Here is a 144,179-nt window from a genome sequence, read left to right on the forward strand (position 1 = left end):
TAACATCCCTAGGCTTTTTGTTCTGTTAACCCATTGGGCTTAAACCTTAGGTCAATAGCCAGCCAAGAACAGAGTATTACCCTTTAGAGGAAGAAACCAGCATTCTATCAGGGCAAACAGCTTCCACCTTCACTAGCCAAACCCTCCAGCGCCCAATACCGTTCTTATGGATTGCTTCGTAGGCCCAGTTTATATGTCCTCCAGGAAGCCATGAAATGGGGCAGAACACTTAAATTAAATTAACCCAAAATTCAGTTTCAAGGTGACAGAGTATTGCTCCAAATCTGATATCTATAGTCCAGAATTCTAAAGGAATAGTTCTCTGAGGGAAGGCACAAAGTGCCACCTGAAAGCTTTATGATAGACTCACTTCCCTAAGTTATAACTGTCTTAACAACTATTTAGAAGAAATTTTTTCAAATAAACCTGTTTTGATTAAATTTATCTCTTTAGCTCATAGCACCAGAATTAGTACCAATATCGATGCATTAACAGTATAGTTTTCTTTCTATTATAAATATATAAATATAAATAGAATTTTAAAATAATCGACAAAGTCATTAGCTGGTGTGACACACCTCTCCCAGATCTACCTGGAGGCAGAGGCCCTGGTGCTGCTGCTTGAAGGAGGGGCTGGCAATGGGTGGGCTGGGGGTCACCGACCTGGATGATCCTGATGCAAATAACCAAACACATAGCACTGTCAGTTGCACCTGCGCCTTCTTTTGCTCTTATTGTCTGCAGACATAGGGCCTAGAGTACTTCTATCATTGCCCCATTATTAGGAGTAATATATTCTTTTTTTTTAAAGTATATTTTATTGATTATGTTGTTACAGTAATCCCAATTTTTTCCCTTTGCTCCCCTCTTCCCAGTACCCCTCTTCCCTCCAACAATCCCATCTCCTCGTTTTTTTCAATTCTTGTTTTCTCATTCTGCACTGGTTGACTGTTTTTTTCTTCCTTATATTCCAAATCATTGATTTGAACCCTGGTTTCCTTTCCTTCACCACTGGTTTTGTGTGGATTTTCCTTTGTTTCACTTAGCATAGCCTTAACTTCTTCTCTTATGTGTTTGCCATACTCAAGCATGTCTGTCAAGCCCATGAACATCTTTATCAGTATTTTGAACTCTACGTCTGTTAGGTTGGCTATCTCCTCATCTGTTAGGTTGGATATATTCTCGTCGCTTAGTTCTCCCACTGGAACTTTGATTTGTTCCTTCTTTTGGGCCATACTTCTCTGTCTCCTCATCTTGACAGGCTCCTGTGTTTGTTTGCCTCTGTGTCTTAGGTAGAGCTCTCACTCCTGTTACATTGTAAGGGGCAGAGCCTTAGGTATTTGTCAGTATGAGGCAACCCGCTTCACCATGTTGTGGTGCTGTGTGTATGGGAGGGGACCAAGAGGTAAAAATGCCACCCACTCAGCACTCGCCCTCATCCAGGTACTTCTCTCACCTCCATATGGGACTGGTGCCTCTCTAGCTGTTGTCCTGGCCATCATTCCCAGAGTGGGTGTGTCTGCAGACATTCTAGGACTGTGGGGCCCTTTAAACAAGTGGACTCTGCTAAGAGACCAGCGGTTTCTTTCTCCACCCCATCCTCCACTGGTCTGCACAGTCAGAAGCAACAAGGCTTTATTTCCCCCGGAACTGGGACCATGAGCTGTGTGGTCTGGTCTGAGGTGGGAGCACTCCCCAGGTGTTCCTCCCAACTTTCAAAAATGTGTAACTATGCTTTCCACTGGCCTGCCACTGCCACCACCACACCGGGTCATCTCCACCCCGGCTCTGCCCCTCCTACCTGTCTGGATGAGTATTTCTTCTTTATATCTTTGTTTGTTGGACTTCCATGCAGCTCAGTTTCCTGGAACTTCTGGTTGTCTCTAGTTCTGAGGTAGTTGTATTCCTTCTTAGTTGTAGAGGGAGACGCAGTGCATCTCAGGAGTAATGTATTCCATATTTGTTTTGGATTGTGCTTTTCTTTCTTCTGGGATTTCTACGTTTTTCTTTTTCTTTTTCTTTTTGGCCTTGTTTTTGGCAGACAGATGATAGCTAGATAGCTAGCCAGCTAAATAGATTTGGATATATGGGAGGTACATATAGATACAGTTTTGGTATTAAGGAGAGTCTATTAAACTGTCTTATCTGCCACTGTGAACAAGTAAACCCTGAAAAACCCTATGCTAATCTTTTTCTTAATAACTGAGGTGTGTGTACATGTCTGTGTATGTGTATGTCTGTTAATCTAAAATCTTCTGTAGTAGCTAAATTCTTCCTGCCGCTTAAGATTGAAAGATTGATTCAAATCCCAAATACATGTCTTATGAAATACTGAGGGGACTTCCCAAAATTTCTGAGCATGCCCAGCATAGTCATAGCCATAGTCACTTTTTAAAAAAACAACTGCTTCCACTAAATCAGTACAAATAATATATTGGTACTACACACCTTGTTATGACCCCATTAACTCACTGAACTCAGTTTTCCTTATTTTCATCCTACACACACACACACACACACACACCCTTCACAGAAAGCCTTTGTTGACTTGGATGACTTTACTTATGTTCTGGCCATGTGACCTAAGTTAATATTGCTACGAAGTAAATAATTTGAACTTGAATATTAAACACTATCCCCTGGTGCTTTCTGCCAACAAAGGATTCAGCCTCCAGTTGATTTGATCAGTTGCCTCCTCTTCTCTCTTGCTCCTCTTTCCTTCCTTTTCTGTTTTTCTTCTTTGCTCTCCTTCACACCATTCTTTTCATTTCCAGCAGTTTTGATACATTTTGTTTTCGTAGTTTTCCACTAATTATTGCCCTCTAGTGGCTTTGTCAGAGAAGGAAAACTCTGACTCCAAAAAACCTCCGCTGCCTTGCGGCATACCTCTTCAGGGGAAAGGCTAAGGGAGTAAACCCCGACAGAAAATCCGGAGCCGGAGTCCCTAAGGCGGTTTGACGTTGTAGTCAACACCGGCAACTCCTGCGGCGCACCTGAAGCCAAGCTGTATCGACTCCGTCTTTCCCTTGGACCCTTCAGCTGCGAAGAGAGGGGGGGTCTGCTGCATGGGCAACAGCAGATCCTCCATATCACCCTGCCCAGGCTCTGTAGCTTCAGCTCCACTGGAGAGGACACTCCAGCGTCATCGCAAGATGTCGATTCAACATGGGAGGAGACAGATGCCGTGTCACTCCCGAGTCGGACTGCACAGCCATTCTCGGCGGTGCAGATAGACACTTAAGAAGCTACACCATCGTCTCTCGAGACGGACGGCTGCCGATGACGACGAGTGGCTTTGTAAGATATTTTCTTAAACAAAGACTACCTGGTAAGAGCTCAGGTGTCAGCTCTTAAGATTAATTCATTTTTAAACCACATTTCACTTAATAGATTAAGCTGCTCTCAGCACACTTTTTATATAAATGTATTTGGTAATTTATTTAACTTACTGAGGAATTAATTATTTTTCCACATATTTTGCAAAATTATGGCTTTTCTGAAAAGAACTAATCTGTCAACACACAGTTTATAAAATAAAAATATATTCCAGTATGGTAATTCACTTAGCTCATTTCATAGTAGGTCACCATCCTGCTTTATAAAACAGAAGAAATAATTAAAATTAGAAGGTATAAAGGAGCCATGTTGAGGTTTTTGTTGTTTTTCTCTTTGATTTCTTGTTGCAAAAATGAATTTTGTCAGGGATTTTAGACATTATTATATCCATGATAGCAAAAGAGATGAGGAGTCAAAAACATTAGTGTTGTCTTTGTATAGAGAAAACTATAGAGAAAAGTAAGGTGGTATGTTAAACACCTGAATAATCTAATCATGTACCCACACCATCACTGCACTCTGGGGATAACCAGATAGTTGCCTTAGGTTTGCTAAGAACTTTAATTCACTGTTTTTGCTGTGTCACCTTGTAACAATTTATCCCTCACAATCTGTCAATGCTAGTTATATCATGTACAATTTACAAAAAATGAGATATAATTCTCTTCTCCACACCATGTTTTGTACAGGGTGACAATTATTAAAATTTATCCCATCACAGGTGACTTGAACTGGAGAATTGTATTCATCATCTGACCCAGTGGTTAAGCACAGGCACAGCGGTATGGGAAACTGAATCTAGTTATAGTATATCCTCGTATTCATACTGAAAGTTATTAAACGATGCTGCTGTGTTGAGTGTTTTCTCATTGTGTGGAACAGACTTTGCTTTTCTGTGTTTGTGCGGAGAAAACATCGGTGCACTTCCATTCACTCTCTCACGATTACAAATAAAACTCTTAAAATAAGTGTGTCATATTAGGTTTTTCATGGTCCAGAGGAAAAATAATATTTACTAAACATTTATAGGGTATCTAGGACATTTTTAGTTGCTTTATTCTTAATATATAAAATAAGTAATTGTTTCTCACTTTGTATATGGATAAACAGAATACAAATGGTACACATTTAATTGGTCCATGTTTCTATATTTGCTATGAATTAGACATAAATTTAAGACATTCAGTTTCTCAAAGAAATGCTAAAGGATCTGTCATAGAGGTAGTTTAGGACAGCTAACATGATAATTTCTGAAAACGTCCTACGTAACAATGTCAGTCTAAATGCATATGTTTCTGCAAACAAATTATTGATCATTGCACATGGACTTAAGGATTGAGTATTAATAAACAATGATATCTTCAAATGAGTGGTAAGAAGAATCAACACCTCGTCTACTTGATTCAAAGGTGCTATATCTCCTTTAGAAGCTGTGGACAGCACATAGGAACTTGCTTTCATGATATAACAGGGTCTTTACAAAACTAATGTGATTTTTATAAGATGTATACTCTTATAAAAGTCAACTTTTTCTACATCTAGAGACCAAAACTCTCCTAATACTACTGGCATAGAACCAGAGGCCACCTAAAAATCAAGACTGGTGGTAGCAGCTTACTCTTTTGTAACAGGTAATGATCACAATAAACCATTAGAAACAGGAATGGATCAGGAAGCCCTTCAGTCAAAGTGCACACTGATGGTTTTACAGATTCATGTGCATTATCTGTTCAGAATGTGGAAAGAGCTCATCTCCCACGTAGCTAAGTCTTTTAAGTAATTAAAGGGCATGTGAACACAGCACATGCTCCTGAAACAGTGTTTTGGATAAAGTCCCAATTAAAAAACAATGGAACTTGCACTGATGTTGGCACACGATCTCTCATTCCCTGTAATTCAGTACCTGGGAAGGATTCTTCTGATTTAGGAATGAGCACATTTTAAAAGTTGGAAATTAAAATGTATGATAAAGTAATAGGAAATAAGTATTTATGAAGTTTCAGAAAAGAGGAGACCTCAGAAATTATTTATTTTAAGAAACGTAATAATGAGCATGTTCATTCTTCTCAGGACATACGATGTTTCCACATAAACATGACAGAAGCCACAAGAAAGGGCAGGCTGGCATGAAGGTGAATAAGATGTGATAAAAGGGGAGATAGGTGAAAAGAAAAGGGATCTTATGTGTCCCTTAAATAAAAACAAAAGGCAAAATTGGAAAAAGAATACAGTATATTTCAGGTAAAATCAATGAGAATAAATTCACACCTTTAAATATCCTGCAAATGAAAAAGTTAACACCTAGAATATATCTTTAGATTTTCAAAAACAGAATGGTAAGGAGAAAAATTGTAAAAGTATCAAGGCAGAATAACTAAGTTGCTTACAAAGAATAACAGAATACTTGCCTCAGTGTTCATCTTTATAACTTTTTTTCATATATTTATTGGTGCTTTTGTGGATCACTAGTTAACATTATTTGCTGTTTTTAAAACTAAAAACATTTAGTTTATATAACTGATTCTTAAATGCTGGTTCTTTTTTTTTACAACTCACACAATACATAAATATGGAAAAAGATAAGTCTCTTATGTCTCCCAGTCTTCACCATTATTCCTCTAAGCAAAGCTAGCTCCTTTCAACTACCATAGTAGGAACACTAAAGGAGCTCACCCTTTTGATTCCATTAACTCCTGGAAATGTATGTTATTAAATAACTTCATTAACAATCAGCAGTTTGCACAAATATGTCTAGCACAGCATTACTTACTTTAGTGGACAATGTTCAAATTTCTAGCAATGGAGTATGAAGTAATATAATAAAATGTGTCTTGCTATAACCTGCATTAGCGCAGGCTTTACAGTGTGGTCTATGGGCTCTAGCTCCTTCTTGCTCTTGCCCACACCTATTAATGGAAGGACAAAAGTTGGTTGAGAAAGAGCAGGATTCTTGAAATTGAAATATGTAGTAGTTGCATTTCTTGGTAATGGTGCAAGGTCTACAATATGACCATGGGTGTGAGTGTATGAGGTAGGGCAGGAGTTGTGATACTTAAGAGTTCAGGAGACTAAGAGACCAGTGCTTTGGAAGGATCATCTTGGTGCACATTGAAATCATTGAGAAATTTGGCAGGAGCAGCATTGAGGAGACTGACAGTGAGCCAGGAGCCAAATTCAAGAATTGAGGGAGCACCATAAATGATGCAATGAGAAGGCAAGGCAGGTCATCTATCCCAACAGAGAGGAGAAGGGAGGATGATCTTGAATGCTGAGCAGAGACAACTCCCCCTCCTCCAGGCTGGGCAGTATTAGGCAGGTTCAAGAGATGACAGCCACCACCTGAGAGGGCTACAGGGGAACGTGTCCTCAGGGGAGAATTTAGTGTCCCTTCAAACAGGAAAGTAAGGAAACAGGTTTCTGTCGAATGACTTTGAGTTCTAAATGCACAGCAGGAAGGTTCAGGAATTGAGAAGGGTAAAATATGGAAAAGAAGAAGGACGTTCACATAACTTAGTCCCTATAGTCTGGAAAATAAGAAGTGATCTGATGTGCTTTCTGTAGCAAATGAAGTAAATCAAGATAAACGACATCATAAGATTGATCTTAATGGTCTCAAGGGAAATGAGTGGAGTAGCTATGTGTTGAAGAAGCTATGAGTATTGGCATTGGAGATAGGAGGAGAGAGAGTCATGAGGCTCTATCCAGAACATCACAGAAGTATGTGGCCCTCCCTTTCTCCTACTGAGGAGGCCAGAGGAGGAGACATCTTGTCAGTACATAGCTGTCCCTTCAGAGAGAACTCCAAATTAATTTAGTCAAGTGAGGGATTAAAACTCAGATTTCATCACGAAACAGCTAGACATTTCAGATTATTATTTACAGAATACCTTATATTCTATAGTTTCTCTTGCCTAGATTCTTATTGAATAGCTTCAGGAAATATTGGAGAGCCTAACATCATGTAGGTGTTTGCTCTTAGAAAACCTGAGAAACACAAGGCTGGGTCTGCATGTCACTGTGAATAAACAGGGTGGATTTAGAAAGAAGAGGGGAAAAGACAGTTTTGTCTCCCTGGGTGAAGAGTAGAGAAATGAAAGACATTTAGTGAGATAAACAGCGCTTTTGTGATCTGACATCACCTTAGAAGATGAAACTGAGTTTGAAGCTTTCGAGGTGGTGTGGGTTGCAGTGGCTGGAGTTTAGGTGTGCGTTAAGGAGACAAAGAGATAGTTACATAGATGGGCAGCTCAGAGAGGAAACCGAAGGCCAACAGTAAGTAGACCCTGCAAATTCTTGGAACATTTGTAACACAAGTTATTTCCAAAGGTGTTTTAAGACTAGGTTTTAAACATTTCCGTTTAGGGAGATAGCATACCATAAAATGGAACTTTTAATGGTTAAAATTAAATGAGCAGTAAAAATTTCAAAGATTAAGGATTAAAACGTAAATTTACTTACTCTCTAACCATAACAAAGGAGAAGTGCAATGTAGATCTAAGCTTCCCAGTTAACAGATAGGTGGCAAAAATGAACTAATTAATTAAAGGACGGTTGGCTTGCAGAAATGCACTTAAATTGTTCAATGAGCATATGGAAAATTATTATTTTCAGTTAATGGGATGTGACAAAAAATATCAGGTCTTTGCATCTCACTGGTGTTTAAAAGCCAATAAAACCAATTGAATTGCATTCAAATTCTGAGAGTTGGGCTTGGCAGAAATACTTCAGAGAGAGATGAGGAAATATATCCCCACATGACACCTGAATTCTAAAAATATAAGAAGAAAAAGAAATGGAGACAGAGGCCAAAACGTAATGATCATTATCAACAAAATTTGGAAAGACGATGTAGTGAAGTATGAGATCCAAATGACCCCCAGTTATTAGACTCTAAGGTTCCTAAAGCTTACTAACCCAGTAAGGACAGTGCTTGTAGAATTTATGGTAAAGGGAAAAGGGAATTATTTACCTTGTGGCCAACTCACCCTTAAATAGACCCAGAGAGAGGGCAATGCTTCTTCTTTTCCATATTAAGATTATATGAAGGCCTTTTCCTGTATTCCAGCAGCTGCAGACTGGGACATCTCACATCAAAATGGTCCAGTTATTTATTGTAGTGTATGTAATAAGTTACCCCAAAGCTAAGTGGCTAAAACAAAAACACTTTATTATATTTTATGATTCCATGGGTCAGATATCTAGGTGGGGCTCAGTTGTGAAGTTCTCCTATTTTGTATAGTCTTGTTGGAGTCATTGGGTGGTGTTGAGCTGAGGGGCTGATTCAGAGACCCAAAACTGGTTCACCCACATGCTTGGTCTGAGCAGGAATCATTAAAAGGTGGGGTTCAACTGGGTTCTTACCTTCTCTGTGCAGTCTCAGGACCTCTTCACATGGTCCCTCCAGCTGAACATCTTACATGGAGACTCAAGATGCCCAAGGTGAATATTCCAAGATATAAGAAATGAAAACCCTAGTCTCTTTAAGGCCTGGGCCACAAAACTGGCACAGCATTGTCACTTTGTCCATAATCTATTTTCCAAAGCAGCCAAAGAGCCCACTCTGATTCAAGGGAAGGGGACAAACACCCAGTAACTTCATGAGAAAAGTGCCAAAGAGCTTACAATCATCTTTATTGTGTGAGAGTTTGTCAGCACTGACCACACAGAAAACCCACTCAGCCCTTCCCATAACTTCTGAAGTTCTCACTGCATTACAGCGGCATGCTTAGGCCAGGTTCCAGGTGGTCATTCCCTAAATCAGGCCTAGGGATGAAGGAGGCTCTTTGGCTCCTGGGGCATGGTTCCTCTCCATCTGGTGAGCTGTGGACTGAAGAGAGAAATTTTTCTACCACCATGCAAGTGGTGAGACAAAGATAAATGCAGTAGGAACTCCAATTCAAATAGGACAGGAATGATAGGCACAGCAGTTATTGGTCATAAGTAATTCTGAAATCCAACATTGGGGAAAGTTTTGTTCCCCAGAAATGATTCCCTTCAGTTCTTGGCACTGCCTTCTGGGCTCATGGATCTGCCTTCTGGGTCCTTATGTGTGTAGAATGGGTAATTTTTGCAACCAAGTGGTCTTCTCATCCTGCTTCCTAGTTATAGTAGGCTGGGAGGCCCAAAGATTTATTTTGTTGTTTTTTTAAAAATCCATACCATTAGCATAAACCATACACCTCTTTAAAAGAACTAATATAGGCTTTTTTGAACCTTGGGCCTAGAATAAGGATGAAGTGGAGCAACAATTATAAGATCCTTTAGAGCCTAGAAGACATGCTTTTAATTTTTTTTTTTTTTTTTTTAGGTCTCAAGAAGATGTACATGAGCCACACATTTGTGTCCACAGTTTCTTTTAGTATGCTGAATATTATATTTGCTAAAGCTACTCTTTCTTTGAGAATCTTTTTCTGGGAATAACTGGGGATAGAAAATAATTTTATTTTCAAAGCCAAAAATTCCTTAGTCACGTATATTTTCCTCTAACTAAAATCTAAATGAAAATGTACAGTTCCATCTTTTATTTAAATCTAGAAATCTAGAAGAACCTATTGGGATTTTCCACATTCTGTCTATAAATCTCTCCTGCTAGATCCTAGGGTTCATGAAATATACTACTTATTTTCCACATTGTGACAGGAAATTACAAAACTTCCTAATAGCAATATCCTTACTGATTTTCAAATCCTCACTGTGTTCTTATGTCCTTTCCAGCTATAACCAATTGTAAGAATGGAGTCGCTCAGATAACCACTAAGATGCAGCAAGCTAAGAAGCAGAGGTTTATTGGGGAAATCAGCAAGTGGGGAGACCTGCCACGGGTGGTCAAGACTCTGCCTTTCTAGGGGAGAAAGGGGTTGCTTTTATAGGGGAAGAGTGAAGAGGGGGACTTTTTGTGAGCCTTGTCATTTGGCCTTCTGGTATGACAGGCTGATCAAAACAGAACATGGTTTCAGCTTGATACATCCTGTCATCTCACAGATAGCTGCAGGCGGGGTAAGGGGCCATGGGGTCTTGGGGTCTGGGGATGTCACCAATGATCTTCTAGAGTCCTTTCATCTGCCTGCTATTTTCCGCCTTCCATTTATCCCAAAGCCAATACTAGCTGTTCTAGATTTTTGTTATGACAGCACCTCTATTCCAGGCACCAAACTTTGTAGTATACAATTAAGGAAGAACTACTATATTTTGAGTAAAAAAAAAAATAGAGATTTATTCTAGGGATTAGATCTTACATAATAGTAGGGCCTGGTAGAGAAGACTATGGAAGAATGTTAACTCTGTTTCTGCTAATCACTTTAGATCAATATGGCTAGAAGTAGAGAAATGATGGATGTGAAGTGTACTGACCAAGGACAAATGGGAACCCATATTTATTTCTCAGTCAGTCATGATGATGTGTGTGAGTTGCTGAAGTAGCTGATGCTATCACTACGGAACTGTCCAGTTTGACTGCTTTAGGACTCAAAAACACTGAACAAGGAGATCCAGGGGATATGGAGCAACTGCAGGCTTGGCTGCTGCCCTGTGTAATGACAGGAACCAGTAAATCAGTAATAAAGCTGTGTGAGCTCCAACAGTGTCTAACACTACACAAAGCCTAGTGGTTTTTGGTTTCATGCTTCCTTCCAAATATCATTTCTCATATGGCTAACCTGACCTGTAATTATAGAGAATAGATTTCTGGGAAATATCATTTTGAGCTTAGCTAAGTTGCCTACTATAAAATCACTAAAATGGGTATAATTCTTTAGAAGTGCCTTGATTCACCACAAAGTCTCTGATGTACTTCAAATAATAAGGCATTCAAAGAGTTAATAGGATGCTCATGAATATCACAGCACTGATACAACCCCCAGCAAATTTAGAAAAAACCCAGTTCTTAGCCACAAAGGTTGTTATTTCAGAGCCGGCTAATTAGCGTTACTAAAGTCTATTGCAAAGACTTATCTGTCAATGAGTAGAGATGGGTAGTGAGCAGATTATCCTGGTTTCAGCTCTGACAAAATGCTAGTGTAATTCATTTAACACCAGGCAGTCAGTGCTCAATGTATAGATACATAAATTGTAAACTTAAACTCATTTAGGGATGTCTCCTAGTAGGATTATTTTAATACAAGCATTTATTTACCATATTTCTGGAAAATACACCTAGATTGACTCCTTTTTCTGAGAGTACCACTTGAAACATTGTTAATGTCTAAGGAAGAGTGAAAATTTGTAAAGGTGGAACCCCATCTTTGCAACTTTAAAATCCTCTTCATTTCCTCGCTCTTCCTTGCCACACCTAGGGGGAGCTTTTTCAAGTAACGTGAACTCTGCATATGGGAAAGTATTTTCAGCCCTATTGCTTCTACCTTTTATTAGACAATTACTTAAATCTACAAAACCTGCCTGCTTTCACATTTGGTTCAGTTAGAAAAAACATCCTCCACAGATTTCTCGGCTGAAGCTGCAATTGATGTTTTTTGTGTCCATGTACCTACCAGCGGAGAGAGAACAGGTACCTGTCATGTGCTGATCAAAACAGTCTCTCCTCGACTTCCGGCCAAGATGGAGGCTTAGACGGACGCGCTCAGCCTCCCTCTACAACTAGAGAGGAATACAACTACTTCGAAACAAAGGATAACTAGAAATTCCAGAAAATAAAACTACACGGAAGCCCAACGTATGAAGTTATAAACCAGCGGCGCCCTTTGGGCAGGTAGGGGGAGCGAAAGGGGGCGGTGCTGTTTGCGGTTGCATCTGGGACAGCGGCGGGGAGAACAATCCCAGCGGCAGGGAGAACAATCCTGGCTGCAGTCAAACCCCGGCGGCTCGCGACCCCAACGCTGGGGAAAGCAGCCCCCACATCGCCTCGAACAGTGAGGCCCAGGGTGGCAGGAGGACGGATCCCGGTCTCCTAGCGGAATAACTGTGTGAATCCATCTTAGACCCCCGCCCCCACAGAAAGCGCCACAGCGCTGCGAAATAGGTTGCCGAACGGCACCGGTCGCTGGGTCATGACGAGTACACAGGCACTGCCCCCGACAGCCGGCCCAAGAAAACAAAACACATCTGTCAAAATGAGGCAGACAACTATAGAAATCCCGGTGGCGCAGCTCACCAGGCAACAGATGAGGAATCTGACAGATAAACAAATAAGAAACCTGTCAGAGGCTCAGTTCAGGGCCATTGTTATCAGGTGGCTTACAGAATTAACAAAAGATCTGGAAAAAGATGAGAAAGAATGAAAAACATTCATAACGAAAGGAACAAAACCACATACGAGACAGATGGTGAGGGAAAAAAATCCAGAGTTCAAATCAACAAACTGGAATATGGAGAAGGAACAAGCAGTCAACCGATGCAGAGAGAGGAAATGGGAAGCAACGATGAGAGGATCAGAAACCTCTGGGACAGCTATAAAAGGCCCAACATAAGAATCATTGATTTGCCAGAGAGCGAGGAAGATGAACTAGAACTTGAAAAATTGAGTGAAAATATAATAAAGGAGAACTTCCCAGACTTGGGGAAAGAAATAGACTTACAGGTCCAGGAAGCACAGAGAATTCCAAAAAAACTGGACCCAGGGAGAACCACTCCAAGACACATTATAATCAAAATGTCAAAAATTAAAGATAAAGAGAGAATCCTAAAAGCAGCAAGAAAGAAGAAAAGAATCATGTACAAAGGGGTCCCAATTAGATTATCAGCTGACTTCTCAAGGGAGACCCTACAGGCAAGAAGGGACTGGCAAGAAATATTCAAAGTAATGAAAATCCAAAACCTACAACCACGAATACTCTATCCAGCGAAATTGTCATTCAGAATAGAAGGACAGAGAAAGTGTTTCCAGGACAAAATAAAACTGAAAGAGTTCATTAGATCCAAACCACTGTTATATGAGATGTTAAAGGGACTGGTTTAGAAAAAGGAGGATCAAGACTATGAAATCTAAAATGAAAACTGCATCACAAGAAACAACAGAAGATAGGGAATTGAAACAAAGGCAAATTAAACAGGCAACGAGAGTGGAAAAAGAACTGTAGGTACGGGGAACATATTGGGGGGAGGTCAACAGGGAGGGGGAAGGGGGAGAGGGAGGGAGATGATATAGGAATTAAGGATCATGGTAGGAGGGAATGGAATAGACAGAGAGAGGTTGAGAAGAACTATATGCACAACTAATGGACATGATCTAAAAGGGGGGGACAACTGGAGGGAGGGGGACCACCAGGTGGAGGGGAGCAGAGGGAAGGGAAATTGGGACAAATGTAATATTATAATCAATAAAACACATTAAAAAAAAAAAGTCTCTCCTCTACTTTTGAATTCCAGAACTTAATTTGCATGACAACCTGTAATAACTACCGCCTTGACTCTCTCTCCAATAAAACTAGTATTTCCAGCTCTTGAGATGAAAGTCATGTTATATGAATTCCTGATTAGTCTCTTCCTGGTTTCTGGATTTTAGGGGCCACACCAATTGAGGTCTCTGTGAGGAAACATTAACATAGCTGTAAATGTTGAAGTACTATGGGATGTTTAGTCCTTTCAAGTATTATGTGACGATACCACTGGAAATAGAATTGACACATTTTTATAAATGGAATAGAATTTGTAGAAAAATAATTTTTCATGTTACACACCACAAGCTGTCAATTGAACAAAGATGAGAGAAGAAAAAGGAAAAGAAAAAAAGACAGCAAAATTAGATTTACTTTCCCTTAATATTTATTTCTAATGATACAGTCACTTAACTGTTCAAAAATACTGATTCTGTTTAGAATCAAAAGACAGATAAAGAGATTCCCAGTCAATAAAAAGCTAAAGGAGTTTATTATCACCAAATCAGTATTATACAAATGTTAAAAGGTCTTCTTTAAGAAAAATATAAAGACGAACAATAAAAAGGCAATAAACACATACTGATCAACAGTTGAGTCTAAAAACCAAAGTAAACAAACATGCAGAACTGAAACAGAAACATAGATACAGAGAACGTTTTGATGGTTGCCAGATGGGAGAGGGGTTAGGGAGATGGATGCAAAAAGGTGAAGGGATTAAGAAATACAAATTGGTTGTTACAGACTAGTCATTAATAGTTTAATAACTATGTATGGTGTCAGATGGTTGTGAGATTTATCAGATTATCACTTATTAAGTTATGTAATGTCTAATCCTGGGGTGTATATCTGTACGTAATATAATAATGTGTGTCAACTGTAATTGAAAATATTTTAAACGATTAAAAAAATATTGATTCTGTTTTATCCTCATCAGCCTAACAGAGACTACTTAAAACTGATATGATGGATGAAATTGTAAATCACATTGACACAAGAGGGCAGCATTTTTACATATATTTTTTGAAATGAATTGCCAGGACTTCAAATAATTATGTAGACATTTTACCTTAGATTAAAAAAGAGGGAAAGGAATCCAAAGCAAAACTAATCAGGTTCTTTATTAAATTATTGGTAAGCAATTTCTGAATTTAAAGTATTTTGTATCAATAAAATAAAACAAGCAGAAAAACAAATTTAACTGCAATAAAATTTTATTGACTTAAATGTGTTATGTAGATACAAAAACCTGTGGAGATAGTATGTTTTATTTTGAAGCTAGAGTAATTAAACAACATAGTATTGTTGAAAAGACAGATAGTTCAATGAAATAGAATAGAAAATACAGAAACACAAACTATTAAGAATGTATTTTATGATAGAGGAATCATTTTAACTAAACATTTGGAGAATAAATAGGGTTTGATCCTTAACTTACACAACACAATAACATTAATTCTTTGTAGATTATACATTGAAATACTAAATATGAAATAAAATGTCAGAGGGAAAGATGAAAATACTCACATAATTTAATAATGAAAGAACCTTCCTGAGAAAGTAACCCAAGGCAGGTACTGCAAAGGAGAAAATGGTAGACTTCAGTACAAACTCTCTAAATTCTCCAGCTCAAAGATACCTAAACAAAACTGAAAGCGAGAGACAAATAGGGAAAGGATATTTGGAGCAATTATAAATGCCAATGGCTAATATTCTTTCTATATAAGAACCTCTTAAAATAATTTTTAAAAATATAATCCCCCCAATAGAAAAAAATGGACAAAGACTTAATTTCCACAGGCCAGAAAATGGTCAATATAAAAGAGAAAAGGATCACTCTTTTTTTCTCATAAAGTTTATTTAAAATAATACGTGTTTAAATATAAACAACAAAAAATAAAATACTTGGCTTACTAGATTAGTGGTTGAAATTATAAAACAAATTAAATATCATATTGTGGTCAGCTTGTTGGAAAATGAGCTGTCTCACAATGTCATGGACTGGATGTTGATGTTCCCCTAAAATCCACATGTTGAAACCCTACCGCCAGTGTGATGGTATTAGGAGGTGAGGATTTAGGGAGGTAATTAGAATTAGATGAGGTCTTAAGGATGGAGCCTTCATGAATGGGATTAGTGACCTTTTAAGAGTCAGGAGGGAGCTTGTGTTCCCCTCTGCTCTCTGCCATGTGAGGATACAGTGAGAAATTGGCTGTCAGCAACCCAGAAGAGGGTTCTTACCTGAAATTGCCTATGCTGGCACGCTGATCTTGAATATCCTGCCTCCAAACCTGTGAGGAATACATTGATTTTGTTAATATGCCACCCAGCCTATGGTGCTTTATTTTATTTAGCAGCCTGAAATGACTAAACAATAAATGCTGCTGATAGAATTTAAATTACCCTAATCTTTCTGAAGAGAAAACCAAAACAAGAATCATAAACAACTTACTCTAAATAACAGATTGGAAGTTTCAGAATGTAGATTTTAACACTGAGATCACTACGAGTTTGACCTATGATCTTCACTTCACAATAAACACTTGGATTTAAAGAGCATATTAGTTAGAATCTATATCAAAGACCTAAACAAAAAGAGGGGTTTTATTGTAAAACTATAGAGTCTTAGATAAATTCTTGACATAAGGTTTCAAATATCTTCAGTATTTGTTTTTGTCTTTCTCTTCATGCCTGTGTTATTCTATTCTGTGAAGAACTTCATTGAGTTTATTTATCCACAAGATGAAAAATGTCTTCTGACAGCTCCTGAATTTACATTTTCTAATTAAGCTACTATTTTTTTTATCCTTTTGTATTTTCCAGCAGAAGAGACCATGGTTGCACCATCTTGGACTGGGTACCAATTTCGACCAAGCGCTTTTGGCCTGAAGTGGGAGGTTGCAAAAAGAAGCTGTAACGGGTTTGGCTTGGGCTTTGTACATTTAGCTGCTTCAAGCATCTGGACTAAAGTAAGTGTCCTTTCATGAAAATGGTTTTTATAACATGGATCATGGTGAGGGGAGATTGGTCTCTAAATGAGATTAAATGTGAGGTGATCCACAACAGGTGGGTAGACATAATTAGGTTTCTAAACTTCAAAATAGAGACCTAGACTCTTCATGGACTCTTCACACTGAATTTCAGGGTTTTTATTTTATTTTTTTTAAAGCAAGTGACATACAAATTTAACCAAGCAAAAAGAAAATTTGAAGTATTTAAAAATCATTAAAAATGTGGCATTTCATTGTTACTCATATTTGTAGAAGGTGGTTTTATTGCATGTAAAAGTTCTTTTAAATTTTGTTTTTTGTTAGTTTTTTTTTTTTTTTGCTACTAATTTCTCTTTTCTTACATACGCACAACACACACACACATGTCCATAGTCCTTTTAACATTTTTCTTGTTTATGTTTCCTGAATGGTGCATATTATCTGGAGAAAAGACAATTGAAAGTTGGGGAAATAAGGACCTGAAATAGGATGATTAGGTGATCAGGGTTAAAAAGAAATCTTTTCATAAAATGGTTCTCAAAACAGAATATTGGAGGACAGCCTTCATTTTATTTATCCAAAGTAAGCTTAATACAGTTGAAATCTATAATTATTTAAGTAAGAGTCTTTACACAGAGTCTTATTTTCAGTCACACTGACTATTTGGCCCAGGTTTATAACTAGGAGAAGTGGTAATGAAATCAACTCCAGGAAGAGATACTTATAATATTATACAAATTTCCATACAAGTGCACCATCTGATTATTACAGATCCTGCAAGTGACTCTTTAGTACCAACAGTGTAGTAATATATCTAGAGCACTGGCACAGGTACCCTGAGACTTCTATTCTAGCTTTTCTCTGCTGAAAAAAGATGTGTTTTGAGGGGCAACTGAACTCAGCTTCCTCATTTGTAGGGTGTTTTTCTCAGGACTAATCTTTGGCATGTAGTAGCCTGAATAAATAGTAGTTACTATGATTAACTCTGAGTATTAACCCCTAACAGCTACAGCCCCTCATTCATTCACTCATACATCCATTCATTCATTTCTACTTCCAAAATCATCTAATGAACATCTCTTGCAGTAAACAAAAAAAAAGTTTGAGCAATCTTCTTTTTTTTTTAAATTGTTTTCTGAAAATTTAGTTCTTTGAAGCAGTTCAGTGAATTTATCTTCAGTGTTCTTCAGAAAAGTACATTATGTTATTCTGCACAATTCTTTGCTAAGGTTCTCGATGAGTTCTGGGGTAGAGTGGATCAGAATGATGGTCTTTGTACTTCTTCAATGGGGACAAGGAGGGAAGAAGCTACTGTGAGAACGCTGGATAATCTGTGGGTAGAAAGTGGAGGTGGTACCAGATTTTCATCAAAGTAACAGTTTGTAACTGCTTCTCTCCCACTTTCACATATAACCTAAAGGCTGGAGTTTCTTATTTTCTGAATATGACATTTATGTAGTCAGATTCTATCTGTGCGTACATATTCTGAGAGAGGAAGTTGGGGTAAATGGCTGGTCTGTTTTTGTCATTTAAAATCCCGTGGTATGACCCTGAGCTTTGCCATTCCTGAGGGGGTGAGATTTTAAGCTCAGAAGAGTTTAATTGAATTTTAAAGCAATATAATTACTAATTTAGCAATCTCTGGTTAAAGAAACATGCCAATTTTTAATACCAAATATTTCTCAGGAAGTTGAAAAGGTAAAAAAAGATGTATGATATGTGTCAGAAGTCAGACTTAGAACAAAAATTAACATCCACCCTAAATTTTCCTCCACTTTCCTCCTTTATACCACTTTACTCTCAACTACCCGTCCCTGAGCCCCAAGAAGATCTTTTAGATTTCTGCATCTCTGCCCCCGATACTCTAACTCCAATCCAGACCCACTTCCTCAACCAATTCTTTTAATCCTCAAAACTACTCCAGTTTCTCCAGAAATGTCTCCTAAATGTCTCCCTTTTCTTACAACAGTCTCCTACCTGACCTCAAAACATAGGGCAGTTCAGTCACTCACGTGACTGCTGCCAATGAAAAAAATAGCTCTAGCTTAAGGCTCAGAGATGCACAGCATGCTTTCTGTGACTCTAATCTTGTCCCAAATAATCAGGCCCCACCAGCCTCATGGGTCCCATGAAATGCCCATTTTGCATGTACTCTGCATTCCCACCACAAAAAAACTCATGGGCCCTGGACAGCAGCTGACCTTCTAAATTACAAAGTCCCTATAACCCACTTTCTGGAGATCCTAACACAGTTAGAGAAGAACTAGAAAGATGGGTGGCCTTCCATAATCACACTCATAGAGACCTCAATGAGTCAATAAGTGCTCCTTCCATCCTCTAATTATATTATAGTTCTATGACATGACAGATGGCCCCCTGGAGAAAAATCCTCTTCACTGAGGATACAGATGGCCAGACCTCTTCCCATACCATCCTACAAATGATCAAGAAATGGGCCAATCAGCCTGAAGGCTGATATTCATGGCCTAATAGGAGCAATTAGCAAAGCCTTTCCTTCAAAAATGAACAGAGTTATAAGTATGGCTATGTTCTCAGAAGGAAGAATAATATTCCAAAGTATTTGTGGAACACAGCATAAAACATTAAAGACATAACTGCTCTCGATTCAGAGGACTCAGAACATGAGAGGCATTTGATTTGTGTCTTAATTGGAAATCTCTCTGATGTAAAAAAGCAAATCTGAAATAATGTAGTTGGATGGGCAGGCCAATCCATTAACGTTATTATTGAGGCTGACATTCAATTCTTTGAAAACAATTTGTGGAAAGTGAGAAAAATAAAGAAGTAAAGAACAGTGTAAGGGACAAAGAAACTGCTGACTCTCAAACCAGTAGGAAATATTTAACAGCAAAGGACAAATGTAATTGAATCTTGAATGAAGGGGTTGATATCTGAGTCAACAGTAAGAGGGAGAGCTAGAGATAAGTTTATCACCACACCCAAATACAGGGACTCTGGAACTCTTCAAAAAAGAGCTAGAGATAGGTTTATCACCACAACCAAACACAGGTGGACTCTTCAAAGGAAAGCTAGGGACAACTTTATCACCAAACCCAAACACAGAGCAAGGGAGAGCCAGAAACAGACCCCTCGCTAAATTACCCTTACCTTTAGTTAATCATGTTAGATTGTAACTCCTGAGTATCCAGTAATGGAGAAAAGGGGAAGATGTGGGGAGGAGGGGCTACTTGTGTTAGTTAAAACCAATTTTCTTTGTCTGCTTCAGCATGCTTGTCCCTGATATGGCTGTGCGCCCAGCTCTGCAGACCTGTGAATAAACAATGCCTTGTTTACTGCTTAAGTCCTGTGTCCTGGTGTTTTTATTGTGAGCATTTCTCACAACAGTCCTTGCCTTATAACTGGACTTTTTACAAAAACAAAACCATGACTTTAACAGAAACCCCAAACCCACGTGTACTTCTTACCAACCACAGAGTCTCAGGATACTTGCAGATATTATATGATGGCAGGACCTTTGCAAAAGAATGCCCTATGCTTAAAGAAAGCACAATCTAAATGGTAACTACTCTAGATCTCAGCACCCTCAGATCTGTTTTTCTCCTTCCATAAGTCAATTTCCCATAAACCCAACCAATTGACAATTGATAGGATCACCTAATCATCAGTCACACCCCTGGAATCAATTATTAAAATGAACTGGGTTATTTAATTTATGTGCTTTCTCTATCATTTTCTCAGATGATTCATCTTTACCTATTACCTCTAATTGCATTTAACCTGTTGGAGTCTCTGGGCAATTTATTTTGCTGCCATATCCTAGGCTACTGATATTCTTATGGCATCTTAAGGCTCACGACTCATTTTTGGTCTCTGACTCCTCACCAGCAAATCCTTTAGGTAGAGATTTATTATGTAAGTTCAAGACCAAACTACAATGCAACTAAAAGGGCATCTTTATTTCCCTAACCTCAGGCAACATCTCAAACTTCCTACTATCCTTAATGGAAACCCACTTTGCTTCAAAACCCTCTGAAAAAGATCCAATTAGCCTTTGAACCTTGCATGCAAATGAGGCTGCATTATTACTAAATTCAGAACCCATATACCTTACCAGGAGAAAAACAGATCTCTCCTGTCTGTAGCCCCAAACTCCCTCTATTGAGATGCAGAATGAGGAACTAAACTTATTAGACTCCCTTTTACAACAAGATGTCCTTATCTTCCTCTCCTTACCATGAGTTACCCTAATCTTGCCAGTAAAGAAAGAAAGAAATTTTGATTTGAGAAGGAATAAATTTACCAATTTGTGTAAGATTTAAGAGCCATTAACTTCATATGATCCCATGCTATGCCACATTCCCTAACTCAGCCGCCATCCTGACTTCAATCTCTGCTAATGCAGTGTGGTGTATGACAGTTGACCTCTGCTTAGCTTCCTTCTCACTATCATTGCACACTGACTCATCTTTTTTCTTTTTCATTCACATTTAGAGGAAGGCAGTTAATGTGAACTTGCATACCTCAGGATAATGTGAGTCTCACTCAGTATTTTCCCAAGTCCCTGTAGCTGATTTATACACTATAACTTTTTTACCCAAGGGTCCACTCCTGTCCAAGATGTCGATGACCACCTACTTTGTAATCAAACTAAACACAGTGCTTTTGAAGGCACCAGCTGGCTGAGGTCACAAAGCCCCTAGATTTAAACTTCAATGGGCATAAATAACTATTGCCTCTTTAGGCCATAAAATATTTCAGTGCATTCAAATACTCACCCTCAAATACCTTAAGTCAATATATTGTTCATCTCTCTTCCAAAGACAAAGAAACAATTATGCAAATTTTTAGGGGCAGCTAGCTATTTATTAATAATAGATTTCCGATGTTGCTGCCCTTATCAAATCTTTATATGCCCTCCTCTCAGATACACCTATAAAACTCTTTTTCTGGCCTATTTTTAAGCAGCTATATCACTCACCTCTAGCTGTTTGGGAAGCTACTCCTTATAGAGCATGTGAATGTAACTTCTCTTAAATTCATTAATGCAGAGAGAATTAATCTGTCATCAATTAGTTTGCAGGTCCCAGACCACTTAGACTGAAATGGTAGAGGAAACATTTTCCTCTGAACACTACCCAGCATGGTAATTGGGCATAGCTCTCTTTAATATATATCACTTCTCTCCATGAGGCTAAACTCAAATATCTTTATTAAAAACAAACAAAAAAAAACCTGTAAGCTTCATAGTTTGAAAAAGAGACCAATATTTTTCTTAATTTCTGTGTCCATGTTTTCAAAAAGTATCCTGTAAGATGGGCTGCTTTTGAGTCATCAACTAACTGTCTTGCAAGGACTCAATATGAATTTCTCACCATCCCATGGATGGGGTGAAGAATGACCTTCATTGGTGAATCTTAAAGCAAGACAAGTGAAGGCACAGCTCCCCATGCTGCCAGCATTCCCTCGGAGAAGCTGAAGTTGTGTGCTGGGAATTTGTGTGCCCTTGCAGGGGCCACTGCTGACTGAACTTGAAGACATCGGACGCAGGGGAAGTTACTGGTCTCCCTGCTTCGGATGGGGGAAGTGGAAGGAAGCCACTTATCTCACAGGGAACTGAACTGGAAGAAGTGGCAGGAAATCCTTCTACCAGGTAGCTCCTTGTCAGAGTAGGTGCTTGGATTATTTTCAGAAAATCCTGCTCCTTGCATAGTAGCTGACAATTTACTTTCCTCAGAGTTTCAGTCATCTATTCTCTTAACGTTTTTTTTATGACAGGAGATAAATTTCTTATGCTGTTTCAAAGTGAGTCATATTACCCGAGAACGCCCCCAGATTAAATTTAAGTGACTTTTAAATTTCTGTCATCAACTGTATCTTACTTGAGTTTCTTTAAAAAAACCCCACTGTATTTGCTATATTTCAACCACGCTTTTCATTTTCCTGCCTCTAAACTGTTCATTTTGCTGGAAAATAACTTCCTCATTCCTGATGTTTAAAAAATACCGCTAATTCTTCCAAACTCAAGTTTAATGCAACCATCTTCATAAAATTTACTTTGTCGCCTCAGGTGGAAATGGAATTGACTTCTTTTGAGCCCCTTAGGGGATATCTGCACTGCTTATTCTATGTAGAAGGCTAGCATCCTTCTTCAACTTAATTTCTGTAATATATATATTACAGCTTCACTGGAGAGGACACTCCAGCGTCATCGCAAGATGTCGATTTAACACGGGAGGAGACAGATACCGTGTCACTCCCGAGTCGGACTGCACAGCCATTCTCAGCGGTGCAGATAGACTCTTAAGAAGCTACACCATCGTCTCTCGAGACGGATGGCTGCCGACAAGTATCTCTCAACCCTGGCTGGTTTGGCTCAGTGGATTGAGTGTCGGCCTGTGAGCTAAGTGTCGCTGGTTCGATCTTCCAGTCAGGGCACATCAGAGAAGGAAAACTCTGACTCCAAAAAACCTCCGCTGCCTTGCGGCATACCTCTTCAGGGGAAAGGCTAAGGGAGTAAACCCCGACAGAAAATCCGGAGCCGGAGTCCCTAAGGCGGTTTGACGTTGTAGTCAACACCGGCAACTCCTGCGGCGCACCTGAAGCCAAGCTGTATTGACTCCGTCTTTCCCTTGGGCCCTTCAGCTGCGAAGAGAGGGGGGGTCTGCTGCATGGGCAACAGCAGACCCTCCATATCACCCTGCCCAGGCTCTGTAGCTTCAGCTTCACTGGAGAGGACACTCCAGCGTCATCGCAAGATGTCGATTCAACACGGGAGGAGACAGATACCGTGTCACTCCCGAGTTGGACTGCACAACCATTCTCGGCGGTGCAGATAGACTCTTAAGAAGCTACACCATTGTCTTTCAAGACGGACGGCTGCCGATGGTATATGTTTTATATATATACATATTTATTTAATTTCTGTTTCAAACTCCTATTCTAATGGGTGGGGGAAATAATATCTGTCAGTGGAGGTATTCACTCCTTGCATTAGGACTGCTTCTTCAGGATTGCAGAATAGAAGAAACGTTATTGCTGTTTTGGTATAAAAAAATCTTCTTGGGCCCTGGCAGGGTAGCTTGGTTGTTTGGAGTATTGTCCTGATACACCAGCGTTGCAGGTTCAATCCTCAGTCAGAACACATACAGAACTCAGCCAGTGAATGCACAAATGCATATAACAACAAATCAAATTTCTCTCTCTCTCCCCACCTCTTTTCTAAAATTAAAAAAATATATATCTTCATGCAAGCATTCAAAAAGAAATACAGAATTGCTTATGTTGTACAGAAATCTAGAGATTTTTTCCTCCTCATATTCTAGTAAAGTACTCCATAATCCAAGATATATGTGTAAAATTGAATCTGACAAAATTCTAAAAGAAGACATGATAGCTTTCTTTTCTTTTTTTTACTTTTTATTTATTTTTAAATTTGCTATTATTCTGTTGCAGTTGTCCCAATTTTTTTCTTTTTTGCCCTCCTCTGTAAAGCTCCCACAGTCAATCCCCACAGTATTGTCCATGTCCATGGGTCATTCATACATGTTCTCTGACTAGTCCCTTCCCCTTCTTTCCACTATTATGCCTTTCCTCATGGCCTCTGGCCACTGAAGTCTGTTCCATGTTTCCGTGCTTTTGATTCTATTTTGCTTGTTAGTCTATTTTGTTTATTAGATTCTTCTTATAAGTGAGATCATATATTTGTTGTTCACTAATTGGCTTATATTTGTTGTTCACTAATTGGCTTATTTCACTTAGCATAATATCCTCCAGTTCTATCCTTGCTGTTGCAGAAAGGTAGGACTTCCTTCTTTCTTTCTGCTGTGTAGTATTCCATTGCGTAAATGTACCACAGATTTTTTATACACTCATTTACTGATGGGCACTTAGGCTGTTTCCGGCACTTGGCTATTATAAATAACAGTGCTATGAACATTGGGGTTCACAGGTTCTTTTGAATTAATGTTTTGGACTATTAGGGTATATTCCCAGCAGTCGAACTGCTGGGTCAAAAAGCAGTTTCATTTTTAGGTTTTCAAGGAAATTCCATGTTGTTTCTACAGTGGCTGCATCAGTCTGCATTCCCACCAACATTGCACTCGTCGGCAGCCGTCCGTCTCGAGAGACGATGGTGTAGCTTCTTAAGAGTCTATCTGCACCGCCGAGAATGGCTGTGCAGTCCGACTCGGGAGTGACATGTTATCTGTCTCCTCCCGTGTTGAATCGACATCTTGCGATGACGCTGAAGCTACAGAGCCTGGGCAGGGTAATATGGAGGGTCTGCTGTTGCCCATGCAGCAGACCCCCCCCCTCTTCGCAGCTGAAGGGTCCAAGGGAAAGACGGAGTCAATACAGCTTGGCTTCAGGTGCGCCGCAGGAGTTGCCGGTGTTGACTACAACGTCAAACCGCCTTAGGGACTCCGGCTCCGGATTTTCTGTTGGGGTTTACTCCCTTAGCCTTTCCCCTGAAGAGGTATGCCGCAAGGCAGCGGAGGTTTTTTGGAGTCAGAGTTTTCCTTCTCTGATGTACCCTGACTGGAAGATCGAACCAGCGACACTTAGCTCGCAGGCCGACGCTCAATTCACTGAGCTAAACCAGCCAGGGACCAACATTGCACTACAGTTCCCTTTTCTCTACATCCTCACCAGCACTTATTGTTTACCTGTTAATGTTCTGACCAGTGTGAGGTGGTATCTTATTGTGGTTTTAATTCGCATCTCTCTGATGGTTAGTAATGTTGAGCATCTTTTCATATATCTATGGGCCCTCTGTATGTCCTTCTTGGAGAAGTGTCTGTTCAGGTCTTTCACCCATTTTTAATTCGATTATCTTCCTGGTGTTGAGTCATATGAATTCTGTATATGTTTGAAAATTAAACTCTGTCCTATGTATCATTTGCAGATATGTACTCCCATATGGTCAGTTCCCTTTTCTTTCTTTTTTTTCTATTACAGTTGTCCCATTTTTTCTCCCATTGCTCTCACCTACCCCCCAAACCCCCCTCTCCCACAGTCAGTCCCCACCCTGTTGTCCATGTGCATGAGTCATTCATACTAGTTCCTAGATTAGACCCTTCCCCTTCTTTCCTCTCTTTCCCCCCACCCCCTTTCCCCCTGGTCACTGTCAGTCTGTTCCTGGTTTACATGCCTCTGGTTCTATTTTGCTCATTGGTTTGTTTTGTTCATTAGTTTCCTGTATTAGGTGAGATCATATGGTATTTTTCTTTTGTTGCCTGGCCCTTTTCATTTTTATGATGGTTTCTTTAGCTGTGCTGGGGCTTTTAATTTGATGTAGTGCCATTTGTTTATTTTTTATTTCCCTTGCCCTAGGAGATATGTCAGCAAAACTATTGCTGTGTGGGATATCTGAAATTTTACATTGCCTATATTTTTTTTCTGGGATTTTTATGATATCACAACTTATATTTAAGTCTTTCATCCATTTTGAATTTATTCTGCTGTGTAGTATAAGTTGGTGGTCTAGTTTCATTTTTCTGCATGTACCAGTCCAGTTCTCACAACATCATTTATTGAAGAGGCTATTTTTACTACCTTGTATGCTCATGCCCCCTTTGTCAAATATTAATTGACCATAGAAACATGGGTTTATTTCTGGGCTCTATATTCTGTTCCATTGACCTATGTATCTCTGTTCTTATGCCAGTACCAAACTGTTCTGATTACAGCGGCCTTGTAATCAGATATTTTGATATCAGATATTATGATCCCTCCTACTTTGTTCTTCTTTCTCAAGTTTGCTGAAGCAATTGGGGTCTTTTTAGGCTCCATATAAATTTTTGAAATATCTGTTCTAGATTTGTGAAATATATCATTGGTATTTTAGATAGTATGGACATTTTAATGATATTACTTCTTCTAATCCATGAACATGATATATACTTCCATTTATTTGTATCTTCCTCAATTTCTTCAGTGTTCTGTAGTTTTCTGAGTACAGGTCATTCATCTCCTTGGTTAAGTTGATTTCTAAGTACTTTATTTTCCTTGTTGCTATAGTAAATGAGATTTTCCCCCAGTTTCTCTTTCTGTTAGTTCATTGTTGGTGTACAAAAATGCCAAAATTTCTGCATATTGACTTTGTATCCTACTGTTTTGCCAAATTCATTAATTAGGTCAAATTGTCTTTTGGTGGAGACTATAAAGTGTTCTATGTACACTATCACGTCTTCTGCAAATAATGACAATTTTACTTCCTCTTTTCCAATTTGGATGTCTTTTATTTCTTTTTCTTGGCTGATCGCTGTGGCTTGAACTTCCAAAACTATATTGAATAGAAGTGGAGAGAGTGGACACCCTTGTCTTGTTCCTGATCTTAAGGGGGAAGCTTTTAGTTTTTGGATACTGAGTATGATGTTGGCAGTATAGTTCTCATATATGTCCTTTATTATGTTGAGGTATGCTCCCTCTAGTACCACATTGCTGAGTGTTTTTATCATAATACTTTTTAAGTATCTATTAATATGATCATGTGATTTTTGTCCTTTTTTATGTGGTGTATTACATGTATTGATTTGTGAATATTGTAACATCCTTGCATCCCTGAGATGAATCCCACTTGATCATGGTGTGTAATATTTTTAATGTATTGCTGGATCCAGATTGCCAATATTTTATTGAGAATTTTAGCATCAATGTACATCAGAGATATTGGCCTGTAGTTTTGTTCCTTTATTGTGTCTTTACCTGGTTTTGGAATTAGGATAATACTGGCCTCTTAGAAATAGTTTGGGAGTCTTGCCCCTTCTTGAATTTTTGGAATAGTTTGAGAAGGATAGGAGTCAGTTCATTTTTGAATGTTTGGTAAAATTCACCTGTGAAGCCTTCTGGTCCAGGGCTTTGGTGTACCAGGAGTTTTCTGATTACTGCTTCAATTTCACTAGTTGTTATAGATCTATCCAGGCTTTCTCCTGCTTCTTGATTCAGCTTTGGAAGATTGTATATTTCTAGAAATTTATCCATTTCTTGCAGGGTGTTCAATTTCTTGGCATATAGTTGCTCATAGTAATTTTTTACAATCCTTAGTATTTCTGTATTGGTTGTATCTTCTCCTCTTTCGTTTAGATTTAATTTATTTGGATCCTCTCTCTTTTCTTCTTGATGAGTCTGGTTAAGGTTTATAAATTTTGTTTATCTTTTCAAAGAAACAGCTCCCGGATTCTTTGATCCTTTGAAATTTTTTTCTTTCTGTTGTAGTTTGTTTTGTTTTGCTTTTTTTTGTCTCTATGTCATTTAATTCTTCTCTGATCTTATTTCCTTTCTTCTACTTGTTCCAGGCTTTGTTGTTCCTCTAGTTCTTGTAGATATAGGGTTAGGTTGTTTGAGTTTTTTTTTTCTTTAGATAGGCCTGAATTGCTCAGAACTGTCTTCACTGTGTCCCATAAATTTTAGGTTGTTGTGTGTTCGTTTTCATTTCTTTCCAGATATTTATTTATTTATTTCTTGATCTCAGTCTGCCTGTCATTCTACTTTACTGGCTGTTCCACCCCATTTCCCTAAGGGATAAATCTCTCTAAGGCAATCCATTTTGAATACTGGCAATTCTTAGGGCACAGTCCTTAGACCTCAGCTCCTTTCCTTTCTTTTTAAATACAACATTTGTATATTTTATTATGTGCCCATCGCCAAAGTCTAGTCTCCTTCCATCACCTTGTATATAACCCTCTTAAACTCTTTATCATTCTGTCCTTCCATTCTGATGATTCTATCTGTATTAATGTTTTTTATTTTGTTTGTTCTTTTTTGAAATAATTTTTATAGTTTTCAATTACAGTTGATGTACAATATTACTGTATATTAGTTTTAAGTGTAGTGTACAACCCAGTGATTAGACTGAAGTTGCAATTGCTGGATTGTTTGTTGTCTCTTTTTATAGCTTTAAAAAAATGTTTTATTTATTATACTGTTACATTGTCCCAATTTATTTTCCCCCTGCTCCGCTGCACCCAGTGACACCCCTCCCTCTAGTTGTCCCCCCCTTTTGGTCCATGTCCATTGGTTGTGCGTATAGTTCTTCTCAACCTCTTCCTGTCTACTCCACTCCCTCCTACTATGCTTCTTAATTCCTGCATCATCTCCCTCCTTTCTCCCCCTCCCCACTCTCTGCTGACCTCCCCTCAATATGTTTCCTATACCTATAATTCTTTTTCCACACTCGTTGCCTACTTAGTTTGCCTTTGTTTCGATTCCCTAGCTTCTGCTGTTGGTTGTTGTGATACAGTTTTCATTTTAATGTTCACAGTTTTGATCCTCCTTCTTCTAAAACAGTCCCTTTAACATCTCATATAACAGTGGTTTGGATCTAACAAACTTCTTCAGTTTTACTGTCCTGGAAGCATTTTCTCTGCCCTTCTATTCTGAATGACAGTTTCACTGGATAGAGTATATGTGGCTGTAACTTTTTAATTTTCATGACTTTGAATATTTCTTGCCAGTCCCTTCTTGCCTGCAGGGTTTTCTTTGAAAAATCAGCTGATAGTCTAATTGGGACCCCTTTGTACATAATTCTTTTCTTATCTCTTGCTGCTTTTAAGATTCTCTCTTTATCTTTAAATTTTGGCAATTTGATTATAATGTGTCTTGGAGTGGTTCTCCCTAGGTCCAGTTTTTCTGGAACTCTCTTTGTTTCCTGGACCTGTAAGTCTATTTCCTTCCCCAAGTTACGTAAGTTCTGCTTCGTTATTTTTTCACATAATTTCTCAATTTCTAGTTTTTATTCTTTACCTTCTGGCAATCCTATAATTTGAATGTTTGTTCACTTATAGCTGTCCCATAGGTTTCTGAGCCTCTCCTCATAATCCTCCCTTTTTGTATCCTCTTTCTGCACTGGTTGACTGTTTGTTCCTTCCCTATGTTCCAGTTTGTTGATTTGATCTCAAGTTTTCCTTTCCTCACCACTTGTCTCATATGGGTTTTTGTTCATTTCTTCAGGGCTAGCCTTCATTCCTTCCCCATTGTATTCAATATCTTCTGTTAATTCTGTAAGTTGCTTTATGACTATAGCTCTGAACTGAGCCTCAGAGTTTTTCTGTTTGTTCCTTGGTTAATCATTTTATCTGCTTTTTTGTTAGCTACATGACTGGTATTTCAATCATTATTCCTGCCATCCTGACCATTTTTGTTTATCTTTCCTTCTTGGGTGGGGCTGTCACACCTCCTACACTATCAGGTGCGGTGCCCTGAGCACTCGTCACAACCCGGCGACCTTTTTCACAACACTGCGGCACTTTATGTAGGGGTGGGGGGTTCAAGATGGATTCCTGCCGTTACTCTTCGCTGAGAGACTGGAAGCCTCTGTCCCCATGCCCTTTGGGCCTCACAGTCTGAGGCAATGGGAGGTCTGCCTTCTCCAGCATCAGAATTGGGAGCTGACGGGTCTTGACTGCCACCGGGACTGCTCCCCTGATGTTTCTCACAGTCCCGCTGCTATCCTTGCTGCTACTGTGGACCGCACAGCCTGACCTTTCCGCCCCAATTCCGATTTCGCCCCTCTTACCCATCCGGATGAGCACCACTGGTTTTTAACTTCATAATTGGACTTCCATGTTGTTTTATTTTCTGGAATTTCTGGTTACTTTTGGTTTTGAGGTAGTTGTATTCCTTCTTAGTTGTGGAGGGAGACAGAGTGTCAGTCTAAGCCTCCATCTTGGCCGCAAGTCCTATAGCTTTTGTTTTAAAGTCTATTTTGTGTGGTATGAGTATTGCTACCTATTGGCAGAAAGCCCCAAAAGTCTATCTTTATATACTGATTATGTTCTCTAATTACAGTGCTAATAGCATGTGGTTTTCTCAATCCTTATCTAACCTGTTGATGATACAACAAGATGGTGTTGAAAGCTCAAAAAATTTTTTACCAGACCCTGGCCAGTGTGGCTCAGTTGATTGGAGTTTGTCCTGTAACTGAAAGGTTTCATGTTTGATTTCTGATCCAGGCACATGCCTAGCTTGCAGGTATGATCCCTGGTCTGGGTGTGTGCCAAAGGAAACCAATTGATGTTTCTTTCTTGTGTTGATGTTTCTCTTGCTCTCTCCCTTCCTCTCTCTCTAAATAATCAATGAAAAATATGTCCTCACTTGAGGATAAAAAAATTTTTTAAAAAATAAAAGAAAAAATTTAACAAGAGCCAGATAATAAAGAACCATATAGATCACTGGTCCTCACTTGCTAAGAGTGTTTTTATGCACATGAAGTAATTCTTACAGGTTGGTCATAATTGGGAATAAAGGACCTCAGCCCACAGCTGAGGCATCATGTGGCCTTGTATAACTCATTCTGATCAAGCATAATTACATCATCACCAAAAACCTCAGCAAATATTGCTTAGTGAAAACCGAAAGTGTATGCTCACTCAGCTTCCCTGGGCTTGAAGTATAAAGGCAGGTATCATTCTTTGTTAAAAAGATTTTTTTGATCCCTGGCTGGTGTAGTTCAGTGGATTGAGCACCGGCCTGTGAACCAAAGGGTCTCCAATTTGATGCCCAGTCAGGGCACATGCCTGGGTCGTTTACCAGGACCCCAGTTGGGGGTGTGTGAGAGGCAACCACACATTGATGTTTCTTTCTCTCCCTCTCTTTCTCCCTCCCTTCCCCTCTAAAAAATGAATATTTTTTTAAAAACAGAAAAAGAAAGAAAATTGAGGTTTTTGCAGTAAAATATAATTTTTATAGATTTATATGATAGTGCTCATATTCACCAAAATCAATCCCTGGCTATTAATTCACTTTGCATTAAGGAAATGAGAGACAGACTCTTAATTCTGATGTAACTGGCTTTACTAGGATGTGTGAAAATAGAAAACACAGATGAATATGCACACTTACAGATTTCAAGGGTGTGTTCTGCACTCATCTTTTGGATCTTTAGATACTTTTGTTTTTTGTTTTTCCACTGCAATACAGAAACTCATTAAAAATAAATAAATTAGTGAATATGAGAATAAAAAGACTGATTTTGTTCTCAAATTCGTTTCATCTAACATTTGAAGTAGAATGTGTACATAATTAAAAATAAATAGATTTTGAGAGTAGAGAATTTAAATTGTAAAAACAAAACTCTCTAAGGCATATAATTTAAATAAATTTTAACTAAAAAGCAGTATCAGGAAAATTGGTAATTTAATATAATACAGGATTATAGATGATATTAACATTTTAAGAGAAGTTTGATTAACCTAATGAAAAACATTAGGTAAATAAAGAAGTTGATAATAAATTCTGACATAGCCAACTAATTTTCATGAAGTATAATTAATAAGTGTGAAGTAAAGGGGCAGATACTTGTATTCATATTCAATTGTATAAAAAGGGAATGACACCAAAACTAGCTCCATAATAATCATCTTTCCTTTGGTATCACTGTCATATATCCTCATTTTATGAACTAAACCTGTAGGAACATAAGGCTCAGAAATAACATATTGAGAAATAAAATATAAATGTTTTTATCAAAGGAAACTAAAGCATGCTTAGTCCTTTTATGTTAGGAACAACATGTAATTCTTAAATTTTGCATTAGTTTCATTCAGGAAATCTGCCACACCATAGAAACGAGAATTTAGGAAGGCACAGTGCCTTATCCATAAGTATTCAGTAAGTGAGTTTTGATGGACAGTTTAGCACAATTTCATCATCAGTACTAAAATATATCACTCAAAACATGTATCTTGTTGACAATGTGTCAACAATATGATTACAAAAACAAAAAATAGTAATTATACTATTTTTAAGTTTTTGTCATTCAAAACAAAATTTCAATAGCAAAGCAGATGTCATATTATTGTATACTTCAAAAAAGACAAGAAAGCCATTAAATTGGTTATTTAGTAGAATACAGACTTTTTTCCTTTTAAAGGCATTATGACTAGTGTAGATAAATTCATTTGAAGGTAATACTAATATCTTTTCTTCTTCTTACACTTTTGGAACTTTTGCCGATGTTCATTTTCTCTATTGTTTTCTGTGCTACTATCACTATCACTGGTTTGTTTTGGTCTCTTTCTTTTATTCATTTGATAAAGATCAGAGTCACGTGGTTGTTGATGAGTCCATTCATAAGAGCTGGGTCCCGCCTCTAGATCTGAAGCATGATTTAGTGAAGGAGGCACTGATGTGATACTAGGAAGTGGTGCTGTCATCTCACAGTAAGGAAGCTGCAGTGCTGGATTATATGCATGCCACTGCTGTGGAGAAAACAAACACCAAAACATTCATCTACCAAAACAAGTTCAAAAAGGTAAAAAAAAGTTTACAGTTTAAATGCATTATACAAATAACTACAAGCAAACCAAACTGTGTATTAATATAAGAAAGGCCATGACTTTGCAAAGTAGGAATGTGGTAGTTTCCTTAAATGGTTAACATAAAGATTTAAGATAATGTATAGCTTATTACAATATAGCTTAGTGCTGTCCTACAGAAATAAAATGCAAGTCACATGTGTAGTTTTAAATCTTTGAGTAGGCACAATAAAAAAAATAAGAAGGAAATAGGCGCAATTGAATAATATACTTTATCTCAAAATATCCAAGATATTGTCATTTCAACATGTACCAAATATAAAAATTATGATGACATATTTTACTTTCTTTTTTCATATTAAGTTTTCAAATTATGGTATACATTTTATACTTATAGAATATCTTAATTCTGATGGTAAATATTCATAGAAAATACTTGATCTAAATTTGCATTACATAAAATTTACATTTGAAAAAGTAAATACACATACCCAAGTCCTTTTAAATATATGTAAGTTTTCCAATAACTGAATCATCTGTTTCAAATTTTAATTTAAGTTAATTAAAATTAAGTCAAGTTAAAAACTCAGTTCCTTAATCTCATATGTGGCTAATGGCCACCATATTGTATATCACGGTTAATAGTTATGATAAACGCTTTTCATTTTAAAGTAATATTTAACTCAAAATTCTGACTATTCAAGTACATTAAAGACTAGTAGAGATAACGTTAGAGTGACTGAGTGTGTGTGTGTGTGTTTTTCTCATTTCTTCCAAAAATTAAAAACGCTGGGATGATATTGACAGTTTTAGATGAGAACTGATGGTTTACTAATATCTCAGTGTAACTAAGAAAAGGTTTCTCCAAAAGTTAAATTATCAATTTTCCTTATGTTTACAAAAGTGAAAATGGTTATTTAAAAAACTTGAGGCTCATATGTATTCTAGATGTTTATAAAAAATCCCACCCTGTGAATCAGAATACCCACATTATAGTCCCACATCTGTCACTAACAAGTACAACCTTGAGCTTGTTGATTAATATTCTCGGACCTCAGTTTTATTTTGTATAAAATGAGGAGTTGAGCTCTGGCTGGTGTGGCTCCATTGGTTGGAGCATCATCCCATATACCAAAGGGTCATGGGTTCAATTCCCGGTTAGCGCACATGCCTAGGTTGTGGGTTCGGTCCCTAGTCAGGGTGTGTATGAGAGGCAACCAATCAGTATTTCTTCTCCTCCCTCCATCCCTTTGCCCTCTCTAAAATCAATAAGCATATCTTTGGGTGTGGATAAAAATGCATAATAAAAATAAAATAAGGAGCTGAAAAACAATAACAACAATTTTCTAAGTTCCCCTTTAATAATAAAGATCTTAATTAAGATTTCTAGTCCAGAACCATATTTTTGATAGTCTTTGGAAATAATGTAGTTTACTACATTGAGAATCTTTGCCTTTAGTTAAAAAATTACTTTAAAAATCCATGTCCAAAAGCAATATATTTGTGATTGTCTGCATTATATATAAATGATTTGCTAAATAAAATTATTCAAATCTAAAAATACCTTTTAAAATGGTCAATTAAATGAAAACTCTACTCATATTATACTTGGCCCACTGTGCATCATCTCTGACATCTGTCCCTTTCTACTGACATGCTGGCTGTTTGTTCAGATACTATGTGTTGGACTTAAGATGACTGTGTAGAACCAACTGTCACTGGGGAAAAGAGCTCCGAGAAGCTACTGCCTTTGTCCCAGGTTTAGATTCGAACACTCTAAGTTCCAAACAGTTTTCATATTCTTCACAGTTTGCATCATATAGTATGTTGAACCAATGGCATGTCGAACTTACCATCTTCTGAAAGAAAACATATTCTTGCGGTAAAGCTGCATTAGTCATTGGAAAGAACTGCATGGGAAAGGAAGATCTCCCCATGACTTCTTCATTTCTTTGGAAAGGTAAAAGAAAATAAAAAGTTAAAATTTCTACCCTCAAATGTCCTTTTGCCTTAAAAAGAAAAAAAGACAGCTCTTCATAATTAAAAATAAAAAGTTACTCTAAGAGAGCTTAGTTAAGATTAGTTAACTTTAAACATATATCTACAAATAATCAGTTATTATATTAATAATGTACTAACATAGCACTACCTTAAGTCTTATTAATTACTACATATTGAAATATCAATTTAGCAGTCATATTTGGTTTTTGGATAAGAAAATGTTAAGCAATGTTAATTTTATAAAGGCAAAGAACACTTAGATAATAAGACAGCAGAGCAAGTCATTAATAATTACCAAAGGTACCTTCAATCCTTTCCAGGTATTAAAAAGTAAGAGAAAGATAGAAATTTTCCTCAATTTATTTTTGATTGTATATTCACTGACTATATAAATTATGTTCTTTCCTAAATGGACTGCTGATGTTAACGAGAGTATTTGCTGATTTCTTCTACACATTAATTAAGATAATAAAAATCGCTAATTTACAAACTGTGTTGTTCTAAAATTTCATTTAAAATTGTAATACCTCATATTTTCTTCTGTGAAGATGTTCAGTAAATTCCAATGTTATAAATACTGACTAGATCTATAGCTAGTCCTCATTAGTCTACTTGTTCCATAGTATTCCACTGTCTTAATGTAATACTACTAATCCTCAGGACAGAAAGTATACTGTGGGAAGAGGGAAATTAACATGCACAAACAGAGGCAAAGATTAGGGCAGGAAAATGAGGGGAAGCAGTCAAATGAGTAGGTGGATATCCCATTTATGTATTGAGAGTAGCATCACAGAAGCGTGAATGATCCACCACAGTGAAACTTTGGATGCTTAAATAATTTAATAGCTATGAAAAGAACATAATAAACTATAAAGAACACAACAAATAAAAAACCCATGTCCTGCTGAAAATAATATGCGTGAATTTAAATAAAAATATTTTCTGTCATTTTTCATGGTTTCAGAAAAAAAATGAATTCCTTAATTTTATCATATGCCTAAATGGTAAAGTTTACAATATTCCAAAATATATTTAAATCTTCCTGGCACAAGAACATGTTTATTTATATAAAAACTCCTCCTGGCACAAGAACATGTATATTTTCTTTACCTTCATGAAAAATATTTTAATTACCTATAGTTGTGTGAATTTATCTTAACACAACTCTCGGAACTTTGGTTTGCTGGTTCAGAAGAGCGGGAACTCCCTTTAAAGTAAATAGAATAATGGATTACTTCATGGCACAATTTGAATTCTAACATTAAACCATAAAAAGCTCCAAACTCAAGAGGACATAGTATTAATTAAAATCCTATACTTATATAAGATACATGAATATATCTCTGGTCTCCCAAGTAACATTTACAGACCGTTTATATTATTATAAGTGACTGACTTATAATCAGGCTTTATTCAAAGCAGTGGCTCTACAAAAGAATTATATTGACATGGGACCACATAAGATACATGCTGTTTTGTTCTACACACCTGAAAACTAAAAATGGCAAATAATCAGTGTTATTTACCTCCCATGGATAAGGCATGGGTTCTTTAAACTGCATTGACAAAGCAACATTACAGAGGACACTAAGCAACTGGCTAGGTGTCAGAACATAAATTAACTGGACAGTATTTGAGAGCATCATGCAGCCAATTTTCTTTGCAAAGACATTAAAAAAATGAAATGCAAAGAGAAGCACTTTTCCTTTGCAATAAGGTATTGTTTTGTATTCTTATGTGTTTTTGTTTAGCAAGATGAATAAAAAACAAACAGACAAGGGATATATCAGTAAGCCTGAATTATTTGAGGGAGGGAAGGAGGGAAGCATTATAAGCACTGCGAACACTGCAACATAAACATAAGCATTGCCTCTATCAGCTCCTCCAGACTTGAAAAGGCTAGAGTATTAGCACAGTGTTCTCTGGATAGCTAATCAAAGATGATCAGTTCTTGGCATGCGTGCAGAATGCACCTGAGGCCATTCATGTCAGGAAGAATTCCTTCACCACTATGAAGGGTCACCAGGCAGCTGGCTTTGGTCAGCTGCTTTTACAGGAGCTTAAATCCAGGGCAATATATATAGCACAGTTCCCCTAGGAGAAGGACCAAGTCACCCATCCTATCTTTCAAATACATAGTAGGTATTTGATACCATTCATTAGCAATGACAAAAGGATGAGCATAATCTTGCTATAGAAAAGCTAGAGTTGTGTGTTCCTACTTCATTTAAATTTGCTTAAATTATAAAAGCCAATAGCAACTATCATAGATACTTGCTGGCTGATACAAAAATAGAACATTAAAACCATTAATACAGAAGAGACGCAGTAGGGTTGACAATGCAACTGGCAATACTAATTAATTAAATACCATTATGAATTAGACATGTGTTCTGAGAAAACTTAATAGAGACTATGGGGGCACTTTTTTTGGTCTTATGCTATATGTATAGAAAACAAAATGTTTACACCTCTGAGAAAACCACGGTCAACAAAACTCACTTGGATAGACATACCAAATCGATATTGCACATTAATTGGTCTTCCATATAAACGAATTCCATTCAGCAAAGCAATGGCATAAGACACCGATTCTGGGTGTTTAAAGCAGACAAATCCAAAAGACTTCGGCTTTCCTTCTCTGTCTTTGCATATAGTCACTTTGGTTAATGGCCCAGCCTATAAAAAACTTAAAAATTATTTTCTCATAAATCTAAAGATTTTTTTACAGTCAGATAAATCAAATATATTTACCTTCAGATTTTTAAAAAACCTGTTAGCAATAACAGCTTTATGTAGCTCTTTTAATAGTGTATTTTTCTAACAATAAATATTACACTTCATCACACTTTCTTGGGACTTTCTAGCTTATCAAGAAATATTCATGGCATAAAGAATAGAAAATTCTACGTAATAGGAAATTCTAGATAATAGATCCAAATCTTGAAAGGAAAGCTATGTTACCCTATAGTTAGACTTAACAAAACAATTTAAAGAGTAATTAAATCTAAGATTAAAATACTATGTGTCTCTATACATAGTAACAGTGTATAACTTAAAAATAAAATGACAAACCCAATGCTGGTTATGGCAAAAAAAGCTGGCAACATTATATCACAGCTTAATTTTCTTCTGCCAAGAAGTTGTTTTTCCATCAAAAAATGTTTTAATATGTTTAAGACTTTTAAGTAGGTGCACTATCTATAATTAATGAAAAATCAAAAAGTCTCTAAATCCAAATGGAGAATATTATTTCATAGCATATTATTAAAGTGGAATAAAATACCATATATTGAAATATTTTTATTCCATTGATAGTAAAACCTATAATTAACAATATGGAATAAAAAAGTATAGTCACATATTATAAAACAAAAAACAAAAAATTATAATTATAATTTTGTAAACTATAACTAAGAAAAATTTTACATAATGATCAGAGGAAGTACTCACAAAGACTTATAAACTGCTAACATTTGATAGTGAATGGTTCAAACCTTTAAATTGTACAATAATTCAAGACTGATTCATTTTCTCTGTAGAGATGACAAATATATTTAAAAATTTATTTTAATCTGAAAAAAATTATCTTTAAGATGATCCTGTATTTTAGGATTCAGTCTTTAAAAAAAAAATTGATTTATTGAGAGGGGGTGGGAGGAGGAGAGAGGGAGGGAAAAAGGGAGAGAAAGAGAGACAGACAGACAGCAATTTGATTTGTTGTTCCACTTCTTTATGCATTCAGTGATTGGTTCTTATATGTGCCCTGACACCCTGACCAGAGATCAGGCATATTGGGATGACGCTCTAACTGAGTTAACCTGGCCAGGCCTCAGTCTTCTCTTCATTCTCTCCTTTCTCGTGCACTAGCTCATGCTCCCTTCTGGCTTCAAGGGCCACTTCATCAACAAATCTGTTTTTTCTACTCATTTTCCTCTTTCATGCCTCTTGCTAGGAGACAGTCTCCTAGAGAATTCTGTGTGATGGTACTTCAAACTCGACATTTTTGAAACAATTCATTATCTTTCCCCTCAAAATCTCTATTCCACCATTCCTTAGTTAAAAGTACAAAGATTAAAATCTTACTTTCTCACTTCAAAGAATAATCGGAAATTTGAAAGACACTAGTAAAGAGATAAATGTATAATAATAAACCAATTTTAATCAGTACTTTTCTATCACTGATATTAAATATATGGAATCACAAAGGGACAGAGTATCTTAAATGGTTTGAATTTTACAAATTCAGAAATATACCAAAGTATGTTTAAAGATAAAATTCAACAAGAGATTTTTCTTGTAGCAACAATCACATCAGCTTATAGCCTTTTTATCAGAATGAAACATAGTGTTGCAGTTGTCAAGATTTGCTAGGTTTTGCTGGGTTGAAGCCTCTCTCAAAGATCCCTCACTTTAGCAACTTCTTCCAGAAGAGCGATTTTCAACCTTTTTTCATCTTATGGCACACATAAATTAATTACTAAAATTCTAAAGCATACCAAAAATATATTATATATATTTTTACTGATCTGACAAAAAATATGGTATAATTTTGATTCATTCATATCAGACAGCTATTGTTATATTGACTGTTGTCATTTTTTAAAAATTTGACATTCTAAGGGAAAAGAAGTTGGTGACCCTAATAATCAGGTACTGCATGTTTTAAAAATTCTTGCAGCACACCAGTTAAAAATCATTGTTCTAGAATTTAGAAGGACCTAGGCAAAATAATAACATACGCTCGGTTGCCTGATTATTAGAAAAGATGAACATTTTGTTTAGGTAGAAATAAAGAAATGAGAATTATATTATATCGCCTTATAGCCAGTTCCTAATGACTAAAAATAACATATGTATATGGGGGCCTTCATGCCTTATCCCACCTCCCTTCGTTTTTGGAGGCTCAACATAAAAATTATTCTAGAGAAAAAGAATGATTTAAGTCAGCCATTCCTTCCTTCCTTCCTTTCCTCCTTTCTCTTCATCCCTTTCTCCCTTCCTTCTCCTGCTTTTTAGTTAGACAAGTTTTAAATGACACTACGGGAAAATAACTATAGGAAAATTCAAGTATTAGAGCAGACTTTTAAAAGCAAGTTTAAAAGATGGGAAGTTATTAGAAGGATAAGCATAAAAGACATACTTAAACACTATTTTTCAAATATTAAAACATTTCCTGGAAGAAATTGTCTGTATCAAATTATGTGTATCTATAATTAACAGAGTGCTTTAGTTCAGACACAGATAGGGCCTTTCAAAACCTAAATAAAGAGCCTTTTTCATGGCTGGTACTCATACTTACTCCTGGAAATTTAGCTTTTCTGTTGTCTCGCTTGCAACTTTCTTTCATTCTGATAGGGGCAAGTCACTCTTTCCTGATTTCTCTTGAGGTATCATTAGTAGTACTATTAGTGGTAGCAGCAGCAATAATAAACAGTAAGGGCCAAGCTCAGTTCTGTTTTACCTGTATTAGTTTCTTTAACCTTCACGCATCATACTGTAGATACTACTGTCTCCATGCAACATGTGAGGAAACTGTTGCACTTAACATTCACTTACTTGCCCCGGGTCACATTGCTGGCAGCAGAACTCACACTCAAATTAAACAGCTTTGCTATATTGTGTACCCCTCTCTTCTGTAGCTTATCCTAGATCATGGTAGTTAATTTTAAGTTCTCCCTTTTAGAAAGATCAGTCTGTCTCTTAAATTTATATGCCCAGCACCTTATGTAATGTTTAAAATGGAATTCGGGACCATTAACCGGTCAGATGAATGGCTGAGTGAGGATATCTCTTTAGCAAGTGAGACTTAGGTGTATAGAGTAGGTGACTGTTTCCAGGAGACAAAAGGCCTAATTCTGGAGGTGACAGGTCTGCAGTGTCCAAGTCTTATTAGTATGAAATAAAAGGAACGGGCCAGGTTATTAATTGGTCACAGTCATGATTTTGCTGAGAAAGTCATCTCAAATCTCATTAATCAGACACCCCCCACATAAAACGGCTTAGAGGAAAAGTAACGGATAGAGTAACATTTAAAGACTATGTCACTCATTTCGCGGGATGTAAGGCGTGAGGATGCTTATTTTATCACCTGAAGAAAGACAGTGACAAGGCTGTTTTCTGTTCTCACTGAGCTCCTCCGAGGCCCAGGCAGCCTCCACGAAGCCCTTACTAAGGGCGTAGCCCAACCACTGCCCATTCCCAGGGCTCTTGCACTGCGGAAGGAGGGGACGCACACTGTGTCACTTCACTACGCAACTACTCACCGGGACACAGGTGCAAGGCATCACGAAATTAAAACCTAGGCACAAGGTTAGGGCGGGAAGGGGGCCGGGCTCCAGATGGTCAGGTGTGCCTCGCCCCTCCGGCTGCACTTTGGGCTCGAGGCGCCCCGCCCCCTAGGTAGCCCCTTCCCCACCGACAGTACCTGAAGGAACAATTCGTAAAGGATTTCTTCCCGCACACGGGCCTCTAAATTCCCCACAAACACCGTCCTGTCGGCTTCCTCCTGAGCAGGGAACATCCCTCCTGTCTTGGCCGAGAAGGCCAACACGCCGCCCCTTTCGCCGTTTTCCTGCGCCGTAGGAGCTAGACAGCGGCGGCCAAGGACCAAAGGGCCGTGCAGGGGGCGGAGCGAGGCTTCGGGCCACGCCCCTGGCGCCCCGCGGGCCACACCCACCGCCCCGCCCCGGAGTCTGGCTGGGCCATTCTTGTGGAGTTCCTGCTGTAGTCCTTGGGCGCGACATTATTAATTGATTCTGGATTTATTCAACCAACATTTTAAATACATTTCTGTAGAGACTGAGTTATACTAACTGCGTTACAGAAGCTCCCAGGGTAATGGGAGATCAGTTTCCAAAGAGGAAATGAATAAATCATTAGGATTTTAAAATTACATTCTTTTTTTTTTTTATTCCACAAAAAAAAATTATTTTTCTATTACAGTTTGCATTCAATATTATTTTGTATTAGTTTCAGGCATACAGCACAATGTTTAGACAATCATATACTTTACAAAGTGTTCCCTCCAATATTTCCAGTACCCACCTGACCCGGACACAGTTGTTACAATATTATTGAATATATTTCCTATGCAGTACTTTACGTCACCATACCTATTTTGTAAATACATATTTGTACTTCTTAATCCCTTCAACTTTTTCACCTGGTCCCTCAAACTCCCCTCCCATCTGTCAATCATCAGTCTGATTGCTCCATCTATGAGTTTATTTCTATTTTGCTTGTTAATTTATTTTGTTCTTTATATTCCACATATAAGTAAAATTATATGCTATTTGTCTTTGTCTGACTTATTTCACATAGCATAATACCCTCTAGGTCCATCCATGCTGTTGCTAATGGTAAAATTTCATTCTTTTTTTATGGCTTTGTAATATTCCATTGTATATATGTAACACATCTTCTTTATCCACTCATCTATTGATGGGCACTTGAAAGTGACTGTAGTTCTATTTGTGGCACTGAGCCAGTTAAAATTACATTCTTTATAACATTCTTTTTGAAAGAATTCATTAATGGATGTGGATACAACAGACTGCTAAAATTGAAGTTTATTCACCTAGGAAGCACTTCCTAGAGAAGTCTGAAAATGACTGCAGAGGCTTTAGGCAGACGCTAGAAGGCATTTGAACTTGAAAAAAAAAACCTATATCAAGGAATATTGGAAAGAGCACGTAGCAAGTTTGGGGACTGCAACTAGCATTCTTGAGGATGGCTGCTGGGCGCTATAGTAAGATCCAATATTTGTATGCATATGTACCTACTACATATATGACAGAATGGTAAAATCTTTGTATTTGTAAGTAATTAATGATCATATTATCCTGCTGTAGTGAAATTTACATTAATCTTGTCTACAAATGTACATGATTTTGAAGTTCCTATTACGTACCCTTTTTCTGGCAATACATAAGTTTATAGTACTTATAATTCTAAGAATATTTAATGTCACAAGCTCTGCAAGTCATGCAGTTAGGTCTTTGTTCAAAAGTTCATATAAATATATCATTTTTCTATGTATGCATACTGTATTTCCTAACTTACATTGAATGCATGCATGGTCATAAACATAGCAGAAGCTGAAAAGTAATTGACTTTACTCTCAGCCTGCAGGACCATTAGTCACATATAAGGTTTAATGGGTTAAATATATAAAACACTCTATAAAGAATTAGCTTTTCAAAAAAAGAAAAAAAGAATTAGCTTTTCTTCATTCATATCAAGATGTCTTAAACCCCTAACTGTATGAACACATAAAAATGAAAATGTTTATGAGCATATATTTTATATAAAACTAGAAACTATGTTCTTATAACAATACCTTTATACAATACACATTTATGTGTTTATATTTTATATAACTTATATGTTTTATATATTTTATATATAAATTAGAGTTCCTTTCTCCCATTTTTTATTCAGCAGACTTTTATTTTCTTTTGGAGTTCAGCCCAGGTAGCATATCCAGCTAGGTTTCCCTGAACTCTAGGTTAGCTGGTGGCCCCATCTGTATGATTCTGTAGTTTTGCTGACATACATTTTCAAGCTCTCCTTACTGTGAAATACTGAAGGGTAAATATATTTTCATACCTAGCACAATCCCTGACACATCTATGAATGTATTATAAATAATTATGGAAATAATACAGTTTGAATAAGTTATGCTTGGGTATCAGTTATATGATATGCCTGAATGTTAGTAGATGCTTAATAAAAGCTGCATAAATGTATGTACAAGTGAATGAATGAATAGAGATATTTGGTCAATTAATGTTACGAGACTCTAGTGGATGACTTTTAAAAATTGACCTCATTTTTATTCCTATACTCATTTTGTTGTTATTCTGATTTTTCTAACCATATTTGTCTCAAGTAAACATAATATTTTTGTTTTACATGAATTAGATATTTATTGTAAAGAAACATTTTTAATGTTTAAAGAAATAAGTAAGAAAGTGAAAATCATTAATAATCTATCGTGCAGAGATAAACATTTTAAAGAAAATCTTTCTAACTTTGATATGTGTATGTATACATAAGACATATTTTAGGAAAATAGACTTCACTAAAGATAATGTCTTTAGTTTGCCCTTTCTTCCCTAAAACCATATAATGGAGGCATTCTACATCAGTAAATATTGATTTGATTTATCCACATCACTAATTTTAATCCATAGTATGTGCATAATTAGACTAATCCCTTACTGTTAGACATTTACATCATTTCTGTATTTTGGCTATTATAAAAACGCTGAGATAAACATCTTTGCTTACATATCTTGTGCACGTGTGTAAGTATTTCTATAGGGAAATATCTTGGATATTTAATTGCTGAATTAAAGTAAGATCATTAAACATTTTGACACATACTACTAAATTATATAAAAGATCATGCCAAAATATATTCTGATAACCGATGACTCCCCGATCTCAATAAACACTCCTCAACTACCTATTATGGTTACCTATAAAGTGCTTAAAAGTATGTTTGATACACAGAGTAATCAATGTTATATGATCATCATCCTCATTATCACTTTTATAGTAATGTTTACATTATATTCATGTCTGTAAGCTTCTTAAAATCAATTTTTTTTTATCCAAGGAGAACTAAATAAGTACATAAATAAATACTGTCTTTTTAAATTATAGGCATTTTATATAATATTTCATCATTCCTTAATATTTTGCTACTTAATGCAATAGACATTGATAATCCTAATTTCCTCACTACTGACAGTAAGTAAAAAATATGAAAATGCAATATTATATTTTGAAACTGATACTTATTGTGCTGTCTTAAATGCCAAATTGACCTTTTCAATATGAACTCTTTAGAATGGTAACATGAAAATAATGTGCAAGATTCATATTACACTGTTCACATCAAAAGCACAAAGCAAAAGGAAAATTAATGTTAAATAGGAAAGATTTATCTTTTAATCTGAATATAAACTGGTTAAGAAAAATCACTTTTAATATGTATGACAATTATATTTTCTTTCTTAGATTTTGAAATGATGTAGTCTACTTACATCTTTGTTAGAGAAGTGCAGTTGTTATAGCTAAATAATGTGGATGGACCTAGGTTATTTGGTGATCTTCAGTCTAATTTTAATGGTGGCACCCTTTTAAAAATGAAGTTTCACATAAAATCCCCAGCAATAAAGAGGGATAAAATAATGAGGAGGCTTCACTAGCAATTAAATTTTTCATGATTTTTAAATGAATAACTCATTTTGTTTGTGAGTCCTCTGAAACACCTCCCAGACCTCAGGCTGGTTCTTGATGATCACTGATTTAAATTAAGCACTTCTGTTCTTAAAGTATCTTTGGAAATTTACAGGCTTAGATTTCCAAAAAACAAATTTAATTTTGAACTTATAATGCATGTATTTAGAACAATTCTCTGTATTCCTTGCCTACTAAACTCCATTGCTGGAAGTAAAATAAAGAACAATTAAGTAACCATGTACAGAAAACCTAAAATAATTTTTTAAAATGTTCATTATACTAGAGACAAAAATATTTTTTATCTTCAAATTGTAGACTTCAAGAGACAAGCTAGCATTTTGAAACCCACTGAGTTTGGGTTTCAATGACATAAACATGAAAAAGTCATATTTTATACTTGACAGCTTGATGGATATGGATTTCATTATTGATTTTATGGTGTATAAAGACAACTTAGTTTATAATCAAAATGAACATAAACCACAACCTTTTTTTGACTCTTTCCATTTCTAGCACTTGCTAACATCACATTTGCTCTAGGCTTTCAACAAATATATTCTTCCCAACCACTTCTGAAATCCTGAGGCTAAGAGGAATAAAAAAAGATATAATTAGCTTTTTCTTTCCCTTAAATTCAACTTGTGTAGTTGAATGTTTGTGACTTATTACAAAGTCTTTGCCTTGAATATCTTTCTCACAACCACAAGCTAATTGGGAGAAAACAAACTACCTCACCTTTTCAACAAACAGGGTGGAGCAAAACATCAGGGATCTTTTTCATTAAAACCTAGCAGACTGTGACAATCCTACGGAAGAGAAACCTCACTGAGTTTCAGAATTTCTTTTTTGGTGAATCTGAGTAATTTAAAATTTTTTTAATCAGATTCCAAATGAGAGTGTACATATTTCTCTGTTTGATGTGCTGGGCAAAGTCTGGTAAGATCTTGATAATTTGATTTATCTTTAAAATTGTGTAAAAAATAATCAGTATGGTCTGTACTATGGGATAGAAAATGCTGAAATGATATGAAAAAATATGATTATGGATACTAATGATATGAAACAGATTAGTACAAGGGAAGTTTGTGTATGTATGTATGTATGTATGTATGTGTGTGTGCATATATATATATATGTATATATATATATTTGGTAAAATTTATAATTTATATGTATTTTTCCAGATAATTAGTAACTAGAAAACCTTTTACAAGATGATATAGAGAACAAATAGAAATATTCAAGAAAAATTAGAATAATTCAGTAATAAAGAAATTCCTCATTTGGAAATTACGATATAATAAATATCTTGTTTCAATTTCATTTGTTCAAATAGCCCTGCTTTAGAGGAAAAATTTTATATATTATCAATTGTAAAACAAAGTAAACATATACTATAACTTTCCTTTGCTTTCTTTCTTTCTTTTTTGTCTTATTATGCTAAAGCAAAACCAAAACCAAAACTGGTTTATGGTAATAAGGTTTACTAATTTTAATAATATTATTTATTACTTTATGGCAATAAGTAGAACTATTTGTTCTATGTTATGTAACAAGAAAAAATAACAAATTTAAAATTCCCAATGAATGATTTTTTGTAGGGTTTTTTAAAAAAACAGATTATTTTCTTTGCTTTTATTTATTTAAAATTCTTCACTGCTTTAAACATACTTAAAAATATAACCTAGAAATTCAAATTATTTTTTTATTTCTCTTCCATTAGTTATTTGAGCTAATTATACATTTTTGGAAGTATTTGAGTTTTATATTCTGTAGAGGAGGAAGAAACTTTCCTCTGCCCTCAAGGTTCTTTAAGCTGGTCTAATAATCAAATAGGCATTAGACAGATTAACAAGAGAAAAAAAAAACAAATTTAATACATACATATGGATGAGAACCCCATAGACATGAGAGATTCAAAGACAAGTGAAAATGGTATATATGAGATTATAAGCTAAAGATAAAATAAGGTACCTTGGGCTTCAGAGGAGGGGAAGTCAATTACAGGATAATAATAGTAGCCATTTAGCAATTAGAAAATTTCCCTGCCTTATAGATAGGTCAAAAAAGAATATATCTAGATAATCTCTAATTATGGGCCAGGCCCCTAATTCGAATTTGTCTATATAGTTAAGGGGAGGGGAGAGAAACTTCTCTTGAGCCTACTGGGTCTTGGTTGTGTTTAGTTCAAAGAATCTGAATACCACAGAGCCACATCTTATGGTGATTTGTTCTGAACCCCCACAACTCAAATACAGAATTTAAACGGCACTAATATACAGTTATCATTTATATTTTACTTATTAGGAAAAATTTTTATAGGTATTTTATGTTTCTGTAATGTAAAGTTATAATACCTTAACTTGAGAGACAGAGAAATTTGAAGTCTAGGCTCCTAAGCTTTGTGTCATATGGTTTACATCATTCTAACATCACAGTTTGTACTCCAAATTTATATAGCTTACTTTCTGAGATTATTATTATTTTTGTTACTAGTTAGGTAGTTGCCTATATTCTTATTGGGAAAACTCATATATGATTAGTAAGTATGTTTCTGTCTCTGTTCACTAAAATAGTAGGCCTTTTAGATATTAACAATAGATAGGAACGTTATCCAAGATTCCCAGAAGTAACGCTCTCTATCTCCTTGGAGACTTCAATGCAAGAGTAGGAGCCGACCACATGGCCTGGCCCACCTGCCTTGGAAACTTTGGGAGAGGAAAGATCAATGAGAATGGTCAGCGACTGCTTGAGCTTTTGTGTCACCACGGCCTGTGCGTGACAAACACATTCTTCAAGTGCAAAGAGATCCACCAGGTGTCATGGAGGCACCCCCACTCCCGTCATTGGCACCAGTTTGACCTCGTCATCACCAGAAGAACGGATATTGGCAGCACCCTCCTCACCCGCAGCTACCACAGTGCAGACTGCGACACGGACCATGCCCTCGTGGTAAGCAAGGTGCGCATAATGCCGAAGAGGTTGCACCACTCCAAGATGAAGGGTCGCCCACGCATCAACACCAGTTGTGCCAGCAACCCAGTTAAGACCCAGCAATTCATCAACAGGATGGAAGATGCACTCGGCGAGGGAGTGGCGGCAGATGACATTATCGAATCCAATTGGCCACGTCTCCGCGACGCCATATACAACTCCGCCATTATTGCTTACGGGAAGAAAGAGCGGAAGAACGCTGACTGGTACGAGGCTCACTGGGAAGAAATGGAACCCGTGATCGAGGCTAAGAGGAAGGCCCTACTGGCTTACAAGGTCACGCCCACTCCCAGTACACTTCAAGCTCTACGGGCTGCCAGGAACAAAGTCCAGAAGACCGCCCGCCACTGTGCCAACACCTATTGGCTAAACCTGTGCAGAAGCATTCAGGAAGCCGCCGATATAGGCAACACACGAGGAATGTATGAGGGTATCAAGAAGGCAACAGGCCCAATCCCCTCCAAGATCGCCCCCCTTAAGTCCAAGACAGGTGAGGTCATCACTGACCAGGAACAGCAAATGCGGCGGTGGACCGAGCACTACCTCGAGCTGTACGCAACGAAGAACACCGTAACAGACACTGCTCTTAACGCCATCCCAGACCTACCAGTCATGGAGGAGCTAGACACCCCACCTACTGCGGCAGAGCTCGGCAAAGCCATCGACTGCCTCGCTTGCGGGAAAGCACCAGGAAGCGACGGAATCCCTCCAGAAATCCTAAAGAGCGGGAAACCAGTCCTGCTACAGCCGCTCCACCATCTACTCTGTCGCTGCTGGAAGGAGGGTTACATCCCCCAGGATATGAGAGACGCCAACATTATCACCATGTACAAGAACAAAGGAGACCGCAGCGACTGCAACAACTACCGGGGCATCTCTCTCCTCAGCGTCGTCGGCAAAGTATTCGCCCGGGTCGCTCTTGCCCGCCTGCAGACCCTTGCTTCCCGCGTCTACCCAGAGTCCCAGTGTGGCTTCAGAGCTGGCCGCTCAACAGTGGACATGATCTTCTCCCTACGCCAGCTGCAGGAGAAGTGTCACGAGCAGCATAAACCACTCTACCTCGCCTTTATCGACCTCACGAAGGCGTTTGATCTGGTCAGTCGAAGCGGACTCTTCAGCTTGCTACGGAAGATTGGCTGTCCACCACATCTGCTTGCTGTGGTCATGTCCTTTCATGACAACATGCACAGCATGGTGTCCTACAACGGCGCAACCTCTGAGGCCTTCCCAGTCAGCAGCGGAGTAAAGCAGGGCTGCGTCCTCGCGCCTACGCTGTTCGGAATCTTCTTCTCCATGCTCCTCCAATACGCCTTTAAGGACTGCAGCGAGGGTGTCTTCATTCACACCAGATCCGATGGCAAGCTCTACAACCTGGCCCGTCTACGAGCCAAGACCAAAGTCAAAGAGGTGCTCATCCGTGAGATGCTCTTCGTCGACGACGCAGCTTTGACATCACACTCCGAAGAGGGACTCCAGCAGCTAGTCACTTGCCTTTCCCACGCATGCAAGGAGTTCGGACTAGCCATCAGCCTGACGAAGACGAATGTTATGGCTCAAGGCACGGGGACTCCCCCATGCATCACCATCGACGGATACACCCTGGAGGTTGTCAACGACTTCACTTACCTCGGGTCCACCATCTCGAGCTCTCTGTCTGTCGACTTGGAGGTCAACCGGAGAATCGCCAGGGCAGCCACAGTTATGGCCAGACTGAACCGGCGAGCGTGGAACAATTCCAGCCTCACTGAGAAAACCAGACTGCGCATCTACCAAGCCTGCGTACTCAGCACTCTCCTCTATGGCAGTGAGACGTGGACCACCTACGCAAGGCACGAAAGGAAACTCAACAGCTTCCACATAAGGTGCCTGCGACGCGTCCTGCATGTCGCCTGGCAGGATAAGGTCCCCAACACCGAGGTGCTGAAGCGAGCCAATATGAGCAGTTTGCATGCAGTTCTTAGCGAGAGACGCCTCAGGTGGCTCGGCCATGTCAAAAGAATGGATGCAGGCCATATCCCCAAAGACCTCCTCTACGGCGAGCTAGCAGAAGGCAAGAGGATGAGAGGGCGCCCAAAACTGCGGTTCAAAGACATCTGCAAAAAGGACATGACACAATGCTCCATCAATCTCAACACATGGGAAGTTCAAGCAGACGACCGCCTAGCCTGGAGGCTCGCGGTCAGGCAAGGTACGTCACGTGCAGAGGCTGCGCGCAACGAGGAGGCGGTCCAGAAAAGATCGAGGCGGAAGCAGCCTCAGCAGCAGCAACAACAGCCATCTGCCTTCACCTGTACCAAGTGCGGCAGGGATTGTCACTCCCGAATCGGACTGCACAGCCATTCTCGGCGGTGCAGATAGACTCTCAAGAAGCTTCGCCATCGTCTCTCGAGACGGACGGCTGCCGACGACGACGACGAATAGATAGGAACCAAGGAGATTAAAGATCTCAGTGATTCTCAAGTCATTTTTAAACCATGCAGACTTTTATGCTTACTCACATTTTCCTTGAATTCCCACATGCCTAGTAAATTTCATTGAATTATCAGTAATTTGTTTATATAAGAATGTTTTACTTAAATTACACATGTTCCTCCCTTCTCCACTAAAGATTCTGATATATACCTCTTGGAGGTCGTATCTCAAACTCTTCAATATAAAAATCATTATGTGATTACATCTTCCTTAAAAAAAATTAAAAAAAAACATTAAGAAAAACAGATTAGTCAAATGTTTTTTAAAGAATTTAATAGAATAAAATGAAAGTGCACAAGTTGCTGAACAAACTATATATAAATATATATGAATATACATTAAAATTATATGCATACTCAGTACAGTTTCTGATTCATATAAACTGTTCAATTGGCAGTTGTGGTTGCTATATTATTATTATAGCAAGGGTCAGCAAATAATTCTGTAAAGGGCCAGATAATAAATATTTTAGACCTTAAGGACCATTCAGTCTCTTGCATTTTTTCCACGCTGCCATCATAGTATGAGAACAGTTGTAGACAATTTAAAAAGAACTGACTGTGATTGTGTTCTAATACAAATTTATTTATGGACAGTAAATTGGGATTTATTATAATTTTTACATGTTATAAAATATTATTTCAATTTTTTGAAAATGTAAAAACAATTCTTAACTTGCCAACCAGATTCAGCCCACAGGCTGTAGTTAGCCAAATCTTATTTTTCAGTAAACTGGAAGAGTTGTTAAAGATAATTAGTTCATTATCATTTCACTACTGAAGAAAATGAAATTCAGAAAAATGTATTAATTTTTCTAATATGATAGAATTTACAATATGTGATACAGGACACCTGAGAATTTTATTTAAAATGGAGATTCTTATCCACTGGTTGGAAGTGAAACCAAAGATTCTGCATTTCTAATATGGTGATGCCCATGGATTTGTGAACCACACTTTGAGTAGTAAGAGTATAGAAATTTGTAGAATCTTACTTAGTAGGATGTTTGTAGGACAATGATCTTTTCAAATCCCATGCAATCTGAGTTCATTGCCTCAATAAATTCGTCTTTATTTTTCTCTGAATTGCATGAAAATATTTCTGATGTTGACTAGTAATTTATTGTTGTTGATTTACTAAAATCAGATACCACAACCAACTTTATTAATTTATTGTACCAAGTTTATTTAAAATTAGAAAAATGTGCAAGAGCATGGGATTTATGATTAAAAGACCCAGATTCAAGTACTAGTAACTTGTTATTCCAAGCCAAATTACTTAATTTCTCTGAAACTTATTTTATTTATGTATTTATGTATTTATTTATTAAAGTTTTTTTATTGCATTTTCTTCTCATTACCATTTGGTCCCCTTATCCCCTGTCCCCCTTGGCAATCACCACACTGTTGTTGTCCGTGTCCATGAATACGTTTTATTGCCTTGAGAAGATCCAAGGAAATGACAGATGTGTATGATTTGGTTAATTATAAAGCAGTATAAACTAGGTTAAAATAATCAACTGTTGTTTTTTTTTTCATGACTTTTCTTGCAGTCTAATAGGAGTACTATATTTTACTGTAATTACTTCTACATCTGGTAATAGATAATAGATAATTATTTTGGGTGATTTATTTTCCTTATTTTCTAACAGGATCTTACTGGTTTATTCCTCTAAGGCCAAGTAAACTCTAACTCGGTTTGGATGGACCAACAGTTTGGATGTATCAATTGCATTTGGCCTTCTCACGGTTCAAAAGGCTGGGAAACTGGATGTACACAATTCCTTACACTATTTGTACAGTCTAATAAGAACAGATACTGCACTGTGGTTTACTTTATACCTTTTTTTAACTTCCTCATTCCCTAGTACTTATAAAAAATGAAGTATCAAGGATTTTCACTTGTCCAAGTATCTTTTCATATTAACTTGGGAATTTATGCAGGTCTTGCTTTGCCTTCATTGCCTTCCTCCTATATCTTCTAAATAATTATCACAGTATCACATATATATTTGCCAAACTAGAATGATTTTAATTAATAAATATTAACATAATATTATGGTTTATTAAACATATTATCTATTTATTTATATATTTATATTTATCAAATATGTAAATATGTGGTTTACTTAATGAAATTAACATTTCTGGGCATTTAAACACTTCTATTTTTCTAGTATTGAAATAACTTATATTAGTTCATTTTAAAATGTGTTTGGTAATTATTTACTTGGGATAAACTATTTGAAGTAGAATTACTGGTATAATGTATAGTAACCCTCTGTGAATTTTTAATATATCAAGAAATTGTTTTCTCAAATTTTCTTACCAAGTTAAACTTTCAGAATTAGTACAAGCATATACTCTAATTTAAAAATTTGGTATTATATATTTGTTTTGAAAAAAATTTACGATTCTGAAAAACTATGACAAAGAAAATATAAGGTAACCATTATGTCAACAGCTAGCGATGACTATTGATTTGGCTTAGTTACTTATTTTCTGCTCTCTTTCCTTCTAGGATAAATGGATGAATTGATAGGTAGGTAGGAAGATACAGATAGACAGATAGATTTATAGACACAGAGACAGATACGTGGATACATAGATAAAATGCACACATGGATGAGAAAACATAAGATGATATCTGAAGCATTCAAAATTTTTGTGTGATTATACATAACCTTGTGATTAATATCTTTACATTTAATATAAATTTTTATTTTATTAATATATATCCTAGAAATAAAATCAAGAAGAATAAATATTTTAAGATCATGTGTGTGTGATAAACACACACACATATAAAATGTCAAAAGGATGTTGTATTTATTTATGTCTCAGAATCCATGTATATGAATAGTTGTTCCATTTACCCTCACAAATATTGAATATTAAAAGGATTCTTCTATTGTTTAATTTGATAGTAAAAATGATAACATTGTTTTGATTTGTATTTATTTGATCACTAGTCAGGTAAAATGTATTTTTCTAATGCTTATTATCCATATATAAGTATTTTCTGCAGGCTTTTTGTTAAAGCTATAATCAATTTATCTATTTTTATTGATGTGCATAATTCTTTATTAATAATATTAATTATTTTACTCACATAATTGCTATTTTTACTGATAAAAATAATTCTTAATTTTTAATTAACACATTTTATTATTTATTATTTTATTATAAATTTTAAATACTTCTGGTTCAAAAATTCTTTTTATGTAACCAACAAATCAACATTGGACTTGTTTAATAAATTATATTGACATACTAATGAAATTAATTTTCCTACTCTTTGCATTCAATTCTATTTTTTATAAGAGCAGCAAGAATGGAATCAAATACTATCTCAGTACTGAGCGTAACTGAATTTTTTTTTTTTTTTTTAATTTCAGAGAATAAAAGACCATGCCTAAAATTCTCTGAGCTAAGTATAAAGGATTCCTTCAGTGATTTATTTAATCCCAAGGTTCAGATGCTTCTGATAATGTATACGAGGAACAACCTAAACTGTGCTGAGCCACTGTTTGAGCAGGATAATTCACTTAACGTTAATTTCAACACAAGTAAGAAAACAGTCTGGCTTATTCATGGATACAGACCAATGGGCTCCGTTCCATCATGGCTTCAGAACTTTCTAAGGGTTTTGCTGAACCAAGATGATATGAACATAGTTGTGGTAGACTGGAACCGGGGTGCTACAACTTTTATTTATAAAAGAGCAGTTAAAAATGCCAGAAAAGTTGCTGTGCGTTTGAGTGAGTGCATTAAGAGGCTTTTGGTAAGTCTGGAATGTTATGTATTATATGTGTTATACAATATACCGTGTGTTATGCAAGACTACAAAGTGTTCATAAATTTTTAAAAAATTATTTATTGCATTGAGAGAGAGAGAGAGAGAGAGAGAGAGAGAGAGAGAGAGAGAGAGAGAGAGAGAGAGAGATCAGTTTATTGTTCCACTTATTTATGCATTTATTGGTTGATTCTTGTAAGTGCCCTGACTGGGAATCAAATCCTCGGGACTATGCTCTAACCAAATGAGATACATGGCCAGGACAAATAACATTTTTTAATACTTTTAATGTGTAATGCTTTTTTCTCATAAACATTCAGATTTCCTGCTTTGATATGGTAATGTATGCAGCCATCTTTTTTAAATTTGTGTAAATGGATAAGTTTATACCTAGACATGATCTGTCTTATTTCTTTTAATTATCTTAAAGATTGTTACTGTGTTTTATCTTAAAATATTTTAAGATTTTAAGTTTTTAATTCTACCTATACAGATTTCAGGATAAGGTATTGATTCTACATGGATACAGGACATAAACTACATATTCATTAGATACTTTAGATATTTTTTCTAAGTTATGGCTAATATGTTTACATTTAATCAAGTGTGAATTGATAAAAATGAGGGAAAAACAACTTGAAAAGTAGCTTACTTCTGCCAACCTTGGAGGCAGGTCTCAGTTCCATTCATATTTGCCCAGCATCTAGGCCCAAGGTTGGGATAGGTGAAATAAATTCAGGACAGGTAGGTCATCTGTTTAAAAAACCAATGCAAATGGAGAGCCACATCTTTTTTAAAGAGAGATGGTGGTGATTGGCGCTCGAGAGGAAAAGGGTGATATCTGATTTAGGGGGCAATCATGGGCTTGAAATCTGCCTTTGAGATGTGCTGTGTTTAATTTCCCAGTCTGCTGAAATTGAGCTAGCACAACACAGCCAAGAAGGAGTTATATGGAGTGGTTGGGAGTCAGACTGGAGGGTTTCAAAGACCAAATCCATCTCATCATCTATGTGACTTTGAGCCATTGCTTAACCTCTCTGCCTCATTTCCTTAGTTATTCATTTGGAATGACAAAACTTTATAACAATACATAAGTATTAAATAAAATTAATTTTTAACCAGTGTCTTTCATATAATAATCATTGAATAAAATCGGCTATTATGATTATTTTCACATACTCAAATTTGTACAAAACCAAATCATCCCTCTAGAGAGACAGGTAATTGAAGCAACTCTGTTCTTACTGCAAGTCTCTACATTGCCTCATTGGTTTTTCCTTTTAGCAGGTCTTTAACTAACTAACAATTGCCTCAAAGTGTGGGAAATGTGAATGTTAAAGAGAAAAATTTATGAAAATCGGTAGTGTTAGATAAATTTCTAAGTGTGGCATTGCTTACAAAAGCTTCATATTGAGAAAATATGAAAAGATCAGTAACACTAAATTTGAAAGCTATACTTTCTCAGGTCTCTGGGCCCTGCTCTGAAAAATTTGAAGAAAATGACCACCCTGTACTTGGAAAGCTTGAGTTCAGTTTCTCATTAGAAGTAAATGCTCCACATCTTTTATAAGCCATCAGATGTGTCACTGTATAAACTGGACCATGACTTGCTCCTTGAGAGCATGGGGGAAGAAATCCTCCCTTATTTAAACTCCTAATTCCACCCTCCTCCCACCCCCACTGGGGAGGCATGTCTGAAACTCTGAGAGGTGTTTAAAATTTAGGCTTGAAAGATTGGATGTTGTCACCCCCCAGCTACGATCCAGGGAAATCATTTAAATTCCATGAGTCTCATTTTATTATCTCAGGGGTAAAGATGATTATTCACGTTGTTCAATTTTCCAAGAATTTTTGACACAATCTGATTAGCATGTAATTTGGAGTTAAACAGACCTGGACTTGAAGTCCATATTTTGCCCTTATAGTTATAAGTATATGAATATGTGGCTTTGGGCAACTCCTTATCAAACCATATTTACTCAGCATTTTATAAGTTCCAGGAACAGTTTTGACAATGGGATAAAAATAAATAACTCAGGACTATTGTGAATATTCAATATGAGATTTATAAGGCACTTGTCAAGGTAGTACAAAATTAAGTATCCAATAATCTTTAATTATTATTATTACAAAATGCTTTATTAATTAAATATATTATTTTGCATATACTATTCTAGATAATAGATGAGAAAGTTCTTTTAATTTTTATATAAACATTTAATGTAATTATTAAATATATATAGAGAAAAATCAGATATATTATGGAAGAAGCTGAATATAGTTGTTTTGAAATTATAAAATATCACTCCCTATGTTCCATAAATAGACTGACCTAGAGAAAATAACAAATTTTAGAATACTGATGCAAAAGGCATAAATTGTGATTTTCTGAAGTGAAAATTATAACACTGTATTTTCAATTGCAGAAGCATGGAGCATCTCTTGATAATTTTCACTTCATAGGTATGAGCTTAGGGGCTCATATTAGTGGATTTGTTGGAAAGATATTTCAAGGTCAACTTGGAAGAATAACAGGTAAAATATTTTTGATAAAATGAATGTTTTTGCATTCTTCTAAGCATGAGAAGTAACTATTTGAAATTTAATAGGTATAATATTTAAGCAATAAAAATGATGCACAAACAATTATTTTTTTCTGTATTATATTCAAATACTAGACTTTGTTTTAGTTAAATTTTAAAGTCTTATTTGGTTCTTAACTGAGCTTAAGTTCCCCTCATAGAATTTAAAATAATCAAGTCAACTTCTGCAGCCTCATGTGATCTTTAAGGACATAGTATTATGACAATCTAGAGAAAAATTTGGTCCATTAAATGTAAATCTTTTTTCATGTATTAACTAAAAATATAAATATGTACTGTATCTAATTTTGACAAACATTGATGTATTTCAATTAAAAAAAAATTTACTGGGATGACAGGAGAATCAACAGTTGGTGTTCAAACTTAAGGGATTTCAAATTCCAGTTCCCCTCATATTTCCTTAACAGAATGATCTCATCCAGTAAGTTTGGTAACCAAATAATACTGATATAGGTTGTCATGCTTTCCTTTAGGAATGCTGGTGATTATTTGTTTTAGAATTATAGATTTTCTTTGTATTGGAACACTTTGATTTATGGTAGGGATGGACTGGTTATAAGGCCAGGCTGAACTCTGTACATCTCTAGGGATATGATGGCAAATGGTGCTCCCTTGAGTTCTCCAGTCTATAACCACACAGCACAGCAGCCCATTCTAGGAAAATCACAGCCACCTGGTCTTCCTAGCTCTCAGGTGCAACCTAATTAGGACAAGAACCCAAATTGGAGTACAAATCTTTTTCTATGCTCACTGTCTTCTTGGAGGATGCTTTAATTTTATGGGGACAGTGGCAGAAGTGGCTTAGATAGATACAAGCGTGCTTCCACTTCTTTAGCGTGGAGTTGTCACTGGACAGTGGTAGCCAGCTTTTCCCCCGGCCTGTGATGCCATCCAGCCAGTAAGGTGCCGTTTCTCAGCACCAATTAGTCTAGGGGTCCAGATGGTTTTCTGGACCTCACAGTTGACCCAAGTGCCAATCAGTGAGTATTTCATTTTATTATTATTTTTTCAATTACAGTTGACATTTAATATTATTTTATATTAGTTTCAGGTATACAGCATAGTGATTAGACAACTACATAATTTACGAAGTGACTGCCTTCAATAATTCTAGTACCCACCTGGCCCTGGAATGGCGGTGATTTTAGAACTAGTAGGATACTATCCCTTTCCCCAAAAACGTAGCTTTTAAAAAATTGTGGAGATCCGTGCCCATAAAAGATTTGTAATAATTTCAAGAGTAAATAAAACATAATAGAGCTTTTAGTGAAATTAAGCAAAAGGGGAGGGGAGATGTGGACAATTTTTACAGATTGTTAGGATGTTTACAAGCCTTTAGTATACCTTACTTTAATCAGATTTTATATCATTCTCATTATACAGATGTGAAAACTGAGGTTAATCGAATGAATGTGAGAGGGTTAAAAAGTTAGCAACTGCTAAGCCGGGATTTTTCACAAAGGTCTCTAACACCCAAAGTCCATTCTCTTTCAATCACCATGCTAGCTCAGTTTAAACTGGTGGCAATCTACTTTATTTGAAGGTGTGTTTACTCACATATTAGTCCAGTTCGAAAGGCCCCACATGCCAAGTAATTAGGAAAGTTTACAAGGCCAGAAAATGTGGTGCTTCCACATCAGAATGATTTATAGGAAGAGAGAAGTTTCTATTTCATTCCATATGTGGGCTAAATAAACCAAGAATAATAGAAGGGCCTGAGATAAGCAACATTGTATTTTACTTTTTAAGGTGATTGTGTCTTCAATGTCATAGATCTTCTCAAGGCATTGACTTTTATCTCCTTCTTCCTTATTTTGATACTCTCCATTAGGTTATGAGCCTAGAATTTTTATTTAGAATTTCAACTACATCAGAAATATATTCATATTCCATGGACCTTTTAATATATTTTTCTTATGTGTGAGTGGTAAACTTGTGAGAAATAAATGATAAATATGTTTATTTAAATATAAAACAGTAATAAATACATTTTTTCCTATAGCTCAAATTGCATATGACACTTAAAAATCATTTTAGACCTACATATAGATATATCCAGAATGAACTACTAAGACACGAGGTTCAAGATAGGACCAGGATGGCATTGGTTATTTCCCCCTCAAGAATTGTAGTAGTTATTTATTATTAAAGTTGTACCATTCTTTTTTCTAATTACTTCTTAAATAGAAGTTCTAAAAAATAAATCCTTCAATATTTTGTCAGGCATCTCTAGTGTGACTTAATACTATATTGTTGATAAACTCTGAAGATTGGTAAAAAGTGTTATTCAGATAGTAAAGATACTAGTTATTCACTCAATTTTATTTTTCTTTAAATTTGTCTTTAGACAGATTTAAACTAAAACTGTGCAGGCTTATGTTTATAATGTAATAATTATGCAAGCATATTATCTAATGAACACTATAATAAGACTTAATTAATAGACTGATCATTTCTTTTTTGAATTTTAGGTCTTGACCCTGCTGGGCCAAAATTCTCTGGAAAACCATCAAATGGCAGATTAGATTACACAGATGCAAAGTTTGTGGATGTCATCCATTCTGATACTGATGGTACCAATGCAGGATTTATTGTTTCATTATTTGAAAATGGAAAAAAAAGGGTTATAGACACTTGGAGAACATAAGAGGGGAAAGATTAGAGGATAACATGATATTAAATCTGTAACTATGGAGTGACTGTGTTTCCCACAAGCAATATTTTTTGGAGTTAGTGAAATCCTGTGGTTTCAAATGACACTCTGCTTTCAGCTTTTCCTTCAGATTTCAAGAAACATCATGTTATCCAAAAAAACTGAAATTTATAAAAAACAATACTTCATCCCATTCATTCTATTGACAGCTTTATTGATTTGATCACAATTTTCCCCATGTTTAATGTATTTAGGTGACCATTCTCTCCACTCATTTTCTTGCTGTGATGTGTATCAGCTAGACCTGAGCACAGTAATTTAGGCACAGATAGAGAATACCTTTTCCTAAAGGTAGGGAAATAATTTCTCTATCATTTTTAATTACCTTCCTGATAATGTCTGACAACCTATTGATAGTTTTGGCAAGAGAACACTGGACAGACACTTTCAAAAAATAATTTAGATGACCCTGATTCTATTTGAAACTGATTAGAGTAGTATTTATTGAGCAGTTCCTATCCATCAGGCAATGTTTTAAGTTCTTTACTTGAATTAATTATGGAATTCTAAGTTTCTATGAGATAAGTAAACATTATCATTCACTTTTTACCAATGAAGAAGCTAGGGTCAAGGTCAAAAGCCAGTAAGTGACAGAGGATTAGAAATCATACCTTTTGATTACAGAGTCTGTACTTGGCCAGTATATTACTCTGATAAAGATGTACTGTGGTTGTGGGCATGGGGAAGACGTGGTGCTAAGGTAGAGACGAGAAGAAGTGGCACTCAGACTGTCCCTATTTCCCTGTCCTCTCAGCTTCGCTTTCTCTTTGGTCCAGGTAATTTATTTGCTCCCTATTCCTCTGAATTTGTTTTGTGGTGATCCATATCAACCATTTTGTGAGGAATATAAATGCCACAGGTGACAATTTTTTAACTTTTATGTCTATATGCCAAGGGACTAGCCGATAAGGGGAACAATTCTGCTCCTTATTTTGAATCTAAGTTAACCTACGGTGCCAAAAGTTTCATATCCTAGTAGAATAACCCCGAAATCTCAAGTCTCTTTTATCTCTATCTCTTTATATCAGCGTAACATTTCCACAAAGAGCACACCTGCTGCCCAGTTACTCTCATCTTTGTTTGAACTCTTCTTTTGAAATCCCAATTTCTAGTCTGCCTGTGGCCTTTTGAATTAGCTCTTTATACTTGTTCTTTTTCTTGCTTGCATTTTTTACTTTTCCTAGTAAACTTTTGGATTGACTTATCTAGTCATCTCTTGGTATCCATAGGGGATTTGTTCCAGGACCCCCACAGATACCAAAATCCACAGCCGTTCAAGTCTCTTATGTAATATGGCACAATACATGCATTTAATCTAAACACATCCTCCTATACACTTTAAATAATCTCTAAATTACTTATAATACCTAATATAATGTAAATGCTATATAAATAGTTGTGATTCTATATTGTTTAGGGAGTAATGACAAAAAAGCTAAGTCTGTACATATTCAGTACAGATGCAACCATCATAGGACTATCTACACGGTACATGTCAGCAACAACATAACATTTTTTTTCTGAATATATTTGATCTGGAATCCACATATATGGTGGCTATCTCTACTCTCAACATCTGTTGATGACAGCCTGTCAGATCTAAGTTGCCACTAGCTGTCATAGAGTTGGCCTCTTTGATTGGTCTTTTTATGACAATCACAAAAGAGGAACAGAGATTTTTGACACTGTACATTTGCCTGACAATGTGGATTAATATCACAAATACAGGGCAGGGCAAAAGTAGGTTTACAGTTGTAAGTACACAAAACACAGCATTTATTCTTGCATTATTATCTATTAATTATTGTATTATTTTCCATATGAGCAACTGTAAACCTCCTCTTGCCTCACCCTGTATACTAATACTCTAAGGAAGCCAGGCACAAAAGCGTACATGAAATATGAGTCAATTTATATATATTTTCAAAGTCATCAAATCTAAAGTGTAATGTTTTGAGAGACATGCTTAGAAGGTAAAATAAATAAATAAATAAATAAATAAATAAATGATTTTATTAGGAGAAAATATGTGTTTTTATTTTTAGAAGAAAGAAACTGGCAATTGATAAGGGCACACTAGGGGCTTCTAAGTTACTATTTCTTTTTTAAAAAAATAATTTATTTATTTGGTTGTTTATTTATTTATTTTTAGAGAGAGGGGAAAGTAGAAAGAGAGAGAAACATCACTGTGTGGTAGCCTCTCACTCGTGCCCCCAACTGGGGACCTTGTGTGCAACCTGGTCATGTGCCCTGACTGGGAATCGAACCAGCGACACTTGGCTCGCAGGCCAACGCTAAATCCAATGAGCCACAGCAGCCAGGGCTTACTCTTTCTTGACATGGGTGTTAAGAGGCTAAATGGCTACTGGCTTTATAATAATCACTAGCATCGTGCTTGATGTTCTTTTCCACATCTATGTGTTATATCTATGACAAAAAGAAAATTTAAAATACATATCTGCTCTATTCACCCTTCTTGAAATAAAGGAAATGAATGACCTAAGCAGACCCAGCTGCCCTGTCCCCTCCACATGATAAAAAGGAAATACCATGCATGAACTGACTGCTTGTAAGTTAATAATAAATATCTTCTGCTTCTCTATGAGTCCTGAGAAGTCTTCTTGGTTTGATTCTACTTCAGTGGCAGATTGGAGAAAATGATGGTTCTAAACCTGGAACCCTTAGTCTTTGAACTTCATGTTGAGTTCAGATGAGAGGAAATTTTTTACATCTCAAAAATTATTGGTCTTTTTTTTTTGGTAATTTTCAAAAGATTATTCATCCTTGCTTAAATTCCACAAGCTGAAAGGATGATTTAATGTAAAAGGAGTTGGTTAGCATACACTTTCCATTGCCGCAATCAAATCACACCTATGCTTCTCTGAATTCTAGGGGTTTCTAATGAAGTTATCTAAATTGTGCTTTGTCTTTTCTTATGTATGAATCCCCTCCCCCATAATGCCCATGCCCAGTGTTCTCTTTCCCTGGGGACAACTTACTAATTCTTTTTTTTAAATTAATTAATTAATTTGTTTGTTTATTTATTTTTTAGAGAGGGGGAAAGGAGAAAGAGAGGGAGAGAAACATCACTGTGTGGTTGCCTCTCACTTGCACCCCAAACTGGGGACCTGACGTGCAACCTAGTCATGTGCCCTGACTGGGAATCGAACCAGTGACACTTGGCTCGCAGGCCGACACTCAATCCACTGAACTTGCTACCCTCTTTCGCTCCTGGATCCCCTGGGTTATAGACCCTGTATTGGTAATGGACCCAGTATTTGCACTTTTCCCAGTACCCTAAGTATCTACAGATGTATAGAAGCCCTTAAATAACAGCTACATGTTTCATGTCACTCTGGCCCAACCTGTTCTAGCTGAAAGACATATTTATATTTTTCCTATTTGTGAATCTAGCACCGAGTGCTAGGCATTATTATCCAGAATGAGAGCAAGTCATCACACTTGCCTGAAAAAATTCTGTATTACTTGCTTTCATGTCTTCCAATGCTCCTTTTTACACATTGTACTCTAGCTAACCCAGGCATGCTCACACAGTTACCTATAATACTTGGCTCACTGCCTCATTCACATCTTTCACATCTTTGCGCAACTCTCACCACCTCAGTGGGAAATGTTCTAACTAAATTACTTAAAAGTGTAAACTACCACCTTCATTAGTCACTTACTGTTCTCTTATTCTATTAAATTTTCCTATAGCACTTATCTGGAATCCTGTATTTTTACTTGTTTATTATGTCTTACTTCCACTGAATGTAATTTCAATGGCAATAAAGACTTTTGCTCCAATTTTCTTTTTCACTTGTATTCATAACACAAAAAACTGTGATGGGCCCATAGTAAACTGGTGACTGGTATTTGTGTTAAATTAATGAACCATATTTTCTTATGAGGAATTAATTTGAAGAATTAGTACCAGAAAAAAAATCTTTTTAAAAGTTACATTTATTTTATTTTCAATTCAAAATTTATAAGTCTCTTTAAATAGATTTTATAGGAGATTTAATTTTATACAAGTGTTGCTGATCTGATTATATGCACTTTGTGATGCTTGTGTTTTTTTCTTCTCAGGTTTAGGCATTGAAGAACCTTTGGGACATATAGATTTTTATCCAAATGGAGGAAAAAAGCAGCCTGGCTGTCCTAAATCAATATTTTCAGGTATACTAATAAATGAAGGTTATAAGATCAAAATGATGAAAGAAAACCAGTACACTTTGTCCCCTTTTAATCTGTAGGCAAGGTTTTGATCACCATTGCCCATGAATCAGGAATTATTGGTGAAAATGGTTTAATTTTTTATCCTTCTCAGTTTGTAAAGGTTACCAGTAGACATCTCATATGGTCATGGGTGAGACCTAGTACATTATAGTTTGAGCAGTTTTAGTTCATAACTTCAACATTAGAAAAAGTTATAAGCCATTGAAGGAGCACATGTTGCCAACCCAGTATCATATAACACAAATCTGCTCAGGATTTAATCTTTACCATCACCATATTATTGTACAAACACAGATTTACAAACTTTTGCACTTGGTTGTTCTCTGCCTAAATAGCTGAGCAATTTCTCCAGGTGTGGAATTTGGCCAACTTCAAAGCCTCGCTGAGAAATGTTCTGAGTCCTACAGTGGCAACTGGTCAAGTAAGTCATTGCTAAATGCCACTGCAGCTAGAGAAGTTTGATCAAAGGAATAAGGATGTGAGAAGTTGGGAAAGGAAAGGGACATGATGAAGTTTTAATATCACCTGATTTAATAGACATTGCTGACACTGAGTAGAAATGTTAAGGGTGTGGGTTTAGAAGGGAAAGATATGTCTAGTAGTTATTAAGTATGGTAGCATCATGTTTACAGAGTTTGTTAACTTATTGAAATTAAATATTTTTGCTGCATTAATTATTACTTAACAAATTTCTTATAACTATAATGTAAAAGGCATATTAAGTTTACATTTTTAATGGTACAATTATTTAATTGCTTAAGATAATACTGCATTATAGTCAACACTTAAATATTCATAAAATACAATATTGAGTAAAATTTAATCTTTAATCTTTCTTTAGTTTGCTTGAACTTAGTTTAATACATCTACAATTTTTTTGCTTGGTTTTTAACACTTAAGGAATACAATTTATTAAATGCGACCACCAGAGAGCAGTTCACTTGTTTGTGGCAGCTTTGGAAACAAACTGCAATTTTATTTCATTTCCTTGTCAGTCATACAAAGACTACAAGACTGGTTCATGTGTGGATTGTGACAACTTTAAGAAAAAATCATGTCCAAGGCTAGGTAAGAAAGATTATTATATATATGATCTTGGTGAGAAATAAGTAATATAATTGTGTTAGTGTTTTCTGCTGGTAGCTTCCATTATTTACTTGTATGTCAACATTTTATGGAAAAAATATCTGTGGAACAACTAGAAAAAATAGTTTATTTCCTACTAAATGTTTTTAGGATATTTAGTGAGGGGAACTTGATCAACTGCCTTTCTGTGCTCGATGTAGTGGGCAAATTTGGTGGTTTCATGATTATCCTTGTTCTTGCTATCCAAAAGAATCTCATTATCTGTTTGTCACCATCTATAACTCCACTAAAGAAGCAGACTCATGGAATCTTACTGGCACTATTTTTTTTTTTTTTAATGGAAAGTGTTAGGAGTAAGTGAGGAGGTATGAAGCATAGTTAGGTTTTCATCTGCTATTAGCAAGTAGACATGACCCATGCATGGTTCACACCTTCTAAGTCGATAAAGCTTGGTAAGAGCAGTTAGTATTGCCACTTCTGAAAACTAAAGCCTGCTAGTGAGAAATTTAGTGGAAAAAGATTCCACATAAAAATAAAATGTTAGAGTTGGGAAGAGTCTCAAAGGCTGTTTGTTCAGGGTTTTCTAAAGAGAATAGCAGAACCCAAGCTTGTCATGAGTGTGTAAACATCTGATCAGTATCATGACAAGGTCTGCCAGAAATGTCTCCAAACCCAAGGGGTTCCATTAAATGGGTAGCAATTACGAAGGCTGAATTAAACAGCCTCACACAGTTTTCTTCAGCAGGAGGTTTATACTAAGGGACAGAGAATTTCTAAGGACAGGCAGGAAATAAGCAGTTTTGCCAGACTTATTTCCTCATAGACCCTGTGAGTCCACAGGACATTTTGTAGAATTTGTTTTCTTCAGACCTCATGCTGGGGACTGCTTTTCTGGTTTCATTGCTTTTCCATATAAATTGGAAATTTGTGACTTTATGTGAACATATGAATTGCTTAAGGGCACAAATGAGAACTAACCTTAGACCTCTGAATTCCCAGTTAGGTACCCTTTCTACTATATCCATATCTCAAATTTGGAGGTGGCAATGTGGAAATAGACATCTTAAATATATGTGTGTATAATACATATTTCTTGTGTACCTATAATGTATCTAAAATATATATTACATACATAAAATATGTGTATGTAAATGCTATCTATATTATGTATATTGTATATAATGTCGTACATATGCATACCATGTTTATATGAATGTATATATGGAAGTATTGGGGGCTGTACTCATCTAGCTAAAGTTAGTGTTCAAGTTTTATTTAATAAATTTATTCTGCTGAATTTACTAAAAAGAGTTACAAGTAAAGTTTTGAAAGTGTAATACAATATTAAAAATGTCTACAAATGGACTATAACCATGTGGAGTATGCTAAGTTCTCATAAGATTTTCAGAGTGTATTTATTTGTAAATCTTCAACTTAAGAGTTATTATTGTAATTAAATAAAATGTACAATTACTTCAAAATTTTTAAGTTATGAAAATCCATGGTGATGATGATGATGATGATGATGATGATCATTATACATCAATGCTTTAGTTCCTTTAGGAATTCAAAGTTTTTGCATACTATTTGATGGAAGTCTGATTTCTAAAGTTCTGTTTCTCAAATTTTAGGTTATCAAGATGAGCTATGGGAAGATGTTTTTAAAGAAAGAAAAGAAAGATCTCTTAGGACCACTGTGTTTTTGGATACTACTGGCACACATCCATTCTGTAGTAAGTTAACATTTTTAGTAAATAAACAAATGATTGCTTTTATATACTAATTTATATTTTATCCAAAACGTTCTTTCTACCCACTCAAATTCATCATGCACTTTAAAGAAAATTTAAAATATTTTAGAGTCAATTATACAAATTTAAATAAGAACTTGATTTTTAGATAAAATGAACATAGGCTCTGGGTACTATTTTCCCAAAGAAGCAATCAATGCCCTTGTTTCCCCCCCTGAAATTTACATGATTATCCTTCCCACCCTTATAGTTATGTCAGCAAGTGACAGCGCTTAAGACATCAATTTACACTGTATCATAGTTTTGGGAACTGAAACTAAACTGTATAAATGCAAAAAAATAGCAAATAAATAATTTTTCTAACCTATTTAGACAAAAGAAAAAATAGAATAACAAGGATCTTTTAGAAATGTATTAAATAAGTAGATTTATGAAAGGATAGCTCAGAAAGCAAAATTATTCTGTTTAGAGATGAAAAGCTTGAAGTGGTTTATAAATAAAAGTAAATCCTATTATATTATATGATGAATCTGTGAGAAAAATTTCCAGTCACTGTCATTGACCTTGGTTACTGGGGGATAAATGTTTAAAATAGATTCTCATATTTACCAATATGTTTAGGTCAGTTGTTGTCAATGTTTTACAGTCACAATTTCTATCAATTATAAGATAATTATTTAAACTTTAGTGATGTTTTCTATATTCCAAGATTGAGCCTGTCCATTTATTAAATTAAAAATTTTATTGAGTTAAATTTAGATTTACATGGAGATATAAAAAATAATAGAGACCCTGTGTGCACTTTAGTCAGTAAAATTTTACAACACTATAAAATATAATATTACTATTAAGATATTGACTTTGATATGATCCATACAGCTTATTCGTATTTCCCCAGACTTGTGTTTTTGTGTGTGTGTGTGTGTGTGTGTGTGTGTGTGTAGCTCTGCACAATTTATTCACACATATGTATCTATCACTGTAGTGAAGATATTAAACTGTTTTATTACCTGGTTTTGGTTAGGATAATACTGGCCTTGTAAAAAGAGTTTGGGAGTCTTCCTTCTTGAATTTTATGGGACAGTTTGAGAACAGTAATTAGTTCTTATATAAATGTTTCATAAAATTCACCTGTGAAGCCAACTGGTCTAATACTTTCGTGTGCTGGGAGGTTTTTGATTACTGCTTCAATTTCACTAGTTTTATCAGTCTGTTCAGGCTTTCTGATTTTTCTTGATTCAGTTTTGGAAGATTACGTGCCTCTGGAAATTTATCCATTTCACACAGGTTGTTCAATTTCTTGGTATATAGTTGTTTGTAACATAACATAACATAACATTATGAGAAAACCAGACTGCGCATCTACCAAGCCTGCGTACTCAGCACTCTCCTCTATGGCAGCAAGACGTGGACCACCTACGCAAGGCACGAAAGGAAACTCAACAGCTTCCACATGAGGTGCCTGCGACGCGTCCTGCATGTCGCCTGGCAGGATAAGGTTCCCAACACCGAGGTGCTGAAGCGAGCCAATATGAGCAGTTTGCATGCAGTTCTTAGCGAGAGACGCCTCAGGTGGCTCGGCCATGTCAAAAGAATGGATGCAGGCCGTATCCCCAAAGACCTCCTCTACGGCGAGCTAGCAGAAGGCAAGAGGATGACAGGGCGCCCAAAACTGCGGTTCAAAGACATCTGCAAAAAGGACATGACACAATGCTCCATCAATCTCAACACATGGGAAGTTCAAGCAGACGACCGCCTAGCCTGGAGGCTCGCGGTCAGGCAAGGTACGTCACGTGCAGAGGCTGCGCACAACGAGGAGGCGGTCCAGAAAAGATCGAGGCGGAAGCAGCGTCAACAGCAGCAACAACGGCCATCTGCCTTCACCTGTACCAAGTGCGGCAGGGATTGTCACTCCCGAATCGGACTGCACAGCCATTCTCGGCAGTGCAGATAGACTCTCGGGAAGCTACGCCATCGTCTCTCGAGACGGACAGCTGCCAACGACGACGACGACGAGTTGTTTGTAGTAATTTCTTACAATCCTTTGCATTTCTGTGGTATTGGTTGTAACTACACTTTCATTTCTGATTTTATTTATTTGGATCCTCTATCTTGTTTTCTTGATGAGTCTGGTTAAAGGCTTGTCAATTTATCTTTTCAAAGAAACAGCCCCTGGATTTGTTGATCCTTTGAATTGTTTCTTTAAATCACCCTGTCATTTAATATTGCCCCGATCTTGATTATTTCCTTTCTTCTACTCACTCTGGGCTTTGTTTGTTGTTTTTCCTCTAGTTCTTGTAAATGTAAGATTAGATTATTTTTTTGAGAATTTTAAAATCTTTTTTAGTTAGGTCTGTATTGCTCTGAACTTCCCTCTCCAGATTGCTTTCACTGTGCCCCATAGGTTTTAGGCTGTTGTGTGTTCGTTTTTATTTGTTTCCAGAAACTTTTAAATTTTTCCTTGATCTCATTGTTAATGCTTCAGTATTTAATAGCGTGTTATTCAGTCTCCATGTATTTGAAATTTTTGAGTTTTTTCCCTTGAGGTTGGTTTCTAGTTTCAATCCATTGTGATTTGAGCAGATGCTTGATATGATTTCAATTTTATTGAATTTGTTGAGACTGTTTTGTTTCCTACCATGTGGTCTAGCTTTGAAAATGTTCCATGTACATTTGAAAAGAATGTATATTTTACTTCTTTGGGGTGAAGATTTCTGTATATATTAACTAAGCCAATTTGCTAGAGTGCTGTTCAATGCCACAATATCCTTGTTGACTCTTCGCTTGTAAGATCTAATCTTTGTTGACAATAGGGTGTTAAAATCCTCATGATGACTGTGTTGCTATCTATATCTTTTTTGAAGTCCTCCAAGATTTTCCTTATATATTTGGGTTCTATTATGTTGGGTGCATATATGTTTACATGGGTTATATCTTCTTGGTGGATTATTCTCTTAAGTATTATGTAGTGTCCTTCTTTGTCTCTTTTAACGGACTTTTTTTTTTTTTTTTTTTAATTTCTGTTCCTATTCTGGTTTGCTTAGTTGGATTTTGTTTTTATTTTTTAGATTCAGTTGTTGATAGTTGTGAGTTTGTTGTCATTTTAGTGTTCATAGTTTTGATCTTTTTTTTCTTAAGTAAGTCCCTTAGGCATTTCATATAATAATGGCTTGGTGATGATGAACTCCTTTAGCTTTACCTTGTCTGGGAAGCACTTCATCTGCCCTTCCATTCCAAATAATAGCTTTGCTGGATAGAGTAATCCTGGTTGCAGGTTGCCTTTCATCACATTGAATACTGCTTGCCAGTCCCTTCCTGCCTGCAAGGTGTCCTCTGAGAAATCAGCTGACAGTTCTATAGGCACCCCTTTGTAGGAAACTCTCCGCCTCTCTCTTGCTGCCCCCAGGACTCTTTATCTTTCACCTTTGGCATCTCAATCACAATGTGTTCTGGTGTGATTCCCCTCTGGGTCCAGCTTGCCCTGGATCTTCTGTGCTTCCCAGAGCTGTATGTCCATCTCCTTCAAAAAATTTAGAAAGCTTTCCTCATTTTTTTCAATTTTTGCTTCCTCATTCTGCACTGGTTGACTGTTTTTTTTTTCTTCATTAATTCTAAATCATTTATTTGAACCCAGGTTTTCTTCCCTTCACCATTGGTTTTGTGTGGATTTTCCTTTGTTTCATTTAGCATAGCCTTCACTTCTTCTCTTCTTTTATGCATCTGCCATACTCAAGCATATGTGTCAAGCCTATAAGCATCTTTATCACCAGTGTTTTAAATTCTGCATCTGTTAGGTTGTCTTATCTCCTCATCTGTGAGGTTGGCTATCTCCTCGTCGCTTAATTTTCCCACTGGAACGTTGATCCATTCCCCCTTTTGGGCCATACTTCTCTGTCTCCTCATTCTGACAGGCTCCTGTGTTTGTTTGCCTCCACATCCCAGGTAGAGCTATCGCTCTTGTTACATTATAAGGGGAGGAGCCTTAGGTATTTGTCACTGCAGGGTGACCTGTTTCACCATGTTGTGGCGGTGCATTTGGGGGAGGGGTCCGAGAGGGAACAATGCCACCTGCCCAGCACTCACCTCTTTTCCAGGCACCTCTTCCACTTCTGCACCAGACTGGCGCCCCTCTAGCTGCTGCCCTGGCTCTCGTTCCCAGAGTGGGTGGGTCTGCGAACAATCAAGGACCATGGGGGCCCTTCAAACAAGTGGACTCTACTGAGAAACCAGCAGTTTCTGCCTCTCACCCAACCCCCACTGATCTGCACAGTCAGAAGCAATGAGGCTTGATTTTCCCTGGTGCTGGGATTGTGAGCTTCGAGATGCTGTGAGAAGCTGGGAATGCTTCCCAGGTGTCCCTCCTGACTTTTTAAAACATATGACTGTGCTTTCTGCCAGCCTGCCGTTGCTGCCACCGCCACCACACCGAATCCTCTCTGCTCTGGCTCTGCCCCTCCTACCTGTCTGGATGAGTATTTCTTCTTTATATATTTTTTTTTGCTGGACTTCCATGCAGTTTGATTTTCTGGAACTTCTGGTTGTTTCTAGTTTTGAGGTAGTTGTATTCTTTCTTAGTTGTGGAGGGAGATGCAGCGTGTCTGTCTACGCCTCCATCTTAGCCAGACGTCCTTATGGCCTTTGTTTTGAAATAAATTTTGTCTGTATAAGTATTGCTACCCCAGCTTTTATTTTTTTCATATTATTTGCTTGTAATATTTCTTTTCATTCCTTCACTTTCAGTCTGTGTAGATCTTTTGTTATGACGTGAGTCCCTTATAGACAACATATATGCAGGCCATCTTTTTTTATCATTTCAGTTACCCTATGGCTTTTGATTGGAGCATTTAAGCCATTTACATGGAAAGTTATTATTCATAGGTACTTATTCATTGCCATTTTCTCCTCTTTGTACCTGTGAGCCTCTCTTTCTCTCTTTTTCTTTATCTACTTAAAACAGACCCCTTAGCATCTCTTGCATTGCTGGTTTGGTGGAAATGTATTATTTTAGCCTTTTATCTTTTTTTCTGTCTTTGAAGCTCCTTATTTTGCCTTACATTTTAAAGGAGAGCCTTTCTGGGTAGTCTTCAATTGCAGGCTTTTGCTTTTCATTACTTGGGATATAGCTTGTCATTCCCTTCTGGCTTGCAGTGTTTCTGTTGAGAAATCTGCTTATAGCCTTATTGAAGATCCCTTCTATGCTACCACCTGTTTCTCCCTTGCTGCCTTTGAATTTTTTCATTTTAATTATGATGTGTCTTGGAGTGGGCCTCTTTGGGTTCATGTTGATTGGCACCCTCTGTGCTTCCTGACTTGTATGTCTTTTTCCCTCACCAAGTTAGGGAAGTTTTCTGTCATTACTTTTACAAACAGGTTTTCTATCCCTTGTTCCTCTTCTTCTCCTTCTAGTATCCCTATGATATGAATATTATTATGGTTCATGTTGTCATGTAGCTCCTTTAAGCTCTCCTCACTCTTTTTTTGTTTTGTTGTTCTATCTGGTAGTTTTTTCTACCTTGTCCTCTCACTTGCACATTTGATTCTCTGCTCCATATAACCTGTTTTTAATTCCTTCTAATGTATTCTTCAGTTCAAATAGTGCATTCTTCATTTCCTCCTGGCTCTTGCCGATAGTTTCTATGTCCTTTTTCATGTTGGTATAATTCCCAGTAAGTTTCTTGTAGTTTCCATGGAGTTCCTTGTGGTTCTCACTGAGCTCCTCGAGGATCCTTATAATCATTATTTTAACTCAATGTCACTTATTACTCTTTCTGTAGATTTTTCCTTTCCTTTCACTTGGGGGTTATTTCTTTGTCTCCCCTTTTTAGGTGCTTCTTCTTGTTTGTTTCTTCTTCTTAGATTGACCTGCTTTGACTCCCTTTCTTTGTTGTGTAATCTTCTGTGGTAGGAGATCTGTCGAACTCAGTGTCGCAATCTCTTTGATCTCCTGAGCTGTATGTTCTTGGGATGCCATTTATCCCATTTATGTGGGCTCTCTGGTTGTAATTTGCATTTGGCTGTTGTTGGGTCATTCTTTGGTGGGTCCTTCACTCTGGCTGGCTGAGAGTGACACAGCCCACCACATTGTGTATGCTGTTGTACAGATGCTGCCAGAACAAAACCAAACAACCTAGGAAACAAACCCACACCCACAAAACCACACAACCACACTATAAACAACAAATGAACAAATATTAATAAAGGTGTAAAGACATTGAGACTATTAAAAAATTAAAAATTAATATGAGATGACTAACTGAAAGATAAGTGAGTTTGAGTGTTGATGGAATAGAAATAATAAGGATAGAGAATAGAAACAAGGTGAAAAAAGGAAGAAAAGAAAATTTACATTATAAATAAAAAAACAGAGGGAAGAAGTCAGAATGGAGTAAGAAATCGTAAAAGTATAGCATTACGTTTAAACAAAAATTTAAAATATATATAGTGAAAAAAAATAGGAACCAAATTATAGAAAGTGATCTACCATGGCAATATCAACAACAAATGAGCAAAGATTAATATAGGTGTAATGGGAGTAAGAAGGAAAAAAGAAAGAAAGAATGGGTTATGAGATGTCTAGAAGAAAGAAAAATGATCTGAGAACCCAAAGGGAGAAGGAGTACTAAAAGTGAGGAAAGAAAACCAGGCTAAGATAGGGAATTTTACTTTAAAATGAAAAGAGAAGGGCAGGAGGAAGGCAAAATGGAGTAGGAGAGGGGAATGGTAAATTTTGAGATCTGAAAAACAAAATAGTGAAGATTTAGAAATAAAATTGAAGAAATGCAACAACAACAATCATGTCAGCAACCAACGAGCAAAGATTGATAAAGGTGGAGAGAGACTATGGGTATTTTAAGAACGAGAAAAAGAATGTGAGATGACTAGTGACAAGAAAAATGGTTTTGAGAGGTTGGAGGGGGCAAAAATAGTAAGAGTGAGGAATGGAAACAAGTTAAAGCAAGAGAAAAAACATTAAAACAAAAATAAGAGGAAGGAAGAAGATTAAATGGAGTAAGAGAAAGGAGGAGCAAAATGAGATTTGAAATAGACTAAAATATAAAAACTAGTGAAATAATAGGCACAAACTTGAAGGAAAAGAAATAAACGTTAAAAAGCTATGCAGGAGAGGAAATAACACAGATCATGAAGAAGACCTCAGTGAAATCTGTCTTAGTAGAATTCAATAGAATCCAGTCTTTACCAGTTTTCTGTTTTTGGATCTGACCCTGGTAATATCAGCTGGTGTCCTAGTCTGGTCCTAGGCAGTCTGTTCAAGACTGCAAGTGACCCACTCACTGTCTGTGGCTGCTTCAGATTTGGCTGGCCCCAGCCGTTCTGCCCTGCCAGCTTTCCATCGGTCCTGGGCCCAGAGGAGGTTCATTTAATGACCGAAGAGGACTGCCAGTACCTTTTTCCTGTGTCACCTCCGGAGGACATTGTTCATTTTTCTGGATAGATGGTGTCAATTTTTCCCCACCCCCTCACCACTCATCTTGGTCTGTTCCAGATTCTTTCCATTAATATATGGTTTCTGGTGAATTAGCTGTCCATTTCCTGTGAGGGGGCAATCTGTGTAAAAGGGGCAGCTGCTCTGTCTAGGAGAGAGGGCTGTGCAGGGCCCTGAACACTTCTTGTTGTGTCTGTCTCTAATCTCTCTGCTCTGCTTGTTACAGCAGACCAGGGCCCAAGGAACAGTGTAGCACATAGTGTCTGGTAAAGAGCACTTTCAGAGCGTTTTCTTCTTTCCCCTGTGGAAATGCACCCAGCAGCGGGTTCCTGAGACTGGCCTCACTGACTTGCAGAGCCTGTAATCCAGGAAGTGGGGGTTGGGCTCGCCTGTCTGTGAGTGGGACCTGCCTGGCTGCAGCAAATCTCAGGCTTTCAGCTCCCAGCTGTCCAGTTCCCAGCCTTACACTCTCACTGGAGCCCTGGGTGAAATTTCCACTCTGTACAGTTCCCTGCTCACCAGCGAGGCTGGGTTGGTTCCCACAGTCCCTTCAGCATGACTCTATCCCTCTGAGTTCTTTGTTTGTAGAGCCTCTGTGTACACATGCTCATGCACGTGATCACCAGGTCCCTGCTGAGTCTTGAGTCTCATCTCAGCTCCTCTTTTAAAAGAGTTTCTGTGTAGCCCCCACTTTGCAACACTCGGGGGGGGGGGGGAGTCTGTTCTCTATGTGCTCCTCTTCCTCAAAATTCACAAAGTCTCTCTTAGTCAAGGCGGGCCAAATCCTGTAAGAGCCTCCAACAGTTTTAGATAGTTTCTCTCTGGATCTCTCTCGATGGTGCTGGGAAGGGTCTGCAGTGATACTAGAACACAGAGTGGTGGTGGGGTGCTCTCACTGCTTCCTCCAGAGATTTTCAGCCGTGGGCTGTCCCAACGTGGTGTTTCTGCAGCCAGCCCCTCCCCAGCTCTTTCTCTCTCAGCCCCTGGACTCACTGCTCCTGAGCCGACCTGCAGCTGCCCGAGTCTGCACAGGCAGAAGTGCCAGGCCAGGCAGTGGCAGCAGTAGTGGCTCCTCTAGGAGAGCCTGGGTCCCCTGCTCCCAAGTGCCCTGCAGGTGGCCAGGGTCTTTCCCACTCGAGCATGCTTCCTGCACTCCTCTGCGTACGTGCTCACACACGTTTTCACTCATTCTCCACTTGATTTTTGAGTTGATTGCTCTGTGGTTTAGCTGCAAGATCCACCTGGGTCTGGGAGCAAGTGGACAGAGCTTCCAGCTACTTTGCAGCCATCTGGAGACAACCCTTATCGGGTCCACAGGTGCTTCCAATGCCCTAAATGCTGAAGCCACACTTCCCCCCACTTGTGGCTGGCTCCTTGTGTGTGCTCCAGGTAACTGTGGTAAAAACAAACTCTGGTAGTCAAAGAGAGCCCTCAGGAAAGAGTCCTCATCTCCTGCATCCTCAGACCACACTGCAGACTTTACTAAAATTTCTCAAAGGTGTGCCAGTCCCAGGTAGGTGGCAGCTGGCCTCTGCATGCTCAGGTACTCTTACTGACTGGTCCCAGGCCTGGCATTGGTGCCAAATCTGAATCTGTGTTGACTTGATGAACAACACTCAGCCCACACTGGTGCCTCCCTGAGAGATCACCCCATCTAACTCTCACACTGCCTGAGAAACATGCTATTTTTAAAAAAATTGTTTAATTTACCTAAATTCTGAAATTTTTTTGGTTTGCAGAACAGTTAGTATTCACTAATTACTTTTTCACCTCTTTATCATACCCCTCATTGTCTGGCAGACTGTGTCATTCCTCGTTTCAAGACTAGTAAAAAATGTTACCCATTAGCAAATAAGTGCCTCTTGATGCTATTTTATATATGTATAATAGGTGCCTAGATTATATACATATACATCTGAATATGTACCAAAACAATTTTTTTTGAAATTTTAATTGCATTCTACATTTTTGTTTTGTAGCCTATTATTTTGTTCTCAGTATAGTTGTTTTGAATAACACTTTGAAGGATGGCATTATAACATTTAGATTATTAAACCAGCTTGGAAGAGTTGAAGAACCAAGGCTCTATGAGTAAGTATAATTTAGCATTATTTTTATTCATAAGTTAAATGTTTGTTTTCTTGAGCATCCACGTTGGAAGATAATCCAAATAGTGTAGTTTATTTGGTTTTTATCCAGGGTTCTTTCAAAGGCATAGAAATATGAATGTACCTGATTTCAATAATAGCACTTAGACTACAGTCCTATAACAGTTGTTTCAAATTGGTTCAGAAGGCAAAGAAATTGTAAGTCTTGATTTCCTTTACAAACATTGTATTCTATGTAGAACACAATGAAATATGGAGGTACTTTATTCAAATGGTTGAATTAGTGCATTTTTTTATAAAGGAATATAAATTATGAAATATGGTAAATCTGTCCATCTAAGCCTGGCCAATGAATTTATTATGTTCCTATTAAAAATTCTTTGCTAATAAATTTAGTGATGCCTTGGAATTTAAGAATACTATATTAGATGCCAGGAAAGAGAACTTTTATTTTCCTTTTCAACATCAAAATAGGAATATTTTCTTGTTGTAAAAAATGTGTCATGTTATACAGTAGAAAATGAAAATCATTTATAATTATATCATTTTGGGGTATTCAGATTTACCATTTGACTTATAGCCATTCCTCCTCTTTTTCCTTCTTTACCTCCCCCTTTTCATCCTATACCTTCTTTTAGTACATGACCCTGTGCACACACATCTCACTTTTTTATTTAGTAAAATTAGGTTCTTGTATATTTTTCTGCATCCTGCTTTGTATATAAATTCTATATATAAAAATCACTTTTCTCTATGTCATCAAAATCACATACATTAAAATAAGATACCAAATATATTAATATGCCAATATAGGATTTTAAATGGGGCATCAATAATGGATATTTAGGTTAGAATGATTCCTCAGATGGATGAGTAATGGGGATATTAGAGAGGAACAAGAATAGAGGGGTGACTATTGTAATAATTGATATGAAAGATGATGGGGGCATTAACCAAATAAGTGGAAATGAGTTTTTAGGATTTAGAATAGATCTGTTTCTATGATTAAATATGTGAAAGTCAAGGAAATAAACCAATCTAGAGTGACTTAAAGTTTTAATTTTTATGACTATTTAAATTATGGTGCCGTTCACGGAGCTAGGGGATACATGGAGAAGAGTCAATTTAATCATTTAATAAAAATTCTTGAGAACCTCTATAGCCAGTAACTGCACTAAAAATTGGGGGTAAAATTTGGACAAATTAGATTTTGTCTTTATATGTCTAATGCAGCAGACAGATTTTACAAATATATAATACAAATAAAATGATATTTATCATTTCTCTATTCAAACAATTTTTAATGACTATCCACATGGAAGTAGGCACTGTGCTAAGTTCTGAGGATGCTGTGATAAGAAAAATAGACATGGTTCTACCTTCATTAAACTTACAACCTAATGAAAGATGTAAAAGTAATTAAATAATTATAAAAATATGTAAATAAAACTGTTCACGATATCTTGAGGCACATTATAGTGTGAAAGGAAACATAAAACTGGGGATAAGAAATAGTTAGTGGGGCCACTAAAAGTTTCTTCAAGGGTTTTTTATATTGATTGGTTGAGACCTAAATGATGAATTGGAGTTAGTCTTCTTTGCTGTATTCTAGGCAAAGAGACCAATACAGGCAAAGATCTTGAAGCAGACGGGAGCATAGTCCATTTCAGGAGCTGAGCAAAGTGCATTATTTCTGAAAATATAGGCAGGGAATACAAGAGAGACCTGAGAGAGGTGGAGAGCACCTAGGTTTTGTAGGAACTAGAACTTGTAGGACATGTTCCAGGATTTCTATTTTATTCACTGGGAAAATGGAAAACCCTGAAGTGTTTTAGCTGAGGCACTCTGGTCAGGGAAGGATTGGATTTTTATTTTAGAAAAAATAGTTTCACTAGAGTGGATTGGAAGCAGGAATTATAGGGTTCCGTTGTAAGAATATGGGCAAGAAACAGTCCTGAGAGAGAACATTTGCAGTGGTGATGGAGAAATGAGGATGAATTCAAAACATATTCACGGTATTTCACAGGTAAAGTCAGTTGAAACATATGAAAGATTGGATATGGGCATTGAAAGAGAGGATAATGTGAAGGGTGAATCCTAGCAGGGCAATCAGCAGGGCAGGGCGGGGCGGGGGGCGAGGGTTTGTGGGAGGTAGGTGTGGAGAAGGTGTCATTTCGATTTAACCAACTGAGCTTTAGATGTCCTTGAGATATCCAAGTAGGCATGGAGAATAACAGTGGATATATGTCTAGATCCAACAGACAGGACTCAGCTGGAGGTGGAGATTCGGTGGTCACAAGCAAAGTTATTTGAAACAATTGGAGTGGATGTGAATTTATGGAGTAAGACAACACATTCCCAAATGGATATGTTTACTTTGTAATATCTGAGAAATCTAGAAAAACTCTTGGACAGAAATTAGAGATGAGACCAATGACATGTTCTATGAAAGAGGAGGTAACAGCTCAGCCCAGAGGGTGCAGAGATGCACTTTTGGTAGAGTGATAATAACCATTTGGGGCTTACCCGCTGTGGAGATTCAAAAGAAGAGGAGAGCAGAGAGAAATGTAAGATGGCACTAGTGCTGGGTGCCAGCTAGTTGCACTTCAGCTGTTCTATGTGTGATTGTCACTTTTGCACAAGCAAGATGTTGCCTCAAAGGAGAAAATTATTTTAACAGATTAAAAAATTTCTGTTTCCTTTCTCCACTCTCCTCTACTCCCCTGTCCTCCCCTCCCCTCCTCTTACTTTCTGTTCTTCCCTCCCTCCCTTCCCCCACCCCTCCTCTTCCTCTTTCTTCTCATTTTCAATTTCCTTGGAGTTCTGTTTGGAGTCCACAGACCCATGTCAACATAAGTAACGCCACGGCCCCACATGTCTTGCACATGTGGATGAAGAATTGAGTGGAGTGGTAGAGAGTGTTGACATGGCTGTGTTTGCTTCCACTTCTGCATTCACTTGCTTAGTAAATGGACTTATATTCTCTGATACTCAGCTACTCAGTTTTCTCATCTGTAACATGATAATAATACCTAATAAAAGGAGTTGTGCAGATAATTAAATAACATCAAGTTTGTAAAGCTTTAATATAGTTCTTGGTACATTGTAAATGATCAGGAAACTGTACTTATTAAATACTGAACTTAATTTTTTCTTTAGAATCTCAGGCTTTTACAATTGTTTCTTTAATTCACAAATATTTGATAAAGTGGCAGAGAACAACGTATCTGAGTACCCTGGCTATTCAAGGAAGTCTGATAGTTGTTCAGGGGTCTAAAATAAGAAGCCTAAGATGCCTTCTCTGATTTTAGACAAATGAACAATCTAAATACCTAGTCAGAAAGATAAGATTTCTCACTTTTTCTTTCCAAAAAATATTACCCAAATATTATGTATGGAGATGCAAATATTATTATTTTATATATTTTGTTTTAAATTACTGTTTAAATTTTTTAAATAATTGCTTAAATAATATTTATTATTTGGTCTTTTCTTATACAGTTGGTCTCTATCTTGCATTGTTAATATTATATTAATTTTAGAGTTATATTTCAAATTACAGTACTAATATTCTGAGTATGTCAAATTTTCTGTTTAGGAATAATAAATTATTTCATAAAGTTCAAGAAGTCAAGATTCTTGCTCAGTTTTTAAATGATGTTGTAAATATTTCAAGCATTGGTTTGGCATATTATCGGAGCTCAATTCAGCAACGTCCCACATGCCAACATAGAATCCAGCGTCTCATCTTAAAATCACTTACATATCCAGAAAGGTAAGAAACTAAATTTTGATTGAAATAAATTACCTTTTAAACTTGAAAATATTGTTTTGCTATAAAACAGTTTAAGAATTCAGGTACTTAAATATCTGTTTATTGTGTATTTCAAATTATATTTTATCAGAATATCTAAAAGGTATAAAATGCGTTTTGTTTTTTGGTTTGGATGAGAGTCATTTGTAATCACACTACCCAACCAAGGAAAAACACATACAACTATATCATAAGACATAACAAAAATGAAAGAAGTAAGACAAGTGTCTGCCTTAGAAATTTATCAATAATATTTATGTATACATACATATTAACAACAAAGTGGTTTAGAGTTCTTTCATACAATCCTTTAGATGAGGTCCAATGGCTGAAAACTATATAGTAAGATATATGGTTGCAGAAGTTATAACTCATCATGATTTTCAATGATATTTTCTTTTCCCTAACTTTATTACTTCTTATCTGAGAAGAGAAAAATTTCCATTTTCATTTACTACAGCTAAGATTCTACAATCATTGGAGATACATCTCCCAAAATATACTGACAGGAGCGAGACTTTAGCATATATACAATAACAGCATGAGGAGAATCTGACTCTGCACTTTATTTTTTAATTGTATTTTTTTCCATTACCATTTAGTCCCCCTACACCTCCCTCACACACACATCCTACACCAATTTTACAGTCACCCATCTTGGTTTGTCAGTAATATCACAAACATCTCTATTCCAAAAATTGTGACACCATCATTACTGTGTGGGTACCATTTTTTAAGAGACAATGGACTCTAACAGCATTTTCATAAGCCTACCTAATATGTTGTTCTTGGTTTCATGTGCTCACAATGAAAGAGGTTTCTCCCACTATCCTTGTCCTCATTGTATTGATGTATCAATACATATTTGCCATGGCATAACCTATATTTCCACAAAAACAGCCCCATAAAAGCATTAAGAACCATTAAAAGATCTTTAATGAGTGATCTTCTGTCAGTCTGAATATGAGTTGTTCCAACAGTGACCATCAACCAAGTGCCAATAGCAATAGGTTTGTGGATTGCTATAAATCTTTCTTCTTTAGTTGATTGCAACACTTAATTTTTATTTTTCTATATGTTTCTGTATTAATATATTTGATTCTTTATTTGCCAATCTATGAATGTTGAACTTAAGAAATAAGAACTTTTGGAGAATAAAAATAATTCCAAAAATAACTAATAAGAAGACTCATTTAGATGACATATCAGTAGAAGAGAGTTGGGAAAATTTTTTAAAGTGTAAATTATTTTGTAACTTGGTATAAAAGAATATTTAGTCATTCAAAAATCAATAAGATATTATTATAATAGAAAAATATTGGGATAATTTTACTGTCCTTTTTCTTTGATTGAAATATGAAAATATATGGATTTTTTAGTTAAGAATATTAGCAACATCATTCACTGACAAAGTATATTGGTGGTAATATGAGGTTGTTTGAAGGAATAAAGATTTGAATAGCATGGACCCACGTATACATGGATAGCTTTTTTAAAAAAAATAATTATTTATTTGTTTGTTTATTTATTTTTAGAGAGAGGGGAAAGGAGAAAGAGAGGGAGAGAGACATCACTATGTGGTTGTCTCTCACTCACGCGCCCCCAAATGGGGACCTGACGTGCAACCTAGTCATGTGCCCTGACTGGGAATCGGACCAGCGACACTTGGCTCGCAGGCTGACGCTCAATCCCCTGAGCCACAGCAGCCAGGGTCTTACATGGATAGCTTTTTAAAAAATAAGTATATTTTTAAAGTTTTTGAAGATTTGTAACAATTTGACAAAAGCTGTGGAGGAACCACATAGCCCAGAAATTCAAAAACATTTAAAAGTTAGGTGTGTCATGAATGCATAATATATATGTATTTATTTTCTCTTCCTTATGGTTTTCTTAATATTTCTTTTCTCTGGCTTGCTTCTATTGCAAGAATACAGTATATAATACACATAATTTATAAAATATATGTTGATTGACTACCTACATTGTCAGTAAATCTTCCATTAAACAGTAGGTTATTAGTAGCTAAGTTTTGGGGAGTCAAAAGTTAAATTTGACTGAGCAGGGCATCTGCACTCCTAACCCCTGTATTGTTCAAGGGACAGCTGTATTTTTGTAGTCTCCAAAAACTAGGTTTTAAAGGAGCCAGGATTGTGTTGTTGTACCATCATATTCCTGTATTCCTCCTCCATTAATACCTCTGTGAGCCTGAGAAAGTATAAACAGTGAAGTTAGAGGCTTTAGCTTATATACTCTGTTTCTGGCATTTGGATGTAAAGGGTACATATTGTTCACGAATAAAGTATTCTTCCTATATATCATAAATGGAAAGAGAAACAAAAGCAGTACCTTCATAGTGTAGAAGAAGCATATAATTTAAGTCTTGGCCAGACACCAAAAATTTAGCTAGAATCTTTGTACATAAAACAGCACAGAAGCTTAAAATTAGAAAGATAAATTTAGTTATGTACATGTGAACAGTAAAAGGAACCAAGGATAATCTACCTTATGTGTATATGGGCAAAGGCCAAGGCTAGATACTCTTCCCATTGTTTAAACTTGGTAGAATCATGCAGCTTATTCACTGCAATAGCCTCAAGTGTCCTTGTTTACATAGATAACAGTATGATCATAATGTACTTGAAGCTTTGCAACATCATAAATCTGGTTATAAGCATTTTCTCTTTCCAACCATAAGTTAATGGCTGCTGTCTTTTGTGAAATAGTCAAGTTAGTTTCTCCTTTATTGTTGGATACTTCATTTTTCCTCAGTATTTGCTTATCATCAACAATGGTTATGTATAGACAACTATCTGTATTTTGCAGTTTCCTTTTTTTGTATTCATAGAAGAAATTTCAAGGAGAAGAAACATTTTCAGATCTTCAACCTCACCACATGATATTCACACTTTGATGCAGAATGTTGTTTAGCCTATAGACAGCCATTGCTCTCTGTGCATTTCTCTTTTTTAATTGACTTATTTTAAGGGGAAAGGGAAGGCAGACAGATGTGACCACTCTTATATTTGACTCATTATGTTCTTAATTATGATACACATAGAGAAATGTTATGTACGACTCACTCATTACTTGAATAAGAAATAGGGTGAAGTCACAGGGATATGCTACAGAGCAAAACGTAAGCACACATGTATCTATAATTTTAATTTTCATGTGAAATTTAAACAATGGATAGACTATGAAAAGTTACCAAATTTACAACATTTTCTACTTGGGGAAAAAAAAACCTAAAGTACATTGTGAGTGTTTAGCAAAACTCTTAACATTCCCTGCTGGCTGGAGATGCTAACAGATGCTTGGATGAAATGTATGCTTCAAGTTTAATTACCTAGATAATTGTCATAACCATTTAGTTGCTTTTCCTATTTAGCTCAATCTATACAGATAATGTGCAATTAATGAGAATTAGCACTGCCAAATTATTGGGAACATGAGTTATAAAAATGTGATGCCTTATGGTCCAGATTAAATTGTGTAAGCACTCAACCAGTAATTATGTCTCTTTAACAAATTGTGATAGAGACTACAACATAGTTCTCTTCTAGGGTGTTTCAGGAGAGCAGGGCATTCAAATTTGGGAACTGAGAGGTATATTCACAGTGGGGGTGATCTGGTATTATATCCTGAGAAAAGTTGGACTAAAGCTGCCTTTAAAAACTTCACAGTAAAGTGTACTCATTTAGGCATACAGTTCTATGAATTTTGACAAATTCACAGTCATGTAACCACCACCATGATCAAGATCAAGATCATTTCCGTCAATCACAGAAACTGCCTTGTGCTGCCCCCTTTATTTTCAACCTCATTCCCCGCTCCTACTCCCTGGCAACCACTGTACATAGTTTGTCTTTTCCAAACATTATATAAATGGAATCATAAAGTTTGTAGCCTTTTAAATATGGCTTCTTTCACTTTGCTTCATGCATTTAAAATTTATCCATGTTCGTCCTTATATCAATGGAATGTTATGGATGAATGGTATTCTGTGTATGGATATACCAAAGTTTGTTTATCCATTCACCAGTTGGAAAACATATGTTTTGTTCACAGTATTTGATATCTGTCACTGAATAAAGCCAGCAAAAATATTTGCATGCAGATTTTTTTGTAAATATAAGTTTTTATTTCACTTGTATTAATACCTATCAGTGAGATTGCTGGGTCATATTGTAAATGTATGTTTAACTTGAAAAATTATGTTGATGGTGTCTGCCTTTTTATTAAAGGTATTTACATCTTTTAATTTAATTTAATTTACATCTATAAAGTTGGGTTTAAATTTATCATTTTGCTATTTTGTTTTTGTTTTGTTGCATCTGTTCTTTGTTTCCATTTTTCTCATTGCCTGTCTTCTTTTATATAAATTGAGTAGTCTTATGCTTCCACTTTATCTCTTTTGTGGGTTTATTATCTATAACTCTTTAAAAAATATTTTAGGTGTTTTTTAGGGATTGGTGTTATAATCTTTAATTTATCACAGTCTACCTTCAAGTGAATTTTACCATATAACAAAAATTATATAGTAACATAATTGCATTTCTTCCGTTATAGCTGTTGTTTTGTTGTTGGTATACATTTTACTTGTACATATGCTAAAAATTTCATAATATAATTAATATTTTTAAAGAGTCAAGCTATTAAAGAGATTAAAAACAATTAGGAAAATTAATATATCCACTTAGTTATCATTTCTAGTGGACTGCTAAACCTTATTAGATGTATAATTTCATGTGGTATAATATATCTTGACTAATGGAGTATTTTTAAGTTTTTTTAAATTTTTATTTCTGGAGTGTAGGTGTGCTGGTTGTGAATTTTTTCAGACTTTTGTGTCTGAAAAGATTTATGATACCTTCATTTTAAAAGATAATTTATCTGGGTACTAGAATTCTAGTTTGACTTCTTCTTCTTCTTCTTCTTTTTTTTTTTTTTTACTTTGACTACTTTAAAGATGTTGCTATACTGTTTTCTACCATGCATTTTTCCTAATGAGAAATCTGTTACCATCTTTCCTTTGTTCCTGTGGAGAAAATATGCCATATTTCTTTGGCTGGTTAGATTTTTTCATTACTCATATTAAATAGATTGGTTATCATGTGACTTGTAATTTTATTCATACCTCTTGTGTTTGAAGTTTGTTGATTTTCTTGGGCCAGTCGGCTTATAGATTTCATCAAATTTGATATAAAATTTTAACTATTTTTTAAAATATCTTTTTTGTGTTCCTTATTTTCTCCTCTCTCTTTGGTGACTCTAATCTTAAGTTTATTAGGCTGCTTGAAATTGTCTCACAGCTCACTGATGGTCTGTTAATTTTTAAATTTATTTTCCTATTTTATTTCATTTTAAATATATTTTGTTACTATATTTTTAAGGCCATTGTTCTTTTCTTCTATATTGTCTAATGTAACGTGAATCTCATCCAAGTTATTAAAAAAATTGTTACTTTTACTGATTTTAGAGAGAGGGGAAGAGAGGGAGAAAGAGAGGGAGAGAAACATCAATGTGAGAGAGAAACGTCAATCAGTTGCCTCTCATATGCATTCCAACTGTGGACCACCGCTGCAGCCTAGACATGTACCCTGACTGGGAATCAGACACGCGACCTTTTGGTTTATGGATGACGCCCAAGCAACTGAGCCACACCAGCCAGGGCCAGGGTACTTTTCATATTATATATTGTAGTTTTCACCTCTGGAGCTTTGAGTTAGATTTTTTAAATCTCTTATGTCTCTCCTCATCTATTTGAATACATGGAGTTATAATAATTCTTTCAGTATCCTTTCCTGCTGGTTCTTATATCTTTGCTAGCTCTGGGTTTGTTTCAATTGGTTGACCATCACATTGGGTCCATTTTCCTACTTCTTTGCATGCTTGGAAATTCTTGATTACATACATGCCAGATATTGTGTATTTTATCATATTGAATAATTCAGGCTTATTCTCAAGATGCTGTTAAGTTACCTACAAACAAGTTGATTCTTTCAGGTACTGCTTTTAAGATTTATTAGGTAGGCCTGGAGTAGTGCTCAGTTTAGGAATTATCATTCCTACTGCTGAGGCAAGACCTATTTATGCATTTGACAGTGACCTGTGAGTTATTGGTTTTTCCCATCTGGTAGGTGGGAACAGGTACCTGTGTTAGTGCTGGAAACCTAATCTTAGGTAACATTTTAAAAAGAATATTAGATGCACAGATGTGCTGATATGTTGTACGAAAGCCATGGGGAGAATTTTCAAATGAGAAAAAATATGTATTTCTTGTAATTTGGTATAATATTTCAGTTAAAAAATAATAATTGTAATTGAATTTTAGAGTGTTTTGTTATCACTGGATTTTTACATTTTATTTTATTAAAGTTTATACTTTATCAATGTAATGTGCTGATTTCTGCTAATTTGTGATAAGAAAAGCATTAAAATGTAATATTAACTTCTTTTGAAAATTAAAAAAACATAATATTTTTATCCCATGGTAAATCAATGTATACCAGAGATTTTTAAATAAATTATAGGTTTTTCAAAATCTTTTTTATTGCATGGGAAGAAGGAAGTATTAATGACATAGACTAAATTATGTCAAAGTAAGAGTCATGACAGTAGGACTAGATAGGCTTTTCACAACATAAAAACAAACAAACTTGATTTTTCTCCTATGTATTGGTGAAATTTAACTTTGTAAGTATTATGAACCTGCCTAAACTGTTTGCAATGCTTGTAGAAGCTTTGTACAGTGTGGAACACTTAATTAAAGATATACATTTAGTATATTACTAATTGAAGATATTTTGATAGTAACAGGGCTAAGAGCTTTTATATTATTGTAGAAAAGAAAATTATCCATGGCCAGTTGGGTCAGTTGGTCGAAGCATTGTCCCGTGCACCAGAAGTTTGCAAGTTTGATCCATGGCAAGGGCACATACCAAGGATGTGAGTTTGAACCCCAGTTGAAATTCATACAGGAGGCAACCAGTCTATGTTTCTCTCACATCAATGTCTCTCTTTCTCTCTCTCTCTCACATGTATGCATGCTCCCTTCCTCTCTGTCTAAAATCAATAATCAGTGGAAGAAAAATATATCCTTGGGTGAGGATTTAAAACATAAAAAGCTTGCCCTGGCTGGGTTGCTTAGTTGGTTGCAGTTGGTTGCATTTGGTTGGTTGCATTTGGTGTTCTGAACACCAAAATGTTGCAGGTTCAATTCCAGGTCATGGTACATATCTATGTTCTGGGTTCAATCCCAGGGTGGGGAGCATGGGGGAAGAACCTGACTGACATTTCTTGCTCACATCTGTGCCTCTCTCTCTCTCTTTCTCTCCTCCCTCTCCCTCTTCCCCATCCTCTCTTCTCTCAAATCAATAATAAAATATCCTTGGATGAATTTTGAAAAAAAAAAAAAAGAAAAGCATACTTATTCTAATATTATATATTACAAATATGTAAATAGCAGTATTATTTAATGGCTGATGTAATTTATCCATTAGTAAGTTTAATGACACACTTGTCCTACTATGGCAAGCCAAGCAATGAGGTGGAGGGAGATCCAGAACACTGAAGGCACATTCAGTGACTGAGGGATGTAGCAGGATAAATAATTTATATATATATATATATATATATATATATATATATATATATATATAAATTTTGGGGGGTAGTAAAGTTATTCCTCTAGTTATTTCTTAATAATGGAGAAAGATGAGTCTGATTTTTCAACTATATTCTGATCTCTAATAATGTAATAAAAATATATTTTTGCTAACATCAAAAAAAATCTTAGGAGATAAAGTGCTATCATTTTATTGTACATTTACAGTACTGCGATAGTATTAAAATTAAAATTCTAACATGCCTTTATTATTTTAAATGTATAGTATAGTATTTTATATCAGTTTTTATAATTAAAGATGAACGTCTGTATTTTATTACTTTCAAACACATTAGCAGAAATAAAAAAATTTAATTGAATAAGTTAGCCTGAAAATTCTGTTGAATATTAAAAAAAAATAAACTTAGACTTCCGGCCACGATGGAGGCTTAGACGGACACGCTAGGTCTCCCTCTACAACTATAGAGGAATACAACTACTTCAAAACAAAGGATAACTAGAAATTCCAGAAAATAAAACTACACGGAAGTCCAACATATGAAGTTATAAACCAGCGGTGCCATTTGGGCAGGTAAGAGTTAAAGAGGGCAGTGCTGTTTGCGGTTGCACCCAGAGCGGCGGGAGGCGAGGAATCCCGGCTGCGCAAGCCCCTGGCGGTGCGCGACCCCAGCGAGGAATCCCGGCGACCAAGCCCCTGCCGGTGCGCGACTCCGGCGCTGGGGAGAGCGGCCGCCGCATCGCCTTGAACAGTGAGGCCCAGGGGGGCGGGAGGACGGATCCCGGTCTCCTAGCTGAATAACTGTGTGAATCCATCTTGGACCCCCGCCCCCAAAGAAAGCACCACAGGGCTGCGAAATAGGTCGCGGACAGGCAGGCGCCGGTCGCTAATTTGTGACGCGTACACAGGCACTGCCCCCGACAGCCAGCCCAAGAAAACAAAACGCATCTGTCAAAATGAGACAGGCAACTATAGAAATCCCGGTGGCACAGCTCACCAGGCAGCAGATAGAGAACCTGACAGATGAACAGATAAGAAACCTGTCAGAGGCTCAGTTCTGGGCCATTGTTATCAGGTGGCTTACAGAATTCACAAAAGAGCAGGAAAAAGATATGAAAGAAGCGAAAAACTTTCATAACGAAAGGAACAAAACCGCATACGAGACAGAAGGAAAGGAAATAAAATCCAGAGTTCATTTCAACAAACTGGAATATGGAGAAGGAACAAGCAGTCAACCAATGCAGCGAGAGGAAATAGGAAGCAACAATGAGAGGATCAGAAACCTCTGGGACAGCTATAAAAGGCCCAACATAAGAATCATTGGTTTGCCAGAGAATGAGGAAGATGAACTAGAACTTGAAAAATTGAGTGAAAATATAATAAAGGAGAACTTCCCAGACTTGGGGAAGGGAATAGACTTGCAGGTCCAGGAAGCAAGGAGTGTTCCCAAGAGACTGGACCCAGGGAGAACCACTCCAAGACACATTATAATCAAAATGTCAAAAATTAAAGATAAAGAGAGAATCTTAAAAGCAGCAAGAGAGAAGAAAAGAATTATGTACAAAGGGGTCCCAATTAGACTATCAGCTGACTTCTCAAGGGAAACCCTACAGGCAAGAAGAGACTGGCAAGAAATATTCAAAGTAATGAAAATCCAAAACCTACAACCACGAATACTCTATCCAGCGAAATTGTCATTCAGAATAGAAGGACAGAGAAAGTGTTTCCAGGACAAAATAAAACTGAAAGAGTTCATTAGATCCAAACCACTGTTATATGAGATGTTAAAGGGACTGGTTTAAAAAAAAAACAGAAGCTAGGGAGATGAAACAAAGGCAAACTAAATAGGCAACGAGAGTGGAAGAGGAACTGTGGGTACGGGAAGCATATTGGGGGGAGGTCAACAGGGAGGGGGAATGGGGAAAGGGAGGGAGATGATATAGGAATTGGGGATCAAGGTAGGAGGGAATGGAATAGACGGAGAGAGGTTGGGAGGAACTGTATGCACAACTAATGGACATAATCTAAAAGGGGGGGACAACTGGAGGGAGGGGGGCCACCGGGTGGAGGGGAGCAGAGGGAAGGGAAATTGGCACAAATGTAATAATTTAATCAATAAAACACATTAAATCTGAAAAAAAAATAATAAACTTATTCGATGATGTATTAGCCAAGCTAGAAGAGAGGGAGCAATGTGTCTCTTGAACAAGAGAAGTGCTTATGACAACTAAAGGTGCACTACCAGCACCTATGAAGTTGACCTGCCCCTTTTTTCTTGACTGTTCCGATTGCTGATATAGGAAATTTCTACTTATAACTACCATTTTTTCTTTAACCTCCTTTCCTGAACTTTTGTCAGTCTTTTTTATTCTAATTAATTACTTTGTTGGAAGGTTTTCAAGATATTAACAGGAAGAGAACTAGATAAGATGCTTGATTTACCACAGTGACTTGACTTCTCAAAAATTTTCAGTTACTCACTACACAATCTCTCAAGATATAGGATACTTTACACATTATTATTTCCATTTTAGTAGGTGGTGAAGATAATTGACTTAATCATTTTGTCAACATTTGTCTATGCAGTTCAGCGGTAGAAGAGGTGGCCTAGCCACTGAGCTGAGTTCCGGTTTCAGTATTTCAGTATCCAATAGTATCTCCCATAGTTTGTAAATATTCCAATGAAGCAAGAAAGAGAGAAGCTGAAACAGTCTTTCTTTCCCCATAAACATTGTGTCTACCTCCCCCAGCAGAGCCCAGTAACAGAGTGGAAATCATCATATAGGTTTGTTTCAACTCCCTGCGTTTGGAAAACTAATTAGTTATAAGCATAAAATATTATAATATTTATGAGAAAAAAGAAACTTTGTTGTTTTACTAATAGTTATTTTTTCATTTCTCTTTTCTCTCTCTCATAGACCACTATTCTGCAGGTATGATTTTGTACTGGAAGAAAACAAAGAAGTATTTCTCAATCCATGTACTTGCAAACCAGAGGAAATATAACATACCTTCTTTCATCAATTCTAACAACTTGTCTGTGAATTAAATAAGTTGTAAATGGGAACAATATAATCAGTATTTCTTTTAGAATGTATTGTTCAATCTGGAACTCAGATATTTCTAAATTTTTTAAGAATCAAAATATATAAACATTAAAAATATATATGGTAAACCATTCTGAATGCATTCTAAAAGCTGTTTATTTCTGTTTATCTCAATCAACTGTTTACCATTGAATGTTTCCCTTAATTCTTATCATTAACAGATAATATATCTTTAGAAAAAAGAGAAGCTTATTGCTTCAATACACTGTCAAACAGTCTCCATTTCTCAGACTGTGGTGGTAAAATAAATGAATATTTTTTAATTGCAAATTTATTACTTGGAGAAGCCACTTGGGTTCATGTAAATTTTATAAACATAAATACCCTTTCTCTTTAGTGATCTACTTAGCATTTTTGTAATGCTTTGTAGATAAAAATTTTTGTTTCTATGGAGCATAATAATCTATGGGTCTATAATGCTTAAGGTCAAATCTTGGGTCCACTGCTACTAATGGTGTTATCATGAGTAACTAAATTTACCTCACCATGTTCAGAATTTTTGTGAAGACTGACTTAATACTTTGACTAGTGTCTGCCTATATCAATAACAGTAAAAATAACGACAGATAACACATAAATCATTGTCTTTTTTTTTCATTTAATCATTACAAAAACCCTATGAGGTTGACTTTGTGATCTCCACTGAAGAAGAAACTGAGGCACAAGAATGTTAACTAAGTTAGCTAGGATCATGCACAAAAGGAGAATTGAAATCGAAGACGTCTGGTCCTTGTGTCTGTGTTTTTAAACCCTGTAATCTGTTCTCTACAGTTCACTACATGTCAGTAGCTATATTTACAAATATTATTACAGTCAACATAATCTAAATGTCCTTGGCATTGTTCTTTTACCTGTTCAGTCCAGGAGTTCCTGGGCCTCTGATTCCTCTCACTATATCTGAATGTTCCCAAGGTTTGTTCTATGTATGTTTCTAAACCAATCTGTCAGCTGAGTCAGTCTGCATGCTTTTGAATTCCTCCTGTATTAGGAGGAACTGCTGGTGCTGCCTTCACAAAATACCACAGACAGGGTTGCCTAAACAAATAAATTTATTTTCTCCATGTTCTGGTGGCTAGAAACCCAAGATCAAGATGTCAGCAGGTTTGGATTTTTCTAAGGCCTCTTTCCTTGACTTACAGATAGCCACCTTCTAGGTGTGTTCTCATATGGTCTTTCCTCTATGCATGGTGTCTCTCTGGTGTGCTCAAATTTCCTCTTCTTATAAGTACACCAGTCAGATTGGAGTAGGGCCCACCCTAATGAACTCTTTAATTTAGTCACCTCTTTAAAGGCCTGTCTCCAAATGCAGTCATATTCTGAAGTACTGGTGGTGAGGGCCTTAGCATATGAATTGGGAGGGGGGGGGGGACACAATTCAGCCCATAACATTTGTCATGACTCATTAGCTTCACAATGATGAGTTTTGCTTAATAAGCCATTTGAAGGTGAATTGGGGTCCTTGTTGGCGCCTACCTGGAAAGCATTCATCTACAAAGACCCTTGATATATTGGATGTTTGTCCACTTATGCAGAGACAGGCAGAAGCTAGTTCTCTCTTTGCACCAGGATTTAAGCAAGGCTGCCCGCACCCCTACTGTCTGACATTCACTTTTAAAAAATAACCCCTTCAGTTTTTGCTACAGTCCTTCACTCCACAGGTCTCTGACTCCATTCCACAGAGATATCTTCTCTCTCCCCTCCGTCACTTTAGCATTTGCTCACAAACTTCCCACATTCTTAAGCAAAACTATAAACCCTTTTATAATTTCACTTTTCCAATCCCCGCCCCCACAATTAATGTGGCAGATATCTCCAGAAACTGTTGAATCTCAGTTGGTGACATTAAAGACATTTAAAATTAAATAAAATGCACTATACATGTGTTTCCAGGAGCAAAAATCCTGCTTCAGTCTTTCTGACTGCTTAGAGCTTCTGGATGAAGGAGAAACAATAGCCAACTTGTTTCACAGCTTACTAAATGACCCCATAACCCTCCTTATAAAACTTTCTTGCCACAGGTGATCGAATCTTTCAAGGATAACTCAAAGACAAATACTGATAAAATGTGTTTAGGTTTTTATATTACAATATCTTCCCCAGTATCCTACTTCCTTACACATTTTTGTTTCAGGATAAAGTTTACCAAGGAAAGGGAGCCTGTGGAGTGTGTCTTGGTTGTGAGGGAAATGAACTCCTCTGACACTCAAGTTTATGGCCTTCAAGGAAATTTTTAATCTTTATTTTTTTCAAATTTGTGGAAATCATAGATCAAAAATTGAAGTAAGAAGAAAAAGATGTGTGTTTCAGAGGATCACAAGGAAACACAGGCATTCTATTGCAATTATCTGGTCCAACAACAACAAAAAATAGCTATTATGCACAAGATATGTTATTCCAGGCTGCTCTGAAGACATAATGTTCTAGGTCAGATACAGAAGAAGCAGAGAGATGAGATGTTTAAATTATTTAACCTTCAGAATGTCTTCTTGGCATAGATCACAGAATTGTACTCCTTGTTTTTAAAAGTTCCATCAACAATGTAGTTTGAGGATTTTAGGTCAAGATAGTGGAATGGGTAAATGCTGTACTAATCTCCTTGCATGACCACATTAAAATGAAAACTACATTATGGAACAACCTCTCCTGAGAACCACCTAAGGTTATAAAGAATAAGCCATGTCGAGACTGGTAGATGGAGTGGGGATGCAAAGCAGGCTAGTCCCACACCCATGTGTGGTGGCTAAGAAGCAGGAGAGATCTTGGCTGCAGAGGTCTCCATGGAGGAGAAAGGGGAACTAGCTGCAAACTGGGTTTCCTAACCTGGAGTACCAGTGCCAAGAGGAGAAGTCTCCACAAAAGCTGGCTGTGAAAGGTGAGACAGAGGGCTGCTATAGACCCAGGTGTCTATAAATACTAGCTTAAGCTCCAGAGAAGGGGCAGCAGCTCAAAAAACACCAGCAATGTAAGGGGAGAAACTGAATTGTTTGGCTTTAAGGCAAGGGCTGGAGGCACAGTTCTCTCTGAACTAAAGTGCTGGCAGGTGCCATTGTTTCTTGATGATCCCTCCTCGCACATACAGATGGCAGGTGCAGGCGAACACCAAATCTGATTCTCCATTAACCTGGCTAACGCTGCTCTCACCCCACCCTGGTGATACTCATCCAATTCACCTGCCTGGCCCAAGCCTTTTTCAGAAGCTAACTCACAGAAGTGGGAGGCCTGGGCCTACACTGCAGACCGTCCTAAAATCTATTAAAGGTTAACAAACCCCAAACGAGCAGTCCTGTAACTCTTGCCAAGTGGCCTCCAGACTGACACTATTGGCAGCCAGCTATAGTTTACAGCATAACCACATCCAGGCACCTTCAAGCCTAGCATAGGTAGCTCCCAAGCAAAGATCAATTTATAGCTCTTGTTAGATGACCCCAGAACAGGCACAGACTGCAGCTAACCTTAGCCTGCACCAGAGCCCTTCCCAAGAGGCCCCAAAACCAATACCTAGGGGCCAGCTTCAGACCACACCAGAGCATCATCCAGTAAGCTTCACAAACAGCATACCCAAAAGGTGGGCTTGGCAGGCAACAGAGACATGCTAAAGCAAATCCTGTTCTGTGGGGTTATCTCACAAACAACAGCTTGTCTGCCTTAGTCATGGCCAGTCCTCATAGCCAGTCAGCCTGAGGGTCAATTCCACCCACTGATTTTTCCAACAGCAATCAAGGCTCAACAATAGGAGAGCACACACAACCCACACAAGAGACACCCCTGGAGCACCCAGCTCAGGTGATGAGGGTGACTGAGCCACTGGGCCAAACAGGATGCCTACTACATAAGGCTAAGACTGGAGAGGTAGCCGATCGATTAATTACATAGAAACAAACACAGGGAGGCTGCCAACATGAGACAAAGAAACATGACTCAAGGGAAAGAACAGAACAAAACTCCAAAAAAAAGAACTAAACAAAATGGAAGCAGGCAATCTACCAGATGCAGCATTCGAAACACTGGTTATAAGGATGCTCAGTGAACTTAGGGGAAGAATAGATGATATCTGTGAGAACTTCAACCATAACAAAAAGGAAACTTTAAAAAGGAGAAAGAAATTATTAAAAAAAAATAACAGCCAGAAATGAAGAATACAACAACTGAAATGAAGGTTCAAATCAGAGATTTGGGAGACTAGGTGGCAAAAAAACACCCAATAAGAACTGCAAAAAAAAAAAAAGAATTTTACAAAATAAGGGCAGTTTAAGGGACCTCTGGGACAACATCAAGTATATCAACATTTGCATTATAGGGATATAAAAAGGAAAAGAGATGAGAGACTGAAAATCTATTTGAAGAAATGACTGAAAAATTCCCTAATCTGGTAAAAAAAAAAAAAAAAAAAAAAAAAAAAAAAAAGGAATAAACATACAAGTCTAGGAAGCACAGAGAGTCTCAAATAAAATGAACCCAAAGAGGCCCACACCAAGATACATCATAATTAAAACACCAAAGGTTAAAGACAAAGAGAGAATCTTAAAAGCAGTGAGAAAAGCAGTCAGTTAAGACTGTCAGTTGATTTTTTAACAGATATTTTGCAGGCCAGAAGAGATTGGTATGAAGTACTAAAAATAATGAAAAACAAGGACCTACAACCAAGATTACTTTATGCAGTAAGTCTATCATTTAGAATGAAAGAAGTGTTAAAAAAAAAAACTTCCCAGACCAAAAAACCCCCAAAATTGGAGAAGTTCATTGTTCTCAAACCAGTATTACAAAAAAAAAATGTTCAAGGAAATTCTTTAAGAAGAGAGGAAAAATTAAGAATAGGAATAAGGAAATATAATAAAGGGACAAACTCTAACTCACAAAGACAAACACATAATAAAGTTAGTAGATAAACCAACATGAAAGCCAGCATGAAGGTTAAGAGACAAATGTAGAAAGATCTGTGTAATCGCAACAGTAACTTAGACGATGCACACAGACATGCACACACAAAGTAAAACATAATGACAGAACCATAAGTGTGGTGGGGGTGAGTAAAAATGGAATGATTTTAGAATGTGTTTAAACTGAAGCTACCATTAACTTAAAATAAGCTGTTATAAACATAGGTTGTTATACACGGAGCACATGATAACCACAAACCAAAAATGTACAAGAAATTTGCAAAAAATAAAAAGAAAGGAATCCAAACACAGCCCTACAGAAAGTCATCCATCAACATACAAGAGAAGAGAGCAAGGAAATAAAAAAGAAACAGAACTACAAAAAATTAGAAAACAGTTAATAAAATGACAATAAATACATACCCATCAATAATTAATTTAAATGTAAATGAATTAAATGCTGAAATCAAAAGATGGATAAAGAAGTGATATATATTAAATATATATAATGGAAATATTACTCAGCCATAAAAAAGTGACATAAGAGCATTTGTAATATGGTTGGATGGATGTAGAGGGTATTATGCAAAATGCATAATAACATGATTTCAGTTACATGTGGAATCTAATGAACAAAATAAACAAACAAACAAAACAGACTCATAGCTACAGAGAACAAACTGATGGTTGCCAGATGGCAAGAGGTTGAGGGGCTGGGTAAAAAAGGTTAGGGATTAAGAAGTACATACTGGCAGTTAATAGAATAATCATGGGGATGTAAAGTACAGTTTAGGGAGTCAATAATACTGTAATAACAGTATTATATAAATGTCCCACCACTATGCTACATGCTTAAAACTAATATAATATTAGATATCAATGGTAATTGGAAAAAAGAAAAAAAAAACCAAAATTTCAATGTAATTTGATTATTTTAAGTTAATTTTAGGATTTTACTAATTAAATACTATTACTTATTCTATTGATATGTCTTCTTTGTGTTTCCATTGAATAATAAACTTTATATTTAAAACATATATGACTAACAAAGCAACAAATCATACTTTTGCTACCCATAGTAGTAAACTGATATGATGAGTGGAAATAATCAAAGGCCTAATGGATTTTGTTTGTTTTAATAAACTATCCTTCAAAAATAAATTGCATCATCCAGAGAGGCTATAATTTTGTTTTAATTTACTGGATAATTATTTCAGTGTGTGTGTGTGTGTGTGTGTGTGTGTGTGTGTGTGTGTCCAATACAGATGAGGCACAATTATGTAAATGTACTTACTATTAGTTATATTCATAAAAGTGTTTTTGTGAGTCATGACAGGGTTTATACATGAATCCTGTTTGTTAACAGTAATAGCAAACGCACAATGACCTACTTACAATACTATCTATCAGTCTATGTTTTAAGTCTGACTTGCAATGTATTCCTTACAAATGTCTTATAATTATAAACTTTTATTATTCACAGTGACTGAGGGGAGAAAAAGAGAAATGAGTCCTTTGGACAATTGACAGGACTTAAAAAATAGGTTTTATTGTGTTTTGATTATCTACTGAGTATATAACAGGCATTATGTAAGTTTCTGTGAATAGATAAATGGATGGGTGGGTCAAGAGGTAATCAAATCCTCTGGAGAAGTATAGGGAAGAAGGGAAAACCTGGCTCACATGCTGTGAGGTGGCTAGTGAGTGCCAGTCAGCTGCCGTGGAACTTACTGAATGTGACCATCCCAGAAAATTTCCAGACACATGCTTTTAGGACCTGAGGATAAAGAAACTCCTAAAAGTTACCAAATACCTGAGTCCTAATCTGACAATACAACCTGCTTCTCCAGGTGGCATAAACAACATTATCAGAAAATAATAGGGGAATGAAATTGGGGTTAGGAAATATAGGACTTCAAATCACAGATGACATTTTTATTCACAATTTCTTTTTTTCCTAGGAACATGTGCTACACGAAAAAAAAAAAAAAAGAAATATGGGAGGGAGGCGAACAGCTGGTTATGCAGATGGTGTTGAATTGAATTTGGATTTCTGTATTATGGCTTAAGTTTCTGGAATCCTAGGCTCTTGGCTAAGATTTGAATTATACCTCCCAGGGACATGGAAGAATGTGTTTGCATGTAGACTAGCAATAATGATTAAAGTGTTTTACGTGTAACATAATATTACAGAAAGTGTTTGAAGGTTCAAAGCAACAGATCATTCACCCAGATTCACCAGGACTCTATAGAATACTCTTCCAGCTTTCCTGCTTTATCCCCGCTGGTTCCTTCCAGTTCTTAATTCGTAATTTGCTCTCACACCTTTCTTCTTTCTTGGACCCTTTCTTGGGTTTTTTTCATGGTTATCTCTCCCAGGCTCATTTCTTCCTTTGCTTTTGCCTCCTCTTCTCTTTCCTAGAGATGGCATTTTACATCTCTGTGAGAGCACTGGGTATAAAATGCTTTGTTTACTTATCTGTATCCATCACTATAATGTGATTTTCCTGAGACTAGGAAATTTTGTATCATATGTGTTTGTATTTTCAAGGTTTAGGTGAATGACTGGCCTGTTTCAGGGGCTCCATAAATATTTGTTGAATGATAAATTCAGAATTAAATAAATGAAGCAGTAAGTTTTTAGCTTACTTGGGTAAGAGTGGGCAGAGACCAGTGTGTGCAGACTATTCAGAAGAACAAAATGTTAGAAGTGGTTCTGGTTAGAGATCAGAGAGCTCTCCTAGTAAAACAAATGTAAGATTATCTGTGTCTTAAGCTCTTACTTCTAAGAATGTAATAAAACCAGATTTTAATATTAGATGATGTTAGTCAAATGTAGTGTTTAAGAATAATTTTCATTTAGAACTGAATTAAAAAAAAATCTTCCACGTGTATCATTAAGGTATTAAAATATCCATTAACACTCTAGATACATTATAAATTTTAGTTCTTTCCTTAGTAACTCTCTGGATAAAGAGACCATTTGAAGTTTTTTTGTTTTGTTTTGTTTTGTTTTAAGTCTACTGCAGGTATAGATTCTGATATCGCTGGATTTGCTGGTTGAAGTTGTCAGGGTTTTCAAAGGGCTTTTCACTCCCCAAAATTTGATAGTGTTGCATTATCCTGTAACCCTTGACAGAGATACTTAATTGGGAAAACGTCTTTCTAGATGAGGGTTCTCAAAGTGAATAACAAATGAAGAATTAGATAGAGAGTTTACTCTTAGCAAAACACTCTTTAAGTAGGGAGATATGGGATAAGAGAGTGAGAAAGAGAGGGAATTAAACTTTACTAAGAATATATTTTATTTTAATGATCAAACTAAATGTATTCTCAGAACCACATGACCTAAGACACTGACCCAATAAACTTTCATTATAAAAGACAACATACAGTTCCTGTTAAATAGTGAGTTATTGAACATAGGGACAATCTTATTTTAACCTTTTTTTTCCTCACAGCCTATATCCAAAAATAACTTAATCAATTTCTAGTCTTGTATACAGACATGGTTTTTAATATAAGGAAAAAAAAATTACTGTGAAGATATTCCAAGGATATGATGATGGCAACCAACAGTGCTGGATTTATCGTTCATTATATCCCTTCCCAATGAACAAGTCAAGAAAATGCACATTTCTTTTTAGCACTGAATAATATATCATTGTTCAGCTGTATCACAGTTTATTTAAGTACTCACCTACTGAAGAACATTTTGACTTCTTCCAAGTTTGGGAAATTATATATAAAACCATTATAAACATCCACGTGTAGGTTTCTGTGTAGACACAAATTTTCAATTTCTTTGAATAAATACCAAGGAGCACAACTGCTGAATCATATGGTAAGAGCATGTTTAGTTTTGTAAGTAACCACCAAACTGTCTTACAAAATGGTTGTACCATTTGCATTGTCACCAGCAATGGATGAGAGTTCCTGTTGCTCCCTCCTCACTCATACTTGGTGTTGTCAGTTCTGTATTTTGGCCATTCCAATGGATGTACAGTGGAATCTCACTGTTGTTTTAATTTGTGTTTCCCTAATGACATGGTGTTCAGCATCTTTTCAGAAGCTTATTTGCCTTTCTAATATCTTCTTTGATGAGGTGTCTGTTAGGTCTTCATTTTTCAATTGAGTCATTTGTTTTCTTAGTGTTCAATTTTAAGGATTTTTTTAAAAATAAGTCATTTTTCACATGTGTCTTTTACCCATATATTTTCCCAGTCTGTGGCTTGTCTCATTCTCTTGGTATTGCCTTTCAAAGAGGAGAAGTTTTTAATTTAATTAAGTTAAATTTATCAATTGTTACTTTCATGGATTATGCCTTTGGTGTTGTATTTAAAAAGTCATGGCTATGTCAAAGGTCACCTAGGATTTTTTTTTTCTGTTATCTTCTAGGCATTTAATAATTTTGCATTTTATATTTGGGTCTATGATCTATTTTGATTTAATTTTTGTGAAGGGCGAGGTCTTTATCTAGATTTCTTTTTTCTTTCTTTTTTTTTTTTTTTTTTTTTTTTGCATGTGGATTCCAATTGTTCCACTACCATCGTGGAAAAGAAAATAATAGCTCACTTTTATTGCCTTTACTCTTTTGTCAAAGATCAGTTGATTATATTTATGTGTCTATTTCCAGAGCTAAGTGTCGCTGGTTCGATCTTCCAGTCAGGGCACATCAGAGAAGGAAAACTCTGACTCCAAAAAACCTCCGCTGCCTTGCGGCATACCTCTTCAGGGGAAAGGCTAAGGGAGTAAACCCCGACAGAAAATCCGGAGCCGGAGTCCCTAAGGCAGTTTGACGTTGTAGTCAACACCGGCAACTCCTGCGGCGGGCGCACCTGAAGCCAAGCTGTATTGACTCCGTCTTTCCCTTGGGCCCTTCAGCTGCGAAGAGAGGGGGGGTCTGCTGCATGGGCAACAGCAGACCCTCCATATCACCCTGCCCAGGCTCTGTAGCTTCAGCTTCACTGGAGAGGACACCCCAGCGTCATCGCAAGATGTCGATTCAACACGGGAGGAGACAGATGCCGTGTCACTCCCGAGTTGGACTGCACAGCCATTCTCGGCGGTGCAGATAGACTCTTAAGAAGCTACACCATCGTCTCTCGAGATGGACGGCTGCCGCCGCCGCCGACGACAACGATGATTTCCAGATTCTCTATTCTGTTCCATTGATCTACTAGTCTATTCTTTTGCCACACCATCTTGATTATTATAGCTTCATAGCAAGACTTAATTTGGGTAATGTCAGTCCTTCAACTTTGTTCATCTTTTCTATATTGTGCTGGCTATTCCTTGATACATTTTTTAGAGTGTATCTCTGAACACTTGCTTTTGCAGTATTAAAATATTTTGCAAACACTCAAGTATTCTTCATGCATCTCCTAGGAAGAAATGGGATTACTGTGTACTTAATTATCTCAATCAGTCACTTCCACAAGAGAAAAGTTCAAATTTCCAAACTCAAGGAAATGAAATTGTATTAGGAAAGCTACCTTATAAACATGTTGCAAAACCATGTGATGCTTGCAGAAATAATGATAATTCCAAGGTGCGGTTGGGAAAGGTTGAATATTAGCTGTAGTGAGGATGTTAGGGAAGGCTTGACTGATAATAGAAATGACTACATTGGTTCTTGATGAATGTTTGAAGATTATTATGTGCAAAGATAGATATATAGAAACAAATGTAGCTTGGTGCTTTGCAGATTATGAGGCAGAAATGGAAGACAGAAGTGATTCAGGCAGTTCAGATGGTCAGATTCTATGAAGTTCTGCATTCTCATAGAGATGGAGTTATTCCAGTCAGGGGCTATTTAACATTCTTGGGTCCAAGGACAGGACATGAGCATACATGTGTTGTTGTTTTTTTTAAATATAGATCTCTTTCCTTACTGGAAAGGTTATGAATAATCTCTCTGCTGGGGTTCTGACATACTGAGGTAGGACAAAAAAGGATGTAAGGTAAGGTAAGGGCAAAAAAGATGGAGAGATTAAGCAAAGGGAGGCATTGAATTTTTGCCACAGCAGCCTGGTAAGAGCAAAAAAAAGTTCATGTTTGGGGAAAATGTGGTCCTCTAATGTGGCATAATTTTCTTTAAAATATGTTGAGACCCCTTCACCCCCTTTTCATCTCTTGGGATGTTTTTAGAGAACTGCTCCCAGGTCTCTACTGTTCACCAATCACGAGGAGGTATGGGAGTAATTTTTTTTTTTTATAATCTGGATAAAAATCTTTCTTCTTTCACATATACACAGGCTTTCTCACTCACTCCTTATTTCCTGCAGTACCATAATCCTTTTGAATTCTCGCAAAGGGTCAAGCTTATAGAAGACAAAGGTCAGAAACAATTCCAGGTTACTATTTTTTTTCCATGAAATTATTTTTGTTCCTCTAAATCAGTGAGTCCCGAATAATTTTGCTCCTAGAGTTTGGGAAGAAGACCTAGCAAAGTAGTGGGGGATAAAAAGAAACCCTAAAAATTAACACCACAATATATTATAATCACTGTGACTGTACCGTGGAGTAGTGGCGGAATGAAAAGAAGGTGACAGTTTCCTAAGGTACTAAAGAGACACAATCCACAGAACATTGTAGCCCTTATCATATTGCATTTAAATTGTTTACTGTGTGGTTTCTCCATTATGTCTCAGTTCATTAAAAGTATTTTCATTAATGTATCCCCAGCTTCTAGAGGATACAAAGCATATAATAAAATTCTACAAATTTTAATAATGTCTTAGTGGTAGCTTATCCTAGTTAATTCCCTGGTTCTGTAAAGCAAAGCTAAGTATAATACATCCTCTTCTATGCTTCCAGGTGTAGTATACACATTTGTACTACAGCATTTGTGATTCTTCTTTGTAATTGTTTGTCTACATCATTTTTTCCTGCATTAGACCAATAGCTGTTCAAAGCCAGAAGACATACTATTTATTTTCATTTGTAATGTTTATTGTTTATCTGATTGTTCAGTATGAGGGTGACATTCATAGTTATGGTAACATAGAGGACAACTGAAGTTATTAAATTTTATGATATGTACCACTGACACCTCAATTCATAAAGAAATTTGACCAATTTATTTAAAGTGAAGAAGTGGGTTTTATATATTAAAAATACATTCATTAAGTTAGTTAAATACTGAGATGCATTTAAACTTTCACCTCCCTGGAACATATATCTAATCAGTACTATTCATTATCCAAAGATGAAAAAAAAATTTTAACTCTCAAACTGTAATAAAGTTTTGTTTCTTTTTTTCTTTTTTAGCTTGACTCTAAACTATAGGAAGAGTTTATTCCTAAATGGGGGAGGGGGGGCAGCACAGGCAAGACTACACCTTTAGAACACAGTTTGGCTTCATCCCCGCTTTGTAATACTTAGGTCCAAGGCCCAAGTTTTCACCTCATTCAGACCTGGGCACCTCAGATCCTTGAGTGCCTGCATTTTCCAAGGTGAACACTGCCTCCTGCCCAGGACCCTCCGCCCCTCCCTCCCAGAGAAGGTGCTCACGTGGGGTGGCCACAGGGCAAGCAGCACTTCTGACTCCTGGTCTTTCAACTTGTTAGATCATCTTTTTTGTTTCATTTACTTCAGTTTCAGTACAGCTGAAATGTTTATGGCTCTCAAACAGAAGCTCTTGATACCAATCCTATACTCTTGACTCAGAGATAGAAATCCAAGCGAAACTGTCTTTTAAAAATCAGATTGACTGGTTCGCAAGAGACACCTTCGTTTTAGCAGTGGTTTTCTCTGGATGAGAGGGATCATGAGCACTTTTTTTTTTTTTTTTTGCTTTGTTTGAATTTACTGATGCTATAATGACTATGTACTATTCTATAAAAGAAAAAGGACTTCATTTGGCGGGGGTGGGGGGCACACTTCTAATTCTTAATACAAAAAAGGTGCTTGAAACCGAGTGTCCTAAGTAGCAGATCCCAGCACACTTTTACAACCTAACTAGTTAAAATTGTGACACATTAAAACTATACTGTATCTTTTAATCATGTGTTGGAAGGCATAAATTATTTTATATCAGATATATAGGTAAACAATATGAGAAGCTAATATTCAATATATTGAAGATAATTTTTACTTCTTAGTAACAAAAACATCCTGGCAGTCTTGTATCCACTTGATCTGTAAGATAAATACAACTTTATTTACATGCACTTTCAAATAACAACATAACCAAGGTAACAACAGGTATCTCATCAACTCTTCTCAGGAGCAGACATCCACTTGCATCTTGACTTCATCTGCTCAATGCTTTACTTCCTTAACCAAATGTTCTCAAGCCCCAAGCCCGATTACAAATAAAGTGTGTCACTTCCTTAAAGCTCAAGGAAGCGTTGGAGCAGGGACGTCTGCTCTCCCAGACTCACAGGGCACTGGGTCAGGTGTGAAACTCTCAAGTAACTTACCTCATATTCTAAGCAAGAGCGTTTTGAAAGTAACAAAAAAAGAGCAAGTCTGTAACAAGAGGGGCAGAAGAGAAGGAAGCAAGTCCACGCACTGGAGCAGACAAAGCAGCTGAGGAACAGCCCTCAAACTTGGGCAACAGTGCGGCGGGACCTGCCCACAGCAGGCGCTAGCAGAGCCTGGACCCAGCCACCGTGGACCACCATAGGCCAGAGAGCCCCACGATAACCAGGCAACGTCCACATCATCAAGGCAACGGTCAGGAAAACCAGAAAGACAGTCACACTGGCCAGCCTGCCCTCCCCACAACTCCTTAGCCCTGCTTTAATCTCCAACCCAGCGTCTTCTCACTGGGCCACACTGCTTCCTTTTCCAACAAATGACTTTAAAAATCCTACCGGGTTCCTAAATGTTGGTGGGGGAACAAGGTGAGCAAGAACATTTTATTGTGTCAAAGATGGCAACCACATCTGGGCACTACAGGGCCCAGACCCCAGCTACTGCAGTCAGTGTACCAGTCACCCTGACACAGTCTGGCTTACCCCTTGGGCGAGATTGGGCATTAAGGAAACCATACATCCTTCCAGGTCTAATAGACTCGTCTTTTGCAACATCTATGCTCCCACAAAGTGGTGAATGAATGAGGCCACATTTTAGGGGGCCATTAGAAAGCTTCGTATGAAGAAGGCACAAGGATGCTCTAACAGCCCTGTGGGGACCCTCCCTGGCGCCCCCATTCTGGGCTCCTTCTGGCACCCACGCTGCATACGCTTACTTTTGGTGGGGGGAGATATACAGAGCACCCATGGGTGGCAGTGCTGCACAGGGCTCACTGAGTGCTTTCTTCGCCTTCTTTGCTTTCTTCCTGACCTTGGGTGAGGACCTGATCATTTTGACTGAGCTATCTTTTCGACACACACCGTTTTTCACTTCAACATCCCCATAAATCTTCAGAGGCCTCCGGGTACAGCCAGGGGGCATGTGTACATCATAGTAAGCAGTCTTTCTGACCGATAAATTCATAGCGCCCCCAGTCAGCTCTTTCACAGGCACAGCTCCTTCTGGGCACAGGTCATGTGGAAGGCTGTGTAGCAGTTGGCCTCGTGGGACTGGATGCAGGCGCCCACGCCCTTCTGCTTGCAGAGGTAACACGTCAGCTTCCACCCGGCTGGAGGGATGTTCCTCACACCGTCTATGGGCTCAATGAACACTGTGTTGGCAAAGTCGATCTCTGGGAGCCACAGGGCGCACACCACATGGCCCCAGCGGTCATCATCCGTCTTTTTGAAGGCACCTCCCTTGTCGGGGCACAGCACGCAGCCGGCGGGCAGGCCCGGGGCTGCAGCAGTGTCGGCAGAGCCTCTGGCCCTCCGGGATGAAGGCCACCCGTAGCACTCCCGGTGCACGGCCAGGTTGCTCAGGTCACGGAAGAGGATGACGTTGCTGTCCTGGCACTCACCGTCCATGCAGATGCAGCACATGGCATCCTCCTCGATCAGGGACTGCTGCTCCCCCTGCTTCTGCTTCTCGCAGGAGGATTCCTTCTCGAAGGGGTCCATCAGGAACTCGGGCATGCTCTGTGACACGGCCGCCACGCAGTCGCCCTTCCGCTTCTCGTTGACGATCTCCAACCAGACGTAGCCCTCCTCATCCATGTCATACTCCACCTCGTTTTCCAGCTCCTCAGCCGACTTCTTGACAAACTCGTAGTACATGGGGGGGGGGGGGGGCTCCTGGGGGCAGACGGGGGGGGGGGGTGCTGTACTCCACGATCCGCACCTTGGGCGCTGGAAGAGCGCTGGCCAAGGCCGGCGAGCCATGGGCACTGGGAAGGGCTTCACTCTTCTTTTTGACTCTGTTGTTTTTGTGACGCTTAGTTCTTAAGCACACGGGTGGCCTCTCGCTATTTTCTTTATTGCTGTTGCACTCACTCATTTCTTGAGCAGTGAAATCATCTTCTAATACGATCTCCAGGGGATCAAAACTACCGATCCTGTGCAGGCGCCCCTTACTCTATCTCCACCATCCTCTGAGCTTGTGCGTAGGTCAAGGTTTCTCGCGTTGGGGAGTGCTTAGTACCGCACACGGAGGAAGGCTGCCTCGCTGTAGCGCCTCCATGACATCGTCCTTTCCTCCTCGTTTGGTACTGACTCCCTTCGGGGCCGCGGGAGCCCGGCGCGCCGGTGGCACGGGGGCCGGCGCGGCCAAGGAGGCGGCAATGGCGTCCGCGGCCCCTCCGCCAACGGCCGCGCAGGCCGGACGCCGCCGCTGTGGGCGCGGGCTCCTGTCGGCGGGCAGCCGCGTGGCGGCGGTGGCCTCGGAGGTCCCGCGGCGCCCTGCTGGCGGCTGGGTGCGGGAAGCGGGGCGCGGCGTGGGCTCGGGGCTGCTCAGACGCCAGGACCGGCTCGCTCGCTCGCTCTCTCCCGAGCGAAGCAGGTTTTGTTTCTTTTAATTACTGTTAGGAGTTAGAAGGTAGAAGGTATGGGGTCAAGTTTTTCTTGTAATGTATATACTACATATTGTCACAAGAGGGCAGCCTTTTAACAGTAATTGCTCTTCAATCTACAGGTATTAAAATTTCAGTTACTTTAATCTGCACAACTAAATGATAAAAACAACATAAAACATTTAAGCAGATACTTTGTGTTATGTATGCTAGGTTTTTGCATTATTGATACCTGAACATATTTAAATTCCATAAGGAAAATGAGGGCTGAATGTCTCATGGAGAAGGGTATGTTTACATAGATCGTGCCTTTTAAACACCAAGACAGTAGGTCAATGGCTGAGTTGAGTGCCTTAAGATTCTGCATGACCAAGTGTTTAATCTCCTCTGATCTACTCAAAATTCTAATCAAGCAAGGGCAAGCTGGAAGTATCCAGATTGATATATTAGCCAAGGGAAAATGACTGTCATTGGATTCTGTTTCTAATTTTTAACTTACGAAGCGTGTAAAGACACAGTGCTATTGGGTATATTGATCAAGAGTAAACTGCATGATGTCTGGTGTTTGGTCTGTAGCTGGTTTTGGCTTTGCACTTTCCTGGGATATTATGACTTTTTAACTGGTTTCTGGAGTTCTCTTAAAGCGTTTTTAGACAGTATATTGTTAAGTTCGTGTCTCTGTGGAAGAACAAAGTGTGGGGCTTCCTATTTTTCTAAAGGATTGGGCTGGCCTGGCAGAGGGTCCCTGGTTTATTCTTTGGGTGTTCTAGAGGGAACAGGCTATGAGGCAGAAGCCTGTCATTCTTCCAAAGTTGTGTAGTTTTTGTATTTTATGCTGTTTTAGTTTGTAACTAGCCCTATAGAAATAAGGTGATTAAAACAGGGGGAAATGATAGCAGGGCCCAGGTGTTAGAGTTTAGCCTTAATTGATAGGCTTAAGTAATTGAAGCTGTGACTGGATAGACTTTCTTTATCACCAAACCTTTGCTTCTGGAATTTTGCCTAGAGGGTGGCGGCAGGCAGCAGGACCCCAAATTGCTTTTCGGTAGCATAACTACTATTGAATCAAGATTAAAGCATTTCCATCTCCCTAAAAATTATCCTGTGTCTTGTTGTATCATCCTTTCCTCTAGCCCCATAGCCCAAGGCAACCAGTGATCTACTTTCTGTCTCTATAATTTTGCATTTTCTAGAACTTCATGTAGACTTTTATGCTTTGCTTCTTTCACTTAGCGTAATGCCTTTTGAGATTCATTTGTGTTGTTTTGTGTATCAGTATTTTGATCTTTTTTATTGCTGTGGATGTCTGTGACGTGGTATTCTAGCGTCCGCATCGTTTAGAGCTGCGACTCAGAACATGGCGCGTTCCTAGAAGCCGCTTTCGGCATCAGTGGGCGGCGGCGCATGGACTTGCAAGCGTGGGGCGCGGGACAAACCGACGCCACTTCGTGTTGGACAGTGGAAGCTGGAGAGCCGGGCTATTCGGACTGAGCCAATTGGTTTCCATGGATCTCAATAGTGCCAGCACTGTTGTTCTTCAAGTCTTAACTCAGGCCACCAGTCAGGATACTGCTGTGTTAAAGCCAGCTGAGGAGCAGTTGAAACAGTGGGAAACACAGCCAGGTTTTTATTCAGTGTTGCTGGTAAGTTGCTTAAAAATAGTTATTATTTTTAATAAAATGAGACACTATTCTATTGTTTTAAAAACCTACTTGTGTTGGTGGTTTACTTAGTGAAACTGATCCAAATGTTTGGCTGCCATTGCACTGCCATTTACTATTTCGAGGCATGGCACTTGGAGGACATTTAAGAGATGTTTATTGTTGGGTGAGTATACCCAAGCAGGGTATTGGTATTATCTGCTTAGAAGGTTACGCTGCCAGTTTTCTATTTTAGCCTATAAATGCTGCCCTCAAGACTGTAAAGGAGGAAAGAGGAAGGACATCTCTAAAATCAGAGAAGGAAAACTCTGACTCCAAAAAACCTCCGCTGCCTTGCGGCATACCTCTTCAGGGGAAAGGCTAAGGGAGTAAACCCCGACAGAAAATCCGGAGCCGGAGTCCCTAAGGCGGTTTGACGTTGTAGTCAACACCAGCAACTCCTGCGGCGCACCTGAAGCCAAGCTGTATTGACTCCGTCTTTCCCTTGGACCCTTCAGCTGCGAAGAGAGGGGGTGTCTGCTGCATGGGCAACAGCAGACCCTCCATATCACCCTGCCCAGGCTCTGTAGCTTCAGCTTCACTGGAGAGGACACTCCAGCGTCATCGCAAGATGTCGACTCAACACGGGAGGAGACAGATACCGGTTATAAGCTCATCCGATTGGCGAAGGAAACGAGCACCAGGGGTCTCCTCTGACGGTGGGAGAGGTCATCGCACCTCACTGGACAGCTACCGTCTCGCCATGGCTCGCCTGCCCCACTGGGTGCGTGGGAATCAGAGAGGCGCCTCTCGAAAAGTGGGCCACAAAACACCCGCACCAGTTAATTCCAAGCAAACAACAAGAAAGAAGCCTCCGGCTCTTCGCCTCGCTAGCTGGAACATCAGGACCATGTGCCCCGGACTTACTGCAGACCTTCCGTGGATCAAGGGTGCCAGGAAAACCGCTGTCATCGATAGGGAACTGGCACGACTAAACATCGACATTGCGGCTCTACAGGAGACCCGGTTGGCCGACAACGGAACTATCAGAGAAACCAACTACACCTTCTACTGGCAAGGGAAGTCTCCGGACCAACCAAGACAGCACGGTGTTGGGTTCGCTGTGAAGAACACGCTTGTTAACTCCATAGAGCCACCCACAGGAGGCACAGAGAGATTACTTACCCTCCGATTGTCAACAACTTTCGGCCCAGTCAGCATTCTTAGCGCGTATGCCCCAAACCTCTGCGCCACCACCGAAGAGAAAGAACAGTTCTACCATGCACTGGACGAAGCGTTATCCAAGATTCCCAGAAGTAACGCTCTCTATCTCCTTGGAGACTTCAACGCAAGAGTAGGAGCCGACCACATGGCCTGGCCCACCTGCCTTGGAAACTTTGGGAGAGGAAAGATCAATGAGAATGGTCAGCGACTGCTTGAGCTTTTGTGTCACCACGGCCTGTGCGTGACAAACACATTCTTCAAGTGCAAAGAGATCCACCAGGTGTCATGGAGGCACCCCCGCTCCCGCCATTGGCACCAGCCTGACCTCGTCATCACCAGAAGAACGGATATTGGCAGCACCCTCCTCACCCGCAGCTACCACAGTGCAGACTGCGACACGGACCATGCCCTCGTGGTAAGCAAGGTGCGCATAATGCCGAAGAGGTTGCACCACTCCAAGATGAAGGGTCGCCCACGCATCAACACCAGTTGTGCCAGCAACCCAGTTAAGACCCAGCAATTCATCAACAGGATGGAAGATGCACTCGGCGAGGGAGTGGCGGCAGATGACATTATCGAATCCAATTGGCCACGTCTCCGCGACGCCATATACAACTCCGCCATTATTGCTTACGGGAAGAAAGAGCGGAAGAACGCTGACTGGTACGAGGCTCACTGGGAAGAAATGGAACCCGTGATCGAGGCTAAGAGGAAGGCCCTACTGGCTTACAAGGTCACGCCCACTCCCAGTACACTTCAAGCTCTACGGGCTGCCAGGAACAAAGTCCAGAAGACCGCCCGCCACTGTGCCAACACCTATTGGCTAAACCTGTGCAGAAGCATTCAGGAAGCCGCCGATATAGGCAACGCACGAGGAATGTATGAGGGTATCAAGAAGGCAACAGGCCCAATCCCCTCCAAGATCTCCCCCCTTAAGTCCAAGACAGGTGAGGTCATCACTGACCAGGAACAGCAAATGCGGCGGTGGACCGAGCACTACCTCGAGCTGTACGCAACGAAGAACACCGTAACAGACACTGCTCTTAAAGCCATCCCAGACCTACCAGTCATGGAGGAGCTAGACACCCCACCTACTGCGGCAGAGCTCGGCAAAGCCATCGACTGCCTCGCTTGCGGGAAAGCACCAGGAAGCGACGGAATCCCTCCAGAAATCCTAAAGAGCGGGAAACCAGTCCTGCTACAGCCGCTCCACCATCTACTCTGTCGCTGCTGGAAGGAGGGTTACATCCCCCAGGATATGAGAGACGCCAACATTATCACCATGTACAAGAACAAAGGAGACCGCAGCGACTGCAACAACTACCGGGGCATCTCTCTCCTCAGCGTCGTCGGCAAAGTATTCGCCCGGGTTGCTCTTGCCCGCCTGCAGACCCTTGCTTCCCGCGTCTACCCAGAGTCCCAGTGTGGCTTCAGAGCTGGCCGATCAACAGTGGACATGATCTTCTCCCTACGCCAGCTGCAGGAGAAGTGTCACGAGCAGCATAAACCACTCTACCTCGCCTTTATTGACCTCACGAAGGCGTTTGATCTGGTCAGTCGAAGCGGACTCTTCAGCTTGCTACGGAAGATTGGCTGTCCACCACATCTGCTTGCTGTGGTCATGTCCTTTCACGACAACATGCACAGCACGGTGTCCTACAACGGCGCAACCTCTGAGGCCTTCCCAGTCAGCAGCGGAGTAAAGCAGGGCTGCGTCCTCGCGCCTACGCTGTTCGGAATCTTCTCCATGCTCCTCCAATACGCCTTTAAGGACTGCAGCGAGGGTGTCTTCATTCACACCAGATCCGATGGCAAGCTCTACAACCTGGCCCGTCTACGAGCCAAGACCAAAGTCAAAGAGGTGCTCATCCGTGAGATGCTCTTCGCCGACGACGCAGCTTTGACATCACACTCCGAAGAGGGACTCCAGCAGCTAGTCACTTGCCTTTCCCACGCATGCAAGGAGTTCGGACTAGCCATCAGCCTGACGAAGACGAATGTTATGGCTCAAGGCACGGGGACTCCCCCATGCATCACCATCGACGGATACACCCTGGAGGTTGTCAGCGACTTCACTTACCTCGGGTCCACCATCTCGAGCTCTCTGTCAGTCGACTTGGAGGTCAACCGGAGAATCGCCAGGGCAGCCACAGTTATGGCCAGACTGAACCGGCGAGCGTGGAACAATTCCAGCCTCACTGAGAAAACCAGACTGCGCATCTACCAAGCCTGCATACTCAGCACTCTCCTCTATGGCAGCGAGACGTGGACCACCTACGCAAGGCACGAAAGGAAACTCAACAGCTTCCACATGAGGTGCCTGCGACGCGTCCTGCATGTCGCCTGGCAGGATAAGGTCCCCAACACCGAGGTGCTGAAGTGAGCCAATATGAGCAGTTTGCATGCAGTTCTTAGCGAGAGACGCCTCAGGTGGCTCGGCCATGTCAAAAGAATGGAAGCAGGCCGTATCCCCAAAGACCTCCTCTACGGCGAGCTAGCAGAAGGCAAGAGGATGACAGGGCGCCCAAAACTGCAGTTCAAAGACATCTGCAAAAAGGACATGACACAATGCTCCATCAATCTCAACACATGGGAAGTTCAAGCAGACGACCGCCTAGCCTGGAGGCTCGCGGTCAGGCAAGGTACGTCACGCGTGGAGGCTGCGCGCAACGAGGAGGCAGTCCAGAAAAGATCGAGGCGGAAGCAGCGTCAGCAGCAGCAACAACGGCCATCTGCCTTCACCTGTACCAAGTGCGGCAGGGATTGTCACTCCTGAATCGGACTGCACAGCCATTCTCGGCGGTGCAGATAGACTCTCAAGAAGCTACGCCATCGTCTCTCGAGACGGACGGCTGCCGACGACGACGACGGTCTGTAAGATAGTTGAATAGAGTTACTTCTCCCGAAGTCATGAATCCCTGGCCCCACCTGATCTCACCTTGCTCCAATTTTGTCTTTTCTGCTTACTGAAGTGGACAATTTCCAAGCCAACTGTGGTTTCAAAATCCCTCCAGAAGATTCTGATTGAGAACTAGGGGTAGCTCGTGGTAGACAGCAACAAAGGCCAAACCCCCTATGTGGTGAAAGACTGTGTCTAGTTTTCAGCCTTAATACCTCTCCCCTGTCCACAACCTGGTCCTCTAACCCCCACTCTGTCCTGGGACACACAAATTATCTGTAAGTTGTACTTTTCTTTCTGTCTCTAGAAGCAATGACTATGGCAGAGGGATTGAAAGAGCTCGCATTTGAAATGGTTTTCTGCATCACCTCTGACAGGTATGGAGTATTCCAATTTTATGGTCATGGGGCTTACCCATTAGTTTCCAGTCCCGTGGTCTTCTTCTCTACCATCGTCTTCCTCATGATTAGCTCAATAATTTGGTAAGCGAGCTCCTGTTCACCCTCCCAAAATCCACGTTCCTAAATTTGTGTTTTTGGTAATTGGTTTAGTAGTCCGGTTATTCTCACTGCCTGGAAGCCCCAGAGCACAGCCTTCTGCCCTGGCTTCTTCTGAATTTTTGAAGTGAGCATAGCAGCCATCTTCATGGAATGAAGACCCAATAGGGGTAAGTCTACCTCGATGGTTAACATTTGTGCTACTTCCCATTCACTACAAAATATCCACAATAGAGAACACTCCTCCTTGGTCCCTAGAAACTAGATGCAATTCTGGGAAAAGAATGAACACGAACTGACAATTAAGTGTTGCCACCTAGTGGCTGCGTACATGACTTGTACATACACCAGCCACTGCCATTCATTTGGTAGCAACTTATAGCAATTCTCAACCTTGTTACTAGGAGGAAGGGGTTTCTCAGTACAAAGAGATTCTTGCATTTATAAATTTATAAAATGATAGGAAAAGTCACACATCTGTTAAGACAGATGTAAACAGGAGCAAGATATGTTCTTTACTTCTAAGGATTGATACCATATACATAGCTAATCTTTGTGTAAGATAGAGTGGAATTTATTTAAACTCGTGAGATTTAAAAATCTACATTTGGACATCTGGTCAATATGGCGAAGTAGGGAAATGCTGTACTCACCTTTTCTCATGATCATATCAAAATTACAACTAAGTGATAGAACAGTCACTTTGGAGAACCACCTGAAAACTAACTGAACAGAACTCTTATAACTAAGATTATAAAGAAAGAGACTAGTAGCAGTGTTTGAGATGTAAAATGGGGTGGTCCCACACTCGCCTGTGACAGTTAAGAATTGGGAGGGCCCTGACTGGTATGGCTCAGTTTGATGGGTGTCATCCCACAGAGCAAAAGGTAGCTGGTTCAGTTCCCTGTCAAGGGCACATGCCTGGGCTGCAGGTTTGGTCCCCAGTCAGGACATGTATAAGAAGCAACTGGTCAATGTTCCTCTCTCACATCAATGTTTCTCTCCCTCTCTTTTTCCATCCCTTCCCCCCTTGCTAAAAAAAAGTAAATAAATAATCTAAAAAAATAAAAAAGAATTAGGAGAAATCTCATCGACAGAGATCCATCCCATCTGAAGAGCCAAGGGTCACAACCCCACACTGCGTTCCCAGCCTGTACTACCAGTGTCAGAAAAATTGAGTCCCCAAAGCACCTGGTTGTGAAAATCAGCAGGGATTCTGTCTGGGTGAGAGAAAGGGCTGCTGGAGACTTAAGAATCATTTTAAAGGCCCACAGACGAATGTACTCACACTGATACATACGCTTGTCCAGCGCTGCGGCAGCATCTCCAAAAGTGCCAGGGACATAAAGGAAGGAACTAAATTCTCTGGCTTCTGGGAAAGGCTAAAGGGGCAACTTTCTCTGTCATTTTGTCCCTTTGCTGAGCCCTCCCCCATGTCAACCTGCAGAAGCAGGTGGGTACCAAATCTGAGTCTCCATCAGACTTGTCCCACACTGGTGATTCTTGGAGAACCAGCCTCACTCAACTCTCCCAAACTTCAAACTTCTTTCAGCTGTGATTACTCATAAGCAGATATCCTCAGCTCAAGCCGTGGACTTCCCTAAAATCCCTGAAATGTTCACAACCCCAGATAAGCTGTGGCTGGCCTCTGTGTGTGCTGTACTTCTTACAAAGTGGCCCTAGGCCTGTATCACTGGCAGCCAGCCTTGGTCTACAATATAGGCTCTTCCAGGATCCTCCAAGCCCAGTGCAGGCAGCTACAGACCACAAATCACTCTGCAGCTCCTACCAGGTGGTCCCAGGCTGGGCCCAGGCAGCAGCTGTCCTGATGCAAAAAAAGCTAAAAAAGTAGTTCATTACCACAAAACTACTATTACAAGAAATGTTAAAGGGGCTTCTTGAAGAAGGAGGAGGAGAAAGAGAAGAATAAGAAGAATAAAAAGGAGGAAAAGAAGAAAGAAAAGAACAAGAAGAAGAACAAGAACAAGAAGAAGAGAAAGAAGAAGGGGAAGAAGAAGAAGAAGGAAAGGAAGAAATAATATGAATAATAAAACGGCAATAACTACAAATTGATGGTTGCCAGATAGAAAAGAGGTTGGGGGCTGAGTGATAAGGGTAAATAAATTAAGAAGTACAAGTTGGCAGTTACAGAATAGTCATAGAGATGTAAAGTACAGCACTGAAAATATAATCAATAATATTGTAGTAACTATGTATGGTACCAAAGGGGTACTAGTCTTATCAGAGGGGATGTTTTGTAAGTTACATAAATGTATAACTCCAATGCTGTACATTTGAAACTAATATAATATTAAATTTTAACTATAACAGAAAAAACGTTTTAAGAAAAAAGTCTACATTTTAGCTACTGATGATCAAAATAATAGTAAACTCATTAATTTTTAGTCTAAAATATAAATACCTTAATACAGTTGAGCTTCATTAACTTATATCAGGGGAGAAGCTCATTGAATTCTTTAGAAGAACTAAATGCAAAAGTTTAAAATATGAATTGCTAGGGGATTTGGATAGTATATCAGCAAAATATAATGTGAAGTGGCATTAAAATATTTCATTGTATGTAGTAAAGCACTTCATCTCAGCACTATTGGCCATTGTGTTCTCATACTAGAAGAGTTTGAGCAAAGCTGAAGACAATTACTAATAACAATATTGTAATATACATAATGTATAATATGAACTTTATTTATAATTCAAAGTTTTATGTCTCAATACTCAGTATTTTATTAATTGAATATTGAGTAGATAAATTTATTTAGTAATTTATGATGAACTTTTACATAGCAAACTCCCAAAGAAATACCTGTAAATTAAATAGTTTTGGAAGGCATTGATACTAAGGTTTTGTTTTTGTTTTTTTAATTTTGCATGCTTTTTATTACTTTCTTTTTAAAATTTATTTATTTATTTGTTTGTTTATTTATTTGTAGAGAGAGGGGAAAGGAGAAAGAGAGGGAGAGAAACATCACTGTGTGGTTGCCTCTCACTCGTGCCCTCAACTGGGGACCTGACGTGCAACCTAGTCATGTGCCCTTACTGAGAATTGAACCAGCGACACTTGGCTCACAGATGGATGCTCAATCCACTGAGCCACAGCAGCCAGGGGCAATACTAAATTTTTAACACCTAAAAATTAATAAGTATTAACCTAAAAATTAAACCATTTATATGTGTTATGGCATAGTCATTCCTTGAGTATTAGCAGGATTTGAACCTAAATGCTAAAAGCAGCAGAGGATTTTATGGAATGATATAGTGCCATTATTGGGACTTTAAATTCATTTTTGATTCCAGAATGAATGTGCTTCTATTTCTGTTTTTAAACAAACTGCAAAATTACCTAGGTAATTTTCAGCTATAAACTTGAGGCTAGCATATAACTGAATACGGGTTGGATAAATGGATATATATGGATATATTGTGTTTTCAAAGCAACTGAGTGGTCAAATTTATAGTTAAATCTGGTTCTCATATATAAAAGAAAGTTTAATTTGGAGGAATTAAATGAGGTCCATGTGGTTAAACAAGGCAGGGAATCATAAACCTGATTGCATAATGGAATCATTGAGAAATTGAGAAAAATATAAAATTAAAAGCCAAGATGTTACCCCTAAAGATCTAATTTAGTTTTTACATAGATTTTAAAAATTTCAAGAAAGCCTATGATGGTTTGAAAATTACAAGATTAAGTGATCAAAAGGGCAAATGATGTGACAATAAACATTCCAGTTAATTTAGAGAAATTAACTTTAATTGTTTAGAAAGTATACAATTTAATAATTTTTCCCTCTATATTCTTCGTATTGGAAAATTTCTATTTATTTCTCTTCACATTTACTGATACTTTTTTTCTTTTCCTCTCTCGTAAGCTCATCTAGTATATTTTTCATATCAAGTATTATTTTCCTAAACTCTAGACTTTCTACTTTTTATTTTAATATAGTTTTTACTCTCACTTGAAATAAACATATTCATATGTATACAATCTATTCCTTTAATTTTTGAACATTCTTCTAATAGCTAATTTCAAGTCCTTGTATTCTAATTCTAACATACAGGCCATTTCAATGTGTCTTTTTACCATATCCTTTTCTTTTTCTGTGTGTCATATTTTCCTGTTTCTGTTGGTTATTTTTAATTGCACACTGGATTTTGTGGCTGATACATTGTAGAGACTCTGAGTTCCATTATTTTCCTTTGAAGAACTACTTTTCTAGTGTTATCCATCTATCGGTACTCAAATACAAAATTTCATTTCTTTGTGGTGTGTAGTGGTGTGTTCTATTCTAATCGCCCAGCTATTATTGCTTTCTGCTGGGGTCTGCGGAGTTTCCCCCATGCATGTGCAGTGTAGCGGCCACCCATACTCTGGACAGAGGGTATACTCGTACGCATATTTCAGATCTTCACTGTGACTCGCTCCTCTGTGACTTCCACTTGGGTGGGATTCTCTCCCACTCCACTGAATTGCCCAGCTCTTCCGTTCTATTAGCCTGGAACTCTGAACTCCTGTTCCTCAAGCTAGAAAAGTTGCTGCTTCAGTTGTAGTCATCCAGTTCTTCACAGACTGCAGACTGTCTTCAGTCGCAGGGCTGTATAATGCAATTAACTGGTGCAGCTATTTTCTTTCAATGGTTGAATACTCTGTCAATGGTTGAACAATTTGATATTTCTTCCTATTTTCTGCTTTTCTCTACAACATAAAATGTGTTTTTAAATGTTTGACTAGAATTTATATTTCCCCCCTCTGCATTTGGATTAGTCACATATGAGTAGGATCAGCTACATCATTGTAATTTCAATTTTTATCTATTATCTTTTGAAAAACCTTTGTATATTTGAGGAATTTTTCTAGTTGTGAATCCTCTTACATAGAGTCAATGCTCAGATTCCCAATTTCCCTTGTAGGCAGATGTGCATGTAAAACTTAGGCACAGCTATTTGGATATGATCACACGTTTGAAAGGAGTAAAAGTGAGAGAAGGCGTGTTCGTAGGTATCATTTCAGTCGATGCAGGGAAGGACAACAATCACGAAATTTCACCAGAGAATTCTGTCTTCGGTGATGCTTTCCCTGTGGATAAGAGGTTAACTTCATTGTATAGAATTGGAATTGGTGCAGCAGTAATGACTGATTCTGATAATATTTTGAGTTTGTATTTTTAATTTAAATGCTAACTGACCTTTGTTTTCGGTCCTGCTACTTAGATAGGGTATAATCTCTCATAAACAATTTGAGTCTAACATTTTGTTTCCCAGCCTAAACTGGATTTTAGTGGGCACAATTTTCAGTTTTTGTTTTGTTTTTTTTAAATGTGTTTTATCGATTACAGTGTTACATTTGTTCCAATTTCCATTCCCTCTGCTCCCCTCCGCCCGGTGGCCCCCCTCCCTCCCCTTGTCCCCCCCTTTTAGTCCATGTCCATTGGTTGTACATATAGTTCTTCTCAACCTCTCTCTGTCTATTCCATTCCCTCCTACCATGATCCTTAATTCCTATATCATCTCCCTCTCTCTCCCCCTTCCGCCTCCCTGCTGAACTCCCCCCAATATGCTCACCATACCTATAGTTCTTTTTCCACTCTCATTGCCTGTTTAGTTTGCCTTTGTTTCAATTCCCTAGCTTCTGTTGTTGTTTCTTGTGATGCAGTTTTCATTTTAGTGTTCATAGTTTTGATCCTCCTTTTTCTAAACCGGTCCTTTTAACATCTCATATAACAGTGGTTTGGATCTTATGAACTCTTTCAGTTTTATTTTGTCCTGGAAACACTTTCTCTGCCCTTCTATTCTGAATGACAGCTTTGCTGGATAAAGTATTCGTGGTTGTAGGTTTTGGATTTTCATTACTTTGAATATTTCTTGCCAGTCCCTTCTTGCCTGCAGGGTCTCCCTTGAGAAGTCAGCTGATAGTCTAATTGGGACCCCTTTGTCCATGATTCTTTTCTTCTCTCTTGCTGCTTTTAAGATTCTCTCTTTATCTTTAACTTTTGACATTTTGATTATAATGTGTCTTGGAGTGGTTGTCCCTGGGTCCAGTTTTTTTGGAACTCTCTGTGCTTCCTGGACCTGTAAGTCTATTTCCTTCCCCAAGTTTGGGAAGTTCTGCTTTATTATATTTTCACTTAATTTTTCAATTTCTAGTTCTTCTTCTTCGCCCTCTGGCAATCCAATAATCCGTATATTCGATCTCTTATAGCTGTCCCAGAGGTTTCTGATCCTCTCATCATTTTCCTTGCTTCCTGTTTTTTCTCTCTGCACTGGTTGACTGTTTGTTCCTTCTCTATGTTCTGGTTTGTTGATTTGAACTCTGGATTTTATTTCCTCACCATCTGTCTCGTATGAGGTTTTGTTCCTTTCAGTGTGAGTGTTTTTCAATTCTTTCTCATCTTTTTCCAGATCTTTTGTTAATTCTGTAAGCCACCTGATAACAATGGCCCTGATCTGAGCCTCTGACAGGTTTCTTATTTGTTCATCTGTCAGGTTCTTCATCTGTTGCCTGGTGAGCTGCGCCACCGGGATTTCTATAGTTGTCTGCCTCATATTGACAGATGCGTTTTGTTTTCTTGGGCCGGCTTTAGGGGGCAGTGCCTGTGTACTCGTCACAACCCAGCGACGGGCGGCAATCCGCAACCTTTTTCGCCATGCTGTGGCCCTTTGTCGTCACAACCCAGCGACCAGCGGTGGTCCAGCAACCTTTCTCGCCGTGCTGTGGCACTTCGTCGTCACTGCCCAGCGACCAGTGGCGATCTGCAACCTATTTCGCAGTTCTATGGCGCTTTGTGTGGGGGCGGGGGTCCAAGATGGATTTCTGCAGTTATTCCACTAGGAGACCGGGATTTGTCCTCCTGCCCTCTGAGCCTCACTGTTCAGGGTGATGTGGTGGCTGCTTTTCCGAGCGTTGGGGTCGCGAGCTGCCGGGGGTTCGACTGCAGCTGAGACTGCTCTCCCTGCCGCCGTCCCTGGTGCTACCGCAAACAGCTCCGCCCCCTTTCGCTCTTCTTACCTGCCCAAAGGGTGCCGCTGGTTTATAACTTTGTATGTTGGGCTTCCGTGTAGTTTTATTTTCTGGAATTTCTAGTTATCTTTTGTTTTGAAGTAGTTGTATTCCTCTCTAGTTGTAAAGGGAGACCAAGCGTGTCCGTCTAAGCCTCCATCTTGGCTGGAAGTCCTAATTTTCAGTTTTTTTTTTTTTTTTTAATATATTTTATTGATTATGCTGTTACAGTAGTTCCAATTTTTTCCCCTTTACTCCCCTCCACCCAGTATCTCCCTCCCCCAGCATCCCCCCCCAAGTCCATACCCATGGTTCGTAAAAAATAACTATCCCTCCCTCTCAGATATTAAGACCCTTTGTAATCTTGTAAAGGACAATGGGCGAAGGTCTCAAGCTCCTCTAGCTGCTTCAAGCTGGACATGGTCGTCGTCCTACCTACCCTTGGGTCCAGAAATCCCTAATAAGAGTGGGGGTGTGGAGGGGAGGGTGGCCTTCCCACATGGGGAAGGATCATGCAGACTCCAGGTCAGTTGGCTGTCTCCGGACAACGGCGTGCTTGGTTTAGCAGGCTGGCATCCTTGTTGTGTTCTGGGGGCAACAGATTTGGCAAAAAGGGTTAAAAAGCATCATTCAATCCATAACTACTAGGTGGCAAAAGGCAGGGATTAATTTTTCAATGTTCCACATTAGGAGAAAAAAAAAAAAGAAAAAGGGCTTCTTTGGAGGAAGGTGTGCTAGGCACATCTCTCCTGTCCAAAACCCTTTTGCCCATTTTATTTAGTTTGGGCTGAGGGAAATAGTTTATGTTTCCCCCCTCTCAGACCTCTGGGCCCTTTCTGTCCAAGCCATTAGGATATAAAAGGGAATTCAGTTTTAAAGTGAAGCTCACAGACCACCCCATTCTTCACCAACTCAGCCATTTAGTTCAGCCAAACTGTTGAGTCTCCGGAGGCAGCGCTGCAGAGAGGATTAAGTGAGGCTTATGCGTACAGACAATCACTCAGGTAATGCGGTCATAGGCTTATGCCCTTTGAAAACAGAAAACACATGTTAATTTATGTAACATAACCAACAAAAAAGTCTCTAAATCTGTAAGACTGTCTTATTGGGAAGACATACAGTTGCAAGGCACTTGACATTCTACTTGCCTGCAACTTGAATCTCTTTGGTGATATCACAGATATGGTTTAATTTTCAAGTGAAACCATTTTTTAAATGAGAAGAAACTTTTAAGACGGTTAGCTGCCCTACTTTACAGTCTGCCACTGATCATTGTGATTTTCCTTGAATACTGATTTTTCTCCCTAAGATTACTCTCCTTGTCTTTAAAGGGTCTACATTAAGTCCATTTTTAATTTATCCTGTTCATTTGCATAAGCATAACAAGAGCAGCAAATGATCACTTATGATCTTTAGTTCTGTTTTGCTGGAACTTACCCAAGGAACATTTAGGGTGGCCCTCAGTCTGCTCTTCAGTGCACAGAAGCTGAGTCACATACCTGCCATTCATCCTTGCCTGTACACACCTGTCCTTTCCAAGTCTTTCTGGTTTTCCATTGTGCCTTAAGGTCCCTTCTAGCCATCTTTCAGGAAAACAACCTTCGTTCCTTCCCTGGAGAGATTGCTGTGGACCGCACAACCAACCATGGCAGCAGGCCTTTTATTTCGCGGGCTTTTATTACCTTTGAAAGTCATTCCCAGTTCCTTAGGGCTTTTTGGTAACAACATGAGCCCAAGCATGTCTCCTTTAGGCTTGACATTCCAGTCAAAGGCTTGTTCAGAAAAAGGAACCTCTATTAACAACTGGTCTTATTAGGTCTATGCAAAGAAACTTAAGTCATTACTTACTTGTTTAGAATGCCAAACTCTGGAGAGATCAAATAGGGAGAAAAATATACAACGTGAAGGAAAATCTTTGTCCTAATATTCACTGAACTGGCATTTCCATTCTTCATATTTTCATTTTCCCCCACTAAAAAAAATTTTTTTGTTTGTTTTTCCATTACAGTTGTCTCTCTCTTTTTTTTTTTTCCCCTCTTGCTTCCCTGTATCCTGCCCCTCCCTTCCCCCACATTCAGTCCCCACTCAGTTGCCCATGTCTGTGGGTCATTTATACATGTTCTTTGATTTTACACTTCCCCTTCTTACCCCCTTTTCTCCCTCCGCCCTCCCCCCTTGTTACTGGTTATATCTTCTTGATGGATTTTTCCCTTAAGTATTATGAAATGCCCTTCTTTGTCTCTTTTTATGGACTTTGCTGTGAAATCTGTTTTGTCTGATATAAGTATTGCTACCCCGGCTTTTTTTTCATGTCCATTTGCTTGGAATACATTTTTCCATCCCTTTACTTTCAGTCTGTGTAGATCTTTTGTTCTAAGGTGGGTCTCTTGTAGACAGCATATATGTGGGTCATTCTTTCTAATCCATTCAGCTACCCTATGTCTTTTAATTGGAGCATTTAATCCATTTACATTTAAGGTTATTACCGATAAGTACTTATTCATTGTCATTTTTCCCCTTTGTACTCGTGTTCTTCTCTGTCTCTCTCTGTTTCTTTATCTTCTTAGAGCAGACCTTTAAGCATCTCTTGCATTGCTGGTTTGGTGGAGATGTATTCTTTTAGCCTTCTTTTGTCTTGGAAGCTCCTTATTTCACCCTCCATTTTGAATGAGAGCTTTGCTGAGTATAGTATTCTAGGTTGTAGGCCTTTGTTTTTCATTGCTTGGAATACTTTTTGCCATTCCCTTCTGGCTTGTAGTGTTTCTGCTGAGAAATCTGATGATAGCCTTATTGGAGTACCCTTGTATGTTATTAGTTGTTTTTCTCTTGCTGCTTTTAGGATCCTCTCTTTGTCTTTGAATGTTGCCATTTTAATTATGATGTGTCTTGAGGTGGGCCTGTTGGGGTTCATCTTCATTGGGACCCTCTGTGCTTCCTGGACTTGCGTGACTCTTTCTCTCGTCATGTTAGGAAAGTTTTCTGTCATTAGTTTTTCAAAGAGGTTTTCTATCCCTTGCTCTTCTTCTTCTCCTTCTGGAATTCCTATGATACGGATATTATTACGTTTCATGTTGTCCTGCAGCTGTCTTAGAACCTCTTCAGTCTTGTTCAGTCTTTTTTCATTTTGTTGCATTGTCTGGGAGTTTTTGTGTAGGTTGTCCTCCAGCTCGCTGATCCGATCTTCTGCTTCCTCTAGCCTGCTTTTAATTCCTTCTACTGTGTTCTTCAATTCAGAGATCGTATTTTTCATTTCCTCCTGGCTCTTATTGATAGCTTCTATGTCCTTTTTCATGCTCACGTAATTTTCTGTGAGTTCCTTGTAGTTTTTCTGGAGTTCTTTGAAGTTTCCGCTGAGCTCATTCAGCTTCTCCATAATCCATGTTTTGAATTCCATATCTGATAGTTCGCTCCCCTCTATTTCATTTAGCACTCTTTCTGGGGATTCTACCTTTCCTTTTGATGGGAGGTTGTTTCTCTGTCTCCCCATTTTTGTGACTCCTATTGTTTGTTGGTGCTTCTTGGAATGATCTGCACTTCCTGGATCTGCCTCTGGTGTCGTCAGATCATGTACCAGTCTGGCCCTAGGCAGCCTGTTGGAGACTTCCAGGGATCTACTGCTGTTGTCTGTCTTCTTTGATTGTTAATCTATTCAATCTGTGATTAGCTGTCAGGCTTAAGAACTGTGGGTGTGGCAGCTTAATTCCTGTAGGCAGGGCTTTTGCTTCCCCTCAGGCTGACGCCACTTGGAGGGGAATGGTCTACCCGCAGTACTGGGGATGAGTCAGCACTGGGACCCAGTCAGCTGCTCCTCCAGTTCTCCCCTCAAAGCCACCGTGCCAAATTCTCCCCAAGTGTCTCCAGTCCTCTCTGCCTTCCCTCTGCTTGAGCCCAGGGTAAGTGGTGGCCAAAATATTTTCGTATGTGATCCACTTAAGAGCTCTTTTTCTCCTGCTGTTTCTCTCCGGCTAGCAAGAAAGCCTGTGGCTTTTCGCTTTTCACAGCTGATACTATTTTACTTTCCACTCTGTCGCTGTAGGCTGGGAAGCCCAGCTGGGGGTTTAGACCCTGCCCTTCTCAGGGGGAATCCCCGGCTGCTGAGCTGTTTCTCAGTCCCTTCAGCAGCCACCCGTGTGAGCCCAGCCAGCCCTTCCGCGTCTCCGCACTCCCTACCGGTCACGTTGTGATGTAGCGGCCTTTTCTGTCTCTCCGTGGTTATAAGACTTCTTTCCAGCTAGTGTTCCGTTGGTTATTCCAGATGATTTCTCCAAAATTAAGTTGTAAATCCAGACTGGTCCTGGGAGGAGGTTAGTGTAGCTTCCACTTACTCCTCCGCCATCTTGGATCTCTCTTCAGTTTTTAATGAAATGAATGATTTAGGTTGACATTAGACAGAAATAATAACAAGGAGGAAATAAGGAAATAAGAAATCTTATAACATTTTATTAATAAAACATTAGAAATTCAACAATTTTCTAAAAAATAGAAAGTTTCTATTTTTCTCTTTATCTTTAAAGATATATAATTAAATTAAATGAAATTTCTACCTCATGAAGGATTTCCAGAAATACGCAATACAGGTCATTAAGGGGAAAGTGGATAGTTTGAAAGAGGTAAGCACTGAGCAGTAATCTAGATGGAACACAGTTGTGTGCACGGAGCCTTAATACTTTCTATCATGGTATTCATAAAAGTTAGGTCCCTGAGAACCTGCTAATTAATATGACTTTCATAGACATTTCATTAACCTAAGCAGCTTAGGTTTCCCGTAGATAAACTGCATGCATTCTCATCTTTAACCTTTCCATAATGTTTCCTCATTAGAGATTTCAGTGATTCTTAATATCACAGGAACATAGTGCTTTATAAAATTATGTTCTCATCTGTTTTTTACAATATGTGAAAAGATTTTTGTCCTTCGTTTCACCTGTAGAGCTAATTATGCATTCTAGGGTAACAAAAATTTCTAGTCATGCTATCTTTGGTTTAAACTTTACAATGAACTAATTATTTCCATTTATTAGTAGCCTGCATTATGGTGATATGTGGCTAATGGGTTCTCAGAATGTTTTTTTGAGAGCTTAAAAAGTGTCGCAAATAATTATGCCAACATTAATTTATTTACCTGAATTTTCAAACAAAATGTTTTTAACCTCAAAGACTCTAAGAAAGTAAAGATATATAGACTTTCTGGTTAAAAAAATTACAAAAGTTAAAATGGATTATTTTACTTTTTCCTCATAGTTTGATGATTATATGATTTTTTTATAATATAACAGTAAAAATGTTAAATTTTTAAAAAACAATTTGTTTGTTTATTTTATTTTTAGAGAGAGGGGAAAGGAGAAAGAGAGGGAGAGAAACATTACTGTGTGGTTTCCTCTCACTCATGCCCCCAACTGGGGACCTGAGGTGCAACCTAGTCATGTGCCCTGACTGGGAATCGAAGCAGCGACACTTGGCTCACAGGCCAACGCTCAATCCACTAAGCCACATCAGCCAGGGCTAAAAATGTTAAAAATTTAAAAGCTTATTGGTCTGTCCTCTTCAAAAGGATAAGTTTCTGCATTTAGCTGGTTGATGAAATTTGAGTAACCTTTCTTTTGTTTAATCTAGTTACCCCACCAGGGCTCCAGAGTTACTGGTATGTATTAAATCATATAAACAGTAATTAACACATAGGATACTTTTTTGTATGTAATATCTGTGGATTTTTAGACATTTATAATACTTTAGGGCACCGCTCATGAGGTAGAGGCAAAGGACAAAAGATGGGGTGGAGGTGAAAATGAGGAACAAACTGAAACAAGCCTGTAAGTGAAAATGTTTTTATGAGAAAATTATCAGATGGGAGCTGGTTTCAAAACTTGACTTTACCAGGCAGCATTTTCTAAATGTGTGACAGAGATGATGGATCGCCTGTTTGTGTGGCTCATGCCAATGCATCATGCAATAAAAGCTGTTTACTAAAGTCTTGAAACTGGCTGATAGTGGATGAATTATTTATATTTATGTTAAAAGCAATAACCTTGATTTTTAAGAGATGTGTTAATTTTTTAAAAATATCCCCCAGCAGATCTTTCTAAGGATGTCTAGCTGGCAAAAGTTCAGCTCCAAGCAGCTACATCCATCAAAGTGTGATTTCAGTAAGCTTCAAGTTTTACTTTCCTCACAAGTTTGTAAGATGAATGCCTACCAGGATAAAATATTAAATGGTAAAATTAATTGTATCCTACAAGTGAAAAACTAGGCCACCATAGTTCTCCCTTCTTAATGGGTGATTTTTATAAGTATCTTCATTTATGCTCTTGTTGGTGGAACAACGCCCTTGGGACCTTGCTAGATCCATGGCCATCAATATAACTATGATGCATAACTAATTAGCCCAACTGCAGGGGGCTGGTTTAATAAAATTGGAACTAATTTTCTAATTGGCTTATCTTAGAGTTAAGAAAAAAATAACATTTGTAAGAGAACATAAGCTTTAAAAACCTTTAAATTAAATTTTATAAAGCACAATATATAACTTTTGTTTTGTTTTGAAGTTTGATAGTGTGTATTACGTAGCATATGTGTCAATGGGCAACAGCTGCTTATTAAGCAAGTTTATGCAAAAGTTCTGGAACAGGTAAAGTTGTAAAGTATCTGATGTTTGGATTCAGAGTGTCTATTTCTCAGAGGTAACCAATGTATCAAAAGATATATGAGCTTCTCAAAATTATAGTTGGATATGTGCCTTGCATTAGCAAACCTCAGTAGCCCTATTTCCCATCAGTCTCATGGGCAACAATTACAATGCTACAGGTCATTCAACCTCTACAGTCTCGTACACAGCAAGACAAAGGAAAATACCTTGTTAAAATGTGTCTTGGTTACAAGACATGTTTATTTATTAGCAAGAAATATATTAGTTTCACTGTAGAATTTAATAACTCAATTATCAGTGTAACAACACTTGAGAAATAGTCTTAACAACTCTACCTTATCAAGGTAAGTAAAATTTAAAGTCAACCTCAAGTTAGATCATTGTAACACACAAATTATATTATTGGCAGTCAAAGGCACAAAACGAGGTTATAAATATTCAGTGACATTTTCCAGACATTTAGCAGCTTTAACAGTGGAAGGTACATTGCACAAACCAATAGATTTGAAACTGTTGAAGAGGCATGAATTGCACCAGCATTTTGAACCTATTTGAACTCAGATGAAGAGGGAGGTTGGGAAGCCCATTTATCCTGTACCAACTCCTCATAATTTCTATTTTATGCATGGACTCTCCCTTTTCAATATTTTCTAGGTGGCTGTAGTTATGTCTGCCCCTGGTGTTGGTGGAAAATGGTGCTATACATAGAGACTTCACTGGCCAGAATCTACATCACCTCACTAAATGAGCTCTATTTTTTCCTTTTTTTTGCCTTAGATGACAATAGTGATGTAATATAGAATAGTAGCTGGAAAGCTAATGTAAGACACTTCTGTAACAACTAATAGAATGATGACATCAAACGTAAACAAGTGAGAATTCAAGAAAGCTTTTAGGCAGTTTGTGACCTAAGTAACACATCTGGAAGATGTTGTGATCTTGCATCTGTGCTTTCATGAAGTTCTTGTCATATACAAGACCTTGTTGTTTCTATTTGAAGCTGTAGTGTCTAGTTCCCATGTAGTTCCCATGGTATGAACTAATAATGAATTAATTAATGGTAATATTGAAGTGTTCATTGTAATTTCCACAGAAGAAAGATGTGTTTGCTAAATTCTGCTCACTTGAAATAAAAGTTGACTTCCTTCCTGTTCTCATGGCTGTTGTATCAAAATGCTGCAGCTTCTTGAGAATCTGGAATCTCTGTTAAATCCTGGAATTATCTATTACTGATTAATAAAGATCACCAGGTAGAAAATTAAGAAAAATTTACCTTATAAGGACATACGCTTTCTTGTTAATCCCTAAACAGAGTGGGTATTTGTCTGTCTTACATGTTTGTAATTATTATGGACTGACCTTGGGTCATGATTTTCTGTGTATTTACCATAAAATATATTTAGTTTGGGAAATATTCTTTTATTATGTAATGTGAATAGTAGGTGCCACTTATGAAAGTCTGTCTTCCTGACATTTTAATTGTCAAATGCAGTACAATCAAGAGGCATTGTTAGAGACCTTCATTGACACCACTACATAGAAATAATATAGAGCTAGAGATAATCTACCTATCTATCTCTCTGTCTCTTTATTTATCAACCATTGGGCAGGATTTTGGCCTTTCACTTAGAGCCCGGTGTTACAGAGCTAGGGATATGTACTTCTTTTGCATGTCCTTCAAAATTATCCTATGCAAGTTTTCCATGGGATTGCATTTGGGAACCATTGATGAAGGAAATCATTAGAATTGCTGTGCTCAAGCAGATTCCTCCATTCCTCCATATATGCAATGGTAATTTTCTGAGACTAATGTTCTTCTTTTCAGATAGTAAATTTTAAATACTGACAGGTGTAATATCACAAAATAACAATGTTTGACTCAGGTAAATTGTGTTTTATGCTGAAGTGGTAAAGATTCCGAATCACCATTCCCTCCTCTTATGTTTTCTAATTTTCAGGGCAAGATTAAAACCTCTACCCTATATTTGAAGTCCTGAGTCAGAATGACTAAAGCAAACAGATTAAAATCCTTTTGTTAGAAACACATACTCCAAACCCAGCACTGAAGATGTAATAACATTTGAAAAGGCATCAATTTAATCTTCACAGCAGTTGCAAATAATTACATTCATATCATTGGTGTTTATAATATTTAATTAAATGCTGTGTGTACAATGAGAAGAGAAAATTGTGTATATATGATGGGGAACAACTTAGGCACCCTTGGTAAACCTATAACTCAGTTGGTGTTAGCAGAAGTATCTGGTTATAATAGCAAGAAACATACCAGCCCAAAGTAGGTAGCAGTTTTTCAGGCAGAAAAGTATATTAATCCAGGGATAAAAGTAACTAGTGGTCAGTTAAAAGATTAAGTATATAATAAGTTTTGCTTAGGTTTCTACAAAAAAGGAAATGTAACACTGCAATAATTTTCCTCTTATCTCTGGCTGTTACTTCTCAATCCTATGATGAATGTTACCACCAGCCACTGGCTCATTCGAGAACTATGGGTCATACTCAACGTTTCCCTTTCTCAAAACTTTAAATTCACAGGGTCTCCATGAGAGCATTCCAGACACTCATCAGTTTCCAGTCACTGATTGATTCACCTCTATGATCTCACCCTTAGAGATTTCCCTTCCCTATCTCAGTTTGACTGACTTTCAAATATATTTTCCAGTAAAATGGGGCAGTTTATATGGCTTTGTATTTCTTCCAGTTGTCTTAATGAGCATTCATCCATGTTGACACTGATTTTAATCAGGCCATGGACAACTCAAGGTGAAGCAAATGGTGTGACATGGATAATATTTATAAAGAGCCAGGTACTGTTCTAAGTGTCCTACTAGCATAAATTAGCATAATACTCACCAGCTCATTAGAAAGGCACAAATTGATTCTTATCTAAAACTAAGGTCCAAAGAGATAGGGGAACGTTCCCAGAATCACACAGCAGCTAAGGGGATGACTTAGAATTTTACAAGAGCTCATGCTTTCAACAATTATTTGTACTGCTTCCCTATATTATACTCTACTAATTAGTGACTTCAAATCTCAATTATACCACTGATTATTTGGGTGATGTTACAACTTACTTTCTATATGACTCAATTTCCTTCTTTGTAAAATGATAATGTCAGTATATACCTCATGGATTTGTTGTAAAGATTGCATGAAATATCACATGTAAAGACTACAGAAGGAACTGGAAGATAGTAAGCTCTTATTTTCTCAATTGTATATCAATATTTTCTATGGTTGATGTTAAGTGAGTTTTGGCTCAATGAATAAATGAAATATTAATAAATAATAACAATGAATATAATTAATGGTATTCAACATAATATAACATACATAAACTTAGTTATTTAATTGTTGGCTAATATTTATTTTGGTTTTTAGTGTTGTGTTTTTTGTTTTTGCCAGAGACATAAGTATCCTGAATAGTATATGAATTTTTTAAGTCTGATGGAAGGATTCTTATAAACATTTTATGTTATGTTATGTTTAGCAGTAAATGCTAAATTCTGCCATGTAGGAGAGATTTTTGTTATTGTTGGTACAATGGGTTTAATAGTCACTTTTATTCCCTGTGTGGTGGTTCTGACTTAATTGGTATCCAGGATAAAGCTTGCTCCTTATTATATGCTTTCATAATTACAAATTTGTGTTTTAATTTGTGTTTTACTATTTTATAGTCATGGCACTTGAAAACTCATAAAATGTTATCTTGGGGGCCTACTGGAAATGTCATTGACATAGTAATGGCTCAGGTGTAAAGCATAATAGGAGACAGAATTTACAGCAGAGTGAAAACCATCTCTCGGGTATGTTTGCAACACAACATTGTGACCATGTAAAAGAAAAAAATCTTTTTTTAATTTCAACACAATTATTGTTATTATTTTTGGTCAAAATCTGAAGTCTGGGAATGCTAGATTTATGATGCTTTATTTTAGCTTTACAAATGACATAAACTGATTAGATTTTCAAGGCATATCTGGGTGAGTAATCTGAATCCAGAAGAACGTTGTTTGAACACAACTTTAAAAAGTGCTCTAACTGAGCAGAATTAAGCCAAGAATTCATTTTATGTGCCAGGCTCTTTGCCTCTTCCTATGGATGTAGCTCTAGAGATACAACTAGACAGTTGGGTGGATATTCATCACATACGACCTGCAAAAGGAAAGAATTTAAAAGAAAGTACTAAATTTAATCCAGGAGAATGCCAAATTAAAAAACAGTAAGCTTTACATGTGTTCTTTTCCCCATGTGTGCTTTTCACAAGATGGCTTAAGTGCATTAGAATTCTATGAATAATTATAAAAGTCTTCAGTGGTGGCATCCAAGCAAGCTGAATGTTCCTGCTCTGTGAATCCAAGCATAAGGACGCATGGTTTCCTTTGGATTCACAAAGAAAATGCTTAGCAAGTAATCAATTGAGTTTCCCCCCCTGTTATGTTCATATGTCTGCTCTATAATTTAGAAAATGGAACGACTCAGATAAAGTCCACTTATTGCATCAAGTCTCTCAGAATCTCAGAGCCTGAATGCTTAAATCTGTCTACACTTTCGTGTGAGAAATCAGGATCTTTGCCTAGTTAGGGAAAGATACAAAATAACGTATCCCCATTTCCAAAGTAATCTAATCATAAAACTGGACAGTTTTTAACCTTCAACATATTATGTCATTCCGGCAATGGCAGAATATAAATAAAGGATTTCACTTAAATTCATAGAGATGCTAATAGAAATTATTTCTATGACTAGAATTTATAAAAGGAGAAATCTCTAATATGGAGGATAAGGCCCTTGAAGGATAAATAGGGTACATTTACACAATGGAATAGCACGTGGCTGTTAAAAAAAAGGAAACATTGCCTTCTGTGACAATATTAATGGACCTGGAGAATATTATGCTAAGTGAAATAAGCCAGTCAGCGAGAAAGACAAATACCATATGATCTCACTTATATGTGGAAACTAATGAACAAAATAAGCTGACAAACAAAATAGAAACAGAGGCATAGACACAGGAAAAAGACTGACAGCTGTCAGAGGGGAGGAGATTGGTGGGCTGGAAGAAAGAAGGAGAAGTAATTAAGCAAAAATAAAACCCCACATATCGGTATCGGTATCGGTATCGGCAGCCGTCCGTCTCGAGAGACGATGGTGTAGCTTCTTAAGAGTCCATCTGCACCGCCGAGAATGGCTGTGCAGTCCGACTCGGGAGTGACACGGTATCTGTCTCCTCCCGTGTTGAATCGACATCTTGCGATGACGCTGAAGCTACAGAGCCTGGGCAGGGTAATATGGAGGGTCTGCTGTTGCCCATGCAGCAGACCCCCCCTCTCTTCGCAGCTGAAGGGTCCAAGGGAAAGACGGAGTCGATACAGCTTGGGTTCAGGTGCACCGCAGGAGTTGCCGGTGTTGACTACAACGTCAAACCGCCTTAGGGACTCCGGCTCCGGATTTTCTGTCGGGGTTTACTCCCTTAGCCTTTCCCCTGAAGAGGTATGCCGCAAGGCAGCGGAGGTTTTTTGGAGTCAGAGTTTTCCTTCTCTGACAGGAGAAAATAACCTCAGCAAAACAGCGTCGTAGGGGTGCAGCCCAGCTCCCTGGGGCCAATGCTTCAGAGCAAAAACACAGCTGGACGTGCAAGGCACCAGAAAGGCCTCATCAGCACGACAGGTGTCAGCTTCTCAAGAACAGTGACAACCTCCAGCTCTGGGGGATCTCTGACTGTGGGTAGGCTGTTTTCTCCCTGCTTGAGGCCTGGAGGAGGGTCTGGCTGTTTGGGGGTTGGGCTGGGTCTCCCTGGGCTCTGGACCCCCTTCACCGGCTGCAGCTTCACCTGGTCCCCAAGAGAGGGTTTCAGTAGCACCCAGGGAGAACGCTTCATGCCATCAACATCTCTCTGCTGGAAACTCCTAAATCTCTACCTCCCCGCCCACACCTGTCCCTCCCTTTTGAGCTCCAGACCCCAAGGCCAACCTGCAGCAGAGACATCCGACAGACCCTCGAGGACAACACCTCCCAAATGAAACGCCCTGCTTCCCACGCCGGCTGCCCTTCCCCTCCACCCGCGTTTCCTAGCTCAGTTCAGTGAATGAGACCTCTAACCCCGCCCTCCCCACGTTTACATATTTTCCCGATTGCTCTCTCCCCCTCTCAACCCAGATAATCACTCGTGGACTTCTGTGGAATCTCCCTCCTAAATTGCTATACATATGTATACCACATAGACATGGACTAGAGTGTGGTGATATACAGAAGAAAAGAGGGTTGGGGGACACATGGAGTTGGGCAGAGGGGCTAAAATTGGGACGGAGACTTTGCCTGGGGTGATGGGCATGTGATGCAGTGGGCAGACGATGTTTTCTTGAGGTGTATACTTGAAACCTGTATGGTTTTGCAAATCAGTGTCACTCCAATAAATTCAACAAAAAAGATGATATGTGTAACTGTGAGTTTAGATTGGGGAAAATAGTATTAGTTTCTCATTTCTCTAAGAGTTCAAGTGGTAGATAAATACACTTAATCAAAAAATCTAAGAATGATGTTGGAAGAATGTGGATTGTTTTGACAAAGTCATGAAAAGATATTAAAATGCTATAACTCTGTAGATAGGTAACTACCCCAGGTACAATAAAGGAACACATGGTAAATTCCAAAAATGTTATATCAATAAGCTTCATATTGATCCTCAGTACAATTCCAGGAAAGACCATTAAATGGGTGTTTTGAGAGCACTTAGGATAAAAAGTTGGCTGCAGGGATTCTCTATAGTGATTTGTGCCAAGCTTACCTCTATGACCTATTACCTGGCATAGAAAAAAGTAGACTTTAGACCTAGATAATATGAATATTTCCAGGATAAAGTTACTATAGGTCTCTAATTGCCCTTCGACTTTACCCAAGTTTTTCCTAGAACCAATCCCTGAGGAAAAGATAATTGACTTTTTATCTAGAAAGTTATGTTGGTTAGTAAATATACACACACATACATAAAATACTAAACTATCCTTTAGGCTTCTCTATGTCCAGTTAACATTAGATCATATAAATATTTCCTTAACAAGATGCACAGTAAGACCACACTGCAGACACTATTTTTGCTTGAGTATGGCAGACACATTAGAGAAGAAGAGAAGAAATGAAGGCTATGCTAAATGAAACGTAGGAAAGTCTACACAAAACAAGTGGTGAAGGGAAGGAAACTGGAGTTCAAATCAATGATTTGCAATATAAGGAAGAAAAAAACAGTCAACCAGTGCAGAATGAGGAAGCAAGAATTGAAAACAATGAGAAAAACTTCCCAAATTTTGTGAAGGAGAAGGTCCAGGAAGCACAGACGGTCCATGGCGAGCTGGACCCAGAGGGGACCAAACCAGGATGCATCATAATTGAGATGCCAAAGGTGAAAGATAAAGACAGAGTCCTGGGGGCAGCAAGAGAGGCAGAGAGTTGCCTATAGGAGGGTGCCTATAGGACTATCAGCTGATTTCTCAGAGGACACTTTGCAGGCAGGAAGGGACTGGCAAGCAGTCTTCATTGTGATGAAAGGCAACCTGCAACCAGGATTACTCTATCAAGCAAAGCTATCATTTGGAATGGAAGGGCAGATGAAGTGCTTCTCAGACAAGGTAAAGCTAAAGGAGTTCATCATCACCAAGCCATTATTATATGAAATGTCAAAGGGACTTAAGAAAAAGAAGATCAAAACTATTAACACTAAAATGACAACAAACACTACTATCAACAACTGAATCTAAAAAATAAAAACAAAATCCAACTAAGCAAACCAGAATAGGAACAGAATCATAGGTATGGGGATCATTTGGAGGGTTATCAGCTGGAAGGGGGGAGTGGGAGGAATGGGGATATGGTGCAGGGATTAAGAAGCATAACTGGTCAGTACAAAATAGACAGGGGGAAGTTAAGAATAACATAGGAAAGGGTGAAGCCAAAGAACTTAGATGCACGACCCATGGACATGAACTAAGGGGGGGGGGTTGCTGGAGGCAAGGGGGGTACTGGGCAGAGGGGAGTGAAGGGGAAAAATTAGAACTACTGTAACAACATAATCAATAAAAATATACTTAAAAAAAAAAACATAGAAGACACACTAGTTACCTGCACAAGAGACATTCTCTATTTCTCTGGTTAATAGATATAGTAATTGAACACCATGTGCTTCAACAGGCCCTCCTCAACCCTAGAATAAATTGTTATATATCTAAGCCAATGGTTGGTTCTCATCTATCTCTCCCAATATTTCTAATTCATAACTAATTCTTTAATGGCTTCTTCACTATTTTAAAATGTTAGTGAAAGCATAATGCATGTATTTAAGTGATTAAAAATTATTACGATGCCACTACCAATATGAAGAAGAAACTACTTTACATCAGTTTATATTTAAAAAATGCTTTGTGCCGAAGCATTCACATATTTAAATATATTATACTATGGGTGGTAATAAAATTTTTATGTCTGCACCCATATTTTGAATCATTGTAAATGCAAAGCTACAAACAGAGCAAAGCCTGTGGGTTTTATTGGAGAGCTCAGATTCTGAAAATGCCTCTCCCATTGTTGCTGTGATTGATCTGGACTGTGGCATGTTATAGATAGCTTCTATTTGTCCCTCATCCCCAGTTGTACCCTACCCTTTACCTTGCTCTTGTCCAAATAGAATCACCTGAATTGGATATATCAGTAGCTCCCTTGCCCTTGCCTTGTTTGTGTTTAAGAGATTGGAGGTAAAGAGGGAAAAAAAGGTAAAGGATTATTCTGCAAAATTCCTCCCTACTAGATCTTCTTGGCCATTCTATCTATGCCTCTGATAAGGTCCATGCTTCCTTCTCCTTTTAAAGTGACTTATTCCCCATGATTCTCTCTGCTGCTACCAACCCAGACTTACAGTGCTAGTTGCCGTGGTTCCTCTGCTACTACTCCCACACATCTTTGTACGTAGTCTTTCTGTAAATAAACTGTTGAATTATCTTAATTTGAGAATGCTCTTTTCTTTCTTTTTCATTTTATTTTTATTTTTTGTATTTGTGGGAGTACAGCTATCTCTTTGAGATAATGATTTTGTTCAGGAGCATGCAATTTGAACAGAAACATATCTTACCTTAACCCACAATGTCATTCTTTTCTATTACTTGCTTTAAAGATCAATTTATATGTTTGAAAAACAATGTCATATTATGCATACAGTATTAGATTATATTAACTATGGAAATACTGTTTAAATCTATGATGTTCTTTAGCATGGACTGTGAAGCAAAATACATTTATTTATTATTAACAATAGGCTCTATTGGTTTTTAATTCAGGAACAATTACATATATCCATCCTCATCTGAATATTTGATTTTTGATACTAAGATTGTGGAATCTCAAGAGGAAAATGAATTTGTGTCTGATTCTGTTCTTGGAATCACAATTTGATCACCCATCTAACAATGTGTGTTTGCATTGCACATGTACATAATACCATGCTAATGCTGAAAAGCGTGCCTCTTCAGTGATGCCTTCATGAGACTGGCAAATCACTACACCTAGGTATTTTCTTTTTATACCCTTATTCTTTTCTATTAATAATTATCTTCTAAGAGATGAATAAACAGGTACAAGTACTAGAAAAGAAACAATCTAATTAATTAGCTTTCTGAAGAACTTTAAAAAAATAACTTTCATTTTTCCCTTATTCTTCTTTATTCTTTCTAACACTGAACTTTCCTCTGTTTTTCTCTACCTTTTTAAAGAGACCTACAGTGAAGAAAAAAATAGACTATGACATTTTCCATGCTGCTGCAAATTTTGTATTGCTACAGGAAAAAAAGTATTATCTACTTTAAAGGAAAAAAAAAAACAATAAAAATATGAACCAAGAAAGCACAGAAGGTAGTAACCACATTTAGTTGTTTATCATGGAATCATTTTTATGATCCATCTGTTTCAATTCCACAGAGCAAATTACATGTAATTAGGAAGTTTCTCCTCACTTTATAGGTTTGTGCTTGGAAGCTTGTAACGCCAATATAACACAAATTATATTTACTTTTTTGGTATTTGGATTTTATCTTGGGTAAAATGGCCACCAGGCAGATAATGCAGACTTCTGAGACATATAGTCTTTCCACAGCTTTGATGATATAAATATTATAGTATATTTTAATTTACTTTTTAGTTAAAAAAAGCACGTTTTGTTAGATAAGGTAGTATCATATCAACAAATTGTAAAATGTAAAAGACACACAGAAATCATTATGTAAAAAAGTTTCTGTGTAAAATTAGTTCCACTGTTTTATTCAAATATTTTAGCTCCTTTAAATATAAACCTAGTTTAATCCCAGCTGTGTGGTCCTCATGATGTCATAAATTATCAGGCATTGCCTATAAAACAGCTTTTCTAGGTGCCAAATTCCTTTTTTTTGTGGCCACTATAATGGCAGGAAGTCAGGTAGTCAAACTCCAGCCTCTGGTTTGGTCTTAATTGGTCACAATTGAAGTTGGCTGTGATGAAAGCTCATCTGCGATGCATGATTGGGCAGTTGGGCTCCAAGCTGAGTAGGGAAGGTTACTCTGAGATATAAATAGACCATGAGAGAAAAAGATTGAGCAAAGCTACTAAGATTTTGAACTATAGGTTTTTAAGAGTCAAGCTTCCAACACCACCAAACATCCAGAGAGGGAGAAACAAAGGCTGGTGAGTTGAATGATTAATCTGTTTGTCTTAATTAGGCTAGGAACTTTTTGGATAAATAGTTTCCCACTCTTTATATCTCTACTCAGGGCCAATTGGTATATGGGCTAAATGGAAAACATTGCCGAGATCCAGCAGAAATATCCATTTGAGTATAGAAGATAGCAATTTTGGCCAAAATGATATTTCTCTGCCTTTTGCCATCTAGAGTACAATTCATTCTGTGAGTGAATGTTGGGTAATGGACAGGTGGTAGCACTGGAGGATGGAAAAAGAGGTCCTAGTGAAAATGCAGAAGGAATTGAGAGCCACAAAGGTACCCCTCTGTGGACCAGGGAAGAGGGCTGTGGAAAGCAAAAACAGAGAAGCCAAGAGGCCAGATAGCCTCATTGCTTTCTTTACCTTAAGAGAGTGAAATTGTGAGCAATACATATCAATAATTAATTAGAAGCTTTTCAGAAAGTAAGACTTTTAATTGAAACCTTAATAGCTGAAGTCCCTCCTCAGGACTACGCATGACCTGTGGACAGATTTTTGTCATCATTAATTATTCATTTACTCAAGAAATAGACATTAAGTTCAAGGCATAGTCCTAAACTATGCAAAAAAATAAAGAAAAAAAGTTAAGGGCACTTTCTCTTCCTGACAGTGTTAGCAGCAGACAAATGGCACCAGGGGTCAGACAGGTGGAGTCACAGTGGAACTCTGTTCAGCAACCTGAGTACTTGAGTTTTGCTTGAAAGAATTCAGAGACAAGAGTCAAACTATAGAAGAAAGTTTATTTAGAAAATTACAGAAGTAATGGAAAGGCCCTTGGAGCTTAGAAGAAAGAGAGAAAGAGATATGTGCCTTGAGTGAGGAAAGCAGGAGGAGAGGAACAGGCTTGCCCCAGAAATGAGAGGGAAAGAATGCCCTAGGGAAAGATGAAGGTGGGGAAAGCCACAGGTGTGCTACAGAGGGAGCCACATGGGTCCTCCCTCCTGAGGGTTTTTATCTGAGGTCTCAGGGGATGATGTCAATAGAATATCCATCAGCTTTCCTGGTGTGTCTCTGAAAGGTCTTGTTCTCCACTGATTGATCAGTATCAGAGGAGGGGACCATTAGTCATTGCAGCTGGTCCTAATGTTAGCTGGTCCTAACGGCATTGCTCTGCCTGGTTTACTGTTTTTCTGGGCCTGAAGCTGAAACACAGTTGAAGCCTAGCTGTCATCTCCAGGGGTTAATATTTAAGGGAGTGTTCATGCAAGGACTTGTAATTTTGCTTATTGCTAGGCACCTGGGGCTCTCTGCCCTGGTGACACTGCACCTGGCCCATTGTTTCTGCTCCACTCATGCCTATCTAACTGCCTCCTACAATAGGACATTAAAACCCTTGCTTCTAACTAAGAAAAATAGGGATTTCATGTCATATAATGGGGCTCCACTTACAACGGGGACTCTGCTATTTACCTGTCACCTTGTGTTTGTTCTGATAACCTACCTATCATTTGGCTCACTGAGTAGCACTGCCATGGTCAACCCACCTGTGGATGGACCTCCCTTGACATAAGTACCTATCAAGATCTTTATTTTATTTTATTTTTTTACTGTATGGGTATTTTAGAGCTTCAAAAAAATGTGATTTGGGACATGAGACTCTGAGAATAGGTAATAACTGAAGCTCTCTTGACTCAAAGAACTTTTGGGGAAGCAGTTTAGTTGCCAAAACTCCTTTGAAAATTTTCTGTTTTTCACACATCTGGAGTTAAATATGTTGTTTAATTTTTACATTGATATTTAAGCTGCATTTGTGCAAATCTAACCTGATGAGAGTTTATTATTCTCCTCTAATAACAATACATTTATTTACTTAAATTCAGTGTAAGTATAAATTCCATATGGTATGTAAAACTATCTTTTTAAATCACTGCTATAAATAGAATAGATTGTGTACATTTTAGGACAGTTTAGGTAATCTTCAAGCATTTTAACATTTTTAGGAAAGTGTTCCTTTCATCGAAGTTTATAGGATTTAAAACTTGTAAGTTGCCATCTATAAGTCTGATCAGTAATTTAATTCTGCAAGCCTAAATTTATTTTTTAACTTGTCAAATTATCTAAATGGTTTCTTAAATATTTTCTATGGCTTCTTGAAAATAAAAAAGAAGCAAATAGTGTGATGATTTTGGGGGGGAGAGTTGTATAAGAGGACTAAATGGGGAAGGAAAATATAATAAAGATTAAATAAAAGAAAGAAATATAAAATAAATTGACATCATAAAATTGGAACTAAAAAATGGGTTGTAAAAGCAAAGAAAGGAAAGTGATTGATTGAAAACACACAAAAATAAAATAAAAATTATCTTTAAAATCAGAATCACATAGTAAAAGAGGTTTATATTCCTTTCATTGTCAATAATGGATACTTTTCTCATTCTGTGTAATAGTTTATTATCATTACAAATAGTTACTGAACCCTGATTTTTACTTAACAGTGTTTTATAAAGTCAGGTTAGTCAGTGAAAGGGCACATACCATAATTTCCAGTTTACCTGAAAGTGCCAGTCATCAACTTTGAATGCATAGCCCGAACTATGGAACATTTCTTCACCTGCAAGAAGTTATTCCAAATTTTGATATTGAAACAAACTAATTTGATGTGTTAATTCATAATGATAAACCAACTTGGCATTTGAACTGTTTAACATTAAACCTAGATTCACCCAAGAAAGTTAGATAATTTCTGCTCTCTCAAGAATGCATATCATTCCCGAGAGATTTAAGAGTAAACTGCCTTAAAACCTCAAATAGTAAATTAAGGCTCCAGGGAGCCCTTAGAACTGCCTACCTCAATGGGAGCTTCTCCAAAAGAAGGGCAATTTTTTCAACCTCTAGATGGTGTCTTCCAAATTGACTTTAAGTGATAATTGGTAATCTTTGGTTTAAATATGCATGGAATCCTATATCACTCAATCTTTAGCAGCTGCTTTTGTGAGTAAAAATTGATAACAGCATTTATGGCCTTCATGGTGTAAGTGGCTAATTAGGCTTTTTTTTAGTGCCAAAGATGCTCTTGTTATTACATTATGAGTATGGATGAGAGGGAACCCATCAAAAACCTGGAGTTATTTATTAAAAAATATGTATTTATTCGTACAAGTTTAAACTTCAGTCACTTATTGAGAAGTTTTTTCCATGGTTCCAGACAGTATTTGAACTTGTCAATTCTGATGCCTTTTAGTGCTTTTGACGTTTTTTGTTTCACCTCTTCCATACTGGCAAAACATTTCCCTTTGAGGAATTTTTTCATATGGGGAAACAAAAAAAATCACTCAAAGTGAAATTGTGTGAATAAGGAGGGTGGGGCATGGAGGTCATGCCATTTTTGGTCAAAAACTACTTTACACTCAGCACAGTGTGGGCATGTGTGCTCATAAATCATCCACCATGAAATGGGCAAATGTGTTGAAAGAGTCTTGCTTATTTCACTAAGCATAATTCTCTCTAGTTCCATCCATGTTGTTGCAAATGGCAGGAGTTCCTTCTTTCTTTCTGCTACATAGTATTCCATTGTGTAAATGTACCACAGTTTTTTGATCCACTCATCTACAGATGGGCACTTAGGTTGTTTCCAGCACTTAGCTATTGTAAACAGTGCTGCAATGAACATAGGGGTGCATAAGTTCTTTTGAATTGGGGTTTCAAGATTCTTCGGGTATAATCCTAGTAGTGGAGTCATTGGTTCAAAAGGCAGTTCCATTTTTAATCTTTTGAGGTAATTCCATACTGTTCTCCATAGTGGCTGCACCAGTCTGCATTCCCACCAACAGTGCAGTAGGGTTCCCGTTTCTCCACATCCTCGCCAGCACTTGTTGCTTGTTGATTTGTTGATGATGGCCATTCTGACTGGTGTAAAATGGTATCTCATTGTGGTTTTTATTTGCATCTCCCTGATGGCTAATGCCATTTGCAACAACATGGATGGAACTAGAGAGAATTATGCTTAGTGAAATAAGCCAGGCAAAGAAAGAAAAATACCATATGATATCACCTAATACAGGAAACTAAAGAACAACACAAACAAAGGAACTAAATAGAACAAAGAGCAGAATAGCAGTCAATAGGGGGGAGGGGAGAGGGAGAGAAGGGGGATAAGTAAGGGAAGGGTTTAATTAAAGAGCCTGTATGAAAGACTCATGGACATGGACAATGGGGAGGGATATGATTGTGGGAGAGGGGGTGGGTTGGGTGGGGGAGAGAAATTGGGGGAAAAGGGGACAACTGTAATTGAAAAACCAAAATAAAAAAATTAAAAATAAATAAATAAATAAATAAAAAATCAAATTGTTTTCCAAAAAAAAAAAAAAGAGTCTTAAAAAAAATTCCTAAAGCTGAATGCACCTTCTCACAACAACACCAGCTGGTACATTGATACAGATGGGTTCCTAGAACACTCACCTCACAGGGGAAGACTATACTACAAGGGGCCTGCCTTCCAGAAGATAATTCCAGTTTTTTGTTTGTTTGTTTTAAATGTGTGTGTGTGTGTGTGTGTGTGTGTGTGTGTGTCCTCCGTCATAATTTTATAATGGTACCCATAACTTATTGCCCACTTGTATATGTTGATTCTTTTTTTCTTTAATACATTTTAAAATATAGAGATTTTATGCTCAATTCACACATACATCTTATTTATAAAATAATTATGTCTTCAAATATTTTCTTTTGATAACTAGATATCCAAGCTATTTATGTTTTTTAAATTGTCAGAGAAGTGATTCCCAAATACAGAATAAGAAATGCCTGATATAAAATTTATTCTTGTGACTCTTAAATTCTTTCAATTAACATGTTTAATTTATCCCTGGATAATTGTACCTAACTGTGATGGTTATACCTGTTAATCAGAAGCATTTGTATGGTTAACTTTCACAGGGATAGAAAAATTCTTCCTTTCTTCCCTTCTAGGTTCTTTGGCTGTTCTAATAATTAAATTGGTATAAGGCAGATTAACAGGAGAAAAACAAATTTAATTTCGTAATGTGGGAACCCTAAAGTTAGAGACTCTAGGACAAGTTGGGCAACTAAGACTCATGCCATCCTGAGGAATTGGATAGGGCCTTCAAAGAAGAGAAGGGCAACTCAGAGAAGATAAAAACAGATATTTGGTAATTAATGGTTGCCCTGCCATATCTTTAAGTCTTTCAAATTAAAAAAAAATTATCTCTGGTAAAACCTCTCTTTCTAGGTCATACCCCTATCTAAATTCTTCTATGTTCTTAAGAAAGAGATAAAAGTTTTTCTTGAGTCTGATGGATCTTGATTATCTTCTCAAAATAATCCACATGCCAAAGTGGTACATTTTGGTGTGGCATATTCTACCCCCCTTCACATTTGTGAAGTGCATTATAAATAAAAATGTGCTCAAGTAGAAATAGTATTCTGTGAGTAGCGCCCTTATTAGAAGTGCTGATTTTCCAAAGGACTAGAGATCCCTAATCTGTCTTTCAACTTTGGATCATAAGAGCATCTTATAATGAGCCAAAGGCCTATTTGCTAATTAATGATAATAATTTTAACACTTCTGAGTAACTGCATTGGACTACAGCTAATTTATTACGGGATTTTGAAGTGCAACTTGATATTACTTTTTAAATGATTAGAGTAAAATATGGGCATTAACAATTTGCACTCCAAATATACAACCAACTTCAGTTTGTCCCTAAAAGAAAGATTTAATTTTTCAGGTCAGTCTGTAAAATGAGGTGTTAATAAACTACATCCTATTCTCACTTTTAAGTGATTTACTTTTAATCATAGTACAACACTGCTACAACATTTCACACCCAAGTTCTTTAAGGAGATCATTTATCTTCAGTCATAGTCACTAATGCCAAAGCAAAACATATCTATAAAATGTAAAACACACATAGTTTCACTGAGAAAGAACATAACGAATTACCAAAGCAACTTTATTGGTTCCCAGATTTCCCACAGAAGAAACAGAACACCCTTATGATAATTTCTCAGCACTTAAATCCATTTAAAGTCTATTTCATATGCCCTTAAGGTCTTCAAATGTTATTGCCAGTAAAAGGAGAGCACCTGATAATAAAACCATTCTTCTCTCATATTCTCCTCTTCCTTACGAGTACACAGAACACTGTCTCCATCCTGGTGGAAACACTTTCTCCCTGTCTCCTTAGCGTTTGTGTGGATTTGAGGATAATGTTGGTTAATTTTGCTTCTTATAAAGTAAGGTCTCAATGGTTCAAGTTCTGCCAACAAAATTTTATCATCTTACTAATTAGTATCTTGCAATTGCCAGCTGGCTTCTATTTAGATGTTGTGAGATTGTGATTTATCATAAATATATACTTAGGTTCTTGCCCATAGTTCCTGGCTCAAAGCTCCCTAAAACCTTGGAATTTCTTAAGCAATAGGAGAAATGGGCACATCTTTAGTTGTGATATTTAGTCTCTTGCCCTCAATTTCTAGTCACATCAGAGCTATAAAGGTGAAATGAGTGTCCTGTTGTTCATAACAAGCGCCTTTCAACCACACGTGAGTTTGTCAATGAATTAACTTTTGGAAATCCACTACGGGTGGTTGAGAGGCTGATTTCCAGGGGAACCAACCGAGAATAGAGGGTTGAAACTTTCAGTCCCACTCCATGATTTCTGAGGAGTGAAGAGGGTCTGGAGGTCTAATAAATCACCAGTGGCCAATGATTTAATAAATTATGCCTCTATAATAAAGCTTCCATAAGAACCCCCAAAGGAGGGGTGTTTGGTGGGCTTCTGTATTGCTGCACAAGTGGCAATCTGGGGAGAGTAGCACACTTGGAGCACCTGGAAGCTCAGTGCCCCTTTCCCATACCTTGCTCTCTATCTCATCATCTGGCTGTGGATCTGTATGCTTTG

The 144,179-nt window shown here is 37.9% G+C and overlaps 2 protein-coding genes and 1 pseudogene across 2 annotated transcripts; 1 reads left to right on the forward strand and 2 right to left on the reverse strand.

Moving 5' to 3' along the window:
- Positions 1-32,437: 32,437 nt before the first annotated feature.
- Positions 32,438-41,502, reverse strand: RBM11 (RNA binding motif protein 11). Its single transcript, XM_090287769.1, has 5 exons — positions 41,318-41,502; positions 37,407-37,569; positions 36,025-36,097; positions 34,743-34,839; positions 32,438-32,832 (listed from the first exon to the last, which is right to left on the reverse strand). Exons 1-5 carry the CDS (start codon positions 41,411-41,413, stop codon positions 32,545-32,547), a joined length of 717 nt encoding a protein of 238 aa, XP_090143895.1. The 5' UTR covers positions 41,414-41,502; the 3' UTR covers positions 32,438-32,544.
- Positions 41,503-46,034: 4,532 nt separating this feature from the next.
- Positions 46,035-104,836, forward strand: LIPI (lipase I). The gene is made up of 10 exons (XM_090286493.1): positions 46,035-46,080; positions 54,008-54,393; positions 56,832-56,940; positions 59,480-59,581; positions 63,811-63,900; positions 64,861-65,028; positions 66,678-66,779; positions 76,221-76,332; positions 79,948-80,124; positions 104,680-104,836. Exons 1-10 carry the CDS (start codon positions 46,035-46,037, stop codon positions 104,834-104,836), a joined length of 1,449 nt encoding a protein of 482 aa, XP_090142619.1.
- Positions 104,837-104,967: 131 nt separating this feature from the next.
- LOC150021251 (bromodomain-containing protein 1 pseudogene) lies at positions 104,968-112,857 on the reverse strand (annotated as a pseudogene).
- Between the last annotated feature and the right edge of the window lie 31,322 nt (positions 112,858-144,179).

This window comes from Furipterus horrens, unplaced genomic scaffold (assembly GCF_987537825.1).
Source record: "Furipterus horrens unplaced genomic scaffold, mFurHor1.1.pri manual_scaffold_1, whole genome shotgun sequence".
Lineage (NCBI taxonomy): Eukaryota > Metazoa > Chordata > Mammalia > Chiroptera > Furipteridae > Furipterus > Furipterus horrens.

What these genes read in the sequence shown, in the direction of transcription:
- LIPI (XM_090286493.1), top strand. Translation starts at nt 46,035, where the DNA reads ATGAGAGTGTACATATTTCTCTGTTTGATGTGCTGGGCAAAGTCTG. An exon ending in AGTGCATTAAGAGGCTTTTG is followed by an intron (nt 54,394 to 56,831) that starts GTAAGTCTGGAA and finishes TTTCAATTGCAG; the next exon opens with AAGCATGGAGCATCTCTTGA. An exon ending in GAAGAACCAAGGCTCTATGA is followed by an intron (nt 76,333 to 79,947) that starts GTAAGTATAATT and finishes TTTTCTGTTTAG; the next exon opens with GAATAATAAATTATTTCATA.
- RBM11 (XM_090287769.1), bottom strand. Translation starts at nt 41,413, where the DNA reads ATGTTCCCTGCTCAGGAGGAAGCCGACAGGACGGTGTTTGTGGGGAAT. An exon ending in TTTACGAATTGTTCCTTCAG is followed by an intron (nt 37,570 to 41,317) that starts GTACTGTCGGTG and finishes AGTTTTTTATAG; the next exon opens with GCTGGGCCATTAACCAAAGT. An exon ending in TAATGTGCAATATCGATTTG is followed by an intron (nt 36,098 to 37,406) that starts GTATGTCTATCC and finishes TTTACTTTAAAG; the next exon opens with GGAGTTCCCGCTCTTCTGAA.